General features: G+C 35.9%; 2 protein-coding genes and 2 long non-coding RNA genes across 8 annotated transcripts; 2 read left to right on the forward strand and 2 right to left on the reverse strand.

The window, feature by feature from the left end:
* Positions 1-8,789: 8,789 nt before the first annotated feature.
* On the forward strand, positions 8,790-77,415 carry LOC115212861 (inositol-pentakisphosphate 2-kinase). Of its 5 annotated transcripts, none has more exons than XM_036503846.1 (15): positions 8,790-8,806; positions 19,324-19,414; positions 28,502-28,567; positions 30,411-30,509; positions 31,868-31,934; positions 42,910-43,052; positions 44,159-44,248; positions 52,744-52,802; positions 63,791-63,863; positions 65,230-65,333; positions 66,466-66,611; positions 68,425-68,563; positions 71,409-71,520; positions 74,045-74,118; positions 75,197-77,415. In XM_036503846.1, exons 2-15 carry the CDS (start codon positions 19,346-19,348, stop codon positions 75,366-75,368), a joined length of 1,413 nt encoding a protein of 470 aa, XP_036359739.1. In that variant the 5' UTR covers positions 8,790-8,806; positions 19,324-19,345; the 3' UTR covers positions 75,369-77,415. The 5 variants fall into 5 exon arrangements, with proteins under 5 accessions (XP_036359739.1, XP_036359738.1, XP_036359737.1 ...); XM_036503845.1 differs by lacking the exon at positions 8,790-8,806 and adding an exon at positions 11,719-11,864; XM_036503844.1 differs by lacking the exon at positions 8,790-8,806 and adding an exon at positions 14,835-14,872.
* LOC118763891 lies at positions 57,511-67,041 on the reverse strand. The gene is made up of 2 exons (XR_004999650.1): positions 66,737-67,041; positions 57,511-57,620 (listed from the first exon to the last, which is right to left on the reverse strand). It is a non-coding gene; the product is annotated as an uncharacterized LOC118763891 (long non-coding RNA).
* A 194-nt stretch (positions 77,416-77,609) lies between the features above and the next one.
* On the forward strand, positions 77,610-92,789 carry LOC118763890. The gene is made up of 3 exons (XR_004999649.1): positions 77,610-77,835; positions 83,804-83,811; positions 92,779-92,789. It is a non-coding gene; the product is annotated as an uncharacterized LOC118763890 (long non-coding RNA).
* LOC115212860 (OTU domain-containing protein 5) lies at positions 80,312-121,606 on the reverse strand. Its single transcript, XM_029781647.2, has 10 exons — positions 120,983-121,606; positions 116,488-116,581; positions 104,058-104,122; positions 96,213-96,369; positions 91,569-91,717; positions 90,667-90,729; positions 86,298-86,429; positions 84,137-84,449; positions 81,812-81,958; positions 80,312-81,313 (listed from the first exon to the last, which is right to left on the reverse strand). The coding sequence occupies exons 1-10, from the start codon at positions 121,457-121,459 to the stop codon at positions 81,159-81,161; spliced, it is 1,752 nt and encodes a 583-aa protein (XP_029637507.1). The 5' UTR covers positions 121,460-121,606; the 3' UTR covers positions 80,312-81,158.
* Positions 121,607-121,896: the final 290 nt, after the last annotated feature.

The following is a 121,896-nucleotide window of genomic DNA, read 5'->3' on the forward strand; positions in this document are numbered from 1 at the left end:
GCACTAGAAGGACACAGTGGAACGAACCATGGCAAAACTGTTGTATGAACAATTGAAATTGAAAAAAAAAATACAATCCAAGTATGTACAAAGAAAAACATTCAGCAAAGAAAGGTGTCCAATCAAATAGAACAAAGTATATATGTACAATGATACTGAAAGAGAGAAAATGTGAATGTGGTGTCTATAACAACATAAGTCTATTCCTCGGAACGGTCACTGGCAATGCAAAGTTAAGAAATGTAAATAGTCTGAGACAATTTCTTCGGCCACTGAACCGATCTGCCAGAACGTGTCCTGTAAGGTGAAGAATGTGTTTGTGTAGTTGGTGTTTTGGTGGGTCGAAGTGGTGCTTGTTGGGGTGGAGGTGGCAGTATTTGTGGAATGATGGGTGTGTCAGCAAGTGGCATAAATGTTTCATAAAAGGCTTTTTTCACTCTGTCGATAGAGACAGTCTCTTTTTTTTTTCTGTGAATGTCCACAACGAACAGTTTCGGTATGCTTCTTAGAACGCAATAGGGTCCAGTGTAGGGAGGTGTGAGCAGTCCCTTGAAGGCATCATTTCATACAAACACGTGAGTTCAGGTAGAAATATCCTGAGGCACTGCAGAAGAAATAGACTGGTCACGAGGAAGCATCGGTAGCAGGTCAGTAAAGAATGACCTGAGTCGCATGACGTAAGATGTGGGGTCCGCATTCGGTAAGTCGATGGGTGCCAACATTTTTCCAAGAAGTGCTAAGGTAGTGTCATACAGGAGCTCAGTGGAGGAGTAGCCTAAATCCTCCTTGACAGATGAGCGGCACCCTAGCAGAACAATGGGGAGAGACTCGGACCAATGATGAGGGTCAAGAGCCGAGCGAATAGCAGCTTTGAGCTGTCGGTAGAAACTTTCCACCATTCTGTTCACGGCGGGATGTTAACTTGTGGTGTGGGTGTGTTGAACTCTGAACAATCTCAAAAGCTCACGGATCAGACAAGCTTAAAATTGGCATCCATGATCAGTAGTAATTCTAGAGGGTACTCCAAAGCGAGATATCCACCCAGAGATGAGTGCTCTGGTGACTGTTTCCACGGAAATGTCCACGGGAGGCATGGCTTCAGGTCATATATATACAGGTCAATATATAAGTAAAATCCACAACTGACCGGCCAAGGACCAACCAGGTCGCTGTGTATGTGACGGAACCTGGTGTCCAGTGGCTGGAAGTGTCCAAGAGGTGCTCTCAGGTGCCGATGCACCTTGGAACGCTGACATGGAATACAGGCACGTGACTAAGCAGTAATAGACCGACGCATATTCGGCCAGAAATAGCGGGCCGCGATAGGCTTTACTGTGGCCGCAATGCCAGGGTGTGACAGTGGGTGCAGGACTTCAAAAACAGTACAACGGTGACATTCAGGAATGAGGGGTCGTGGTGACCCAGTAGAAACATCGCAGAGAATAGTTTCTTCGGAAAAAGGCAGAGGCAGGTGGTCAAACTTGCAGCAGGAAAACTGTGGTGAAGAGACGTCCAGAGAGTCCAAGGAGGGTTGGCCAGTAGCCATAGCAACCAAATCAATCGAAGCAGGAGACGACAATGCACCGATAGGCAGGCGAGATAAGGCGTCGGCAGGGATCTTGTCAGTGCCAGCGATGTGGCACACGTCACAAGTGAACTGTGATATGTAGTCCAAATGTCTTGTTTACCTGGGCGAATACTGGTCCATTTTGGCAAAGAGAGCGAGCGTTAGCGGTTTGTGGTCGGTTATAATAGTGAAATCTCTACCTTCAAGAAGATAAGAGAAATGCTTCACCGCCAGGTAAATTGCTAAGAGTTCTTTACCAAACACACTGTATCTCTATTCAGCATTTTTCAGTAGGCGAGAGCAGAAAGCTAACAGCTGGCTTCAGCTGTTGACAGATTGCTCTAAAACTGCGGTAACAGCTGATGATGACGCATCAAAAGTAAGTGATGATTTTGCATCCGCAACAGGATGAACGAGGAAGGATGCTTGAGTAAGGTCAGTTTTGACAGATTCAAAAGCTTGAATGGCTGTAATAGACAGCGTTATCTGGGAGTCTTTTTTTTTCCCCCGTTGATCTTTCAAGAGCTGGGTAAAGAGGAGCGACTTCTCCGCACAGTTAGGAATGATTCGACGATAATAATTAATTAAACCAATAAAATTTCTGAGCAGGAGACAAGCGTTTGATGGCTTCCACCTTAAAGGGAAGCAGACGAATACCGTCGGCACCAATGAGATGCCTCAAGAATTCCAAGCTGGTAGAACCGAATACACACTTAGCCGGGTTGATCTTTACATCGTAGGAATGTAGGCACTTGAACAGCTGGGTTAAGTGTTGGAAGTGCTAGCATGAGAAAGCAACTAAAATCCTAGAATGTGGTACATGTCTGTATACACAAGCTGGATGATAAATGAAAATGGCTTGATGCGTGGAGGCCATGATGTTCTCCTGTGCATTGCCTCGTGTCATGAGAGAGACAATTTGGTTACGTCTTTACAGTCCGACGTCTTGGCGAGAAAAGAGGATGAGCCGAGTCTCTGAACCTTAATGTTGCGTAATGCCCTCTGTTGTTTAACTCATTAAGCAGTCACCGTCAGGGGAGGTAACTGCCCCTACAATATCATGGGTCTCAACAGATTTGTCCACTTTATCAAATATTTCACTTGCAGTTGTTTTGGTACTTAGGGTTTCGCAAAACCAGAATTCGTCTTCCAGGCGATTATTATGTACAACACACAGAGACGCAAAGTTAGGCTAAGATGACAACATCCATCATTTCATCAAGCTGGATCGCGAAAAAGTTAAAAAGCAAATTGTGAATCTTTGAGACCACCTGCAACAAAATGTTATCAGACAGCTAATAGTATTCGCCTGCTAACTGTATCGTTTGAGAAAGAGGCTTGCATCAGCTTCCGAAGTTCAGAACTTCCCAACACATTCGATATAATATCTTTGCAGCAAGGCAATATCAGCTTTTCGCTGATATTGTGGGGCTTTCAGCAATAGCTATTTTCCTTGAAACCTCGTAGAACACTTTTAAACTAGCCATAATGTCCAGCGAAGACATCCCTGTGTTATTAAGTCTGGATTTTGCCAATAGAGATGTCGGCTTCGCGTCTGAAGAAGTCGACATCTCTATTTATTGAACTGGGATAGTTCGTTTCAAAGTGCTTCTTTAAATTGCTGGGCTTTAATGAAGTAGACGCCAAAACGTTGGAACACAAAACACACTATGGTTTCTCTTCTCCATCAGACTTTATCACAGTAAAATCAAATTTCAAATAAGATTGGTCATATCTCATTTTCTTTTACTTCTTTTTGGGGGGGAGGGGGAGAAGCATTGTAAAAAGAGATAAAACCAATTTAATATAACTACATTGTATACTTCTTTCGCATTTATCATATACTACGGGTGTGCATATATGCTTTATTGTAGTCAGCTTTTGGGTGTACTAATTAGCAATAAAGCTTACCTCTCACTGTTAGCTTAGGAAGAAAAGCAAAGTGTATGTGAACGTTGTTTTTTCGTAGATAAACCTCCGTGAATTGATAACCGTTGAGAAGACAGTTCCGTCAGAACACGTTGCCATGAAAACCAGACATGATTTACAAACCCCAGCCAACATGCAGGATGAGAATGGTTGTCTGGCAAAGGGCAAAGTTATGCAGGAACATGCACCGGTGAGGATAATGACAATGAGACATGCAAACATGTGGATTGCAGTAGTGGAGTGGTGAATCATGTGAACGTAGAATAGCGACAGCATATGCACGATCAACCGTTATACCCACATATTTTCCTTCAGCCAATCACACTTGTTGTACAAATGTAATTAGCAAATGAGTGTGTAGGAGTAGCATGGATTTTTGAAGTCAACGACAAAAATTGGAAGTCTTGGAATTTTTTAACTTAACTGTCTCATGCCACTTAGTTTTCACAATAATTTAGCGTCCCTTCGTGGTCCCCTTAAAATTGCTTCACAGACCCCAGTTTGAGAACCACTGATCTAGTCCTTCTTTATTTTACAACATTAGGGTATTCTTTGGGATGAGATTTGGCAGTCTTTTCCAGTAGTTCGATCGCTACATGAACTACAGTTTATTTTCTCATCATTTAATGTTCTCGCTACAAAATATGTATTGTTTATATGAACTAAACTACAGTATTTCGTTTTGGCATTTGGTTTGCAAGATCCTTTATGTGAGTTCGTGTGTTGAAGCATATTCTGTTGTGTCTGGGGAGAGTCATTCTCTTTTAATTGGGTAAAAATTATCAAACTTTAAACCACTGCAACACTTTTCTAAAAATGGTTTTAGAACAAGTGAATAACAACATCAGATTCAGCGTGAAAAATTACATCAATATACCAAATTTTAAAATTTTTATTTCATTTAAAAATTTTGAAAAGTGATCATAAAAGGGATTATAAAGGGGATTGTGCTAAAAAAAGGAATTTCATTTGGTTACATTCCATGATATCTTGGACAACCTAAGAACTTTTTGGCCAACCTTTATAATAATAATAATTATTATTATTATTATTATTATTATTATTATTATTATTATTATTATTATTATTATTATAACTGTTTGTTTTGATATTAAGACTGAAAAACATCCTTGTTTGTAAAAAGAATTTGGACCTGGGTTTGCACCCCCAAAGCAAATTTTGTTCTTGAGCCACTGCCCCAGTACTTATTTTTTCTTTTTTTTTAAGCCTAGTACTTATCCTGTTGGACTTTTGTGTTGAACTAAGTTACAGGAACACACTAACAATGGTTGTCAAGCAGTGGTGGGAGAAAAAACACAAATACACACACACACACACACACACACACACACATATATATATATATATATATATATTGATAGAAATGGTAATGGTAAGACAACAAAAGAATGAAAGAGACCTCAATATTATGTAAATAAAGGAATTTATCTGTAAATGTAATATGTGACAATTATTTGGTAGCCATGATAAAAATTTAAATTAACAGGATAACTGAAGAGATGACAGCGTGGATTTCCACCTCGGCATCTGAAACTCGGAGTTTTATCATGGCTACCGAATAATTGTTACATATTACATTTACAGATATATATATTCTTTTTTTACTTGTTTCAGTCATTTGACTGCAGTCATGCTGGATCACTATCTTCTGTTGAACAAGTCGACCCCAGGACTTATTCTTTGTAAGCCTAGTGCTTATTCTATCAGTCTCTTTTGCTGAACCGCAAAGTTACAGGGATGTAAACACACCAACAGCGGTTGTCAAGCAATAGTGGGGCGTACAAACATACACACACACACACACATATATATATACGATGGGCTTCTTCCATTTTCCATCTACCAAATCCACTTACAAGGCTTTGGCTGGCCTGGGGCTATAGTAGAAGACACTTGCCCAAGGTACCATGCAGTGGGACTGAACCCAGAACCATGTAGTTGGTAAGCAAGCTACTTACCATGGCAACCTTCTTTCAGTTTCTATCTACCAAATCCACTCGCTAGGCTTTGGTCAGCCTGAAATTATTGCAGAAGACGCCTAAATTGTCATGCAGGAGGACTGAACTTGGAACCATGTGGTTGGGAAACAAACTACTTATTACACAACCACACCTACAAATAAATTTCACTGATGATTGTGATTTAGTACCTGTCACTGTTGCTGTGCTGTTCCTGAACTTGATTTTTCTATTTGTCTATGGCCATCAATTTTTCATCTACCTTTGTTTAACACTAGTTATGAGGATGTCTACTACAATAAGTTCCTAAATGCAAATAAGTGAACCAAAAAAATTTTTTTAATCAGAAAAAAATGTCAAACCTCAAGGACATCACAAACAACAACACATCTTCATTGCAATCCAAAATGATTTGAACCATTATATCTGCAGGCATCATTTTTAAATAGAATTACAAACTCAAATATTGTTAGATGATTGTTTGAAGTTTTGAGGAATCAATGAAATACACAATTTCTTTTCAAACCAATCATTTTTCTGAAGTGCTTTATGATGTTTCTTTGTTTCCAAGGCCCCAGGAAAGTGAAACATAATTCTGAAGAAAAGTGATTTTATAGAGATGAAATCCTCCATCTGTAATCCTTGATCTGCTGTTAATTGCATGAACTCTTTTCTATAAAAAATTGATCTGCTTTGGCTGCAAGACTCTTTATATGCCCCAGATATAAGAATAACAGAAGTACTATAAATTCTCAAGTATAATCCACATTTTTTTCCCAAAATTTAAAGGTCAAAATCCCTAGTGCGTACTATATACGAGGTTAAAAATGAAAAATATTTTCTAAGCAATGTCCAAGTCTCTATTTGCTGTCCAGCAATGTTTATTCAGACACATTTTATGATGTCGGGTGCGAAAATACCTTAAGCTAAGCCTGAAAGCAATGAAGTCCTAAAAGAATCATCCATAACTTGCAGTAAGCAACATTTATTAAACGTTATTACTGTTATTTCTTTATTTTCTGCAAACAAAATGCACAAAAAAGCTACACGTTTGCATTATGTTATATATACAATAATAATAAAGGAAGTTACCGTATACATTTTTACAAACCAAGGATGTTATATAGACCTCCTTGACTCAAGTAAGAGAAGGGGTGCGTATTATACACAAGGTTTAGGTTTTTCAGAGGTACAGCCCCCTAAAAATCCCCTGCGTATTATACTCAAGGGCGGACTATACTTGAGGATTTACAGTACGTGTGAACAATCTGGCTTAGTATGCCTGCAACTAGATTAAACAAAATAGGTTTACATGGCTGTCATCAGTTCATGTTTCATTAAGAGACTATTTTCTCTTTGCTTTTATTCAGATTATATTTTCACACTGTATATCACTATATACCAGCTGTTTCCCCAAAATTTCCAAAGTCAGAAGTGAAAAAATGTTACTGTATTGGCAAAGACACAACTCCTTGCCCAATTTTTCTTTCTTTTGGAAAAAGGAAAACTTAAAAGCTAATGAAGAATCAGTAACAGGTGTCACTTTTGGGAAAATAGCTGCATTCTCAAGTGCATCTGCAAAAAATTGGATTGGAGATGAAGAATCACTATGGATAGCAAATTGCAGCTTGGTATTTCAACAAAGCCATGTAGTTTTTTCCAGAGGAAAGTATGCATCAATGTTCTTTTAGAACCCAGAATCTTGACCCCATTATAAAAAATGGGATGGCAAACTGGGTGGGCCAAACTTCAATGTATTATATTCTTTGTGACAATGGTAAGCAGCATTTGAAAAGGTGGATCTTGTACAGCTCATCAAAGAATGCAGTTTATTGCCTTTTCTGTACTTTGATGTCAAGCCACTATGACAGGTTTTCCATCAAGGATGGCTTTAATGATTGAACAAATAGTAGAGATGAAAATGAAAGCACATGAACAATGCCACAGAGATTTTGTGTTGTTGTTTAATATTTTATGTAAGAGATGTTCTCATGTTAGTAGAGAGTTGGAAAAACAAGTGCAGGAAAACAAAAAATAGTTGAATGAAATATTATGTTGTAGCTGTAACAATATTTCTAGCTTAGAGAGGCCTGGCACTTAGGGGTTATGAAAAGATCATTGGATCTAAGTATGATGAGAATTTGGGTGAATTATGGATCTTTATTACACAATTTGATCCATTTCCAATGAATCACTAGAATGTATTTGACAATCCCAAAAGTGGTAAGCAGTCATACAGTTCTGTTGAATGCAAAATATATGACTCATATTGTAACAAAATGTAAATCTGCCAAGTATTTGTCATCTTCTGTAGATTTAAATCTAAACTGTGCTCATGTTGATCAGCCAACAGTTTTTGTGCATTTTAGTATTTCTGGAAAAGGTTTTTAACTTTCCTGTCAACTGGTTCTCATAAAGTGGAAATACTATCCACATCTGAGTTAGAATTTCTTTAAAAGTAGAATATACATTTTGAAGACTGCAGAGACAATTCTATGGTAGTGCCAGATCACTACACAGAAATGCAAGCCAGGTTTAAGGAAATGAACTTGACTACAATTTTCATTCTGTGCACCTCATTTGTTGAATCTTGCTTGCTGGACACACTGCTGGTCCTTACTGTGTTGAACCTGTTAGATATTTTGGTTCCATTCAAAATATATGTACATTTTTTGTGTGTTGACACACAGATGGGCAAATTTATTGTATTTTGGGGGAAGGAAATAAAGAAAGCTAACCTTAAAGTCCTTTTCAGAAACTCGTCGATCAGCAAGAGCATATACTACTGAAGCCCTTGTTGATAGATATAACTTAATTCAAAATGCACTCAAAGATATTGAAGACAATTTAGAACAAACACCTGAAGCAAGATATGAAGCTCAGACACAGGCAGACAAATTGGACTGTCATGAAACTGCTTTAATGGCTAAGATCTAGAACTTAATTCTTGTACAGTTTAACATTAATTAAAGTTTAATTAAATTAGTTAAATTTAATTAATTAAAATTAAAGTTTTTCAAAGAGTTGAAGTTGATCTGAATAAAGTGGTGTATCTAATTGATTCCTTGGAAAACTTTCTGAAATCACGAGGATAAGTATGAAGGGTTGGAACTGGATAAGAGGAACATGTGAAGAAACGCAAACGCAGACTTTAAATCAATGACACATAGACAAAGGAAGAGAATCAAATGTGATGCAAATCTAGCATCAACCTCAGAGGAAGTTTCACTTTCTGCAAGAGAAAAATTCAGATGTGGGACTTTCAATATCATTTTAGATCAGTTGTTTGTCAGCTTACAAAAACACAGGACAGCCTATCAATCAGTGCATGGTAAGTTCAAAGCTATACTGAACTTATGTAGTTAAGTTGATGCAAAGATAAGAGTAGAAACTGAGAAGCTCATCGCCAATTTTTCCAGTGATTTTATCAATGTGTTCATAGAAGAAAATGTGCAGTATTTAGCCTTTTGTAAGCTCAGGCCACCTCTTGCTAGATAAGGACGTACAATTGGCCTTATGTTTGAGCCTAAAAGATGAAAAACGATTGTTAGTACTGTAAAGTATAGAAGCCATCTTAACATGGCTAACCACGTAGGGGAGGGGGTGTTACTGTAGCTTTATAGCCCCAGGAGATCGTCGTCTCCAGCTGGCTTTAGACACCATTTCAGTGCCCTTGAAGTATTTGCAAAGGGAGGCCATCCCTTCCTCGCAAGCCTGAGTGATACGCTCGGACTAGTTTCGGGATTTTTGTCCCTTGTCAACAGGCGGTAACCACCAGGTCACAATGAAAGAGAAGGCCGCCTTGCAAATATATAAGAGTTTTTCTAGTGACGTCTGCACTGATTTCGAAAAACTGACAGTAAGCATTATTAAATCTCAGATTGTTAGTACGTTTTTCATATTTATTGAACATCCTACAGTTCTTAGAAGTGTAGTATATTCTTAGCTATATTAGTGGCAACATGGACTTTTTCCCTATTCTTGGTCTATTAGAGCATTTAAGTAAAATTACATTAATGTGTCCAACTGATTAAAAAATTCTATTTATCTATTTATGTAGCATTTAAATTGATGTAATGATTGCATTGTCACTTGAAACGGTCATACTGCATCACCTCTTGATATCCTGTTGCTTATTTAGATTATATACATATGTATATGATATATATATATATATATATATATATATATATATATATATATATATATATATATATATATATATGTAGAGTAGATGAAACCTTAGCGACTGAAGAAGGGGATTTTTCGTTGTGCTTATTGTCCTGTATCTCTTTTTTTCTTTTTTGCTTGTCCTGTTCCTTGGTTTGTGTCTATGTTTTTCGTCTCTCTATGTGTTCGACGTCTTTTTGGTGTCCTGTACACATATATGCGTGTATATGTACATGTAGAGGTAGGTACGTACATATATGTTTATATATATGCATATGTTCTATTTTATTAACATATATATATATATATATATATATAATCAAAATAAGCAACAGGATATCCAGATATATATATATAGTTCAAATTTACAGAAATCAAAAGATGAAGACAGGTGTGTTAGTTTGACGGTTGGAAAGAATGGAAAGTCTTTGAGGTTTCAAGCCTATGCTCTTCAACAGAAAGGATTGAGAGGTAAAAAAAAAAAAGGAGAGAGAAAAAATGTGTAGGGATTAACAGTTGAACATGATCGGCCTCGTCTGGCACCTGTGTCGGTGGCATATAAAAAACACCATCCGAGCGTGGCCGTTTACCAGCCTCATCTGGCACCTGTGTCGGTGGCACATAAAATCACCCACTACACTCTCGGAGTGGTTGGCGTTAGGAAGGGCATCCAGCTGTAGAAACACTGCCAGATCTGACTGGACTGGTGCAGCTTTCGGGCTCCCCAGACCACAGTTGAACCGTCCAACCCATGCTAGCATGGAAAGCGGACGTTAAATGATGATGATGATGATGATGATATACATATGTATATAATCTAAATAAGCAACAGTATATCAAGAGGTGATGCAGTATGACCGTTTCAAGTGACTCCATTTAATTGGACAATGCAATCATTACATCAATTTAAATGCTACATAAATAGATAAATAGAATTTTTTAATCAGTTGGACACATTAATGTAATTTTACTCAAATGCTCTAATAGACCAAGAATAGGGAAAAAGTCCATGTTGCCACTAATATAGCTAAGAATATACTACACTTCTAAGAACTGTAGGATGTTCAATAAATATGAAAAACGTACTAACAATCTGAGATTTAATAATGCTTACTGTCAGCTTTTCGAAATCAGTGGCAGACGTCACTAGAAAAACTCTTATATATTTGCAAGGCGGCCTTCTCTTTCATCGCGACCTGGTGGTTACCGCCCGTTGACAAGGGACAAAAATCCCGAAACTAGTCCGAGCGTATCACTCAGGCTTGTGAGGAAGACATGGCCTCCCTTTGCAAATACTTCAAGGGCACTGAAATGGTGTCTAAAGCCAGCTGGAGACGACGATCTCCTGGGGCTATAAAGCTACAGTAACACCCCCTCCCCTACGTGGTTAGCCATGTTAAGATGGCTTCTATACTTTACAGTACTAACAATCGTTTTTCATCTTTTAGGCTCAAACATAAGGCCAATTGTACGTCCTTATCTAGCAAGAGTTGGGAACTGGAGGAAAGTGGGATCGAATTTAGCCTTAAATGGGATATTATAGGAAAGCACAGCCTTATAGAGATAGTCGATACAGGTGCAAGCTGTGCTCTATGGAAACTTATGAGATTTTTAAGTATAGGGACAAGAGCAACCTGATTAATAATAGATTAGACCTAAAGGTATCATGCATACATAGAGTCACCTGTACATTTAAATATTTTCTAAATTAGCATTTATAGGTGCAATACTTGAACCTAGATAGAAATTAATTTTTAGTGTCATATCTGATGTGAACTTAACCCCTAGTATTATATATAATAAAATCATGGGATATTGAGTTGTATGATGAATTAAAGTACATTACATATATTATAAGCTATATGGTATAGTATATGATATGTACACATAGTTGCTATCCTATGAATAATTCTGCCTAATTAGTCTAACTTCATCATGTTTTTGTTAATTAAACTCTTTATTCCTCTCTATGATGTTCTACCCTACTAATCATATTATATATTTTGTAATGGCTTTTACGTAAGTAAGCCTCCTAATTATATACCCCTGTGAAACTATAAAATCATGTATGTAATAGCACCAGTAACTTTATAACTTATAAAATACCCCTTCGGTCTGAATACCTCCAACTGCCCTCACTACTACTATACCTATTGCTTCTTCTGTGGGGTTATCTTTATCTCTCCCTACCTCAAATTTTAATACTGTTTCTTTAAAATGTAAGTTATATATATTTTCTTACTTTTCTCTATAATTTCTTATTATTTTGTTTCTTATTTTGATACCTTTACCTATTAACCTCTTATCCCCTATAAGTTGTTAATTTTTTAAATAGAGTAATAAACTTTCTAGTTACTTAACCCTTTTCTTACTGCATTTATTTTGAGATGCTCTGTGTTTCTTTCAATTGATTTTAAATATAACTAAGAATTTAGTAAAATAACTTAGTTATCATTCAGCTAGTGTTAGGAACATAAATTGTGACTAAGGTTTGATGGAAGATTTTAATTCAAAACTTATGAAAACAAAACATTTGTATTCAGATCCAGAGCCGGTTTCAGCCAGGTTGGTAACGAAAGGGTTAAGTCTGTGAGAGTTGATTATAACATACCTATAATAAAGTACAAATATTTGTGTATATTTGTATGTTAGCACATAGTTAAATATGTGTATGTGTCTGTGCACAACTTTTTTTCTTTCTGATTCTTAGCTTATAATTAATATATAGATAACGTGATTTATCAACCCAGTATTCCATAAGTAAATACCCAGAGCAGTCTTTATAGAAACCACCTAATAAGTAAATAATTAAGTACATGAATGAATATTAAACTAGTTCTATGTAATCTTCCCTTTCTAATGTTGAAAATTGGTATATATACACATTTTATCTATTCTTGTTATAATATCATTTTTAATAATCTTAAATTTTATCTTTATACAACATTACAATATTTTTGTATACAATCACCCATAGTACCCCATGATAATTTCCTCTATATCAACATCATAGTTTTATTAGCATCTTGCCCCTTTAACTGGTAATTAATATCTTGATTTGAGATCTCCTCCTACCCAGCCTCATTTAAAGACAGTTACTTTATACTAATCCTAAGATCTTGACAATATTTATGACCATACCCAGCTATGTGCTGTCAACTCACTCCTGCCCTCCATTCTAAACAGACACAGTCCTCTAGTCTTAGATTTGGTAGTTGATAAAAAGACTAATAAATTAAAAACGAACCACAATCCTTTTCAAGCTATGACCGCAACAAACTTCATACAGTTCTTAGAAGTGTAGTATATTCTTAGCTATATTAGTGGCACCAAATACTCTTTCCTCCTACCCAGCCTCCTTTATAGACAGTTACTTTATACTAATCCTAAGATCTTGACAATATTTATGACCATACCCAGCTATGTGCTGTCAACTCACTCCTGCCCTCCATTCTAAACAGACACAGTCCTCTAGTCTTAGATTTGGTAGTTGATAATAAGACTAATAAATTAAAAACGAACTACAATCCTTTTCAAGCTATGACCGCAACAAACTTCATACAGTTCTTAGAAGTGTAGTATATTCTTAGCTATATTAGTGGCACCAAATACTCTTTCTCTATTCTTGCCCTATTAGAGCATTTGAGTAAAATTATATTACTGTGTCCAACTGATTAAAAAATTCTATTTATTTATTTATGCCGTACTGCATCACCTCTCGATATCCATTGCTTCTTTTGATTTTATTCATCTTACTTTGATTTGTACAGATAATACCGCACTGATCTGGTGCTTCAACTTAAGTACCTAATTCAACTGAATCTCAATTATTTCTTATGTATGTGTGTGTGTATATATATATATATATATATATATATATATACCAGTGCTGGCGGCACGTAAGAGAACCATCTAAACATGGCTGTAGTCAGCACCGCATCGACTGGCCTCCGTGCTGGTGGCACATAACAAACACCATTCGATCATGGCCGTTGCCAGCCTCACCTGGCCTCTGTGCCGGTGGCACGTAAAAAGCACCCACTGCACTCACGGAGTGGTTGGCATTAGGAAGGACATCCAGCTGTAGAAACACTGCCATATCTGACTGGCCTGGTGCAGCCTTCGGGCTTCCCAGACCCCAGTTGAGCTATCCAACCCATGCTAGCATGGAAAGCGGACATTAAACGATGATGATGATGATATATACAGGGTTTGCCAAAAGCCACCTGACAGTAAATCAAAATCTTTTAATTCCAAGATTAAAACAAAAATTATCTTATATGAGACTTTGCTAATAAATAAACAAATGTTGAAAAAATAAACAGTGATTTTAACTCACAGCATTCAATTATTAAACATTCATAATTGGTAGGAATAAATAAAATTGAATATTAACTATTTATGGACCTTTGATTTACTGTTGACTGACTTTTGGCTAACCCTGTATACACATACACACACATGCACACACGCATGGATGCACGCATGCATGCACATACACACACACACAGATATATATATATATATATATATTATATATATATATATAATATATATATATATATATATATATGTGCATACACACATACATATCATCATTATCATTTAACATCTACCTTCCATGCTGGTATAGCTTTAACAGGAGCCAGCCAGGCAGAAAACTGCACCAGATTTCTGTGTCTATTTTGGCATGGTTTCTATGACTGGATACCCTTCCTAACACCAACTACTCTACTGAGTGTACTGAGTCTTTTTACGTGGTACCAGCACAGGCGAGGTCAGTTTGGGTATGGTTTTTAGAGCTGGATGCCCTTCCAAATGCCAACCACTTCACAGTGTGGGCTGGATGCTTTTTACATGGTACCAGCACTGGCATATATACATACATACATACATACATACATGCATGCATGCATGCATACATACATACATACATACATACATACATACATACATACATACATACATACACATGATGGAATCTCGTTATGAACAATAAGGAATCTCGTTGTGAACAATAAATGAAGATTCAGTAAAATAAAGAAATAATCCTGATCTATGGACATGAATGTTTCTCCTGAGGCCTGCTGGTGCCTTGCAAACCTTGTGGCAAATGGAACAAGTTGAGGATTCTGTTTGTTTGTGTATTTGTGGATCATTTACTACATGTTTCCTTGAGTGGATGGTAAGGCCTGCTTTGCTTCATGCCACAAAACCACAATGACAGGTAAGATTTCCATTTAGAGGAGCAGCATTTTGCCAGTGTGCCTTCATGCTTGCACGAAGTTGGTCCCAATATTTGAGTTGACTTTGCTCAAATCTTTAAACTGAGGAGAAGTAGGAGTGGTACCAGGTCCTGCGTTCTGATGCTTTGTTTTCCCAGGAAGAAAAGGGAATATTGCATTGCTTCAGATTGACTTTTAGCTTGGCTCTGAAGTGCAAGAGTGGCCTTCCAACTGATTTTCCTGTTAGAAATTGGCCAAAGAGAAGTTGCTTTGGAATTTTGATATCACTCATATGTGAGAGATGACCTGACCATTTAAGCTGTATTTTGAGGGTGGTTTCAATACCTGATATGTTGCATTTTGTTAGTACCTCACTGTTATAAATATAGTAACTTGGTTTTATATTGGAGATTATGAAATTGTTACTAGCATCGCCTTACTGGCACATGAACAAAACATTCAAGCGAGGTCATTGCCAGTGCCACTGGACTGACTCCTGTGCAGGTGGCATGTAAAAAACACCATCTGAGCGTGGCCGTTGACAGTACCGCCAGACTAGCCCTTGTGCCAGTGGCACATAAAAGCACCCACTACACTTTCAGAGCGGTTGGCACTAGGAAGGGCATCCAGCTGTAGAAACTCTGCCAGATCAGATTGGAGCCTGATGCAGCCATCTGGTTCGCCAGTCCTCAATGAAATCATCCAACCCATGCTAGCATGGAAAGCAGATGTTAAATGATGATGATGATGATGATAGTACGCAAGCATCACATATGTAAATCACCAAGCTGGTTGATGTACTTTTGGTACAGAATCCAAGATTCAGCACCATAAAACAATGATGTCAAAACCACTGTCTTATATACATCAACTTTCACCTTCAACAATATATCGTGGTTGTTCCAGAGCCTGTCATAAAGCTTACTGAAAGTGGAGCTAGCCTTTCTGATTCTAGAGTCAATTTCTTTATCCGTTTTAGCATCACTGGACATAATGGAACCAGGATAAATAGAGGAGAAAACAAGTTTTAATGCTTTCCCATCAACATATACAGTAGGAGCAGCAGCAGAAGGATGGTCATGAAAGGGCTTATGGACAAGTTGATGCTGATGGTCAGACCAAAAGCCTTTGCTGCATGCAAATTGTTTAGAATCTATTGCATGTCCTTAAGAGTGTGTGCTCCAAATGCACAGAGCAAATCTCAGACTGTTTGCACCAAAGTTTTAGTTTTTGCTTTGAAGCGCTGTTGGTTGAACAAGCCCCCACTGATTCTGTTCTAAAACTTTACTCCTTTAACTCCTTCAAATGCTGTTTCCAAAATGATGGAGAAATACAAAGCAAATAAGAGCAGTGCAAGAACACATCCTTACTTTGTTCCCTTTGAGACGGTGAATGAATCAGACACTTCTCCACTAGATCTGACAGAAGCCATCATCCCTTGATGGAAAGAAATGATGACATTGAGCATCGTTTCGGGAACACCTAGCTTTCTAAGGACAACCCAGAGAGCATCACTAGATTCGCTGCCAAAGGCTTTAGTTAGATCTACAAAAGTGACAAAACGGTTTCGATTGTGCTCACCATCCTTTTACTGCAGTTGCTTTAAGCTGAAAATCGTATTCACTGTGCCTCTACCAGCCTGAAAGCTACATTGAGATTCAGGCAACACTAAGCTGGCAAGGGCATCATCGAGTCTGTTTAAGATAACCCTTCCAAAGATCTTCCCAGCAACACACAAAATGGAGCTACTCGTATGGTTGTCACATTCACATTTGTTACCTTTGCACTTATAAAGATGGACAATAGAACCATCTTTAAACTCCCCTGGGACTGATCCTGATTCCAAGATTAAGGAGAAGAGTTCACATAATTTGTTCAGCCAGAGATTGCTACCACATTTATATATCTCAGCTGGTATGCCATCATTCCCAGATGACTTTCCATTAGTGAGCTGTTTTATGGCCTTTTTTACCTCAGCATTTGATGGAGCAACTCCATACATATACCGTAAATCCCCGGGTATAGTCTGCCCTTGAGTATAATAATTTTTAGGGATGTACCTCTGAAAAGCCTAAACCTATGTATAATACGCACCCCTTCTCTAACTTGAGTCGTGCGTAATTAAGCCTGCAGCACCTAGTCGAACAAATGCTTCTGCACATGCGTAATACAATAATGATGATGTTCTTAAGTGTTATATGGGAATGTAAATATGTTTGCAAATTGTTTTTGTTACATGTTATTCTGTGTTCTGAATACTTTTATTTTAATAAATGTTGCTTACTGCAAATTATGGATGATTCTTTTATGACTTCATTTCTTTCAGGCTTAGCTTAAGGTATTTTCATGCCCAACATCACAAAATGCGTCTGAATAAACATTGCTGGACAGCAAATAGAGACTCGGACATTGCTTAGAAAATATTTTTCATTTTTAACCTCGTATATAGTATGCACTAGGGATTTTGACCTTTAAATTTTGGGAAAAAAATGCAGATTACACTCGAGGATTTAGGGTACATACATACATGCATACAACATACATACATTATATATATATATGTATGTATATATATATATATATATATATATTATATATATATATATATATATATATATATATAACGAGACACAGGCATGACTGCATAGTAAGAAATTTGCTTCTTGACTACATTGTCTCAGTTTGAATCTCACTTTATGGCACCTTAGGTAAGTTTCTTCTACTACAGACCCAGGCCAGCCAAGGTCTTGTAAACGAATTTGGTAGGTGGAAACTGGAAGACGCTAAGGCCGATCTCAAAAGAGATACTTACAAAGGAGATGACAGAGGACCGAGATGTATGGTACATTATTGTACTCAGAAAGCTCCACCCACCACAATGAAATTGACATCTTAAAACCAAGGTTCCACATAAAGAGCATTGGTGTGGCTGCTGGTGTTCTATAAAAAGCATCTATGCTAGTACTGCATACAAAACACTGGTGATGGTGCTACGTAAAAAGCAATCAATATATTCTGCTGAGTTGTTGAAGGTAGGGAGGGCATCCAGCCATAGAAAGCGAGCCAAAACAGACTATGAAACCCGGTGCGGCCCCTGGCCCTACCAGTTCCTGTCGAGCCGTCTAACCCATGCCATCATGGAAAACGGATGTTAAATGATGATGATGATGATGACGATGTGTGCGTGCGTGTGTGTTGCAGTCTCTTTGCCTTGATTTCATGTGACAGTCGTAAACAAATGTTATCCGTTTACAATCTTCCAGAAAACCCTATCTAATCATAGGGAATATTACCTTACTTGGCAACAGGAAGGGTATCCATTTCTAGACCTGCCTCGACAACTTCTGTCTGACCCATGCAAGCATTGTAGTCTTTTTCTCTTTTCCATAAGCAGTAAAGCAAAACTAGAAATATAGGAATTAAGTGTTTACTACAATTAAGAATAGGGATAAAATGCTTCCTCTATATATTATTTTGACATTTCCTCCTGGTTATTTACAAAGATCCCAGATGCATGAAGCGACGCCCCCAAACTGGGAGCTACCTAAATTACCGACGTCTACACATGCATGTATTATATACGTAGACTAATTCTCTCGCTGCAGAGGTAAAAGATTTTTATACTTAAAGGTGGTCCCAGTGATCAAGATCAGTCATGCCTTTTATTTCTTTTTAACCTTTGATTTGCACAAATTTTCTATTTGTTATGTTTATATTTTTGTAGAATTTTCTGTTCGTTGTGTTTTTGTAAAGTTATTCGTTTGTCGTGTATGTTTATTGAACTTTTGAAGTAAGTAAGTATATATATATATATATATATATATATATATATATATATATATATATCAGATTGCTAGATTTCGAATGCTTAAACGCCGTACACGAAACTCTCTGCCCTTGAGTCATATTTGTAACTTTTAGCTGATTAATATATACTAGCTAACTGGATGTGTAATTCACTATCGCGCGACTAAAGTGTAACGTGAGAAAGGAAATAAGTCAATATAAGTGTTTGTGTGCACGCATGTATATATATATATATATATATATATATATATATATATATATATATATATATATATATATATAAGCTGATAGGCGCAACTTGCAAATCCCAGTCAAAATAAATTTGACTCTGCTATCAGTAATATAGATACACCAACAGTAATTACTGCTCAGTTCTCATCCTTAGAAGTGCTTTAAAATAAGAACATCATTCATATATACATATACATACACGCACACACCCACATACGCACGCATATGTGTATACTGAGTTTCATGCGCGCGACGGACAGCGTGAAATGTAATTAGTCAATGAGTGCGACAACAACGAAGAGGTGGAGGAAACCGGTTAAGGCAAGGTTTCGTAGTTGGTACAAACGATGCGCTTTCATTAACAACGAGAAATCCTTTGCAATGTGGAACTGTAATGAGTAACTCTCTTTTACAGAAAACTACAAAAGCGCTATAGGATGGCGGTAAACGAACATTGGATATACCGTGGAGAAGGCAACGTAAATATGGTTCTATCAGATATCAAGGTAAATTTATTCTAGATTCTACTCTGTCTATCCGATTGCAGCAGTTTTGATCATTACTGTATTATCTTGTCTTTTTTCCTCTTCCTTGTGGATTATGTGTTTTCGTTGTTACAGTAATTTTGTTATTGCGAAACCGCATACGTGAAGCAACCTTTGACAGTGGGTAATTTAATTTTCGCTATGAAATTTCGAAAAATATTACTGAATTTTAATTATTACAGTGTAAATTTTAAAATAGTTTAATGTCTTAATGTTACTTGATTAAAGTATTCTTCTATGATGCATTTTTTTAATTAACTGTAATGTTACTCACAGATTCTTAGAATATTCTGTTTTCACACATGTTAACATGGTATAATTATATCGATAATTAAACAATTAAATACATCTAATGAAGAAAGAACTACAATTAATATGAGCTAGAAGGAAAGTCAAAAATCGTAATTTGTTAAAATTTCTTTTCTAATTTGCTAACTTAAAGTTACATTTATAATATTTGATTTTACACTAAAATCATTCATTTTTGCTGTACTCTTAACAGTTGAATTGAATGTTAAATCGACCAATAGCTTCTACCCATCCACATTTCTCTGTCCTATAGATTACGTTTGTATGAAACATCAACAAAGAAACTGCTGTTTACTCATTCGTAATTGGAGTTTGATAAAAAAAAAAAAATTGAAATCTCCGTTCATATTTCGTTTTACTTTTAAATGGGAAAATTACATGAGGGATTGGGAATTTTTAAGTGTTAATTATTAAAAGTTTACAAGAACAAAGTATGTTTAGTATTTTTATCGCGGAATAGAAACGATTTAAAAATTATATAAATTTTGTTTCTTAATGTATGTAGAGTCGATAAAATAAATACCAGTAATCCATTCTACTACATTCTTCCTTAATAAATTTCTGGCTTGCCTCTAACTTTGCAATCATATCTATTTTCAGATATGTATCATACGTATGTTTTCTTTAAGTTACCAAAGCCATTATTCATTTACATGTTCTAAATTAAGGCTGGATCCAAGTTAGTGCGTATAGTTCTGCACATAAACATTTCTTTGTCGCGAAAAAGATTTATTTATATATATATATAAATATATATATATATATATATATATATATATATATATATATATATATATATATATATATATATATTAAGGCCGGGAAATTTTTACTTAGCACCCTAGAGTACAATCCATTTTCATTTTCACTCCACCTTATATATATATGCGTATGTATGTGTGTGATCGAATAGCGATTGTAAAATTCGTCTAAAAAATTTTCTGGATTATTTAATTTTGTCAATCTCCATATTGTTAATTTCAATTTCGGTAAGGAACTGTAATTTGTTTATGCAGTATGGTTTTGATGTAGATTTTTATCTGCGAGATTGCACGCTTGATGGTCTGAGGTTTCATATGTTTACAAACTGAACTAATGTATATTAGAAGAAAAAAAACTAAGCAACCGGTTTTCATAGATAAAGGACAATAATTTGTAAAAGGAAAAAAACAAAAGAAACTTAATAAGTTTTTATTATAGATTTACTCAATTCAGTTTCTTTTGCTCTTTTTCTGTCTTTTTTCTTCTTTTTATCAACACAGATAAAGGAAACGATTGCAATGTTAATAAATAAATCGGGATTATATTTTGTTTTTGTTAAATCTATTTGACAATGTGCTCTTCTGTAAGACATTAGATTTTATATTATTCCGAGAATAACTTTATTTTCATCTGCTTCGGGGAAATGTCATTTTTGATTACCCACATGCCAAGCCTCAAAAATATGAATAAACTGTATAGTATTAATTGTTGCCGATATTCTGTTTACTCTGAATTTCAGATTTTACATGTGAATTATTGTTGGATGCTTAATATTGTTGTTTCCACCTTACCGACTGTGACGGAAATAAAATAACTTATGCTAATAAGAGGCTTTAGCAAGTTTTGAACTCGTGGTGTTTTTAGTCTTTACTTCGTATCTGCGGTGCCTCGTTTATTTATATTTAGATTTGGTTTTTATTTACATTAGGTTTTAATTATTAGACATTAAATGTCGGGGTGAAAATCAGAATCCCAGGAAACTGATAATGGATTGTGTCGACAACTTCATCAATAGAAGAGTAGAAGGATTCAGTTAATTGAATTGGTGTTATCAGTGAATACCCTAACATTTTGGGTCTTTGCCTCTCATCTGAAAGTGGGGAAGAGAGAGAAAGTAGTGTTGTTGCCTGCACTGTCCGCTCTTCACGACAATTGAATTAATCGAAATCTACTCTCCTGTTGTTAGGGAAACAGAATTTAATGTGGTAGTGAGTTATAAAGAAAATCAGTGCTTTTCGGTGAGATTAAACCTGATCGCCACTGAATCTGCATTGGTACGGGAGACAGAAATGATAACAATAGAAGGAACAGATGCTTTTGAATACTAATAGTAAACACACACCCACTCACTCTTTATCTTATATTGGCAAGTGATGTTTAAAGTATTGATCAGCTGTATGCCAGCAGGCCTACAAGTATGTACTGCCAATTGAATATTTGGTGATGAATCATGAACTTATGGGGCCTAATTTCACAGCAATAATAAATACATGCAGATATGACTATTTAGTCGAAACCGATCAAATAGATAACTTTATTCACTTATTTCACTCCTTCATCTGGTGTAATACTGATACTTATTTTATAAATTCACAACAGGATTAATAAGCTGAAGAATTAACTATAACAGAATTTCAATAGATATCATTAAACAAACCATTGATAGGCGTAGGAGTGGCTGTGTGGTAAGTAGCTTGCTTACGAACCACATGGTTCCGGGTTCAGTCCCACTGCGTTGCACCTTGGGCAAGTGTCTTCTACTATAACCTCGAGCAAACCAAAGCCTTGTGAGTGGATTTGGTAGACGGAAACTGAAAGAAGCCCGTCGTATATATATATATATGTGTGTGTGTGTGTTTGTCCCCCCCAACATCGCATGACAACCGATGCTGGTGTGTTTACGTCCCCGTAACTTAGCGGTTCGGCAAAAGAGACCGATAGAATAAGTACTAGACTTACAAAGAATAAGTCATGGGGTCGATTTGCTCGACTAAAGGCGGTGCTCCAGCATAGCCACAGTCAAATGACTGAAACAAGTAAAAGAGTAAGGTATTTAGAAAGTCAATTGTGACACTGGGATCGATGCCTGACCCTTTAGAACCTTATTTAGTTTCATTAAACCTTTTTGCAATCCTTCCTTGTCTTTAGTGACACTAACTCTTAAGACAGTCGCTGGAATGTTTATTCAAGCTGTGCTGCTAATAAACTGCTATTCTCTTATTTTGTCGTTTATAAGTTGCCTTTTGCTGTTTTTCAATTGTGAACTGTTTTTCTCATGTTACCTATTTTACTAATTGGTCTGAACGAATCAGTTGAGTGTCTTTAAGACCAATGACAGGAGACAAGCATTACTTAGCACATGAGGACAAGATTCTGCCTGCCAACTTGACTAACTGTGACATAAACATATTACTCTATCCTTTAACTATATGTAGTATTTGTTTTATAAACTTACAATTTCATCTTGTTTTCATACAGTCTATTTGGTAAAATAGCTATTACAATATAAACAGACAATTTAATGGTCTGCATCTCCTAGATTTTACACAATGTTATCAGTTCTGTATTCTTCCAACATTAGTGTACAGTGACGAATGTTGATGCATTAATCCATTTTAATGTGCCCATAGTTTAATTAAAGCATTTCATAATTTTATGTGAAGAAACTCTTAACTAAAACATGCTTATACACTCAACATTAAACTTAACAATCTGCAAAAATTTCTCACACTTCATGCTTGGCTGGTGTGCAGTAAGTGCCTTAGTTAAGCAGTCAAGTTTGTCTGGTAGTAAGAGACAACCTCCATCTAAACTTATTTTTGTTTCAACCACACCTCCATCTTCCATCATTGCTATCATCTTATTATGCACATGAGCAATATTTACTTCACAAAACTACATTCTCAAAAACTTTTTCACCTGTTTTCTACTAAATAGCAATCACAAAAGTTCATACTAAACATTAACTCTATAAAAATTACCAGAGAATCCTTATTCTTCAGTTTGATGGATCCTGGAAATCTTCTGATTAAACTGTAAAAACATTCTCCAAAATTTTAATCAAAAAGCTAAATTTTATTTCACTTTGTTTTGTTTGGATTTTTATTCCTTGAGGTACTAGAAAGCAAATTTGCTTCTGAGATAACTTCAGAACCGTTATCATACCAGACAAAATGCTTAGCAGCATTTTGTTCATCTTTAAATCCTGAGTTTAAATTCTGCTGAGGTCAACTTTGCCTTTCCTTCTTTCATGAGTCAGTGAAATAAGTACCAGTTTTATACTGTTACACCCTGGGGTCTATATAATCAACTAGTCCCCCCACCACCACCACCAATTTCAGACCTTGGGCTTATAATAGAAAGGATTATTGTGATATGGTGGGTATCGGAATTAGCAATAGTCTGATCAAAATGTCTTGTAGCATTCAGTTGTATCATTACACTTTGAATTCACATTCAACTTTAACACATAAAGCACAACGGGCCGTGAGCATGGCCCAGATAGATGCATTTAATTTATGGGCATTTGTTGGGGTCTGATATCACTCAAATGCTCCAGTACCCCCCAGAATGAAAGAAGACTAATAGTTCAACTAATGACTTTTCAGGTGATGTAAAACTTGCCACCATTATATACTAAGAAGATATTTTAACTATTTTTTTGTTTTTTATGTGTGCACGGCAGTCTCATTTTCATAAAATGTGCTCAGCAGACCATGCTATGTAAGTGCAAATTCCAGTGCTTTATGGGTTAACTTTCATCTTTCCTGAACCAATAAAATAAGTTTCCTATAGACTGCTTGTATCTTTTAGAAGAGTATGAAGGCAGCAAGCTGGCAGAAAGGTTAGCACACCAGGCGAAATGCTTAGCGGTATTTCGTCTGCCGTTACGTTCTGAGTTCAAATTCCGCCGAGGTCGACTTTGCCTTTCATCCTTTCGGGGTCGATAAATTAAGTACCAGTTACACACTGGGGTTGATCTAATTGGCATAATCCCTTTGTCTGTCCTTGCTTGTCCCCTCTATGTTTAGCTCCTTGTGGGCAATAAAGAAATAAGAAGAGTATGAACATCAAAATCACATTTTCCTTCTCTTATGAACCTGATGCCTTTCTCATCATCACATTATCGTTTAATGTTCACTTTCCATGCTGGCATGGGTTGGACGGTTTGACTGGGGACTGGCGAGCCAGATGGCTGCACCAGGCTCCAATCTGATCTGGCAGAGTTTCTACAGCTGGATGTTCTTCCTAACACCAACCACTCCGAGAGTACTGGGTGCTTTTATGTGCCACCAGCATAAGGGCTAGTCAGGCAGTACTGGCAATGGCCATGCTCAAATGGTGTTTTTTATGTGTCACCTACACAGGAACCAGTCCAGCAGCACTGGCAACGACCTGTAAGAAATTATATTTAATTCTTAAAACTATCGAGTTTGTTTATTACTCTGAAGAACATAGGATACATGTTCCTATGAATTTGAAAGGTTTAGGATTTTGTCAGTGAAGATAATATTTAAAGACAAATACTGTGATAATAGGTTTAGTTTTTCAATTGAAGAACTCTTTTAAAATAACTTAAAAGCACTCTCTCAACTCCTGCCACAAGTCTATGGTTTTGTTCAATTAGCCAATTTCAGTTCAAAACTATCTTTGTTTATGTCAATTGCAGCATGTTCCACTGTAGACATTTAGTTGATTAGCTAGTAACAACTATACAACTGAATCTCACTCATTATAAAAGTTCCAGACTATTGTTTACCATGAATAGAAATCAGGTTTGTTATGATGCCATTTTGGCCAAGGTAAGTGAGTTTTGTCTGTTAATAAGTTGATTACAATGATTTGCTTTGAATACTCCTGGCTTTCAATGAAAATTCTATTATAATTATACAATGCTTGTATTTCCTTTGCTGTAATTAACAAAAGAGGTTTGCGTATCATGTGATTTGGGATGTTATTTATTTTTTTTTGTATTTTTTAACCAATACACTTGAGGTTTTTGTGTGTTATATTTTTAATCTTTTCTGCGCATTGGGTTTTGGTTAAAAAAAAGTGAGGATAAATACATTACTTGCAAAGAATTCTCAAACCAGTTTTTCCAAGCAATTTTTTTTCTTTTTTCCAGTGATTGGCATTGCATGAGCTTGATAAAACAAAATTAGATTTGCTCTATATGTTAAAAATTTATCTCACTTCAGGGTCAGTTGATTTTTGTTTGCTTTGGACTCTATCATAAAAACTAGCTAACAGGAGTCTATTATTTCCAGCAAGCCATCCTCAACAGTCTTTGGTCTGCAGTTCATGACTGTTCCTGTTTATAATTATTATCCTAATGCATCTAATTATTCTTAGAAGTTTTGCTTCACTGCGGTTTTACAAGAAATTATATTCCATCTATTGTGTCGTATTTGTTTTTGTTAATGCCTCCACCAGTAATAAATTTGCAGAAAATATAACCCATTATACAGTTATTACAGCACTTTGCCATTAACACTGCCAAGTCAAGGCTGCATCAAAGAAGACATTCATGATAGAAGCAAGCATTCTGTTTTGGGTGACATGCCTGATATTAGTACCTAGAATTTTCACCATCTCCTGTTTTTTGAGTGCCTTTTCCAGTTTATTTAGACCAGTTTATTCCTACCAATAGTGACCTGTAGATTTTTACATTGGGCATAGGTCATATTCTCACCAATGTAAGAGAGTTTGCATAGTGTTTCCTTCTTTAACTTAAGAAAAAAAAGAGGCAGGAAATCCTTCATTCATCATAGACAAATGATTCTTTTTAACCTGAGGTTGAACAGCAACCATGAACCTTGTCCTCTCAGGATCCCCTGAAACCACTATATTAATTGTCCTGAACTTCAGTATATGTAGCCATGTATTGGCAGGAAGTCATGGAAAATTCCATTGATTGTACAAATGAAGCTGTAATATGTTTGGATGGAATTCAAGTCAAGTTATCTGATATGTTGTGGCCTATTTCTCATTACTGAACTTACACAGTTTCAATTCTAAACCCCACTACAAGCTCCCTGGATTTTTTCACTTCATTCCTTATTCTGACTACAATGCTTTTTTTAAAAGCCAACTCTATTCAGATGTGGCAGCATACTACAATGAAGTAAAATGATCTTTACTGTTTTGTATCGATAACTTGTGGCCATCATGACATTAAGATTGTGTACTGAATAATTTAAGATCCTTAAATCACATTCTATTGATAATATATAATCTGGCTTATGTCAATCAACAATTATTTGTTGTGGCCACAAATACCTTGCTTTTTTTCTCACACATTTTACTTGTTTCAGTCATTAGACTGTGGCCATACTGGGGCACCATCTTCATGAATTGTAGTCAAATGAATCAACCCCAGTACTTATTTCTTTTTAAGCCTGGTACTTATTTTATCAGTCTCTTTTGTCAAACTACCAAGTTAAAAGGACATGAACACACACACACACATATATACTGGGTGTATATATACACCCTTCAATTTCCATCTACCAAGTCCACTCACAAGGCTTTGGTCAGCCCAAGGCTGTAGAAGACACTTGCCCAAGATACCACTGTGTGACACCTTGGGTAAGTGTCTCTTTATATATGGTTCTAGGTTCAGTGGAACTAAACCTAGAACTATGTGGTTGAGAGTCACACTTGCATCACACACTTAAACTTTTATATTTTCTATGTTCTTGAGCATTTGATGGATTTGTAAATGAAAGCTTTTTTTTTTTGCTCTTTTAACTAGATTATTGGAATGGATGTTAGCTGTTCTCAAATTAATTTACAATGTTAAATATGTGTAGTTGATGCATCTGTTACACTGTAAAGCATGTAGCTTTACTACTTATAGCGTAAGTCTACAAGTGAGCCTCTACACATTTGCTTAATATGCTAGGAATAATAACCAGATCTCCCTCAAATGATACCTACCATCTTAAAGGGAAAATGAATGTAGATCTAGATATACAAAATAGATGGGATGGTTACAATTGAAACACCTTAAACCTAGTGTTGAAAAACAACTTCATTTAGCTGTGAAGTAGTTTCCACTCCCCCTCACTTGAGTGGCTACTGTTAGAATGGCATTCTGAAGGAAAGAGTTAGAAATTTTACTGATTGTAAATGACCAAATATACAAGTACACAAAAATGTTGTCTTCAAAATAGCTTTTAAAACTCATTACAAACCTTATTTGCTCTTCCAAACTTGCTATCTGCATTCCTCATATGGATCTCTGTGTTGCACCTCTTCCTGTGTTTCTTTCTCACTAATATGTATGTGCATGCACACATATATATTTGTGTATGTGCATGTACATATACATGTCTATGTGAGTATGTCATATGTGGACGTTATGAACGCAGGAGGTTTTATGTCTATGTATTGTGAGAATATGGTTGCATGTATTTTTTATCCTTTATATTTATTCCCTAACTTCCCTTTTATTCTAACGGTTCTTTCATATTCTACAACTGGATGACCGTCCTGTTACCAAACCTCCACCTGTTTCCAAACCTGAAGACTAGAAACAAACAGTATATACATCTCTCTCTCTCTCTCTCATGGCACTCTGTCAGTTACACCGAGGGTTCTAGTAGGAACAGCCTACTCATGAAATTAACGTGGAAGTAGCTGAGAATTCCACAGGCACATGTACCCTTCACATAATTCACAGGGGAGAATCAACTTGACAGAATGTGACGGGGCTGGCTCTTTAAAGTATGGGTACAACTCATTTTTGCCATCTGAATGGACTGGAGCAATGTGAAATAAAGTGTTTTGCTCAAGGGCACAACATGCCATCAGGAATTAACCTATGAGTCATTCCTTTTTTTTTTTTTTTTTTTAGTAATGTATGATTTGAGAAAGACTTGATTGCTGTTTCTCATAAAACAACCAAATGTGTATGATTTTGGTTCATACAGTCATACTTTTATTGATTTTTTTTTTCAATGTTTTTATTTCCAGCAAAAGAAAGTATACCGTTTCGTGAAGACTAATGTAAAATGTGAAAACAATTTTGAGCATAACAAAGTAAGTTCATGTTTATTCTCTCTCTCTCTCTCTCTCTCTCTCTATATATATATATATATATATATATATATATATATATTGTATTGTGATTGACATTGTTACAACTCTTAAGTATTGAAATGGAACTTATGAAGCATTTGAGGTAAAAGAAAATACTTAAAGTTTGCATATCCATACAAGATCATTAGCATTGTAATAATTTTACATTTGTTTTTCCATTATAGCATGGGTTGGTTAGGTCTTCCAGCTCAGCATTTACTACTTGCAGTATGTTATCATCTCCTTTGTGAGGTTCAACCCCCAGGGATCAACTTTCACTATTTGCTATTTGTCTCCATGTTTTTTTTTCATATTTGGTACTTCTTTACACAACTCATCCCCCATACACATCACATGCCTATGCCAGTGCAGTCTCATTGCTCGCACCCTCCTTCTTATTTCTTTTATTCTTTTTTTTTTCTCGACACACTTGTGCTCTATCATTAATGCACAATAACCTTACACATCTAGCAGAGTATACTCACTTCATCTCTTTCCAATCTTCATATATCCCCTGTTATCAATGCCACTGTTTCACTCCCATGCAAAATTACACTTCATAGAAAAGCAGTAAGCAATTTGCTTTTCACTTAAAGAGAGAATCCCTTTTCTTGCCTAAGGTGTTGTGCAGTGAAATAAACTATGGTAGTAAAGCTAAACTTGTAGCCATAGTCATGCCAACACATTCACACACTCACCTATTTGTGCCTGTACAAACACACACCCTTCTTCAACATGGTCATAGTATATAGAATGTATTACTTGTAATTATCTTATAGAGATCAGAGCAATAAGATCCTGTTGGGATTTGAACTCAGAATGCAGAGAAAACCCAATGATTCTAAGAACACTAGATCTTGTGAAAGAAGTAGAGCAACTGAATCCTAAACAATTTTAGTATCTGTGAAATTCAACTGATTCTCCCACTTGGAAAATTTTATATAGTAAAAAGCAAATGTGATCCCCGTAGCACCTTACATAGGGTTATTACCAGGGTATGTCCTTTGTAATATACTGCAACAGAGCATTAATGTACCAGATAAAGGTCTCTTTGTTTTTGGTATTTGAGAAGCATCGTTCATTAAATTATATTAATATATTACTAGTATAATGAAGGCACATGGCTCAGTGGTTAGAGCGTCAGGTTCACAATCATGAGGTAGTAAGTTTGATTCCCGGATATGGTTGTGTGTTGTGTTCTTGAGGAAAGCACTTTATTTCACATTGCTCCAGTTCACTCAGCTGTAGAAATTAGTTGCAATGTTACTGGTGCCATACTGTATCGTCCTTTGCCTTTCTCTTGGATAACATCAGTGGCATGGAGAAGAGAGGTTGGTATGCATGGGTGACAGCTGGACTTCTATAAACAACCTTGCCTGGACTTGTACCTCAGAGAGTAACTTTCTAGGTGCAATTCCATGGTCTTTACTGTTTTTAGTACTAGTATATTGTAGTGAGGGAGGTTTTACACAGTTAACCCACTTACTAGAAAAAGTAGCTATATCTCCCTCGTATTGCACTCTACCATCTACTATATCAGATAATGTAGCCTGGAAAAAATAAATGATTATCAGAGATGAAATGCCTTTGCTTATAAGTCTGTTTGATTAGACTGATTTGGGGCTTAACACCAGAGAGATGAAAGAATAAAAAAAAAAAAAAAAGCACTTTCAGTCATTGCTTCTGCCAGCTCATCACCATTTTAATAGCAATAAAAGTGATGATGAAGATAACGTCAATCCAGGAAAAAAAGAAAGAAATTTATAAAAGAGTACGAGTTGTATATTTGCCATCTTGTTTGTAGGAAAGAGCTGACCAAATTCATTGTAAATTACAGAGGACGGTTGATTTTGTGAAAGAAGTTATGCAGCCATTGTTGTCTTCGGTCTATGTCATTCCACCAGTAAGTTGCTTTCCTAATTTCCTTTCCCTTAAAGTTTTCCTTGTGACAATAAAAATGTCTTAGTAATATTGATTCCTATTTTTTCAAAATGTAAAATTTTCTTGTTTGTTTTCCCAGTCATTATTGAACAGATGTTGATTCTTTTGTGTGTGAAATGAATGTAGATATATGTTTACTTTGAGCAACAAAACAAAATGAGAAATTTTCATGGTAGATAGACCATGGAACTCAGTTTTATTGCCGTTAGCATTAAGTAATCTCATTGGGTAGAGAATGTACAATCAATTAGCAACCTAAAGAGTAAACAATATCAAAAGGTTATATATATATATATATATAAAACCTTTACATACACATACATATGCTTGGTAGTTTGCTAAAAGTATTTATTTTGTAGTCAGGGGTTCAAATCTGGTTATATCAACCAATAGTCTAATTAGTATTAACTGAATAAAGTAAGTTTTAATAATTTTATTTACCAAGAATACTGTCTTAAACTTTCATTTATTATGGATTTTTTGTGGGTGGGTTTTGGTTTTTAATGAGAAATGTGGTCATTCTAGCTTTTAGGTAAGTATGACAAGTCTTTATCAAAGTTGTTTGGAAACCATTCCTCTAAACTTCCTTTTACTCTACCACCTCAATTATGTTTTCTTTCCAGACATAATAAGGATAAGCAAGAGCCATGAACACTACTCCTCTCTTTTGTACAGTGTAATAAAATTTGTACATTCATTTCTCAAAAAATTTAACCCTTCTTTCCCAACTCCTTCAATATATGTTATTCCAAAATGATTTTCATACTGTTTTCTTGGCAAGAAGTAAAATTTGGGAAAGCTATAATGCCACTGGAAGTTTATCTTAGAAATATAGAACTTTTCCTTTTAAATTCTCAGATTAACATCATTGCTTTCAAGTTCGTCTTCTGGAACATGACATTACTTATTTAAAGTATGTTTCCCAAATTGAGAATTATACCTTAGAAGTTTACTTCCAACAATGGTAATCTTTCTCAAATTGTTTAATGAGTCTATTTTATACTAGCTAATGCTTTTAACACCAAAACTCTTATTTTTGTCCATTTTCCCAAATTTCTTGACAAATCACTTTTCTTTAACATTGCTTAAGTGACTCAAGTTTTTTATCCAACTAATCAAGACCAAATGTGCATTAAGTAGATTGTTTGCAGTTCCTTTGTTCTGTTGAAAGGCTGATAAGATCTTATCCACTTTCTCCAGTCATTGCATAAATAGAATCCTAGTTATACGAGATTTGAGATCCAATGTCTATGTGATTTTAGCTGATATTTTGCAGTTGTTCAGTCTTTCTAATATATATATATTTTATTTTACTTTTAGCTGCTTGAAAAAATACCAATAGGTTTTGCTGAGAAAGTGAATAGAGCTGTAAAAAAGGCTAGACCAGGTAAAGTAATAGCTATATAATTTGAAAGCATGAATATACAAAATGTGTGTCTTTAGCAATCATAGATTGTATTGACTTATAAAATCATAATGTCTTGAGACTTCTCAGTATTGTTTACTTTCTTATCAATAATTAATTATGCTGTTTGATAAAGAAATATCACTCAACATAATAGTAAATGTACATATGATTTACCACAATGACAAGCATACATAATTGTTTTTGTTTTTTTTTAGTTTGAAAATATCTAAAAGTCCTCCTCCTTGTTTACCAAGTCATTTATTCTCTAAAATATGTAAGCAATTGTGATTCCAAAGCAATGGGAATTAGTTTCTAAATATTAATATATGAATAAATTAAAGCGGCAAGCTGGCGGAACCATTAGCACACTAGGCAGCATTTCATCCGTCTTTATCTTCTGAGTTCAAATTCTGCTTAAATTGACTTTGTCTTTCATATTTTGAGATTGACAAAATAAGTAAGTACCAGTTAAGCATTGGGGGTCAATGTAATCAACTTACCCACTCACCCCAAGTTGCTGGCCTTGTGCCAAAATTTGAAATCAGTATATGAATAAATTTTGTTTTAAGAAATGATGATCAAGTGCAACCAATGGACAGCTGTGACGAGTAACAATATACTTTCATTTCAGTACAATAAACAGGATGTGTGGTCCTTTCACTTCAATTATGTTAAATTAATACAAAACTTAATTCCTCAAATAAACTAAGAATCATAGCTGACACATAAGTCATCATATTTTCATGAATACAGACATCATTACTAGAATAGGTACTGAAATTTGAGCTTATCAATATAGGATTGTAATTCCAAGAATATTGTAATTCTAAGTAGTATTTCCTCTTCAAAGCTATGTTAGTACAATGTAAGTTTTTGTCCATTAAACAAACCAGCTTGTTGGATACTGAAGTAGATACTGAAGATAAGAACAAAAAGAAAATAGAAATGACATGACTGTGTGGTTAAAAAGCCTCCAGTCGGTCAGTGTCTTCAGGGAGAAATTTGGTATGGGGAGACTGTGCAAAATTTATTGCATATGTTTGTCTATATCCTTTGCCAGTGTATATCAGCAGAAGATGTGCAGTTCTGGGATTAAAATTAGTGCATTCAAAGAAAAATATCTTGTGGTATTTTAAAGACTCCGCCGGTTACGACGACGAGGGTCCCAGCTGATACGATCAACGGAACAGCTTGCTCGTGAAATTAACGTGCAAATGGCTGAGCATTCCACAGACACGTGTACCCTTAACGTAGTTCTCGGGGATAATCAGCGTGACACAGAGAGTGACAAGGCTGACCCTTTGAAATACAAGTACAACTCATTTTTGCCAGCTGAGTGGACTGGAGCAACGTGAAATAAAGTGTCTTGCTCAAGGACACAACGCGTCGCCGGGAATCGAACTCACAACCTTACGATCATGAGCCGAATGCCCTAACCACTAAGCCACGCGCCCTCACTTGTGGTATTTACTCAGCTTGAATTACATAGACAATTCTTTGTCATTCTCCCCATCGAAAATGCAGTGAGCCAATGGCTGGCTAGTTGGAAATCCCCACCTACAAAATGCATGGTATAAATATAATTTTATTGCTCAGTGGTAAGGGTGTCAGGCTCGCAATAATGAGGTAGTGGGTTCAATTCCAGCCCAGGTTGTGTGTTGTGTTCTTGAGCAAAACACTTTATTTCATGTTGCTCCAGTTCACTCAGCTGTAGATATGAGTTGCGACATCACTGGTACCAAGCTGTATTGGCCTTTGTCTTTCCCCTTGGATAACATTGGTGGCATGGAGAGGAGAGGCTGGTAAACATGGGCAACTGCTGGTCTTCCATAAACAACCTTGCCCAGACTTGTGCCTTGGAGGGGAACTTTCTAGGCGCAATCCCATGGTCATTCATGACCAAAGGGGTTTTTTACCTTCTATTCTTTAAAGAATGAAACTAAAAAATGAGTTTATCATCATCATCATCATCATCATCATTTAGCGTCCGTTCTCCATGCTAGCATGGGTTGGACGGTTCAACTGGGGTCTGTGAAGCTGGAAGGCTTCATCAGGCCCAGTCAGATCTGGCAGTGTTTCTACGGCTGGATGCCCTTCCTACTTAAATTTTTATTTCATATAATCCATAACAAAATATCTGCTAAGCATGAAGAGGGCTTTTGTGAAATACAATATTTGAAATCTCCTATGTGATTTCCATATATATTGAAAACAATGTTTGTTTCAATCAGATAGTTGAGGCAATACAGAAGTTATTGCCAAAATCATCACCATTTTTGCATCCATTTAGCATGAGTTAAATGGATCTCACAGTGACTCACTTCTTGTCACCTGGCATTCACTGCAACAGAGAAAACCAGTCAATTTTGTTGTTGTGTATGTCTTACAGTGTAAACTGTGTGCTATATCATGCCACCAGTACTAGAGACATTTTCTCCCAAACTAAAGAGTCATTTCTACTCTGTATGATTTTTTTTTTGTGTGTGTGTGTGTGTGTTACTACTTTCCTAAATAAGTATCTTGCAATGCTGCTTGCTGAAGTCTCTAATGCACTCTTGTGTGTTGAATTTTACTAGGGACCGCTGATGTTGAATTACAGAAACTGTTTTTGAGTACACGTGCAACCATAAACTTCCAAATTTGTAAATATTTTGCTATCTTTGAACAAATCTTACATTTGGTTCATAAAAACATGGATGATACCTGATGACTTTTCATCAAACTTTAATTACGTTACAAAGGGCACTTGTTTTTATCTTTGCCACAAGGATTCATCATCATCATCACCATCATTTAACATGATGGATCTCTGTGGCAATGAAGAAGAAAATCCATTGATGAATAATAGCCCTTTCAGTAAAAGCAAGAAATATAGAGGGGGATCTTTTGATTTATCATACATACATACACATATGGCATTTGTGTTTATAAAAAGAAAACTTCTACTATAGTGTGGCTTAGGTCTAGGTTAAACCTGATCATCCAGGATGTCTATATTCAAAGACGTTCCAGTTGTAACCATCCCATCTTTTTATCTAAAGTAATCAGTCCTTTATGTGAGATGGTTATGTGTGATTTAAAGGAGAGTTGGATGCTATTTTATACAATAGTCAAGCAATATAACCTAATTCTCATTATCTTTTATCAATTATATTTAGAATTATGTTCATGGTGCTGAATTATATTTAATTGCATTAGTCTGTGCAATTCATCTTTATTCTCAACCATATTTGAGTTTTTGATTTCAAATTATATATTACAAGTTGAAATAAAGATATTCATTTAAAATTTGACTCAGTTTAAACTCTGGATATTTTGTACTTTAATTCAATAGTATTAGAATTGAATTTCAAAATTTACATCTGTCATATATATTATATACATGTGTGTGTGTGTGTGAAGACATATGGCCTAGAGGTTAGGTGTGTTGCACTCATGATTATGAGATTGTGCTTTCAGTTCCCAGATCGGCTGCGCTTTGTGTTCTTGAGCAAAACACTTCATTTTACATTGCTCCTGTCCACTCAGCTGTAAATGGGTAACCCTGTGACAGACTAGCCTTCCAATCAGGAGGAATGTTGGCCTGTTTGCCCAGCAGGGTGGCATCATTCAAAAGCTAAAACAATGCAATGTACATTATGACCACCAGTAATATATAACAACATCCAATAGTTTGGTCGGTCATGTGATATATATGTATACAAATAGGTATGTTGGTACAAATAGGAAAAATAGAACTCAAAGTATATGTATATTTCTATTAATATTTAGGGTGAAATGCTTAGCAATATTTCATTTGTCTTTACATTCTGAGTTCAAATTGTGCCGAGGTTGACTTTGCCTTTCATCCTTTCAAGGTCAATAAATTGAGTATCAGTTGCATACTGGGGTCGATCTAATTAGCTAGCCCCCTCTCCAAAAATTTTGGGTCTTGTGCTTAGAGTAGAAAAGAATATTTAGCAGAAGCAACAGAGTGACTCCAGGTTCAAGAGTTTCATGTGTTGGCACTTATCAAACTCAGATCTTGAGTCATTCTGTTGCTTCTGCTAAATATTAATAAAAATATGGCCTTGTGGTAAGAAGATTGCTTCCCAACTACCTGGTTCTGGGTTCAATCCCACTGCGTGGAACCTTGGGCAAGTGTCTTCTGCTATAGCCTCAGGCTATGAGTGGATTTGGTAGACAGAAACTCAAAGAAGCCCATCATATATATATATAATGTATGCCTTTGTGTCTGTGTTTGTCCCTAGCCACTGCTTGACTACCGGTGCTGGTGTGTTTAGGTCCCCATAACTTAGCAGTTTGGCAAAAGAGACCAATAGAATAAGTACCAGGGGTTGATACATTCAGCTGAAAATTCTTCAAGGTGCTACCCCAGCATGGCCACTGTCAATTGACTGTAACAAGTAAAAGATAAAGATATATATATAGTTATATATATATATAACTAGTTATATATATATATGCCCTACTGGCACTTGTGCCCGTGCTAGTAGGGTGCCAAGAGCACCATCCGAGCATGATCGTTGCCAGAGCGGCCAACTGGCTTCCATGCCAGTTGCACGTAAAAGGGCACCATTCAAGCATGATCATCGCCTTACTGACACCTGTGCTGGTGGCATGTGTAAAAGAATTTGAGCGAAGTCATTGCCAGTACTGCCTGACTGGCCTCCGTGCCGGTGGCACGTAAAAAGCACCCACTACACTCTTGGAGTGGTTAACGTTAGGAAGGGCATCCAGCTGTAGAAACTCTGCCAAATCAAGATTGGAATCTGGTTCGCCAACCCTCGGTCAAAATCATCCAACCCATGCTAGCATGGAAAGCGGACGTTAAACGATGATGATGATGATATATGCTCTCTTCTAGAAATGTAATTGCTTTTTATCAAAGTTGTAATTTTAAAGTAGAGGATAATAGACTTATTTAAGTAGAACTAAATAGACTTATTTTACTAATATCAAATTTTTAATGGGGAGACAATAATTTTTGTCTCTTCGGGATTAATAAACGAAGTACCAAATATACTTAACTTGTGTAATTGATACCTATGATGTGTCCTCTCCATCATATGTAAGGAAATGAACAATTCAGACAAATGAAACAAAGGGAAGTAAATAAATTTAAACGTAATGAGGTTTTCTCAGAATAGTCATTCATTTTGGACTGGTGTATTTGTAGAGCATCAGACAAAAAATACCCTACGCATTCTGAGCTCAAATCTTACTCAAGTTCACTTTGACTTTCATCTTTTCAAGGTCAATGAAATAAGAACCAGTAGAGCTGAAAGGATGTTGACCAATTGTATGTAAACTTGAAGCTGGGGTTACTGACTTTGTATATTACTTTTTCAAATATGCTATCAGTTTATATCTAAACTTTGCTTATGATATTGATCAACAACAGTGAAAGGCAGATAATATTTAGAATATTTCACATATGTAAGACTGTGATGCTACATGTTACTGACATAGAGCCATTGATTTTAGAAGATGTGGGGACTAAAGAGGAATGTGTCGAGTATGGTCTGTTGTCCACGCACTTAAAGTAGATGAAAGATAGTGTACAGGTGAGCTGAGAGGAACAGAGAATTAAAGCACCAATCACTATATGCATGAGAGATAACTATGTGATGTGAAGGGATGATGAGTGCAAGGTAAAAAAGTACCATTCAGTGATAATGGAAGATATCTATAGAAGGAGTTCCTTCACAAGCCATGCCTGGCTCATAAGGGCCGGTTTCCTTGGTGTATAGGTTCCCCACCTGGACGGACACCAATCCATCACAGGTGAGCTGCAAGATGCAGGAAGAAAGAGAGAGAATGTTGTGGCAAAAGAGTCAGCAGAAGTTCGCCATTACCTTCTGCCTGAGCCGCGTGGAGCTTAGGTGTTTCGCTCATAAACACACACATCTCCCGGTCTGAGATTCAAACCCGTGATCCCTCGACCGCGAGTCCGCTGCTCTAACCACTAGGCCATGTGCCTCCACATAGAAGGAGAAGGCATTGGTAAAAGCAGTGAGGTCATATTTGAGCATCTTGAACCTTATTAATGCAATGAAGGATCATGAAATGTAGATGTCCAGATTTCAGTTTATACTGCAATCAGATTTTACTTTTACTCATGCATTGAGTATATAAAATTAATACCAGTAATATCTGCTGCCTATTTCATCGACAGTGCTCTCTCTTATAAAACTTGACCCTACACTTTATTGATGTTATAGTTTATGTTTCAGCACAAACCGACCTGACAAGTTGTTGTCAGTGTTAATGGCTAACATCTTGTCAATAGCACTGTACTGCATTTATGGTCAAGTCACTTGCTAGCTCAATCCACCGAGCTGTAAACATGTACAATGGGTATTTACTGTTCATCAGTGAATAGTGTTGAAGCATGTGCAGTGTAATTAATAACAATTTTATTAGCTTTAAATGCTGAATTCAGAAGCCATCTTAAGCTAGCTTTATCTTAGGATCTAAGTGCTGTTACTTAATGCAGCTGTTAGTATTGGCTGATAAGTAATAGTCCATCCTATATTAACAAACTACACAGCCAGCAACCATCTACTTGGTATCCACTAACACAATTGTTCAGTTTTTCCTTTTTTCTTCTTTTGTATTTCATTATTTTGATTATTCTTAAATATTTATATCTTTACATGTGTATAATGTTTATGTACACAAGCACTTGTTTGTATGTGTGAAGATGGACACACAGACAGAAATTCAGTTACATTATTTTTATGTGAAATACACTTACATATGAACTTGATTCTAATATATTATCAACAAAACTGACGTGGATTTTGTTTTTGATTTTCAAGTGCTTTCTAACATGAAGTGTTCCGATAAAAATATTATCAAAATGCAGTATTGGTGAGAAAAACATCAATTCATATATCTAGGAGTGTTCATTTAACACAAGATAGAAACCGGAATTACACTGGTTTCAGATTTGAAAGAAATATATTGTTTTTTTTTTGCATTTTTTAAAACTTTTTTTCTCTCTCTCTCTCTCACTGGTTTCAGTGAGTGAACTGTATCTATGCTCAGACACTAACTTCATGGGTTTTATTCAATCATATCAAGTTCAATATTTATTTCAGTCTGCTTTTTAATTCATTGGATTCTATTTATTGAATCTCTAAATCTATATATGTAATATTTGTTATATATATTATGCTTTTTATATTCGAGAAGACCTGGGGTTTCCAGTTCTTAGGAACATGATTTGACCACTTTGCATTAGATCTGAGTGTAAAGATGCTTAATCCTATGTTGTATGTATATGTGCATATTTATCATACATTGGGACTGAACTCATAGCCACATGGTTTACAAGCAAACTTCTTAACCACATAATTACATTATATGTATATAATTATTAGTAGATTATCCAACATTGCTCAGGCTGGGAAGTATCAATAAAAGGCTCAGAATTATTCTTAATGAAAGCATGTTTGGCTTAATAAAACACTATTTGGATTTCATTTGAAAAATTATCTTTCATATAACCAAGTGTAGTTATAGTCATGGCTGGTGTCATGCAAATGGCACCCGTACTGGTGTACTGGTGGTTGGCATTAGGAAGGGCACCCAGCTGTAGAAACCATGCCCGATCAGAAGGCTTACCAGTTCCAGTCAAACTGTCTAACCCATACCAATATGGAAAGTGGACGTTAAATGATTGATGTAAGACATGAAATTCTTTTCGAATACATTTATAGCAATACATTGTATTTACCAGATTGAGTCACAAGTTTTTTTCATTTTGCAAGCTTTAATTAATACTTCAAACAAATTACATATGAAAAGCATTTATTCATCAAAATATATCCCATCATGTTCTATTGTTTGTTGCTATTGTTGTGCCAGAAGCACAACTCTATGTTTATAACATTCGGCTGGTTTAGAGGCAAAAAACTCCTTTTGCCTGTTTTCCACTGCATCCACATTATTGAACCTCCATCTGTACATGAAATGAGCCATGTCTCAGAAAAGTTGGTAATCTGATGGTGCAAGGTCTGGACTGTAGGCAAGGTGAGGGAGCACTTCTAACCCCTCAAGTTTGCACTTGGTCGAGCATTAGCAGTGTGTGCTGGGACATTGTGTGTCTTCAATTGGCTAATGCTGGGTAACAGGCTTTCAAAGCATCATATATTCACTGCAGCTGTGGAGCATAAAGGCAAGAGTTAACAGCATGACCATCTGGGACAAGCTCAAATTGCAACACCCCCTCAAAATTCCACCAAACACTCAACATGATCTGTTCAAACTGCCCTTGTTTGACAACAGCTTCTGAAGTCCAGCTAGAATGAAGCCACTGATTTGTCGTATTAGCATTACAAAAATAGATTTTTTTTTTTTATATAATTCCCAGTTACAATTCAGTATCAAAAACAAGCATCTCACGGATTTATCAGCAGTTGTTTGCAAATTCCCACACATTGTTGAGCCTGGTGATTGGTCATTTATGAGGAGCTTTTAAACATCATCTGTTCACAAGGCTGAGCTTATGGAGGTGTCAACTGATGATGCTTTTTGAAGGACCAAGTTCTGCTGATTTCAAGCAAGGCTTCATCTTCCACAACAGACAGTCTCCCGGACTTTGGGGAGACCTTTTGTTGTTTTTGAGGCTGATGTCACCTTGCTTGAAACATCTAAGCTAGTTAGTTAGTTAGTTAATTTTTTGGCTCAAAAAGCAAAAAGCAAGGCCATGTAGGGGGACATTGAGTTATGTACAGTGTGGTGTTCATGTAAAGAGTTCAGGCCACTTGAGGTCAAGGGAGACTTTGAACAAAGCGGTCGTCGGCATCTTCACCATCTCGTCTGGCAGCTTGTTCCACGGATCCGCAACCCTGACGGAGAAAGCCCCTCTCCCTTGATTGAGATGAAATCGTCGCAGATAGAGCTTTTCGGAATGACCCCGCAGCCGACTCTCTGGAGCAGGAGTGAAGAATAGCTCTTTCGAGAGGTTACACTTTCCACTTATGATGTTGTGAGCAAGAATGAGATCACCATGGCGGCGGCATTTTTCTAGAGAATAAAGGTCGAGCGTCTTCAGCCTTTCTTCATAAGACAAATTCTTGAGACCATGAACCATGCGGGTAGCCAGCTTCTGGACTCTTTCGAGATGCTGTATGTTTTTGAGGAGATAAGGAGAAGAGGCTTGAATCCCGTACTCCAATATGGGTCTCACCAGCGTGACATAGAGCGGTAGGAATATGGCTGCTGTGAGCATTCCGAATGACCGTCGAATCAAGAACAGAATTCCGCGTGCTTTGTTCGCAACACTGACAGTTCCTGGACCTTCCACATCATTAACTTCTTTTGACACTGTCCTTGCACTTAGTCCTTTTTTTTTTTTCCTACAGGTAATGTAAAATGGCTCTAAATGCAATTTGTTTCACCACTCATTATCAAAGTTGTAAAATAAAGAATAAACAGTTCAGCAAGAACTGGACAACTTGTATCAAATTAATGATATAACATGGTGATACAAGTTATGAAAATCCAGAAAAAACTTTTGATTCGACCCTGTACTTATAATGGCTCCTTATTGTAAATGTAGTCAGCTGACAAGGTGTCAGAGTTAGTGCGCCTGATGTAATAATTTGAATCAGGAAGTCTACAACTAGCATTTTTACACTGGAATTTATATTATATTGATTATATCCTGTGATTGGCAAGTTCATGTTTTTTTTTTATATTTATATTCTGGTGTTTTTTGTAGTATATTCTAACTACAAATGTATGGTTAGGTGTGGCACCAGTTTATTTTTGTGTGTATGTATGCATAAGTGAATGGACAAACAAAAGAAAAAGGCATTCAACACATTTAGTAGGAGTTATGTGTATTATTTAAAACAGTTTGATTCAGCTCCATGTGACATAAAATTTGCTCGCTTCTAACAGAAACCTGAAAAAGACGGGCTTCGGTTAGAGGCCCATAAAACTTTAAGTTGTATGGAACCAAATCAAATTGTTTTAAATTTCATATATATATATATACCATATACAATTATATATATATATATATATATACAGTGGCGGCCAAAATGTTCAGAACGGCATTGTTTTCGTCAGAAAAGTAAGTATAAGTATAAGTAAATCACTAAATCATCCATAACTTTTTTATTATCCACTCAAATTACACCAAAATCTCAGGCAATAACAAATAATATTGTATTTATTGTCTGTGAAAATTATAGAATATAAAACAACTTTGATAAAAACTTATACCTACTTTTCTGACGAAAACAATGCCATTCTGAACATTTTGGCCGCCACTGTATATACCAGTTACTGGTGGGGGTGAAGGTGCATGGCTCAGTGGCTAGAGAGTCAGGCTCACAATCATGTGGTCGGGAGTTCAATTCCCAGACTGGGCTGTGTGTTGTGTTCTTAAGCAAGACACTTTATTTCACGTTGCTCCAGTTCACTCAGCTGTAGAAATAAGTTGCGATGTCACTGGTGCCAAGCTGTATTAGCCTTTGCCTTTCCCTTGGATAATTTGGGTGGCATAGAGAGGGGAGGTTAGTATGCATGGGTGACTGCTGCTCTGCCACAAGCAACCTTGTCTAAACTTGTGCCTCAGAAGTTAACTTTCTAAGTGCAATCCCATTGTCATTCATGACCAATGGGGGTCTTTTTATATATATATGTATATATATATATATATGTATATATATATATATATATATATAAATAAGGAGAGAGAGAGAGAGAGAGAATGTGTTACTGATTCTGCCAAAAACAACTTCTTACATAAGCAGAAAACCAGGAGATTGTTTATTGAAACAAACCCTAGTTCTTGACTGGTACTTTATTTCATTGACTCTGGATGAAAGGTGGAGTTGACCTCAGTTGAAATTTAGAACAAAGCTCTTATGTTTGTGCCAAGTTATTGCTAAGTAATAATAACACTGTTATTTTCAAAAATTTCTCATTTCAGCTCACCGTAAAGGTAAAGACATAGATTTTGCTGCTCGAGCTGCTTTAGTGTTACCAGACTTCTGTTATGTTTTCCAACCAAACTGTATTTCTTCCATGCAATCCAATGTGCCATACCCTGCTACTATTAGTATTGAAATTAAGGTTAGTACTCTTGCTTTTATCATTACTTCACTCATAATGTTTACTGCGTTTGTTATATTCACACAAGTATATAACATTAAACCTTATCCTCTCTCCAGTGTTAAGCAGCATTGAGCATAAATTTATGTCTTAACTATGCTCTTTGACAGAACACATTAATTCAGTTTGTTTCAGTCTTCCAGATTCTACACCTATTCCATAATTGAGTGGTCGACCCAACAATCCAAACTTGCCCACATTTGCAAAAACTATGCCGACCCTGAAAGGATTAATGAATACAAAAATTACTTGTTGATGATGTTAATGTTAATTTTGCTTATGACTTAGTTACTTTTGGGCTGCATTTGAGTGTCACAAAAGATACTAATCACTCAAAATGAATAGGATTAAAAGTTATATATTTTCTGCAAATTTACTTTAGAACCAATCAAATTCATAAAATAAGTACCCTACCCAGAAAGTCAGAATCCAAATCTTATTTTCTTTCCTTCTCATTCTTGTCTATTTTCTTTCTTTCTTTCTCCCGTTTCTCTTTAAACCTAGTTGCAGTCATTTGACCTTCAATCTTCTTTATATTACACTATGTGTTGAAATTGTCAAAGTAGCGGCGAACTTTCCCTCAAACCATACCCTACTGTCTTAACCCTTTCGTTACCAACCTGGCTGAAACCAGCTCTGGCTCTGTAGTACAAATGTCTTGTTTTTGAAAGTTCTGAATTAAAATCTTCCACCAAACCTTATTTACAATTTATGTTCTTAACACTAACTGAAAGATAACTAAGTTATTTTACTAAATTCTTTTGTTATACTTAAAGTAATTGAAAGAAACACAGAGCATCTCAAAATAAATACAGTAAGGAAAGGGTTAAACAAGGGAAGGACTTGTCAAATTATATAATATAGTCCTACATACCCATAAAAGAATGTGATGGTCACAGCTGGAATAAATTGACCTAGAGCAACAACAAAAGATCATCTTGCTATATGTTCCACATAATTCTTACTTAAGATTTTGTTTCCTTCTAGAAAAGCTATAAATTCTATTAAAGAAACTATCATCTTGATAATTGCTTAATATCTCTAAACTCAATTTAATTTTATTTCAGCCTAAATCAGGATTTATTCCAATATCAAATCATATAAAAAATCCCATAAAATTCAAAGTTTGTAAATTTTGTATGAGATCTCATTTAAAGGTAAGTTATTTTTATTCCATCCATTTGTACATTTTTTTTTCTGTTTGCCTTAAGAGTTTATGTAGCTTTATCTTTTACTTGTTTCAGTCATTGGACAGTGGCCATACTGGGGTAGCACCTTGAAGGGGTTTATTTGAACAGACCAACCCCAGTACTTATCTTTTAAGTCTGGTCCTTAGTCTCTACAAAGTTACAGGGCTGTAAACAAACCAATACTAGTTGTCAAGTGGTGGGGTGGAGCCAAATACAGTCACACACAAACATATACATATATGACAGACTTCCACACAGTTTCTGTCTACCAAATTCATTCACAAGGCAGTAGTAGAAGACATTTGGCCAGTGTGGGACTGAATCCAAAACCATGCACTTGCAAAGCAATCTCCTTAACCACCTTACAATGACGACAACTGGTCTGAGGTTATCTGTACAGAAGTATTCATGCTTATATGAAAACTCATGGTCAAAATCTCATCATATGAATGATATTCTTGAGATTTCATTTGATCCTTACCTGCATAATATATAAATATGAGAGGGTACTGAAAAGTTCCTGGCTTTGGGTAAAAGATAATTTTGGAAGATCTGTTAATTATGATTTTATCCAACATATTCCCCTCTCAGATTTACTCACTTATTGCAGCAGTCCTTTATTTTCTCTAAGGCCTGTAAAGGAACTTGGAAGATTAGGCCTCCAACCAAGCCTTTCATGATACCCTTCAAGCCAGGTGCTGAAAAGTTCTTGGTTTTGCATAAAAGAAAATACAGGAAGATCAGTTAATTATGATTTTATTCAACTGGACATAAGCAGCATCAGATATGGTGTGCAAGAGAGATGACTGCACTGGTATGGTCATGTATTATGTATGGATGAGGACAGCTCTGTGAAAAAGTGTCATACCCTAGCAGTAGAGGGAACCTGTGGAAGAGGTAGACCCAGGAAGACCTGGGATGAGGTGGTGAAGTATGACCTTCAAACGTTGGTCCTTATGGAAACGATGACAAGTGACTAAGACCTTTGGAGATATGCTGTGCTTGAGAAGACCCGGCAAGCCAAGTGAGACCATGACTGTGGCCTATGCCAGTGCAGCATAACTGGCCCATTTAAGTGTACCCTTCAATCATTGGGCAATAAACTGCGCTTGCGAAGACTTGTTAATTCAAGTGAAGTCATTGTCATGGCCAATGACAGTACTACCTGATTGGCACCTGTACCTGTGGCATGTAAAAAGCACCATTCGAGTGTGGTCAATGCCAGTGCTGCGTGACTGGCTCCCATGCCAGTGGTACGTAAAAAAACCCATTCAAGCATGGTCAATGCCAGTACTGCCTGACTGGCCCTCATGCCAGTGCACGTAATAAGTACTCACTACACTCTCGGAGTAGTTGGCATTAGGAAGAGCATCCAACTGTAGAAACTTTGCCAGATCAGACTGAAGTCTGGTGCAGCCTTCTGGCTTACCAGTCCTCAGTAAAACCGTCCAGTCCATGCCAGCATAGAAAGCAGATGTTAAATGATGATGATGATGACATTCTCTCAGATTTACACACTTTTTGCAGCAGGCCTTCATTTTCTCTAAGCCTTGTAAAAGAACTTGGAAGTTTAGGCCTCCAGCCAGGCCTTTCATGATACCCTTGAAGCCAGGTGTTGAAAAGTTTCTGGCTTTGTGTAAAAGAAAATACAGGAGGATCAGTTAATTATGATTTTATTCAACATATTCTCCTCTCAGAATTACACACTTATTGCAGCAGTCCCTCAGTTTCTCTAAGCCCTGTAAAAGAACTTAGAAGGTTGGACGTCTAACTATGCTTTTCGCAACATTCTTAAAGCCAAGAACTTTTCAGCACCTTGTGTATAAAGTTGCAGATCCTGCTAAACCCTCCAAAAATCTACTCTCCTAACCTTATCCATTCTTATTGATAACTCAGAATTACCAGTTCTTGTTTTCTGTTGCAATTTCCATTATGAGTGACAGTGCATTACAATTCACTGGTGCCACATTATCATTTCTCCGATGCAGATAAAGGCTGGCAGTTAAGGATTTTGTATTGTAAAACGTTTGGATTGGGTGAGTGTAAAGGTAGCAGTTGAGACTGTTCACACAAAAAGTGTGCAGGTGACTTGGAAGGAAAAAGAGCAGATTGTTTAAGAGCATTTTTGTAACCAGACATATATAATATATACGTGTGTGTGTATATATTTGCATCCCCAACGTAAAACTTATAATGTAATATATGTCCTTGAAGTAGTAATTGTACACGGCTGAAGAAGGCCAAAGACACATTTATATCAATTATACATTGTTATAAAACCGTCTAATAAAGGCCCGAAACATGTGTACCGCTAAATCCTTAGAATCATGTTTTTATTTTGATTAATATATATATATATATATATAATATATATATATATATATATATATATATATATATATATGCTGAGACCCCCTTCAGTCATGACTGACCATGGGATTGCACCTAGAAAGTTACCCTCCCGAGTACAAGTCCGGGCAAGGTTGTTTATGGGAGACCAGCAGTTTGCCCATGCATACCAGCCTCCCCTCTCCACACCACCGATGTTTATCCAAAGGAAAGGCAAAGGCCGATACAGCTTGGTACCTCATTTCTACAGTCGAAACTCATTTCTACAGCTGAGTGAACTGGAGCAACGTGAAATAAAGTGTCTTGCTCAAGAACACAACATGCAGCCCGGTCCAGGAGTCAAACTCACAACTTCATAATCATAAGCTCAACGCTCTAACCACTGAGCCATGCACCTTCTGGTGCAGCCTCTTGGCTTCCCAGACCCCGGTCAAACCGTCTAACCCGTGCTAGCATGGAAAATGGACATTAAACAATGATGATAAATATATATATATATATTATATATATATATATATATATATAATTTTAATCCAAACGGGAAACAAAAAAACAACAACAATGGAACAATTACAGTATTATTATTAATAGGCGCTCAGGAAATGGAAGCAGGGAGGTATGACATTTCGATCGGAGCTCTTCGTCGGAAACATAAAGAAGGAAGAGAGAGGAAAGAAAGATCCCAGAGCGGGCAACAGGGAAAGAGAAAAAAGACGACTGGTGTTTACGAGTTGCACATGGTGAAAGGCGGATGTTTACGATAACAGAGCAAAGTGGGTTTTTAAAGGCAAAAGAATGGAGATAAGGTTGGTAACGCAACAGATGTGTGTGTATGTGTGAGTGTGTGCGTGTGCGTGTGTGTATGTGTGTGTGTGAGGCGAGATGAAAAAACAAAAAAATATATGTGTGCGTCTGTGTGTAGGCGTGTGAGGTAGGGCGAGACTAGTGGTCAGCTTAGCAGACAAGGTCAGTAGTAAGAAAAAGGAGGAAGGGAGGGAGGGGAAGGGGTGGGGGCGTATGTAGCGTGCCAGCGTGTGTTGAGTAGTAGTGTGTGTGTGTGTCCAGTGTCGTGGTGGTATTAATGGCGAGTAGATTGAATGTGTGTAAGAGTAATGTATATATTTAAGCAATGTGTGTATATGTGTGCGCGTGTGTGTAACGAAAAAGGGGGGGGGTTAAGGAAAAAGGACTCCAGCTGAGGGGAAGATGGAAGAGTGGTCCCGCGGAGACGGGCGTGGGAAAACCCAACGACACACGACGGTCCCAGGAACGGGCGGGAGGTCTCGTCGGGTCCAAGAGCGAGGTGATAGATATATATATAACGTTTTGTTTATTAACTTCAATGATATGGTTAAAAACATTTTACAGAAATTCAGAAATTACACATTCTTTGTGATTGTTTGTGAGTATTCATGTATGATTCCTTTGTATGCCTATCTGGGTGTCCTCTGTGAGTGTGTGTGTATGTGATACTTTAAAAGAAGGTCAGGACTCTTAGATATGGTAAACCTATATTAGCAGAGTGTACTAAATTCATTTCAAGAGTTTTCTAACTATTGTGCTTGTCAAGTTGTTTTGTAGAAGATAAGAAGAGGTATTAAGTAAACTATTAAATAAATTATTATTATTATTATTATTATTATTATTATTGTTACTACTACTAAGTGTCCTTCACAATTAGGAGTGTTTGACCAAACTACAATAAAGTTTGTTGTTGGAATTTGTTATGGTTTCTAGTTGTGGGATTAACTTGCTGTATCACTGATACATAAGTGATAAGCTTTCATATATATATATATATATTGGTTGAGGTGTATTCTGTTAAGAACAAATAGTGATCATTAAACAGCTGTTGAATCGTACTCCCTCTTACTTTTGACTCTATTTATTCTTTCATTCATATATTTATATATATATCACTGATTGCGCTGGTATGGTCATGTGGTGAGAATGGATGAAGATAGGTGTGTGAAAAAGTGCCACACCCTGGCAGTTGAGGGGACCTGTGGAAGAGGTAGACCCAGGAAAACCTGGGTCGAGGTGGTGAAGCACGACCTTCGAACTCTAGGTCTCACCAAGGAAATGACCAGAGACCGAGACCTATGGAAGTATGCTGTGCGTGAGAAGACCCGGCAAGACCAGTGAGAACAATCAAAATCAAATCATATATCAGAAAGCAGTGGTTAAGTGACCCATCTGTTTGTGTTCATTGCCAGCCTCGCCTGGCCCCGTGCCGGTGACACGTAAAAGCACCATCCGTCCGTGTCCGTTGCCAGCCTCGGCTGGCCCCCGTGCCGGTGACACGTAAAAGCACCGTCCGCTCGTGGCCGTTTGCCAGCTCTGTCTGGCCCCGTGTCGGTGGCACGTAAAAGCACCATCCGTCCGTGTCCGTTGCCAGCCTCGGCTGGCCCCCGTGCCGGTGACACGTAAAAGCACCGTCCGCTCGTGGCCGTTTGCCAGCTCTGTCTGGCAACCGTGTCGGTGGCATGTGAAAGCACCATCCGTTCGCGTCCGTTGCCAGCCTCGGCTGGCCCCCGTGCCGGTGACACGTAAAAGCACCATCCGTTCGTGGCCGTTTGCAAGCTCTGTCTGGCCCCGTGTCGGTGGCACGTAAAAGCACCATCCATTCGTGTCCGTTGCCAGCATCGCCTGGCCCCGTGCCGGTGACACGTAAAAGCACCATCCGTTCGTGGCTGTTCGCCAGCTCTGTCTGGCACCTGTGCAGGTGGCACGTAAAAAACACCCACTACACTCGCGGAGTGGTTGGCGTTAGGAAGGGCATCCAGCCGTAGAAACACTGCCAGATCTGACTGGGCCTGACGAAGCCTTCCAGCTTCACAGACCCCAGTTGACCCGTCCAACCCATGCTAGCATGGAAAACGGACGCTAAACGATGATGATGATGATGATCACGATCATGCAGTTATGGTTTCAATTCCTAGACTAGCAGTGCATTATATTCATGTGCAAAACATTTTTATGTTGTTCCAGTCTACACAGCCACAAATGGGTAACCCTGTAATGGACTGACATTCTTTGAAAAGAGAATATTGACCTACCTACCCAACCAGTGGAATGGCATCATTCGAAAGCTACAATAATGCAAGGAAGTATATTGTGACCAGCAGTGTGTAACAACAGCCAATAGTCTGGCCAATCCAATGAGATATATATATGTACACACACACACACACACACACACACATATTATGCACTCATCAGGCTTCCACACAGTTTTTATGACTGTGGCACTCATTTACATCTATGATGTCAAGACAAGGAGATAAACACACGTATACATACATGCATAATGCATGCACTGACATATGGTGGGCTTCTTTCAATTTCCGCCTATCAAATCCACTCATACAGTTTCAGTAGAAGACACTTGCCCAAGGTGCCATGCAGTGGAACTGAACCCAGAATTATGTGGTTCAGAAGCAAGCTTCTTACCACACAGCCACTATAGACATGTGTGCACCATTTGTATTTCAATTTTTATAATAGTAAAGAATTACAAGAGATTTTAGTGAAGGAGCTCTCACTTTTTTTTTTGCTACTTATTTGTACTGTAATTTGGTTATTGGAATATAACTTAATGAAAGACAAATATTATACCCAATTTTATTTTGATATCTAATTTTAAGTTTAATATAGTATTGCGATTACAGTCAACATTTGTATTTAAATTTTTACACTTTAATGGAGGTGATCTTAGTCAGCTTGTCAATAAAAGCTCATGTTTTTAATATTTATTGTCTCTGTAGCTTACTCTCTCTTTACTCTTTTACTTGTTTCAATCATTTGACTGTGGCCATGCTGGAGCACCGCCTTTTAGTTGAGCAAATCACCCCCAGGACTTATTCTTTGTAAGCCTAGTACTTAATCTATTGGTCTCTTTTGCCGAACTGCTAGTTTACGGGGACATAAACACACCAGCATTGGTTGTCAAGCAATGTTTGGGGGAGAAACATACACACTCACACACATATATATATATATATATATATATATCGGCCCGAGGCTATAGTAGAAGACACTTGCCCAAGACCATGCAGTTCGTAAGCAAGCTACTTCCCACGCAGCCACTCCTATGCTTTGTTTACCAGACAAAACTTTTTATCAGTTTACTGCTGTCTCAGCTTTTATGCATTACTTTTATTTCAGCTATCCCACACATTCCCTCGAGCATTACATAGAAGACGTTAACAGTGAAAACAAGTCCATGAGGGAGTCTCTAAATAATCATTAAATGTGCTAGAAGTAGCAACCACATTCCCTCTAATATCAACCTACCTACCATCTTGAAAAGGGAAGGGCACATTGGACAATGCAATTGTAGGAATGACTTTAATCAAAGGTTTGCTTGATCAGAGTAAAAACTGGAGCATAAGAACAGCGTAACAGAAAATTTTCAGAAGAGTTACTACAAACCCAATTCTTCTATTACAGAGGAAATTTGGAAGTTCATTAACCCATATTAACCCACTGTCTTCATTTAAGGACAGTTGTATTTCAATTATTTACTGCAATAAAGGTTAACTTGATGATTCCGTATGCTTGCTATCCCTATTTATATAACTGTCTTCAAAATTTCGACAGGGTTAACCTGTTTTAAAATGGGTTAATAACAGCCATATTAGAAACTAGCATGCTAATTTCTACTCAATAATATTATTACAGGATTTGTGCATGAAAGCTAAAAGTATATATAAAATACTGGCTAGGCCCTACTTGTGTGGGGAACATAAGGCAGTTACGTTTTTTTATGAGCAGTATCAAGGTAAGCTCTTAATGAGTACAGACTGTGATGTAGGTTCACTTCCCAGTTGTAACTATTTTACTTTCTATAACAATATATGAAAAATATGAAGTTTCTTCAAGCATGGCTGTGTGGTGTGTGGTAAGAAGCTTGTTTCCCAACCACATGGTTCCTGGTTCAGTCCCACAGTGTGGCACCTTGGGCAAATGTCTTCTAGTATAGCCTCAGGTAAACCTTGTCAGTGGATTTGGTAAGCAGAAACTGAGAGAAGCTCATCGTGTGTATATATATATGTATATATATTATATAAAAGGGCTTAGTAAAATAAATTACTTTGCCGCATACTGAACTCATTAGAAATAGCAGCCAAAAAAAACTTTTTTAAAACTATTTCTAATACTTAAAGAAAACCTCTCTCATATAGTGTTTGCTCAATTCAACTCACGAAAGTATGGGGGTAGAGACATTAAAAAATCAAATGCAAAGGTTATTTGAGAACGTACGTTTCAAGATTAGTCAAACTCGACACTTCTATCATCAGCTCAGAACTCCCTGGTTTGGATTTGAAAACACTGAAAGTGGGAGCATACCCTTTCGGCTTCTTATCGCTTCTGAAGATCTGCTCGAAGGTGTGGCTGTATGGTAAGAAACTTTCTTTCCAATCACATGGTTCCAGTTTCAGTCCCACTGCATGGCACCTTTGGTACGTGTCTTTTACTATGACCTCAGGCCAACCAAAGACTTGTGAGTGGGTTTGGTAGACAGAAACTGAAAGAAACCCATTGTATATGTATATGCATATATTTATGTGTGTGTGTGTGTCTTTGTGCCTGTGTTTGTCCCCACCACCATCGCTTCACAACCAATGTTGGTGTGTCTATATCCCCATAACTTAGTGGTTCAGCAACAGAGACTGATAGAATAAGTACTAGGCTTACAAAGAATAAATCCTGGGATTGGTTTCTTCTACTAAACCCTTTAAGGTAGTGTTCCAGCATGGCCACAATCAAATGACTACAACAAGCAAAAGAATAAAAGAATATGAAATCCTTAAATGTTGTAGTTGTTGTCAGAAATGAATGGAGTTGGGGTGGGTATGGTAGGGTTGCTTTTTTAAGTTTGTCACTATCATTTCTGTTTTTCATGATTCACTTTTACTTGTTGATTTCTATTACTTTATGATCTGTTAGATCTAATTTTTCTTGGTTGGGATGTTTTTTTGTCTTTTTTATATCTGAGATATGAACTTGAATTATTTCAAAGTTAATACTAAATAATTGTTAATTGTTGATTTGTTTGATTTACTTGTTGACATCCATTTGGTTCAATGAAATTTCTTCTTTTGCTACAGAGCAAGAATGGACTATGGTTGGAGCAGAGCAGATATTGTCCTGTTGATTTATTCTCTGGGTAAGTTTTGTTTTTTGATTTATTGTGTGTTAGCAAGTAGGTGTGTGTATGTTTTAAGACTACATCACTACATCAACAATGCTCCTTATTTTTTTACTTCTAATTTATAGCAATTACATTTAGTAAAAATTTTGAAGTCTATATCTTGATAATACTAAAAGCTCTAGGGAAGTTTGTGTGTAACTGAAATATTTCAGAAATAGTATATTTTATCTTAATTTGTGTTTTACTTATTTATTTTCATACTTACCTTCGGCAGTGCAGTACACATTTTTGTGACAATTGGACCTCTATTTAAATTATTAAACACAATTTTTGTTTGTTACTTCTTGACAAAAAAGAATACATGGCTTCTGTGGCATCAAAACACACACACAGAATACACACACATATAATGAATGTCATGGCAGTGACTCAACACAAACACATGTTTGCTATCTGTGATATATACACACACATAGTCTTCATACTCTCTAAGGAAGAAAAAAACATCTACTTTTTGATGTAATCAATATTTTAATCATTTAGAAATATTTTAAACTGAATGGGATTTCATTATCTGGAGTTCATTAATTTCCATAAAATTTTTTTATTTATTTACTTTTGTTTTAAAGTGAGAGGAGAAAGGGAAAAATGTATGTACAGGTGAATGTGTGAGTGAGTGAACATGTGTGTTCTCATGTATGTGTGAGTGGCACACTCTCTTTCACTCTCTCTCTCTCACTCACACACATCCATTTCATATACACATTCATACATCTTTCACTTTAAAGCAAAACTAACAGGTGATTTTTCAGGGTAAAGATTATTAAAAATAAGGCTTCTACTCATGTAAATTGATTATTATTGTTTGGATAGTTCCAATTAAATAAGTCCAGAAATATATATACATACATAAGTACTGTGAATTCCCATTCTACAAAATGGCAAACAATTCCATGAATACTTTACCGGGCAATGCTGGGTAGTAAGTCTAATACTTATATATAATTTATTTCACTGATTCACTTTGTCATTATATATTTATTGTTATCGTCACCACTACCTCCACTACGTAACATCTGTTTTCCTCAATGGCATGGGTTGGACATTTTGACAAGAATTGGTGAACCAGAGGACTGTGCCAAGCTCTACAGTCTGCTTTGGCATGGTTTCTGTGGCTGGATGCTCTTCCTAATGCCAGCCACTTCACATTATATTGGGCATTTTTTACATTGCAGCAGTACCAACAAGGTTATTGAGTAATGTGTAAAACAAGACCCTTTAACTGAGTAGGGAGAAGCACTGAGGCATGTAGCTTTGTATCTGGGGATGAGAGCTTAAAATATGCTAAAGAGAGAGAATAAGTGTTTTGTATATGTATTAATTATTATCATTATTTTACATCCACCTTCCATGCAGCTAATGATCAGATGGTTCATTATGTGCATCATTTATTCAACAGTATCCAATAAGTTGGTGGACACTATCTTGATCAAGTGTCTCAGTTGTAGGATGCTTTTTTTATGGCTGGATGCTTTTCCTAATACCAGCCTATTCACGGACTGTACTAGGTGTTTTTTGCTTAGATTTATTAATATTTTAATTAAAATGCTCAATAAACTATTCTCTTGTAGAAGAGATATTAATGATTTGAGTTGACATATTTTAATCAACCCATGTAGTTAGTGTTCCATTATATTTTATTTTATATACATTGTATTAATTCTTAGAGGGCAATTAGCTCAGATTTCAGTCAAAACTGACTAAAGAAAAAAAAAGAAATATTTGACTCAGTGTTGGAAAATGAAGTATATGTTATACTTAACTATCTACCATTCCCATTCATTTCCTTTCAGGATAGCCCTCTCATCATAGGATTGTTGTTGAATTATATCCCTGGAAGTCTTCTTAAATCCAGATCTGACTAATCACACTTGTTGAGCATTTTCCTATACTTTTTCCTATACTGAGTCAATGCATCCTTGATTTGCCCCGTTATTTGAGATAGTCTTTTGTAAAAAAAATATATATATATTTTAAGCGAGTAACTTTTTTTTTATTATAGAATTCTTATCAAAAGTTATTCGAGAGTTATAAATACAGAAACAAACATGTGTGCACATACACACATGCTGATAAATTTAGCATGTTATTCTATGTAATGAGTATGAAATTACAATGCCTGACTATTGACAATATTGTCAGAAGTTCATACTTAAATATAGTTGCTTTAGTGTAATGCTACACAAGTTACATTACGCTATTTTGTCAGAACTAATAAATACTTTCAGCTATTTTGAGTGATTATAATAAATTTTTTAGCATTTTGAATACTTTCTCAAATCTAATACTTATTCACACACACACACACACAAACACACACACATGAGTGGACAAATAAAGAAGTGGCACTCAACACATTTGGTAGGTGTTACGTTCAGGATTTTTTAGCATTTTGAATAATCTCTCAAATGTAATACTTATTTATTGTTATTGTTTTGATTTAATCATGCTTTGCCTCAAAGCTTTGAGATTTTGATGATGTTACTGTTTATTTTTAGAATGACATTGTATGGTAGGGATGAGAGATTGAATTTAGCCAGTTAAAGTGCTAAAATGTTTTAAAAAGCATTAACTTGTTATTAATGATTAATTCAACTGCTTATATGCAAATGTCCTACTTCAATGAAGAAGAAAGCCATGACTTGGGAAGTTAGATGTAAAACAGTTATAGAGGTATAACATATATTATCATCATCATCATTTAGTGTCCATATTCTGTGTTGGCATGGGTTGGATGGTTTGACAGGATCCAATGGATCCAAGGGCTGCATCATGCTCCAGTGTCCATTTAGGTATAGTTTCTACAGCTGGATGCCCTTCCTGATGTCAACCAATTTACAGTGTTTAGTGGGTGCTCTTTTCATGCCACCAACATTATTGAGGTTACCATGCAGTTTGCAAGACTCCAAATCCGAAGACAGAGTGGGAGTCAGTGTTAAGCTAGGAGATAAGGGATGAGTGTATGGGAGGAGTGGAAAGTGTGTGGTGTGACAGAGCTGGTTCCTGTAGTGGAAGTAGAAAGCAATAAATATTGGAGCTGAGGTGTCCTGATGGCTTGAGTAAAAGTGGAGAGTTCACAAAATTGTATGGGGAGCAGGGGATAGAGGAATGAGAGAAGGGAGCTGAGGCAAGCAACTAGCAGTAAAGATTGGATGTGGCTGAATAGTGGAGGTAGGAAGTGGTGGTTGACCAGCTGGGGAAGATAAAGAAATGCAGAAGAGAGCAGGCAGGGAGCAGAATAGTAATGATGACTGGAGGAGGACATGAGAGACTAGTTAGGTAGGCTGCAGGAGTTGGGGTAGGGAGGCAGGCATAGTAGTTGATGAGAATTTGGTTCAGGGTGTTGGGTGAATCAATGTAGCATGGATGGAAAGAACAGTAATAATTGATGAGAGTTTCTATCTTTTTATCTTTTATTTACAGAGATGTACTTGCATAGCAAGTGATTTGTTCTGAGATCGTGTGCTGAAACGAAAACAATTGCAGCATGGAAGGTGTTTGTAAGCCATTTAAGAAACACACAAAAGCCGTTCGATTCACTTCAACATTTAAGTTTAATTTGTCAAAATATTTTTGTCGCTTTAAGACCGCGACCTGTTCACTTACCAAAATCCGTGCTGCATCGGATTTTTGTCAGTGAACAGGTCGCGGATTTTAGCAACGAAAATATTTTGACAAATTAAACTTAAATGTTGAAGTGAATCGAACGGCTTTTGTGTGTTTCTTAAATGGCTTACAAACACCTTCCACGCTGCAATTGTTTTCTTTTACTTGTTTCAGTCATTTCACTGTGGCCATGCTGGGTGATGCCTTGAAGAACTTTTAGTTACTGGTACTTATACTGTCAGGTTTTTTTGCCAAACTGCTAAGTTACGGGGATGTAAGCACACCAACACCAGTTATCAAGGAATGTCAGGGTACAAAGACAGACATAAATACACACACCCATAGATATATTAATATATATACATGTACTAAGGGCTTCTTTCAGTTTCCATTTACCAAACCCACTCACAAGGTTTTTGTTGGCCCAAGACTCTAGTAGAAGACACTTGCTCAAGGTGCCATGCAGTGGGATTGAATCCAGAACCATGTAGCTAGAAAGCAGACTTCTTACCACATGGCCACACCTGGCTAACAATCGAAATGATACCTGTAGCAGGATAAATAAAAGGGTATCAAGGCTGAATTGCAGTGAGAGAGAGATGATATGTGGAAGCAGATGATATGAGGAGATAGGGTGAGATGCCCATTTATTCATATATATATATATATATATATGGTAAGAATCTCTCAAGAGAGCTAAACAGCTGAAGGTCTTCAGAGGAAAAAAACCAACTGAGGCAAGAGTTCCAGCCTTTAACTTTTTACACTCTAAGGGAGGCTGGATCAGGCAGCATCAAAGTCATTGTTCCTGGGTGCCTCTTCTACTGACATTTTTTAGCCACTTGGATATCAGAGGCTTGTGCATTTAAACCACTGGAGATTTAATCTAGTTGGAACTCCTACAATTTGTAGATATGTGTGTGTGTTTGTTTTGCAAGATCCCTGATGTGAAATCATGTGTAGGAACAGATATTGTTATATTTGAGGATGGTAATTATTTTTTTCCAAGTAAAGACATGCACTCTATATTGAGTCTTTACTTCGGATTTATTTTTGCTTCTATTTTATTCCTTTGTCTGGAAATTTTTCGTCACACTTCCTGTGACCTCTTCAGTGTCTCTCCATCCCATGTGCCCCTTCCTGTTCTGTTTAGTCCATTCTGTCTTTCTAAAATCATAAATAATAAATCAGAAGTAAAGAAGGAATATATAGAGCATCATGTTTATTTGGCAAGAGAAAACAATAATGACCATCCCAAAATATAACAATATGTGTGTGTGTATACACTCATACAAAGTGCTGAAGTAGGCCTTGAGAACCACACATCACCAGTCAGTCATTCTGATCATTTGTCATATCCTCTTTAGGATCTTATATATATATATATATATATATATATGCACACACATACACAGTGCTGAAGTAGGTCTTCTTGAGAGCCACACATCACCAGTCAGTCATCCTGATCTTTTGTTATATCCTCCTTAGGATCTCATATATATATATATATATATATACACTCTTTTACTTGTTTCAGTCATTTGACTGCAGCCATGCTGGAGCACCGCCTTCTGTCGTTCTCTTTTTGCTGAACCACTAAGTTATGGGGACGTAAACACACCAGCATCAGTTGTCAAGTGATGTTGGGGGGGACAAATACACACACACACACGCATATATATATATATATATATATATATATATATATATATATATATATATATATATATATATACATACATAAATATGACAGGCTTCTTTCAGTTTCCATCACAAAGCTTTGGTCAGCCCTAGGCTATAGTAAAAGACACTTGCCCAAGGTGCCACACAGTAGCCATTCCTGATAAATAACATAATATATATATATATACATGCATATATGGGTAAAGGACGTCACCAACTGTTCAAACAACATGAAATACGGAAACAAATTAGTTAAATACGTAAACAACAAGAGAAAATGGAAAACAGGATAGGTAAACACAGAGAAAGGACCCTTCATCAGTTGGTGGCTGTCTATCTACTCTTCATTTCGTGCATTCAGTGACAGTATGAGTCTTCAAAGACAGTTGCTCCCATTAATTCTAAAATAATATTTAGGATTTATGGAGAGTCAAAGTTGGGAACATAAACATGACAATGGAGACATACAAGGAAACCAAATGGAAACAAACATGGAGGGTCATTAGACCAGAATGAGAGGAAAATAGTGAATGCTGGGGGGAAACATTCTTTTTTTGGAAAGAGAAAAGATAGAAGAAACATGGACGATGGTCATGTGTGAGCAATGACAGAGAGGGAAAAGAGAAAGAGGAGAATAGAGAGACAGACAGACAGAAAACTGAAGGAGGGAGGGGTAGGACCCTCCATAAATCCTAAATTCTTTTTAGTATTTATGGGAGCAACTGTCTTTGAAGACTCATATTGTTGTTGAATACTTGAAATGAAGGGTCTTTTCTCTGTGCGTACTTGTCTTGTTTCCCATATTTTCTTGTTGTTTATGTATTTAACTCATTTGTTTACGTATTCCATGTTGTTTGTACCGTTGGTGGCATCCTGTACCCATATATGCAAGTATATGTGTGTGTGTTTGTATATATATATACACACACACACATAAACATTTATATTTACACACACACACACACTCACACACACACACACACATATATATATATATATATGTATGTATGTATATATATTAGAGAGAGAAAAACTTACAAACTTAGCTTGCACTTGTTTATGATATGTTAAAACTTGTATAACAAAACTTAAAGTTAATTATGGATATGACAATACCACAATTACTAGTTGAAGAAAGTAGATGTTAGGACATATTTGGGTTTTTAATATAGCTATGATAAATATTTGTTCTCTGATATAGAGATCAATGACCTAGTGTAATATTAATTACTGCACAATCTCAACTTCTTCATTTGCAAATACTTCTACAGTTGATGATGCCCTCCTGATGTGTTCAATATCAATCCCATGTCTTTCTTTTCTGATTTTCCATACTAGCTGCAGGCATAGTTGTGTGGTTAAGAAGTTTGCTTCCCAGTCACATCATCATCATCATCATCATTGTTGTTTAACGTCTGCTTTCCATGCTGGCATGGATTGGATGGTTTGACTGAGGGCTGGCAAGCCAGAAGGTTGTACCAGGCCCCAATCCAATCTGGCAAAATTTCTACAGCTGGATGCCCTTCCTAACGCCTACCACTCCAAGAGTGTAGTGGGTGAGTTTTACATGCCACTGGCACGAGGGCCAGTCAGGCGGTGCTGGCATCAACCACACTTGAATGGTGCTTTTAAAGTACCACTGGCACAGGTGCCAATCAGATGGTACTGTCATTGGCCACGACAACAATTTTACTTGCCTCAACAGGTCTTTGCAAGCGCAGTTTATTGCCCAGTGATTGAAGAGTACTCTTAAATGGGCTGGTTATGCTGCACTGGCATAGTCCACAGTCACGGTATCACTTGGCTTGCTAGGTCTTCTCAAGCACAGCATATCTCCAAAGGTCTCAGTTATTTGTCATTGCTTCAGTAAGGCCTAATGTTCGAAAGTGATGCTTCACCACCTCATCCCAGGTCTTCCTGGGTCTGCTTCTTCCACAGATTACCTCTACTGCTAAGGTGTGACACTTTTTCACACAGCTGTCCTCATCTGTTGACAATACATGACCATACCAGTGCAGTCATCTCTCTTGCACACCACACCTGATGCTTCTTAAGTCCAACTTTTCTCTCATGGTTATTTCTGAAAACTTTATCCAAAAAACCTGAAAGCATAGCATGTGTTGTATCTGTATGAAAAGATTGTCGCTCATCTGCTACTCATTGAAAAGTGAAGGAAATTGGAATATGATGATTACTTTATGCACTTTATATACTTTATGCACAATTTTATAGACTTAATACACAGTACTCATAAAATAAATATTCACCCTTCCCATAAACACACAAAAAATCCCATGCATATGATGCAACCTTTAGTTAAATTGCATATATGTGCCACGTTAAATAAGCTTGAATATTTTACGGAATTGCACTTGTGCGCATGAATTAAGTGATAGGCAATATAAAAAACTTGGTTCAGTTTTTAAAAAAATACACTTTTCACTATCCAATCACCACTACTTCCACCACCATCCTCATCTTGCTCTCCCCCTCTCTTCCTCTCCCCAACAGAACATCACCACTTATATTTTTAACTCTCCTTCTCTACCTTCAGCTAACTTTTTCAATCACGTAATATATATTATGCTACCCCACCTCACATCATGGATGCTTCTTTCTCCTTTCTGTCTCACTCTTCACCTTGTCCTTTTTTTCTCTTTTTTTCTTTCTCCTCTCTTTCCCTTCAACTAATCCTGCGAAAGTGTTACAATTGCATTCCCTCTACCTCACATAATGAATGCTTCTCTCTCCCTCTTCTTTTCTAATCCCGTGAAAGCATTACCAACAGGCTAAGGAGCACAATGACAGGCAGAATTATAAGATTAAGGCTATGAGCTGGCTGAATCATTTGCATACTGGATGAACTACTTGGCAGTATTTTGCCTGCCGCTACATTCTGAGTTCAAATTCCACAGAGGTCAACTTTGCCTTTCATTCTTTCGGGATTGATAAATTAAGTACCTGTGAAACACTGGGGTCGATGAAATCAACTAGTCCCCTCTCCCAAAATTTCAGGCCTTGTGCCTATAGTAGAAAATATTATTATTGTTATCATTATTATAACAAAAGACGCTTGCTGAAAGTGCCACACAGTGAGGCTGAAACTCTTGCATAGGCGTAGGAGTGGCTGTGTGGTAAGTAGCTTGCTTACCAGCCACATGGTTCCGGGTTCAGTCCCACTGTGTGGCACTTTGGGCAAGTGTCTTCTACTATAGCCTTGGGCCGACCAAAACCTTGTGAGTGCATTTGGTAGACGGAAACTGAAAGAAGCCCGTTGTATATATGTATATACTAGCAGTATCGCCCGGCGTTGCTCAGGTTTGTAAGGGAAATAACTATAAAGCATTTTTAGAGAGTTATAGCCAAAAAATAGCAAAAAAATGATGGTAAATTTTTTTTGAGAGTTAAAAAAGGTGGAGTTGCGTCCCCTAGACGGTCTGTGGTTTGGGTTTCTGATTCTCGATCCCATGTCGAATTTATCGATTTTTTTCAGAACTGGGGGAACTTTTCAAAATTTTCGCTGCGTTAGTTTTGAATTATGACATTGGGCTATGTGTGTGTCAAGTTTCATCAGAATCGGTTGAAAGCCGTGGTCAGAGTGAGGGTACGAGAAAACAGACACACAGAAAACGCACAGACAAACTGCCGTTTATATAGAGAGAGATATATATATATGTGTGTGTATGTGTTTGTGTGCTGTGTTTGTCCCCCCAACCAGTAGAATAAGTACTAGGCTTACAAAGAATAAGTCCTGGGGTCGATTTGCTCAACTGAAGGCGGTGCTCCAGCATGGCCGCAGTCAAATGACTGAAACAAGTAAAAGAATAGAAGAAAAGAATAACCACACTACCATGCCAGCAACATAATGACAGGATACATAATAAAGCTGGCCATTTGAATTATTACTGACCATTCAACAGGCTTTCATACAGTTTCCCTCTACACAGTTGCACTCACATGGCTCCAGTTGACCTGAGGTTATGAAGTGGGATTAAACCTAGACCTCACGAGCATCAACTATTTAACCACACTGGCATACACAAGCACACTCATTTGGGTCTCGGAGTATGTGTAAGGGAGAGGCATGTGCATTGCAGTGAAATAGAACTTTAATAACTGAATATCACTACTAAATTCATCGAGTTCTTGTCATTTGTCGATACAAAATTATATTTGTGTGTGTATTATTATGGTTTCACACTGGTATGAATTGTGCAGGCTCAGCTTTGAATGAATAATGTTTTATATATATATCATCATCATCATCATCATTTAACGTCCGCTTTCCATGCTAGCATGGGTTGGACGGTTCAACTGGGGTCTGGGGAGCCCGAAGGCTGCACCAGGCCAGTCAGATCTGGCAGTGTTTCTACAGCTGGATGCCCTTCCTAACGCCAACCACTCCGAGAGTGTAGTGGGTGATTTTATGTGCCACCGACACAGGTGCCAGACGAGGCTGGCGAACGGCCACGCTCGGATGGTGTTTTTATGTGCCACCGACACAGGTGCCAGACGAAGCTGGCGAACGGCCACGCTCGGATGGTGTTTTTATGTGCCACCGACACAGGTGCCAGACAAGGCTAGCAAGGTTAAATAGTACATCCTACACTCCACTCCTTTACCCAATGTAATACAATGTGGGGCATCAAAAGATACAAGCCATGTAATCTATATATATAAAACTGTAGTTGTGTGAGTGTCTGTCCCCTTCAATTTAGATTCCTAACTACTCCCACATTTTGCGGTGCAGTTTAACCAAATTCGGGTATCTTATAGTCGTGATTCATATTGAGCCCGTCTGGGTATTAGCGCGCGTCTACGATTTTAAAAATAATTTAACATCATTTTTTATTCCATTTTAATGCATAATTTTTCGTGTGTCGATGGCGGCGGAGTTGGCGTCCACGCTCACATCTGCACCTGTCTGCTTCTCCCTCGTGAAGCTGTGGGGAAGGGAGTGTAAGGAAATCAACGTCGTAAAGCATTGTCAAGGAGACCAGCATTCTTTTAGAACAACGACTTCATGGCTTGAAGACACTGAGTCAACGATTTAAAAAAAAAATTACCATCACTTTTTAATGCATTTTTTTGCTATAACTCTCTAAAAATGCTTATATAGTTATTTCCCTTACAAACCCGAGCAACGCCGGGCGATACTGCTAGTAGTATAATAATAAAATACAGAAAACGTATATGGTATTTTATGCTTTATAAAACATACACGTGTTTCTTTAAACTAGCTGCCAAGATTACATAATTGCTTGTTGAAACATATATAATCTTGATATATCTCTTCAATGTTTAGCATACAATTTCTGCAATTTATCAATACTGTTTGTGTGCATGTATATTGATATATATATATATATATATATATATATATTTAGCCTTCATTTATTTTGTGGGACATATGTAAATGCTGAATAGCAAGTTCAATAGTATTAAATTTTCCATCCTCAGTTTTGTTCAGTCAGAGTAGCCTGTCTAATTAATCAAGAAACTGAATGAATGAAATCATAATATGAAAATGTAATCCTATTAATTTGTATTTGAATGAATATGTATTTGTATTTGTCTACAAACTATGCATAACTATGTATGTGTATAAAATACTTATGTTTTCATAATTAACTCCTTATAATAATTACTTACAGAAACCCATCACGAGTCCGTCATGCAATCCATGAATTACTAAATACACCACAGAATAACTTAAAAATATGTAAGGTGAGTTCATTTTTTTGATAATTATTTTCTGAATGCTTGATCTTCAATGCTTTGTTGAATTTATAATAAATACTTCTCAAATATTATCTTTTGTTGTATCTCTATATCTCTTTCTATCTATCAGTCTTCCTTTTCTCTGTCTTTCCATGCACACACACATATATATATATGAGCTTATTGTATACAGCACTCAGTTGCACTACTTCTCAGAAAAGGGTAAAAGAGAAGACAGAAAGCAGCAACAAGTAAAGAAAGACAGCAATGATAACCAAAAATGTATGCATAGCACACAGTATAACACACACACACACATATATATACATATTCTTTTATTTGTTTCAGTCATTTGACTGTGGCCATGCTGGTGCACTGCCTTTAGTTGAGCAAATTGAACCCAGAACTTATTCTTTGTAAGCCTAGTACTTATTCTGTAGGTCTCTTTTGCTGAACCACTAAGTTACAGGGACTTAAACATACCATTGGTTGTTAAGTGATGTTGCGGGGACAAACACACACACACACATATATATATATGTACGACGGGCTTCTTTCAGTTTCCATCTACCAGATCCACTCACAAGGCTTTGGTCAACCCAACACTATAGTAGAAGACACTTGCCCAAGGTGCCACACAGTGGGACTGAACCTGAAACCATGTGGTTGGTAAGGAAGCTACTTACCACACAGCCACTCCTGCACCTTTATATATATTATGTGAAACATGTCATCAAGCTGTGGAAAAATATTACCTTACTTGTAGGTAGCAAAAGGAAGGGCACCCAGCCATAGAAAATCTGCATCAACAAATTCCTTCCAATCCATGCAAGCACATAGATGACAAGGAAAGGTGCAAAAATAGTGAAGTAAAATCTCTCTCTCTCTCACTCACTCACAGTAGGCTTGCAATGATCTAGTGAGTGGGTACCATTCAAATGTGTGTGTTAATTTAGCAGATCATAGTATATGTCAGTTGTATGTCTAACATATGGAGAGATTTTGTTAAAATAGCTATCAAAAATATTTGTCTTGATGCTATAAACAATTGAGTGAAATGATCTTAAGTATTTAGCATCCGCTATTTCAAAAGTTAGATAACAATTATGAAAAATTGCCTTTTTTTTTTTTGCTGCCACTGTAGCAACAAAGACATTTTGTTATGGTGATTGTAGTTATGTGCCTTTATGGTCATGAGTTCAAATCCCACTGAAGTTGACTTTAGTTTTTCATCTTTCCTGAATCAATAAAATAAAATACCGTTCAAGCACTGGGTCAATTTAATCAAATTGATTTCCTATGCTGTATCAATGTAAAAACCAGGTCAAATTAGCCACTTAAAACAACTTGTGAAACTCATTTTATATTTCAGAATGGAGTAGAAGTTTATAGTGAATATGTAAAAGAAGATCTTTCAGAAATTTTAGGAGATTTTTTAGGTGAACAAGTTCAAAATGCTGAAAATGCTAATATGAGGTGAATATTTATATTTGTTTTTCTATGAATTATTTTATCAACTTGTTAACATTGTGCAATATTTAAAATGAATAAATACCAGAACATAACATTAACTGTCTATGAAACAGACTAATTTTATTTTCAAAATAATCAAGATTTTAGATGAGCTTTGTAAAATATTTATAAGTACTACAAGATTATGTCCCAACACTTTGTTTTTTTCTTTTGTTACATTAACAACCTGTTTGCCATCACCTCTTCACAGTCTATTCCATGTGGATGATGGTATTCTTCACTTGTCGTTAACATATATACATAGGCAATTATTCATAGACAACCTTGACACCTCACAGTCAGACCTGTGCTGCTTCTATAAACAGAGACCTTGAAAATACCTCCAGTGGAGACATGACAGTCTAACACAATGAAACAACTCTGTTCATATTATGAGAAATAATTTTGTACTTCATCCTCTCTTGTGTTGGACAAACAACAATTAAAATATAATTAGAGTTGCTGCTACACTATTCTTTCTGCTGTGTTTGTTGTAATCTGACCTTTCTTGACCACATCACATACTTAATGGTGCAAAAGTTACACCCCAAAGACTAGCATTACTGTACAGAACTAAAGGTGAATTAAGACTCACATCAAAGTATTACTCTCACATTTGTGAACTTACTGAAGTTTCTAGCATGAGGTTTTTAGCTGCTTTAATTTACAACTGGACTCATATCTCTACCTCTATGTTGGTTTGAACTCCTGTGAGCAAAACAGTGTAAAACGTGACCACTATAAAATGTTAATGGAAACTAATCTACAAAGTTATAAGGTGGCTTTGACATAGATCTATGTCAGCAATGATAGATATGACTATATAGCTGTTTTAATCTTTTAGCATTTAAACCAACCATATCTGGCCAAAATATTCTACCTGTTTTATGTTCAAATCAGCTAGATCTTGGCCTCTTATACCTATGCATTAATGTTATTCTTAAAATAAGCAATCACATCATCAAAATCTCAGAGCAACAAGGTAATGCATGATTAATTCAAAACAATATGAATAAATAAGTATTACATTTGATAGAGAAATCTGAATGCTAAAGGGTTAATTCAATTACTAATGAGTGCTTTATTCTTCTTTCAGTTGTTTAGATGTCTTTATTAACCTTGTTGTTGATGCCTTGCACTACCCAATGGATACATGTACTCCAGTACACTATATCTCACAGAAAAGCCAAAACCAATCTCAGCGGTGTCTTAATAGCAGTTACAGAAGTACACCAGACGAAGGTAACTAACCAATGTTTTTCAGACAAGTGATCATTAATTTTTGGTAAACTGTCAGTTAATTACTGTATTTTGTGGCATAGGAGACTTACTTGGTTTGTTTTAGAAAAAAAAAACTTGAAAATTACCATGCATCTTCCATGATGCTAGTTGAGAAGTTAAACTCTGCTGCAGCTACACTATCCTTGCTGCTGTGTTTGTTTGTTTACCAATGGCAGTCGTGTGGCAAGACCATGTACTGTGAAATATTGACTTCTCATATCAATAATGTGGAATTTGTTGCTTTTTCACACTTTAAGTTTCAGAACTACCAGGCCTTCACTGGTATCATAAAACGTTTTCAGTCCTGTAAGACAAATGTATAAAGGAAACATAAACTAAATTAGGCTATCACACTACTGATGTGATTTACCAATGGAAGAAGCAGGAGGGAGAATTCAAAACAGCAAACAAATAAAGCATAATCTTCTTACAATACGAGCAACATGACCATGTTTAGTAGAAACTTGAAAACATGAATATTAGACCAAAGAAACTAGGGGTATGGTAAATATTTTATTTTCCTGAGCTGGTAAAAAGCATTCCATGGCTACCTTTTTTTAGTTCCCCATTACCACTGTCACTGCTATCCATGAGCACAACCTTACCATCTCTGACAAAGCCATAACAAAACGTGAAAAGATATTAACCTTAAACACACTGTAGGTGCATCATGTCACTGTATGAGTTTTCTCCCCTGTAATAACAGGACAGAGAAAATGCAGTGTGTTAAAGGTTAAATCTTGAGCTTGATCATGTCCTCTTGTTTCTTAGTTAAGTAGTTTCTGTTCTTTCTGTTATGTATAGACATGTTGTAATGAGTTGAATAAATACACACTGCATACATATACTGTGATGTTCTGACTGCAGATACACTACACCTGCTGTGTCATGTTGACTATAGGTACACTGTGACATGCTAAGGACACACTATACTTGCTGTTGGCAAGCTACACATGCTGAGACATTAACTAAGAACAAGCTATACTTGCTGTGTCAAGGGCTGATGGCTTAGTGGTTAGGTTGTTGCACTCATGATTGTGAGATAGTGGTTTCAGTTCTTGGACAGGTGGTACATTGTGTTCTTGAGCAAAAACGTTCTCATATTGCTCTGCAATTATTTCAACACCTGACATGTGATACACCATGCACTTCTTCAATTAATATCAATTTGACGAAAGAAGAGAGAGCTAATGTACAACACATACATTTGATCACTATAAACAAATCAGTTGTGCAGGCTGCTCAGCAAGAAATTGCAGAGCCATCTTGGACTATGAGAGACAACCATCTTATTTGCTGTGGTGTGTCAACTGTAAATGCACTGCATTTGTTTTGACATTTTAAGACCACACTACACTTGCTGTGAAATGTGAAGCATATGCTACAGTTGCTGTGACATGTGTAAAGAACAATACCCTATGCTTGCTGTGGCATGCTAACTAAAGATTCACTACTCTTACTGTAATGTGCTGACAATAGGTATATTGTTCTTACTTTGTTGTGTATATGTCATTCTTCTTTTATGGCAACCCACAAAGGATACAACAGTTTTTCTCACATATATTATGTTGATGTACATATTTAAAAAGTTTGTTTAAGTATAAAACACTTGAGTTTGTTTTCTGAACCTAATCATCACTTTTGCTTTTGAACTTTCTTACCTACTTTTCCTTTGAGCCTGATAACATTTGTCTTTGATATTTGATCCTAATTACTTTTTGTTGTTTGATATTTTGCACACTATGACCTTATGTTTTACATTGAATATTTACAGACACGGATTACTACTTTCCACCTGGTTGCATTCTCGAGAAAATACTTTCAGTTCAGTATTTGGATGATTTGGATATAGAAGGAATTTACCCTCTTTATCAACAATTGCAAAAGCATTTTCAAAAGCATCCTGAAGATAGGTGAGGAAAAAAACACTACATTTTTGGCTATGTTCTATTCTGTTTTCTAGATAGTCTAAATTTTTGATAAAAGCAAAAAGAGTATATTTATATGGGTACAGGTTTGAATGAGTGGCTATGTGGTTTACTTCGAAATGATGTGATTTTGAGTTGAATCCCATTGCATGGCACTTTAGGACATCATCTCTACACTTTGGGTTTGCCAATACCATGAGTGAAATTTGGTTGGCAGATGCCCAATATATATCATCATCTTTTAACATCCATTTTCCATGCTGGCATAGATTGATGGGTTGATCAGTTTGACAGGGTCAGACTAGTCAAAGGACTGTATTATGTTCCAATGTATACTTTGGTATGATATCTATGGTTGAATGCACCATACAATCTGCCTTTCACTTTGGGAGAGAAACCTTTTGTCACCAACAGAGATAACAGCTCTCTCAAATTTTCCCAGCCTGTTTTTATTCTAGCCTTTATTTGAAAGCTATTTCCGATACACTCTTAGTGCTTGTTGCTACTCAGCATCTGCCACGGACAAAGTCTACTTTTTCCATTAACCAGCCTATGATACCACTGCACCTCTTGTGTGTCCATAGTTTGCACTTGGTACACTGCATACAATTTCTGCATATTGAGCTAGACAATTTTCTGTTTTCTTACATGCTAAATTTGAGATCCTTCAATTCCAGGTTTTACTTCGACACTTGGAATTTCTTTTCCAATTCTACTATAGATTCAGCTGTTTGAATAAGGTCATCAACAGTTCTCATAGGCAACCAGACCTAAATAAGACCTTTACACAAAAAAACGAGAAAATTTATCCTTTTGAGAAGCATTGATATGATTGACGAAAACATTCAAAAGCAGTGCCCCAACAAGGCCACATTCCAGTATCTGGAACAATTAACCTTTTAGTATTCAAACTGGCTTAAATATTCTACCTGTTAAACAGGTACATTATTTAGGCCTGGATATGTTCAAACCAGCCAGATGCAGCCTCTCACACCTACTCTACAATGTCCTTCAAAAATAAGCAATCACATTATGAAATCTCAAAGCTGCAAGACGATGCCTGATTAATTCAAAACAGCGTGACAGAATAATCTGAGTGCTAAAGGGTTAAAGAAGTTCTAAATAAAAATATATAGTAAAGGGATTTTTTTATATCCATATCATGTCATCATTGTTTTAGCATCCATTTTTCCATGCTTAACATTGGTCAGTCAGAATTCATCAATAGCTAGATGCCATTCATGTTGCCAACCTTCACCTAATTCCAAGCAAGCTAATATTCCCCCATGACCACACACTTTGTCAGGAGACTGGGAATGGACACTACTTGTGTGACAGTAAGGCTCGTTTAAAGGTGTTGAGTAATCTCAAGACAAGAAGAGACAAACATACACACATATAGACAACAGGCTTCTTTTAATATGCCTCACAAGGCTTTGGTCAATCTGGACTGTAGTAGAAGACATTTGCCAAAGCTGCTACGCAGTGGGACTGAACCTGAAACCATGTAATTAGGAAAGACTTCTTAACCACATGCAACACAGCTATGCCTGTGGCTAGTCATGGCTGTGTAGTTAAAAAGTTTGCTTTGTAACCATGTTGCTTGAGGACCAGTACGACAGCAGGAATATTGTCAGCTGGTGTTGTACACTATAGCCATGAGTCTGCCAATACCTTGTGAGTGAAATTGGTTGACAGAAATTGAAGAAGCTTGTAAATAAATGAATTTATGTGTGAAGCCACATGATCTAGTGGTTAAGGTGTTGCACACGCGGTCGTAAGAACATGGTTTCGATTCCCAAACCTGGCGTTATACTGTGTTCTTGAACAAAACACTTCATTTCGCGTTGTTCCAGTTCACTCAGCTGTAAATGGATAACCTTTGCAATGAACTGACGTCCCATTCAGGGGGTAATGTTGGCCTGTCTGCCTAGCCAGCGGGATGACTTTATTCAAAAGCTACAAGAAGGCAAGGAAGCGCATTGTGACCATCCCAACGGTGTATACTATCAAATATTCTTATTGATACGTGTGTATGAGAGAGGGGAGGGGGAGAACGGAATCATATTTCCCCATCATTTGTGTTCACTCACCATAAACAATACACAGGCTGTGGGCAAGTGTTCTTTTCTTGCAGTCAACTGCAAAGGTATGTCTGGGTTTCTTGACATATTGCACGATCTTTGTCAACAAAAAGCTCGTTCAAACGGTGTTGCTTGTTTACAGTTCACTGCTTAACTATGTCCGAGCTGTTCATTTTTCGATAGACTTAGGGATTATTACTTTACTTGGAAACAGGTGGGGGTTGGTGACAGGAATGGCATGCAGCTATAGAAAATCTACTTCAATAAATTCCTTCCGACCCATGCAAGCATGGAAAAGTGAATATTAAAATGATGACGATGATTACATCAAATTTACTATGGACTATGGTTGCAAAGTTTTAAGTGGTGTCATTGTTCCTATAACTCTGTGACTGTATTGTACACCGGTGCTATCTAGAAACTCTTACCGTTCCAGAGGTTTTGTTCACACCATATTTGTCACATTTCACACATTAACAGAAAATATACAGGTCAATGAGAGAGCCCTACACGGTCGATTGATTTGCTAGAAATAGCACATTTGATAATATAGTCTTTAGATAACCCTTCAAAAGACAAGATACTTCGTGACTAAAACTTTGTTCAATCAAGGTTTTGCGGGGATTAAACAACAAAAAACACACAAAAGTTTTAATTCTCCCCGTTATTATTTGTGTACCATTTTTTGTTGTTTTTTTTTTCCTTTGAATAAAACATGGTTATTTACGAATCTTTTTCTTTTTTAGACAAAAGTATTGCCTGGACGGTCCTTACAGGGGGGACAACTGGTATGTGGTTTCTAATAACAACAACATCGAGGATGCAGGAAATTCTGACATACTTTATACAATGATTAAGGTGAGGTTTATTCATAATTTTATCGTTTTCGACAAATGCTATGTATACGAGTGTCTCTAGACGTGCGTTTGTGTTCTATCCGACTTCGTCCCCATTTAGCAGATCAGCCTTTTTCTTTTTCTTTTTTCTCAAGCTGTGTTCATAAATATTTATTCCTGCACAAATGTGCCCCACCAACTCGTTGATATTCGTTGATAACTTCCAGAAAAATGGGTTTTAAAATTTTTATTTTCTTCGTGAAATTTTTCTACAAATATTTTTCAGATGGTATACAATACGATTATATTGGATTTTAATGTAAAGGGCCTAAAGTGGACCCTATAACTGAGGGAGAATAAGAGTGTGCAATGATTCTAGGCAGGTAACCGAGAGAAAGATGGAACATATTTACAGTCGTGAAAGGGTGGTGGAGATGGAGAGAGTAACCGAGTAGTAATCACATAAGGGAAAAGGAAAGGGTTAATAATGGCGAAGTGTGTATGCTGATTGGTAGAACAACAGGACAAGTATAATAAATGAGATGGCAGGGAGGAGTAAAGAGATAGGAATCATGGAGGGAAGAGGATGTAAGGTGATAGGTAGAAGGTAGGGTTGGTGGGGAACATATATATAACAGCTTCTTAAAGGTGTATTTTTCCATTGGTGGACAGGTCTTCTGTAGTATCACGTATTATTATGGTCCTTTATCATCTCTTCTGAGAGTTGCACTTCATTCCAGGGTCTTCCTTGGTTTCCCTCTGCCACAGGTTCCAATAACTTGGAGTGCTCAACACTGTTGTATTCAGCAGCCATCTCGACATGCATCACATACCCATACCAGCACAGCCTCCACTTTGCACGCACCTGATTTTCACTTACATGGAATGCACTTGTTCCTGAATTTTTTTTCCTTTCTCATGGAAACCTAGTTTTTGAGGTGCAGGTTTGATACTGTTATGAATGGTTATCAAAATTCTGAGGCCTGATACTTTAAATATTAATCAAACTCTTAGACTTCAATTATTTAGAGTCTTTACAAGCAAGACACAACTGTTAGTGGTGGTACTGTAAATATTCATGTATTTAACTCATTATGAGTTGCCTGGTAATCCAGACAGCCTCCACCAAAATTTAATTTTCTTCTTAACAGAACTTTTGGGGTTAATCATTGTCTGAGACTAATCTGTTGAATGGAGAAAACATGTAAAGAATTCTGGAGAGCTAGTTGTTATTGATCTATCTGTCCATTATGAAGTTTAATTAAATGTAGAAATTCTTACACAAAATATTAATAATTCAATTCTTTTTAACTTATGATTTATCAGATTTTTACATATCTGCTTGACCATCCTGTCTTTCTGTGGCTATGTTGTCAAATATGTTCTTTTAAAGACTAGGATGTGATTTGAGAGAAATATGGCTGTTATTTTTAGCAGATCAAGAGACTGCATATAGGTTCCTTTATTGGTTAGTATGTCATCATAATCATCATCATTTAACGTTTGTTGTCCATGCTGGCATGGGTTGAATAGTTTGACCAAGGCTGCAGCAGACACCAGTCTGATTTGGCATGGTTTCTACAGCTGAGAGTGTAATGGATGCTTTTACATGCCACTTGTATCCGCCACAATTGCAATTTTACTTGGCTTCATGGGTCTTCTTCTCAAGCACAAAGTAATGCCATAGGTCTCAGTCATTGCCTCCATGCAGCCCAACACTCAAAAGGTGCTTTTTACATGACACCAGCATCAGCTATGACTATGATTTTACTTGGTTTGACATGTCTTCTCAAGCAGAGCATATCGCCAAAGGTCTCAGCCACCAGTCATTGCCTCTGTGAAGCCCAAAGTTCAAAGATCATGCTTCATCACCTTACCCCATGTCTTCCTGGGTCTAACTCTACCACAGGTTCCCTCCAGTTAGAGATAGGCACTTCTTTACACAGCTGTCCTCATCAATATGCATCACATGACCATACCAGCAGTCGTCTCTCTTGCACACCATATCTGATGCCTCTTATGCTCAACATTTTTCTCAAGATGCTTACACTCTGTTGAAAATGCAAACTGATATAACACATCCAGTGAAGCATACTGGCTGCATGCACTTCTTTCAAGCCCACACATGTCCTAAGCTGTCAGAGCCAGTTTCACTGCTATGAAGGATAGCTGTTCACACACAGGCATCATACAATCTGCCTTTCACTCTGAGAGAGAGACCTGTTGTTGCCAGCAAAGGTAGGAGCTCTCTCTGAACTTTGCCCAGCCTGTTCTTATTCTTGCAGCTATGCTCTCAGAGCATTCACCTCCACTACTAACTTGGTCACCTAGATAACAGAAGCTATCTACTACCTCTAGCTTACCCCACTGGCAGTTGATGGAATCTATTTTCTGTACATTTTTGGTGTTTATTGTACCTGTGCATCTTCCACACACAAAAGCTATTTTCCTTGTTAACCTTCCTTTAACATTACTGCACCTCGTGTGATGATAGCTTACACTGGGTGCATCCAATTAATAAAAATATTTTTGCTTTGTTTTTGCAGGTGAAACAATTTCTTGTGGCACAAACTGTAAAAGACTGCTCCATTATTCTTGCTATGCAGAGACAAGATAATCGGTAATTTTTTTTTTTTTTAATTTATTTAAATTCCTTTCATTAAAGATCTCAAATTTACACAGGTGAGAGAATCATTTGATTGTAATATCATCTCAAGAGTCTTACAATCAGAGAGGAAATGAAATAGTTTCAATCAGGAATCCAATCTGGGTTGCTATTTCAGCTAACCAGGAACTGAATTCTTACTGAATATATTTGCCACCTTAAATTTACAAGAAAATGCACAGGAATGTAAAGAAGAAAAAAAAAGTCGAATGACATCCCATTATCTCTTTCAGATACTAAAATCTCCAAGATTTTTCTCATCAATGAAAGTCACTACTCTAAGTATTAGATTTTCTTTCTCACATTGCACCAACATTTTATTATAGGATTGGTTATGTGTTTACATTGTTTGTATAGTAGTGTAATTTGTGAATGAAACAGATAGCAAGCCTTAAATTAGGTTAATGTAAATTTGTGTCAAAAACTGGCCAGAATGTAGACAATAGAAAGGCTGGAATGCATAGATAGTTATTGGGGTGAACTGGAAAAAGGAAAAAACTAGATTTGAATTAGAAATATTGAAGGATGAAATTGAATATTTTATGCATTTAGCCTAGCACTATGCCATTTCTCCACAGCAGTCTACTTCCAATTATATAATTGTAGTTTTTCATGCTTGAGAAAGATAGTTCTGCAATTTCTTGCAAAACAATCTGCAATAATGGTGTGTTTATAGTGATCATAAATAATGGTGTGTTTATAGTGCACATAAGCCCACTCCCTTCATCAAATCAACATTGTGTGCCACACATCAGATGTCAATGGAGCAGTGCAAAATAAAGTGTTTTGCTCAAGAACATAACGCATCATCAGGTCTTGGAATTGAACCCAGAATTTCACTATCATGAGTACAACGCCCTAACCACTAAACTATGTACTGCCCTCCAATTCCAATATTATACAGAATTATTGTTACCAATTATTTTAAATAGCCTTCTGATTTAAACCTGTTGTGGTCATTGTTTTTGTAATATTATTATTTTATTTTTTTTAAGAATTGAATATATTTTTTCCTTTTAATTTTATTTTTCAGTTCGGATATGTCAGGTGTCTCTTATTTAACAGACTGCTTTGGACAGCCCTATAAGCATTCCTTGGCTATTATTGACTTGGATCCTAAACCATATGAAAAAATTCCCGTTTATATGAAAGAAGATGAAACTATAGTTAATACCTACTTGAAATCACAATTTGCTGTTCCTTGAAAGAAAGAAAGATGTATGTTTGGTTCAGAACAACTTGAGAAACCAATTTACATAAAGAGAAGTAAAAAGATAATTACTTTCTGATGCGTTCAATAAGGAAAGGAAAAAAAAAAATTAAATTTTTGTTGCAGAAAGTATTGCCCCAGAATTCAGTGTGTCTAATTCCAGGCACTTTACATGAAAGGAACAGTATTGCTGAATTACTGATATAGCATCGTAATTAAGAATGAAGATATTTTGGTGAGAAATAGAATGGGGAGATGCTATTCATTTGCTATTATAAGTTTCTCCTTTTAACATCATTGTTATTCCCTTTGGATCCCAAGTGAATAATAATAATTTGTAAGTGCTTGAATACAAATTATTAATTCTAATATAATCTTGCTGTTAGAAAGCACTGCATTATGGAAATAATTGAAATGAAACCAAATTTGCAATCCCAACACCAATGTTAAAATTTTTGAGTTTTACTCACAGTAAACTTATGTGATAGCATATTACCTAAGGAAAACAATTGGGCAGACATGAATAATGCTGTTCATGCTTCAGTTTTTAGATTGAAAATATTATTTTGATTAAAGTATGGACTTTATATATAATTGTCTATATTTTAATACGTTCAAGAAAGTTTCTTTTATTTAATTACTGACTTTACCTTTCGCCTATATGATAATCATACAAATGTTTGACATCTGCATAAAAACTTTGTTGCGAACATATATCATAAAATTAATTTTTTAATAAAACCAAAATATAATGGATGGGGGGGTAATCATTTATTTTATTGAACAAAAAAAAAAAAGGGCGGGGACCCTACAAAAATGAGAATTAAGATTGCTATTCATTGCACCAACATTCGTAAGGACTTCCTCCTCCCCATGATTGATATGGGTTAATTATGCTTTCAGAATTGCCTTTTACCATTTGTCCTTCAAAAATATTTATGAAAATAAGAGTAATGCTGAAGTCTGGACTTCATTTTCCAATTTAACATTTCCAATCACAGTATTATATACTTCTGATGATTTTCGCAATCTATAAGTAGCAAGAAAGCATTCTGTGTCTATACTTAATCATATGAATGTTGATATTCATAATTTTTTTTTTTTTTGTTAACTCAACTTATTTGGCTGTGGTCTTTTGAGAGAAACAGAATTATTCCAAATAAAATCTATTTCTCTGATGTCGAATTAATGTATTAAACACCATCTCATTTGAAAATATTTTTCAATTTTAATGAACCATCTTGTGGTACACTTTCAAAATGACATTATTTAGATCAATCTTACATAGCATATCAAATTTCCTTCCAAATTAATAACTATGCTTTCAAAACTGTATGCTGCTGGCTTTTTGTTCAGAACAGATTAAAAAAAAAAGTAGTTTAAGTAACAAAATCTGTCCAAGAAATCACATACATTTAAGATATTTTTCATATAGTTCTTTTAAGTTCTGAATTAAGTTAAAGAAGACAATTACAGGTTTTTGATGCCTTAGAGTTTTAATTTTCCATTAATGTTATATAAAATTAATTATGAAAGCAGAACACCTTAAAAGTATCTTATTCAGGGATTCCCTCTTCAAGTCACCATTAGTGAGCTTAGTTACAATGACACTTGAATAATCTTGTACCTAAAAAATATATACACAATTTTATTTTTTTCATATATACCTCCATTTTGATAAGTGGGAATTGCTATGTAGTATGGTATTGCAGAGCAACATCCATTTGTCTAAATGGCAGTAAACATATGCTGTTCATATACCTTCCATTCTAATTAAACAGGAGGGGAGAAATGGCAGTAAATTTAGATTGACTATAATTTACAAAACCAAATGAGAAGTTTTACAGTTTCTATAAATATCATAATTTCAACTCTACACAACACTGGCCAATTATGAGAATTATTGAGTAAAATACTGGTGCACACATAATTATAAAAGATCAAGCAGGTACTGTAACTGACAAATAAAAACTGAATTCAGAAGCTACTGCTGTCCAATAAAACCTAAATGATTTATTGAATAAATTATTACAGACATTTTCCACTGGTTTAATGTTTTGTTTTTTGCTGTTTTTGTTATATTTAAATTTGTAAATTTACATAAACTGTGATAGAAATTTATTAGCACTTTGGAACACATTTCAAAATTATGTAATTATTTTAGTTTAAGATATTAAACATAATTCCATAAACATTAAAATAATTTAATGCTTGCATAATTAATATATCAGATTGTCTTTATATTATTTTACTCCAATTACATCTCTCGAAAGAGACTATATTACTGAGTGAAACTTTTTGCAAAGCCATTTCACATAAACATTTTCTTTTAATAGTCATTTCAATTACCGGGGAATAAAGCAATGGAATGTTTTCCAGTCAGAAGGTGGTTATCCTCAATGACTGATGTAGCAGCACTATCCACCGATACAAAGACAAGAGCTCTAGAGGCAGTTATGGAAGTGGCACAATTAATTAGGAAGAGAATTAGCTTAGATGTGCTTTAGGCATTGAACCAAGACAGAATATTATCCATGCCCTCTTTTAAGCTTGAAACTTCTTGTTTTAAGTCTCACTAAGAGTAAGCCACAAAATACCTGTCAAAGACTTTCTACAGGTCACCAGAATACCGCAGTCTGGTAGCAAAGAGAAGTGAGTATATGAATGGCTTGAGTCATTTACATGGGTGCTTTTAAAAATGAGTTCAGCTAGGAGTTTCGTAGACAGCTAGTCTGGACTACATAAAATTTCAAGATTAGGTTTCTGTAAGAACATGTCAAAGACCCATTTCTCATAGCTTGAAACATGGAAGCCAGGTCTTGAATAAGCATAAAAGAATACAGAAATCTGCCAATAAGAAGTGGCTGTTTTCAATATGCAAATAAGGAATACAAAGTAATTTTATACTGCATCCCATTAAGTGTATAAAAGGTGCAGGGGTTCACATAGGATGAAAAGATTTTAAAAAAAGGGTTTGTATGTAGTAGATAAACCAGAAGTTAGCTGTCAGAGCACTCATGAAACGAAATTTCATATCAAAATAGTTGACAGCTTTTGTTACCTAGGTAACAAAATTAGCAGTAGAGGTGGGTGCTGCTAAAGTATAGTGGACAGAGTGGGGAAAAGAGCTATTTGAGTGAATGGTAGATTCTATGTTGTGTATAAAGTGTGAAATAAAGGCACCTAGTGCAAAAGCTGGATAGAACTATGTTGGTATAGTTTGAATGTGTGATGTGCATGAACAACAAAGCAAAAGAGTGGGTAGAGATATCTAAAAGGAATCAGATGTGCAAAACAGAAATCTTAATATGGATATGTGATTTATATGAAGAATAAAAGTCAGGTGAAAGAAGTGTACCAAACAATCCAAGTTGAAAAGAACCTGCAGAAAAAAGTATGATACTACACAAAAGTAGATCTGTCCAACCCATAAAAGCATGAGAGAAAAAGATGAGATGACCATGGCCTCAAATACCACCACTCTTTGCTAAACAACAGCTTGTATTCACAAGACAAACAGTTTGTTGTTAAAAAGAAAGATTATCTTAATAGATAATACTGAGAACTTATAATACAGATATTTGTTATCAAGCATGGGCAATTTCCATATGTGCTACACCGATACTCCACTTTCTGTACACTATAAACAGTGTGTCATCATTCAAACTTGTGGCATTTAATTTATGAAACAATATTTCAAGTTTATCTCATGTTAACAACACTTCTAACAATTAATTTACAGTAAGGTTTGCATATTTAAGGAAATAAAATTGTAAGTTACACCTGATTAGCTAATATCATACAATGAAAATCTTTGGAAAATATTTAATATAATCCAAATCAATACCGCATTCAAAAGAAAGTAAATAAGTAAACCACAAACATAAAATACACTGTTAAAGTTTCATTTAATAGCTTCAATAGTGATGGAAATAATATATATTATTATATTCACTAATAATCCAATTTGGAATATTTACAGATTTACTTTTAAAAATTGCTTTAAATACTAATATGAAACTTCAAATGTATTCAAGTCAAATATTTTTGTAGTCCTTTAGATAAGCCACATTTTGAATATCTTTCTTTTCATGATCATGTTTTCTAACCAGCATAATTTTTTTTTTTTATATTAGATTTTTTTTTCAAAAGCTGTGAATTTATGTGTGTGTGTGAGTGTGTATATATATATACATATATATACATATATATATATATAATATATATATATATATATATAAACCTTGAGAAAAGCAGACACCATTCTGAATTGGTTTCACAATAAAGTAGAAGTTAAATATAAATCATTCAAAACACAAATGATAACTAGGACTATAAATGTGTATGTGTGTGTGTGCACGCGCATAGTGAAAAGAAGTGGGGTAGCTCAGTGTTTTTATTTTTCAAAATAAGTATAAATGTAAAGGACTTTTTTTTATTTTATATTTTATTTACTATGTAGCAAGTGATCTACATTGTGGAAAAGTGATGTATTAAAAAAATTTTTGAGATGCCACAATCATTTATTTATACAATGTGCTTAAGTTATCATATAAAGCATAACAAGATACTGTTTTGGTGTTACAAAGGCCATAACAGCTCTGGTTTGGTCAGTAAGGTGAAGATGGGCAAAGGAGGAAAATGAAGTTGAAATAGTATGACCATTTCTCAAATTTCCAGAGAAATGATATTTCAACTAAACTTTCATCAGAGTTAAGGCAGAACATAACCCATTCTGTTTCACTGACTATTTTCTGGAAAAGTTTGTCAGTTGAGACATAATTTTTGCTGACACAATTCTTTCACTTTTATCCATGAAAACATTTTCCGGTTACATTGAATCAATGATTTCAGAACAAATGGTATAGTAACTTGCTTCTTCATTTCGATATTTTTTTTATTTATTTATTTTTTCTTTTCAAACTGATCATAAAAATACTCCTTTTTTTGAAATTGGTGAAATTTTAAGATTTTTTTTTTATATAATATCTTCTTTTATTTAAAGATAAAACTATAAGTATTTTTTTTAATGTAATGGTCATTATTTGAACTGTAGGTTCAACTTTAATTTATCACATGATTTAAATAAATGAAATTATTCACTGATAAAAAAAAAGGGGGGGGGGTCTGTTCAGAGAAATGCTGAACTTAAAGCCACCAAGATTTGTTTGATTTTTACAGAAGTTATCCATAATATGAAGTATAAACCAAAACTGACAATTGATTCTAATTGTGTAACACCAAAAACAGAGAGAAGCAGTATCAATAACTATGACACCTAAAAAGGTAAAGTTATATCTTCCAAAGTATAAACTCCATGAATTAGTTTGTTAACTGTGCTGAAATTGATAAATGGGTCTACCTTACCTTTTAAGTCCCTCACATTTGTTTTTTTTTTTTCTTTTGGGATTAAAAACATAATATTCATCCACTTGTAGATGCCATTAGAGTAGAATCAAATTGTAACAGTCTTGAACATGAATTAGAGGGGTGAGCTAAAGCAGCATAGGGTATACTTGTAGAAGAAAGACAAGTACTTGAAAACATTCACACAGAGAAAATCTATATATATTTAGGAAAGAAAGAGAAACAGGCATAGATAAATAGCTCATTATAAATGAACATGTTATGGAATTTCAACAATCTTATATCATAGAAAAGACTGTAGATTTTTTTAAATTATCTAAACTGATGTTAAGTTCCATCATTTAAAAAGTACTGGATGTATCTAGATTTTGCACACATAGGTTCTGCCTTTGTGCCTATGCAAGTAAGCAATCCTATGTTAACTTGAATGATGTGTTGATTGGTCCATGTTAAAACTGGCATTATCACAAACTGACGTTGAAGCAGCATTTTTCTTTAAACTATCAAAGTATTCCTGTTGGGACTGAGCAATCACTTGTGCAAGGATGTCATCTTCTTCCCATTCTGTTAGACCTGAAGTGAACAGACAACACTATAACGAAAGGCACTACTTATAAATCAGTCTTGCTACAGTGTAAATAAAACTATAACCATGGCTTAATGTAAAAGCAATAAAAATATATTTTGAAAGATAAGATAAATTAAGTCTTTAAATTAGATCTTCATTTAGCTATCTCCAGAAATATCTTCATTATATGGGTTGAAATAGAAAAACAAATCTAGATTCAGACTGTCGTCATTTTGTAGCATCTATACAGTACATTTATTTCTTCATAGCTACATTAATATGTTAAGCTATGCTCTAATCTATATTAGTTAAGATAAGGAAAATTACACAAGATGTTAACAGTCACTCTTAAACATGTCAAGGTGAAGAGTGAAAAGAAATATATGCAAACTTTATTTCTATAATGGAAGATTTAAAAGAAGGGCAAAAATAATCTAAACTAGTTAATGACATCTATATTAAAAAATAAAGATTTCACTAAATTTATTCATTTTTAAACTTACCAAACATAGTTGGTGGCAAGTGATTCATTAAAGATGCAGTTTCATCAAAACCACCTGTAGCCATATCACTAGAAGTGCAACTTGCAGTTGCACCAGCTGCAGCACCAAGAAGAGGTTCACTGCCAAGTTGAGGCGATTTAGGACATCCTATAAGAAGCCAATAAACATTAATATCACAATATCATCTGTAATTAAATAATGCTGAAGGTGTTTTAAAAAAAGCAAGTAAATTTTTACGTTGTTATTACTATTTATAGACAACCTTGTTCAAATTGTTTATTCACAACATACTAACAAAAGGACAAGAGACCATTTGGATAGCTTCAACCTAATTATCAGTTGTATAAACCAAACACAAAATGACAACAAAAAAAACAATCTAGAAAATAAAGACAGAATAAATGAAATTAACAGTTATTCTTCATCATCATCATCATTTAACGTCCGTTTTCCATGCTAGCATGGACGATTTTGACAGAGCTGGCAACCAGATGGCTGCACCAGGCTCCAGTCTTGATCTGGCAGAGTTTCTACAGCTGGATGCCCTTCCTAACGCCAACCACTCCGAGAGTGTAGTGGGTGCTTTTTACATGCCACCTGCACGGGGGCCAGTCAGGTGGTACTGGCAATGGCCTCGCTCGAATCTTTTTACACATGCCAGTGAAGCAACGTTAGTAAGGATCACGCTCGAATGGTGCACTTTTACGTGCCACAGGTATGGAAGCCAGTTGGCTGCTCTGGCAACGATCACGCTCGGATGGTGTTCTTGGCACCCTACTAACACAGGCCCAAGTGCCAGTAAGGCAACGCTGGTTATTCTTTTAGTTATTTCACTGAAGAAATTACCTCAGTAAGTTTTCCCTCATCCATGATGAGAAAGAAATATGTAATCACTATCAATTCACCATTTACATTCCCTTTCCAAATTGACTTTGAAAAGACAGGTGATCACAATGTAAGTCAGTTCTGATTTGGAGTTTCTGCACGTCAAAATAGGTCAAAAGACCAAACTATGCTCATACATTTCATTTTTGGTACTTTTCTACAGCTGTGTACCCTTACTAACACCAACCACTTTACAGTGTACTGGGTGCATATATGGTGGCAACACCATCAGAGTGATGTCATGTCAATGATAAGACCTCTTGACTCCTACACTGTATCTGTTCATTTGCCAACCATTTTATGGAGTGTACTTCATGCATTTTATCATGGCAGCACTACTAATGAGATTGCTTTATATCTCATAAGATTAAAGATGTATATAATCATCATCATCATCTTTTAAAGTCCGCTTTCCATGCTAGCATGGGTTGGACAATTTGACTGAGGGCTGCACCAGGCTCCAATCTTGATCTGGCAGAGTTTCTACAGCTGAATGCCCTTCCTAACGCCAACCACTCCGAGAGTGTAGTGGGTGCTTTCACATACCACCGGCACAGGTGCCAGTAAGGCGATGCTGGTAATGATCACGCTCGAATGGTGCCTTTTACGTGCCACCGGCACGGAAGCCAATTAGCCACTCTGGCAATGATCATGCTCGGATGATGCTCTTAGCACCCTACTAACACGGGGCTCAAGTGCCAGTAAGACGATGCTGGTAACGATCACACTCGAATGGTGCCTTTTATGTGCCACTGGCACGGAAGCTGGTTAGCCGCTCTGTCAGCAATCACACTTGTATGGTGTTCTTTGTACCCCGCTAGCACGGATGCCAGTCATCGAACTTGATTTCGATTTGGATCAAGAATCAAGAAATGGCAGAAACATCATACTGTTAATTTTACTTATTTGGGCAACTTCTAAAAAAAAAAACAATATCAAATCAATGTAAAATTGATCAGTTAATTGTATAAGATTTGTTCTAAATTTGTAGTACAAAAGAAAAATGTTGCAAAACATTTGATTTGAATGAAATGATTCTGAACCCTTTTAATCTCATAAAGAATTATAATGGCAGTAGTTAATACTTTCTGTTTACAAACAAAACAGTCAAATGCGTTTAAGTTATTCTTACATTGCAATGAATTTAAAGACTTTAAAGTTTAGAGTTCAGTGTAGTTTTATTTCAACTGTGTAATAAATTTCTCCAATAAAGGAATTTTCATTGAGGATAAAAAAATTTTTAAAAAGATAGTTTTAAAAGAAGAACTGACACTATTTTGTTGCTTTTATCAACAACTACATCCATCAACACCCATGCCTTGTCTCTTAAAAACAAGATCTTTATATTTGAATGAAAAGAAACTATTAATTATGCATCACTTCAAAAATTGAAGAATTGGATAATCACCCAACCGTAAAATATATAATAAAAAAATATACCTGAATGCAATGCTAAGTCAACAGGCCGATTCGGACTACAATGTTGCTGCTGCTGCTGTTGTTGTTGTTGCTGCTGCTGTTGTTGTTGTTGTTGCTGCTGTTGCTGTTGTTGCTGCTGCTGCATTTGTTGTTGCGCTAACTGTTGTTGTTCATGGGAGCTTTCTTCAGCATTGGGACTACTTTGAGTGGAGTTTGAAGCACTACGATTACGGGGTGAACGTCCAAGACGGCCACAGTCAGGAGAGGCAACTGTTTCTGGACCATTTAGAGAATATTCACTGGCGGAGCTACATGTTGCACTTGCAGATCTAGCCTAATAACAAAATATAAATACTAAACATCAAACCAAATAAAAACTTTAGATGTTTTAAACAGTGGTCTATAAAATACAGATAATTCTATTGTTTTACTGATTTCAGACAGATTGTTATCATGCTGGGAACATTGCCTTCATGAGTATAGACAAATTAACCCCAAACATTTAACTACTACTTTGGAAGGATGAAAGAGAAAAGTTGACACGGGTGAGGTTGAAACTCAGTATATAAAGGGACATAACCGAATTTCCCATGCTCATTTGTACAATGCTCAATTGATTTGGCCATCCACCAGTATCATGTTTGTACACAGGACACCCATTACTTCAAAACCAGTTCTTTTTAACATATACTAAACAACGTTTTTCCAAAATCACTTAAGATAATTTTAAAAAACTAAATCCATAGGATATATTTTTATAAAAATCAAAATAAACTGTCACCAAAGCTAAAAATGTGACAAAAAGTGACATTTGATAATCATCACAACCAGAATAAGAATATTTTAATAGTGGATGCCTACTGTTTAAACTATGTAATTACTGAGCACTTCATCTTCTTCAAAACTAAATCCAACAGCAGAAAATTATTTTTTAAAATTCATCTATCATTTCCATAGCAGTATATTTTAGTCAGAGATGTTGCCAACTAAAATCTAAAATAATCTCATTTTACAGAGCAAAAACTTCAATTATGAAAAATTATATATTCACTGAAATTAAGCATACAGCATATGTGTGTGCACGCGCATGTGTGTGTGTGTACACACATGTGCGTATGGGTGCATGTGTGTGTGCATATGTATAAAACCAAAACATTATCATAGTACACAAAATATATATTGAATATGATGATAGTTTATGAAAATACAACCATCATTAACAGTTTCAAATAACTGCTTATTCCAGTGGACTTTGTGATAGTGGTTGTTTACATAAGCATGAAATCAGCATTTTAGGCAACACAACAGGAAATAAAAATTTGTAATATCCATGTCTTTCTTAAGGATATTAATAACATAACTAAATTAAAGTAGGAATTAAAATCAGGTCACTGACTCGGTTTACAAAGTTCTTACTGCTACACTACAGCACTACCAAGACACTTTGAAATATTGCATCCTGTTAACATTTCATCTGTACTTGACTGCATGTTTGATCTTAACTGTTCTATGTGTATTTTTCCATCTGTCCTCAGTGCAACCTTCAACTGTAGACAAACAGTTAAAAGAAAGAAAAAAACTGCTGGACAGCAAGGCACCAACTCCAAAATTACAAAATATTTAGCAAATTCCAGTTTTGTGAATTGAAATTAAATGCCAACTGAAATGTAGGCATCAGAAGAATGAAGTAAATCCAACTGCCAAAACAAACTACACCAGAATAAACAGCAAGAAAAATAATACATTACATGTATGTAAAGAATTTTAGCATAATCTTTTATGCAGATTTGATCCTGTTTGAATAACAAAAATAGCATAATTACATTCAAGTCAGAAGTGATAATTAATTAATAAGACGAAATACAACATTAAAACGACTATGTACTGAAGTATTATCAATAAAACAAAGCTCATATTTTCTGTGGGATTTCTTGCAAATCTTCTAAGACTAATTTAAAGTATTTTGAAGGAAACAAAAATAAAACTACTTTCAGATAATGCTAAAAATATCAGAAAGAAAAAAGTTTAAAAAATTACTTCTGCTCCAACTTATGTAACAAAAGTATATGATGGTAAATGTCACCTGAGACACAGCTAAATTATAGAGAAAATGAAAAAAAATAGTCAATAAATAACAAATTATATTAAAAATATCACAGCATTGTAGCACTGATGTTCTTACTGGGCCTTGAATTTTAGCTCTCTTTTCATTATCTCTAAGCCACTGCAAATATGATTCTCGAGCCACCTGCTCTTCAATTGTTTCTTGAGTCAATTCCCAGTCAGTTTCACGTAATTTATCTTCTAACATAGCCTGAAAGAAGAAAAAAAATTATATCAGGTTCTTTTTATTAACTGTTACATTGATTCATAACTCATTCTACCCCCAAGTTTCAATTTGTTCCTTTTTTCCTTCTTTTTTTCATTTAGAAGAAAAAAAATTTGTTTCACTTATATTCTTTATTTTGTTTTGAAAGAGCTAAAGAGTTGTTCCAAAACATTTAACAGCTTAAAAACAATTTTTAAAGCATATTTCCCTACAGAAAAAAATTAACTATTCAATTTGAAGAGATAACAACAAGCAACAAAGATTTTGTTACAGAGATTTTTGTTACAAATAGGTGTTCCTGGCTAAATTTGGTATGTTAATTTCAAATCTATAATTAGGTATTTCCTATCACATCTAGATTTTGTGTAAAATGCAAATCACTTAGTAAAATTCCCTACCATGTCCAAAGTTTGGTTTTAATCAGCTTAATGCCAGAAATATGAAACTTGCTTTTCAAGGTTAAAGCAATTTATATTTGCTAATCATACACAAACTCTAACGATTTTGATCAATATATCCTCAGTTAGCAACACTGAGTCAAGAGCATAATAACAGTGCAACGGTCAGTCACTACATGACAGTGAAGTAGAGTGGTTGTTGAAGACAGCAGTCCTCTGAAGATTTTGCTAGTGATATAGAAATACGGAAAGATAGCATATATGTTCCAGATGCAACTACTTCCCCACATTTGTTAAGTCAAGCAGATGTTAAATGACTTGGTGATTTGGAATTACCAAAAGAAAAGGCAGAGTTGCCTGGTTCCAAACTTCAAGAATAGGGTTTTCTCCAGCTAAACACCTAAATTTCCCATTTCCACCATTGCCATCAGCAATTTTCATCATTTTACTTAGGAAGAAAACATTTGTTTCTGCCACAATATCAGCAGCCTGATATTGTGGCAGAAACATATTGGCTTTCACTATGATCCAAAAGAATGGAGGCTGTTCATTGACTTTAATAAAGCTAGCCTTAAAGCTGTATTACTATACAACGGCAATGAAAAACTTTCAATGCCTATAGCACATGCCACTGACCTTAGGGTTATAAATCAATGGAACTACTAAGATTCATCAAGTATAAGGTCCACATGTAATATTTGTGGCAGCCTTAAAGTTATTATTTCTTGGGTTATAGTTGAGCTACGCAAAGCATATATGCTTTTTGTGTCCATGGAACAATAGAGATGACAAGAGCTACTACAAAATACATAATTGGCCATCTAGAACTGAACATGTTGGTAAACACAATGTGAAATATCCAGCACTTGTTAACCCTTGGAAAGTACAGACATGGCAGAAGTAAATAGACACCCCATAAAACATATGTGACTGCTTAATCATGCTATGTACAAAAGAATCCTTGGAACTGTCTGAATTTCAAAGAGGGTGTATTATGGATCATTCTGAAGGTGGACATAGCATAAAATTGCAGAAAACTTTCAACAGTTAATAGAGTAATTGTGCAATTCACAAGAGAAGGAAAAGCGTCCACATCACCCCACCCAGATCAACCAGGGCCCTCTGACAGGACTCTTCTCTTTGCTAAGAGAAGTATAGAGTACAACCTCGTTGCAAGGCCTCTGACATAGCAAAATAAGTTGATATCAGTCCCAGAACAGCAGTCAAGTATCTCCACAAACTTGGTTACTATGGCAGAGTAACCAGAAGGAAGCCACTTCTTCGACCAGCCAACATTAAGCGGAGAAAGGATTGGGCTAGTGAGATGGTGGAGAGGCCACTAGCATTTTGGGACACTGACATATTCTTTGATGAGTCAAGATTTGCTCTATTTCCTGACAGTGGTTGAGTGTGGGTCTGGAGACTCTGTGATCAAGAATTTGATGTGAAAAGATTGCAGCCAACAATGAAACATAGCAGCTATTCTCTGTGATGATTTGGGGATCAATTTGGAGCAATGGTTGATCGGAGCTGGTGTAGTATGAGGGAAACATAAACTCAGATAAATATGTGTCCATATTGCAGAAAGGACTCCTTCCAATCTTCTCCAGTGGTGAAATGATTAAAGACTCTTTATTTATGGAAGATGGGGCTCCTTGTCACACAGCTAAAATGACCCAATACTTGTTGGATGAGAATGGCATTAAAAAGCTTTCATGGCCGAGCCAGTCACCAGTTATGAACCCTATTGAACACCCCAGGGACATAATGGACAGGACACTTCATAAAAAGAACAAGAAAGCATCTTCAAAGCCAGATGTTTTGAGATTACTGCATGAAACATGGCAAGAAATTCTGCAAGAGAATATTCGCCATCTGATGAGTAGTATGCCTAATAGGGTCCTTGCATTGAAAAATTCAAAGGGCATGTCTACTAAATATTAAATGTTCACATTATAACAATTAATACATAATCTGGATGTATAATTTCAGATTTAAATAAATTTTAATGATTATAAGGGTGCCTATTTACTTCTGTCATGTCCGTGTAGATATTCTACCACTTCACATTAAACTTGGCCTTATGAAAAATTTTGTGAAGAGTATGGATGATCAAGGTAGTTGTTTCTAATATTTAAAGGATACATTCAAAGAAATATTGACAGATGCTAAGCTACAAGCTGGAGTTGTCACTGGACCACAGATCCACAACTCATCATTTCCATCTAATCTAAATGAGAATGAACTAGGAGCATGAACATCTTTTGTTGAAGTTGTCAAAATTTTTCTTGAAAACTACAAAGCTGAAAACCACCGTGAACTCATAGAAAACATGCTTAAATCTTATGAAAACATGGGATGCAGAATGTCTTAGAAAATAAATTTTTTACATTCTTATCTTCCCAGCCAACCTTGGAGCTGTGAGTGACAAGCATGGCATGAGCACATCCACCAACAGATCTCAGATACCAAAGTAATTTCAACCTATATATGGTGGGAGATTATTGTTGGTTCCTGCAGAAGGAGAGCTCATCATCCTGCAAATGACAAAGGTAGAGGAAACACCAAAGTTTCACTTAAGAACAGGAAGTTGCCTCTCGGCAGCAACAACAAAATACTAATGCACTTTGGATGGATGGTCGGATGCAGGGGGTGGCAACTCCACCAGCAGAATTCCACTGTCTGTCTTAAACTGGAAAAAGGAGGAAAGACATTCCTGTTCACTAATTATTTAAGTATACCTAACATAAAACATGGCATGGAAAAGTAGTTAAGACGACTTCTGTAATAGAAGCACATGAGAAAGAATGAAAAATAGAGGTTTTTGGTTCCATAAAATCTGAACATGATAGAAAATTTTAGATATAAGATCAGAAATTTGATAGGAATCAGTAGTTTACGTAGCTGTAAAAAAAAAAGTTGTAATTTGTTGCCTGGTGTAATAGATGTATCATTTCATGCATTATGAAGGGAGAGAACAATAAAACAAATGACGAAGATTTATGATTTCCAGAAGATGAAAGATAGAATGCAATTCATGGATTTGGAAGAATATAATGGATGCAAGCATTAATAAACAACATTCAATAAAATATCATCCATGCAGCACTGCGCAAAAGTGCACTTTATACATAGCATCAAACACTCTGTCTTCCACTCAGAGATAGAATGCCTTTGCTGTCAACAGATGTAACAGTTTCTTGAAATTATAAGACCTCATCTTTACTTCAGATAATATGCTTTGGATCTTTTCGCTTTGACCGGCAGATTTTTAAAATAATTTCTTTGTAACTAAACACTTTTAAACTTCATATACTGGTAGAATGTGTTACATAAAACATCTTTTTCTCAGAAATTGTTGTTGACAAAGAACCAGAGAAATTGTATTCACCTCAATAGACGTCATTGATTGGTTGAAATTACCAAAATGCAAGAAATTAAACAACAAATAGCTTACAAACTACAGAATTTTCTCAAGAAAGTCAAGAGAAAAAGATGCTTTATGTAACACATTCTACCAGTATACGAAGTTTAAAAGTGTTTAGTTACAAAGAAATTATTTTAAAAATCTGCCAGTCAAAGCGAAAAGATCCTATGCCTTTGTAATAACAACCTTCACAGCTGATTGGATCACCTTCAATAATAAAAGCTTCTGCATAGTTGAAATGGCATTTCTGCTAACTACTCCCATGAATGCATTTTTTGTGCACATGAAGTTTATGTTGAGTACACAGCATAAAGTTTCTATTTACATACAAATATTAAATTACAGAAAATTTTACATGATATACAATATATGATACCAAAAGCCGATATCAACTTACTTTTTCAATATGAAAATCTTCTGATTGTGTTACAGCATCTCGCATTAAATTCTTTTCAGCTAACTGAAATATAGAAATAAAAAATAAGTGAAATAACACAAATAAGTAAAACCAATTTTGCTTTGACAGTAATTTATCTAAATAACTCTACAATATTAAAAACAAAAGATAAATACTATTAAAACCTAAAATATAAATTATCTTAGGAGAATAATTTTGCTAACATTTCAAATTTCTTAAAAGTCCTAGTTGCAATTTAAAATACACTCAATCTTCATTGTATTACATGAAAATATGATTATCCAACACTATTCAGAGAAAAATTAATCACAAGAGATAAAACTAGAATAAAACAAATACATAAATAACATTAAAATAATAGAGGTATTAAAAAGTTGTATCATTTTTTAAAAATGAGAATTTTTCCGTTTTAACACTTATAACATTTTCATTTGCATATAGTAAATATATTATTTAACTGCATTAAAAGTTTTAAATTTATGTTATCCCAAAATCAGAAATGCACATTTCTCACTATATATCTCAACAGTAAACTTGCTTTGTAAGGAAGCTAACTGCAGTCTACCAAGGTAAAGATCAGCTAATAATGTTTACAACTCTCAGTAATAATCTTGAAAGTTGTGGGGAGATGCGAGTTATAACATTTCAGGCTGGCGCTTTCTTTGGAGAAAGGATTAAATAGTTTAGATACTCTAAATTAATAAGTTCAAAACTAAAATAGTTTAATAACAATATTTTTATTAGCAGAAATAAATTTAGTAAAATTAATGCTTTAAACACATATTACTATAAATACAAAAGAAATTTATAGAGTAAAAAAATAAGTGAGGATAAAGTTGGTAAATAGAGGCAAAACACTGAAAATCAAAATGAATACTTACCCCAGGCTGAAGACCAGGTAATCCAAGTCCTACACCTATGGTAGCTTTATATGGGTCCACAACTGAATTATAATGAACATTTCTATGATAACTTATTCTTATTGGTTCATTGTCCGTTTTATAAGAAGAATGAAATGTGTTGATAGGATCTAAATAACAATATGTGAAGAAAGAAAAGTCAGTACAGGAAATAGCCAAAAATTCTTCATTTGAATGGAAAATACTCTTAAAAATTTATTAAAATAAATTAGACAAATTAAAAGTTGTTACACTGAAAAATAACCTGGTTTATGACCATAAAAAAGGACAAGAGTAAATGCTGTATTAATAAACACGTAACATTTATTTCTACAGCAGGATGATGTAAATTAGCAAGCATTTTTACATTATCAGAGAAACCAAAACAAAAATGTTTTCAAATCAAATCAAATGAGTTGAAATAAAATATAACAGCTGAAGTCTTGGAAGTGGAACATATTTTAACCCATTTGATTCCATCCTGCCCAAGACCACCTCTGGATCTGATATAAACTTATGTTCTAAACACCAGCTCAATGACAAAGTTATTTAACAAAGGTAATGTATTTCAACAGAAACATAGTAACAAAAGAATTAAACTGTGCAGTTAACTATTATTGATAATTGTGATCAATGAGTGACAAAACTTCGACATTGAAGGAAGTTGGAATATTAACTCACTGTTCATAAAATAAAGCATAATAATTCAAATTGAGAAGCACAGCTGCATCTGGCAACTTACTACGACATCTTCAACAATTTTTTTTGTTTTTATTTATTAACAACTTATACAGGAGGAAGAGCAGCATAAATTAACTTTTCAGCTACTAATTTAACCCTTTTGGGACATGCAGGCTGATTGATCAGCCCAAGTGATACAAGCTAAAAGGACTTTGAGGCTAATCCATTGGCCCAATGAAACAAATGAATGGTTGGTTTTGAAGTGTAATAGCCAATCAGAGATCGTCTTTCAGTAGATGTCACCATGTTTGCCCAAAGTGTTCAGTGTGTTTTTATTTGTTTTTACCACTGCAAAGATGAGCAATTCTGACGAAAAGTTACGAGCTAAGCAATGAGATTGATACAAGTGAGTCAATGCTGCAAAGACCAAAGTTCTAGTAAGTAGGAAGGCGAACACATCACACACACCCTCAGGTAGGTGGCCTTGCTCAATCTGTAGAAACTCCATAAGATGTACCCAGTGTAAGCTATGGACACATAAGAGGTGCAGTAACATCGAAGGAAGATTAACCGAGAAGACAGCTTTCGTGTGCGGTAGATGCACAGGGGCAATAAACACCACAGATGCTCAGAAAAGAGATTCCATCACATTCCGCTACCTAGGTGACCAAGTCAGTTGTGGAGGTGGATGCTCAGAGAGTGTTACCACTAGAATAAGAATAGCCTGGGCAAAGTTTAGAAAGCTTCTACCCCTACTTGAGACAAAGGCCTCTCGCTCAGAGTGAAAGGTAGATTGTATGATGCATGCGTGCGAACTGCCATGCTTCACAGCAGTGAAACATGGGCTGTGACTGCTGAGGACATGCATAGGCTTGAAAGAAATAAAGCTAGCATGATCGGCTGGATGTGTAATGTCAGTGTGCACACACGACAGTGTAAACGCCCTGAGAGAAATTCTGGACATAAGAAGCATTGGATGAGGAGTGCAAGAGAGACGTTTGTGCTGGCATGGTCATGTACTACAGATGGATGAGGAGAGCTGTGTGAAGAAGTGCCACTCCCAAACAGTTGAAGGAATGCAGGGTAGAGGTAAACCCAGGAAGACATGGGATGAAGTGGTGAAGCATGACTTTCGAATGTTGGGCCTCACAGAAGCAATGACGAAAGACCAAGACCTCTGGAGATATACTGTGACTGCGAAGACCCAGCAAATAAAGTGAGTTCATGGTTGTATCCTACACCAGTTTCGTATAACCAGCCCCAGCCCATTCAAAAGTACCTTGGATTGTAGGGCGACCTGCTGTGCTTGAGGAGACATATTGAGTCAAGTACATCAACATCATCATCATCGTTTAGCGTCCGCTTTCCATGCTAGCATGGGTTGGACGGTTCAACTGGGGTCTGGGAAGCCAGAAGGCTGCACCAGGCCCAGTTTGATCTGGCAATGTTTCTACGGCTGGATGCCCTTCCTAATGCCAACCACTCCATGAGTGTAGTGGGTGCTTTTTACGTGCCACCGACACAACATCAAAATGAAAATTAAATGGAAATTGCAGTTGTGATTCCTGTGCCGGTGGCATGTAAAAAGCACCATCCAAACATGGCCAATGCCAGCGCTGCATCAACTGGCTCCTGTGCCGGTGGCATGTAAAGAGCACCAACTGATCAAGGCTGTGCCAGCTTCCTCTGGTCCCTGTGCCAGTGGCATGTAAAAAGTACTCACTACACTCATGGAGTGGTTGGCATTGGGAAGGGCATCCAGCTGTAGAAACACTGCCAGATCAGACTGGAGCCTGGTGCAGCCTCCTGGCTCCCAGACCCCAGTCGAACCGTCCAACCCATGCTAGCATGGAAAACGGACATTAAACAATGATGATGATGATTCTAGTGATTCAAAGAAAGCACGTATGAAAATATTGAAGAATCTGTGGAAAGTGAAATAGAAAGTGACGAGACTTATTCTGCAATGATGCCATAGTTCAGGATCAATGATACTAAATTGGATTGTGATGATCCCTACCAGCTTCTTGAGTCCACAGCACCAAAAAACATGCCACCAAAAGAAAGCACTCCCATTGCATACTTCCTGCTGCTTTTGATAGACACAATGACAAAACTTTTCTTGATTGAGACAAACCATTATGCAAGACAGTTTCTGACCAAAGCCAGACTGAAACCTACATCAATCGCCAAGAATTGGATGCCAACATTAGGCACAGAGATGAAGGAATTCACTGCTGCAATTCTCAACACGGAGCTACTAAGAAAACCAACCATCAAATCCTATTGGTCTTATTTGACATCACAAACCACACCCTGGTTCAACCAGCTGATGGCCAGATGCAGGTTTGAACTTTAGTTGAAATTTTTTCACATGGTGGATAATAGGAATCAACCAGATCCTCAAGATGTGAACTATGATCCCTGTGCAAAGTTTTCTCCAATCATTGGCCACGCATATAAGATGTTTTGTCACCACTATACACAACACAGAAGCATATGTGTTGATGAAAGTTTGATTGGGACAAAGAACAAAACTCAGCTGATGCAGTATTTGCCCAACAAGCATCACCACAAATGGAGCATCAAACTGTGGATGCTGAGTGACTATTTCAGCTTACTTGCTGGGCTCCTTTGCTTATTGAAGTAAGTAAGACAGAGAAAGTGAAACAGGTCTGCACCATTGGGAACTATCTTGGCAAAGGATATCATGTTTTGTGAACTGACTGAAAATAACACCCACATAACTGGAACTGTTCAAAGAAACAAAAAGGAGCTTTCAAAAAGCCTTAAAAGTACAGCAACAACCAGGTGAGAGTTTAAACTGCAGACAGGGAAAAATCTTGACTACAGCATTCTGCAAAAAGTCCCCCCAAAAATGCTGTGCTGTTGCTCTCTACCAAGGAGAAAGCTGGGGATTAACAGGTGTAAATGAGAAGACGAGGCCAAACCCATAGAGCTGCAGCACATGTTTACAAGCCCTTCTCTGTGCTTGCTTACAACAAGTACATGGTGGGGATAGACCAGGGTGACATGATGCTGTACAGCTATCTAAATGAGAGGACACTTAAATACTGGAAAAAAGGAACTTTCAACATTCACTCCAGAATGTTGAACTCGTATATAATTTACAAGGAGCACACATCAGATAGACATGCCAGGGTTTGTGTTTTGGTTGTTAAGGCCTTGATCAAAGTCTACATGGACCTGAGGAGTGGTCCCTCTGAGGAGACTGGAGGCATGGTCTGGTCACCAACTCTCAAAACAAAGGAAAGGACTGTTGTGTCTGTAATGACAGGAGAACGCCTGGGGGACAAAAAAGGTCTAGAACCATGTGTCAGAAGTGTAAAAAAAGACCTTCATGGACCATGTTTCCTCAAACACAAGTGCTAGCTAGCTGTTACACACTGTTAAATATTTTTGCATAAAAACTTTTCTTGTATGATTTAGTGTAGTTTTAGATTTACTAGTACATATTTTTTTTGTTTTTCTTTTCAAGGAAGCATTTATGCTTATTATTTTATTTATTTATGTGCTGTTTTAGGTTTTCTTATTGTGATGGATGTATTGTACTGTTTACAAGCTTTCATAATATAGTTTTACATATCAATAAAATAGTTTTAGGTACTTTATCCATTGTTTTCTACATGCACCCATCAATTTCAATCTCAACAGAAAAAAATGGCCTTTTTGGTTACACATACCAAAATACCATGTCTCAAAAAGGTCAATATCAATACGAAAAGGGAGGAGAAGCCATGATCATCCAATACAGCCCATTAAACAATCTTTCACCAGTTTCCTTCTACTCAATTTCACTCACAAAGCTTGGGTTAACCATAACCTCAGATTAACCCAAGCTATAGGATCAAACTGGAACTATATGATTGCAAAGCAAATTTCTAAGCCTCTCACAGATGTACCTGTCAAAGATGATTGCCTTACCTAAGCTGTATTGGTATACTTCAATTGGTCTATTATATAATTCACATAATGCTTGCATTTCAACATGGTTACCATGACAATTGTCATTCCTTTTACGATTTAGGTAAGTGTTAAAATCCTCTGTAACATAATGTTTGAAGTAATCTACATTTTTTGCCTGCAAATAAAAAAGAAGAAAACACAGTTTTAGGTTAAGTATAAAATGAACTCAAACAAAATTAGATCTAAAAATAAAATAAAAAATGGAAAATAAATTCATATAAAATATCAAACAAACACTGAATTATATGTTACTCCAGGATCATTGAGCAAAGTTTTTTAAAAATTATAAAAAGACAAAATTACACACATCAGAAAAGGAAAGATCCCAGCAAAAGGTCAACTGAAACAACTTGCTAAGATGTATTCTGCAAGACTGCATTAAACAGAATGAATTACCTTACAACTTTCTATGTCAAAACATCAATTTCTGTCACAATCATCATCAATAATTTTTATGTCCATTTTTCATGCTGGCATGGGCTGGACAGGTTGTCATGGTCCAAGTTGCCTCCAACTGGGAACTACAGATCCCAAACACTAGGTGCTGAAACATGTCAATTGGCTTATTTCTATGGCTCAATGCCCTTCCTAACATCAACCATTTTACAGAGTGTCTGGGTGCATTTTCTCATGGTTGTTGACACTAGAGAGCTTGAAGAATCCTTGTCAAAATATGAAAGAATCATACCTGTCACAGTTGGAAATATGGAACATAGTTAAACGAATAGCAAAACTAATAGACAAGAAAATATAAATGACACATTCAGAAATGTCCAATTCTATTTAGACATTGGCAAAAATATTTCTTCTAGCTTATACAAGAAAAGAATGACACAGAGTACTACTAGTTGAAAGCAAGTGTGTTAAGGGACCAACTGCATGGAGGAGTTAACCAACTAAGAATACACAGATGAAACTAAGAAAGATTGTCCTTCATTAGACCTGCAAAAGAACCAGTTATAAAAATGACTGGATAATATACCAAGAGAACAGAAAAATATCAGAGAAAACTTAAAGATTTCAAGATAACTACTTTAACAGTAGAAGGAAACAAACCAATTTCATACATTCTTCAGTATTGTCTGAACCTGCTTCCAATTTCATATACAGATTGGAAAATGGTTGTCAAAAATGGGAAATAGAAAAATTAGTTTTCTTTGCATATTATAACAATTCTATAACCCAAATTACTAAAAATTCTGGAAGCTTGTTTCTATTTAACTAATTTTTAAACATTCTTTGAAAAGAATTCTGATAAGGCTACTTTGCCATATAATCTTGAAAAAAATTATATTATGTTTTGGAATTTTTCTTGTAAAAAAGAAATCCTGATGAACAAATCTTGAAGAATTGGTGCACAGCAATGTAGGGATCTTTCTTAATTTCAGTATATCATGAAGCTTCAATCAATCGAGTTGCATGAAGAAATAGAAAAGTAATTAGTTCTACAAGATGATAATCATTAGAACGACAGTCTTCATATAATTACTGTAGCAGAAAAATTAAAGAGAAAAAACAGAAAAGACAGTAAAAAGCAGGTAAGTAGTCCAAGTGAAAGGATACTAGAACAAAACAACTATAGCCCAGGGCCTAAGGGTTTTCAATGAAGAGAAATTATTTCAATAAGATGGTTTTCCTATGGCTCAGACTACTATGATAGTGATAAAAAAATATAGTCTTCAAATATGAGAACAATACCCTACTGCATAATGTACTTCAGATTTTTGGTGACAAAGGGATGATCCCTTTTACATGGAAAACACACCAGTAATACAAAAGATACAATATATATGGTTTTTCATATTTAGCACTCAAAAGTATTGATTGAAAGAAGTATGATTACACTACTTTACATTATTGAACTGTAAATCTAAAGAGTGAACTTCTCAATATTTTTTTTTAATGAAATTAAACCACATTAAAGAAAGATTCTACAAATCAAAACCAAACAAAATTAATTTTATTTCAATCTCCTCATATCTACATTGCCTACAATCATGTAATATAGGTAACAGATGTACTAGTTTAAATAAACACTTATTGATTCAGCCAAATTTATATAATATAATGAAATACTATATACAGACATATAAGCAGAAGTGTGGGTATACACACACACATTTTAAAACAAGACCAAAATCTATATTACTAGAATCTCCGATTTTCATAAACTACAATATAATTATCACACATTTGCAATGAATTAACATGCAAGTAGGAAATGAATTGCTAAAACTACTGATATTATTTCCTTAGTAACCAATGTTATAGTTCAAATTTTTTTTTTTTTCATCAAAAGACAAGTGCTAAACTTTTACAGATACCAAACAAAATCAATTTATATTAACTAAAGTACTAAGAGAGAATGTCTGCATTGTTTAATGAACATATAGTTTGAAAATGACATGCTTTACTCTGCTGATCAGAGTGAATCACAGTTCAATTAGTTTTGTCAGTCATTACTGGCTCAAACGGTGTTCATTTCATCCAGTTCAGAAAGACAGAAGGTTTACAGCTCCTTACAAAAAGCCATTTGTTCATTAGTACATTTATTGCATCAGGAATTAACTAACTAAAATACTGAGAAAGCATGTTTGTGAGTAGGTCTATAAATAAATTTATATATGTATATATTTATGCCAGTGACACATAAAAGACACTCACAACACTCTCGGAGTGGTTGGCATTAGGAAGGGCATCCAGCCATAGAAACCAAACCAAATTCAGACTGGAACCAAGTGTAGATCTCTGGCTTACCAGTTCCACTCAAGCCGTCTAAACCATGTCAGTATGGAAAGCAGACGTTAAATAAAGATGATGATGTTTTATGAATATTCTGCAGAATGATTCTTGTGCTTTAACTATGTGGTTTACTTGCACAGCAACCTAAATGTGTACTCATTAAACGTGTGTGTGTGTGTCCAATATTCAACTAAATGGAAAGCTATTATTACCAAAGTCTGGTTGATCTAAAGCAGATGCATTTCAATATCACTTCTAATATACCATTTCAACACAGAATCCAGGCTAAGACTCAAAGCTCAGAGATTAGTGATAGTCTTCATAATAAATATTATATTTAAATGCTGAGAACACAACATAAATAGTTAAACTGTAAGTTCAGACAAGTATTAATAAAGTTGAAAATTAAAGGTATTAATCACTGCTTGCAGCAAAAGAGATTCAGCTGGTAGCAAAGGTATGTGATGAAAACAGATGAAAGTAATCTGATGATCCAAAATAACATACAGCAAACAGTCTACAACAGCAAAGTGGTAGCTAATTTTCAAATCAACCAGTAAGCAAACATCAAAAAATATCAGTGATGAAGATTTAGTAAAACATCTAATAAAGACCCACCCACCCCCTATAGATTTTCAAAATATGTTTAGAAACGTTATAATTGTATGACAAAAGTATAGTAGCTTTGTAGACCACAACATAAAGCTCATTATTCACTTCATAATTCAGTACCTTCGAACCACCAGCAACACTTTGACTGCAGTGAGGATATATCTCACTTCATCCTTTCAAGACAGCCTCCCCATCACTTCAATGTTCACAATTGCACTTTGCTCTTGTCCACATTTCATATCTATACCACTGAGGCAAAAAAACAAATCTTTTTGCAATTCTCAGTTTACCACATCCCAGACTGACAGACACACATTATAAACACCCTTGATCACTTTCTTACTTCCGAACTTCATCTCTACATCACAGCTGTCTCAGCATCTATCAGCTCTTTTGACTACTATCTCAATACATCTACCCAATATGCATCTACATATAAACAATACTCCACCCCACTTGCTAGATCCAATAGGACTTATGTCAGTTGGCTACATCACACATGCAACAAAAACTTAAATGTTCCGAACAGTTTCCCAAGTAATTCACTCACAGCCACAGACAAAAAACAAGACCTACAACATTTGAAGAAATTCATCATTTATCCAGCACTACAACTCTTACATGACCACTACCCAATCTATGAAGAATATTCCCATGCAACACACAGTCCTCTAGTTATCCCACCTCCCAAACTGCTAGTCAATCATTTTAGTCCCTTGCCAAAAGAATCTCCATCACCTTCCCACATTAATATTCTACTTCTCAACAACAATGGTTCTATAAGCAGTACCTGGCAGAGAAAATTTCCACTTTGGCTGCCGGCTTTGCATCCATCTCCACACTGCACATTTATAAATTTCCAAATCTTTTTTTTTTTCCCCCCACCCTCAGGTTCACATTTTACATACATACCAAAATGCGAAAGTACTTCCAGTTGTTTCAAACATACAGGCCATCAAACTCATTGTCCCTTTCTTTACCCTTAAGCATTGTGCCTCAAAACTAGCCCCAATACTCAATCTCTTCGATCTATTGTTCTTTCAAAATACACTTATAGTGTATATCATTCCCAAGAGAAGCAACTCCACTAAACCTACTATCATCTTATCGCACTCACTATACTGCAAAGGTAATGGAGACAGCCAATACATTGATCACCAGTTCAAATTCTGTAAAGACATATCTACTGGGGACCCGCTCTGCTTTGTCACTCACCATTAGATCTCACCCAAGAGAAATTTAACAAAAGCAACTTATCAGCAATATTATCATCATCAGCAAAGATTTCAACCATATTTAGCATGCACATCTCCTAATGAAACATCCTGCCTCTGGGCCCCACCAGTTATCTCTGGGATCAAAAGCTTCCCGTCAGATAATATTATTGCAGTGTACTGAAAGAGGTTTTTCTGATCTACTCTACTATCTCTGTGTCCCAAGCTTTGCTTTTCCTCCCATCACTCTTACTCTTCCTTCAATACTTCAATGACTTAATTGCTGTCATGTCCAATAAATCCTACTCTTTATGCAGATGTTACTACCCTCCATTCTTCCCTAACCTTCCCCAATAATGCATCATCCACACAAAACACTTACACTGTTTCCATGAACAGAGAACTTGAAAGCATCCTCCAATATGAATATGCAAATCTAGTCTCTTTCGACAGCAAATAAAAAAGCACAAACACTACTCGTATCAAGAAAACAACATTGCACAACACTTCCCTTAAACATTAGCAACATACAACTAGAGCTCTCAGAATTATTCCAAATGTTAAACCTCACCATCACCAAAGATCTCTCCTGGTAAAAGCATATCCTTTTACTGACACTACCAAGGTCAAGTGAGACTCACGATAGAATATTGCTCCCACACTTGGGATGATGCTGTTGCTACAGTTCCTCATTTTAAACTTCAAAAAACAGTGACAGAAGACTTAAAAATGAAATCGTACTAAGACCTGTGAGGTACCTTGTAACTCCAGAACAAAAGGTTAGAATGTTGGAGAGGGTGAAGATCATCTTGAACGAAGTGAAACATAATCCTGGAGTGATCTTTTACACAGATAAGAATTTCACCTAAGATATGCATACAAACAGACACAACAGCCATGTTCTGTCTCCTGATCCTCATGAGAGAGTCAAAAATGTCATTTTCAGGTGCAACAGCCCTGCCATAGTGATGATTTTCGACTGTGTGGCCTCTGATGGTAAGATGCCATTGATTATCTTTGAGAAGGCTGAGAGACTGACAGAAATTTGTTATGTTCAGATTTTGAAAGATGTAAAGACCTGGATTCTTTCTAAATATCCTGAGCAAGAGAAACCCCAACAAGAACACTAATAACTATTCCAGTCTTTAAAGAACTCTCAATCCTGAGCTATGGTTATTCATAAAAATATCATTTTCATCCATGATCAACTTCACCACGATTCTTTTGGAGATCTTGGAGTGATCAACATTTTTTGTTGCTCAAAGTAGAATCCAATAGCATTGGAAAATCCTCTGATAATTCCATTAAGTTGTCTTTAAACATTCCTGAGATACAAAGATTTGAAACTGAATCTAAAATTTGGACAATTTTGCTGATACACCCAGTATGTATGTGTATGTATATATATATATATATATATATATATATATATATCCCATTTCAACATCTTAATTTACAAAATTATTTAACTTGTACTACTTTTCTCTAATAGAAAAACTGATGGAAAATCATTTTAAAGACCTTTTCTTACCTTAATAAACAATCATATAAATTTTTGTCAACTACATTCAGGTAACATAAATAGAAAAACAAAATAAAAACTTGCAGATTTCTGCATATTCACTCAAAAGCTAATTCAATACAAAAATTTGTTCACCACTACCTGCTAAACCTACCCAATGAAGTCAATATTCACAACTTAGTTTCTACTTTCTTGAATGCAAAATGTTCTATTTATATTATCAATTTATGTTTTATGACTCACTCAATCGGGTGGAAATGCCCAGCCTGTAATGAAAAATAAAACCCACTCCTAAACATCTGCATTTAGTAACATTACCTGAAAATGGCTTAAATATTCTTATAATACTAATGTACCTGTGCCATTAGAAATGATGGCATGAAAATGATACAGAACATAAAATGAAAATATTACAACCTTTATCTTAGCAATTGCTTCAACACCACATTTCTAGTGAAAACCCTACCACCAATAAGTTCACTTTGTTTTGGATGGTTCTTTACCAACATTTTAATATTGTTACTGCTTCTACTTCTACTCAATGCAACATAAAGTTGTCAATGGCTGAATACTGGTGATAGTAGGATGATGCCAGCATTATTGAAGCTCTGCCCTTGTGATTTGTTTATAGTGATTGCAAATGCTGGGATAACAAGAAACTGTCGTCTACTCATACTAAAGGGAAGGGTTGTCTCACTGGGACGGAGACTAATGTGCAGAATAAAGGCCACCTCTCCTTTCTTACTTCCACCAAGTATTTTCCCATGAATGAAAAAATCCTTGATGGACAGCTTTAAGATTCAGGTCCCACTGAGTAAAAACCTCTCATTGAATTCAACTGAAATTACCAGTGAACTAATAACAAACACTATATACCATAAATATACACACACACATTGGAACCGAAATATTAGAGCAAATGATCTTCGTAAAATGTACACAAAACATTTCACCTGTGAAACGATTCTTCTGATTGTCCTCTAACCCTGTCTTATAGGGAAGCCTCTGCAGGCATATATAATGTAGTAGGATGTGCTGGACATGATTGTATCAACAATTTCTAACTAACTTTTCAATGATAATCCTGTTAATATTTATTTTAAGAAGAACCTTTCCCAAGGTCTTATGTTGGAATAAAGAATATATATTTGATTGTTAACTTTGTTATATTTCCTTCATTACTACATATATATATATATATATATATATATTGATAAAAATGGTAAGACAACAAAAGAAAGAAAGAGACCTCGATATTATGTAAATAGAGGAAATTATCTGTAAATGTAATATGTGACAATTATTTGGTAAAATGGCTGGATAACTGAAGAGGTGGTGGCGTGAATTTCCACCTCAGCATCCGAAACTCGGAGTTTTATCTTGGCTACCGAATAATTGTCACATATTACATTTACAGATATATATACACACACACACACACACACACTCATAAATACATATATATGTATGTGTGTATGGTGTACACAATGCTCTCTTTACCACTTACTCTTTCTCATTCTTGCGACTTTCTCTCACTCCCTGTCAGTCATGGCTATTACTCTCATTACTTCACTGAATTATTATTTTCTCTCCTCTCCCTTCACTTATACTACTCTTTCTCTCACTCCCTCCCACTGCATGACTTTGGACAAATATATATATATAATATATAAAAACACTACACTCATTATTATATTAGATAGATTAACTCACCATATAATCAATGCAGGTTTTTCTTATATCAGAATGCATTTCTGGGTCTCCATAAACTTGGTCAGCTAGGAAACAAATTGAGAAAAAAAACATTACTTTAAATAACACATATATAAAAATGAAAACTTCATATATACAATTAACTACACAAATTAATAAGTCAAGAAATTTAAAAATAACATTTATTATAGCCTTATTTATTTAATTAAAATTATGCTTACAAGTAATCCCATTTATCCTTTTAGCATTTAAACCAGTCATATCCAGCCCATATATTCTACCTGTTTTACATTCAAACTGACCAGATCCAGGCTCTTATGCCAACCCTACAGTCTCAAAATAAACAACCACATCATAAAATTTTATTTTCAAGCTTCAAGTTGATGCATGATAAATTCAGAACAGTGTGAAATAAGCATTAACGTTTGTCAGAGTAATATGAATGCTAAATGGTTATACATATGTTTCTGGGTGTATGTTTAGATAATGATAGAAATTTAAAGTATCAGCAATTTAACAATTTTCAGGAAGGTCTTTCTTTGATTTTACCTGACAGAGTTAACCAACAGACTCAAACCAATAAAGGAATCTCTAAATAGTTGCTTAACCTGCCTGAAACAACAGCCAACTTTCCCTCAGATCATACTCAACTTGCATTTAAAAAAAAAAAGGTATAGATACACAATGTATAAAAAAATGGGAAAGCGACAGATGATGACAGCTGAAACAGTTCTGATCATAAGCTTTCTCAATCAGAGTTGACCTAAACGTTAAACAGGAACTAAACAAATTATTTTTCTTTTGGGGTGCAATGTAAAAATTATGTTAGAATTAGTTGTCTGCTGCTGTTATACAACACACACCAACATGTGCAAATTAGAGATTGTTTAAAATAAAATTATGCAGAAATTCACAGCTATTAAAACCTTATACAGGCTAGCTGGATCCATGAAAATTTCACAGAAAATATAAAAAATGTAAGCATCTGTAAATTGTGTACGGGTGCCATGAGAAATGTTTGTATATTGTGTCAGTTACAGAATATACAAAGTGTAAAACCAATAACTATATAATCTAACCAAAATACCTGTTATGCAAACGTAAACAGAATTACTATTTAGCCTTGAAATACATCGTACATATTCAAAGAACCTTCTTGGTTTAGTGGTACAGAACGTTCTGGTATTCTTTTATTGTTTTACTGGCTTCAGTCATTTGACGGTGGCCATGCTGAAGCACTGCCCTTTACTCGAAGAAATCAATCCCTGGACTGGTGCTTATTTTATCAGTCGAACAGCTAAGTTATGGGGACGCAAACATACCAACGTTGGTTGTCAAGCAATGGTGATGGTGGGGGTGGGGCACAAAACAGACATGCATAAATATATACAAACATATATGACAGGCTCCTTTCAGTTTGCATCTCCAAATTCACTAAGATTTTGGTCACCCTGAAGCTATAGAAGATGCTCTTTAAAGTAGAGTTGAATTTCATACAGTCACCTATTGGCAACTTTTCTCCCCCACCCATTTTGTAGGGGGTGTTACCCATTTTTCTGGACTCTTTTCATAGTTATCCCCCCCCCCCGTTCAAAATTGTATTAGTTTTAGTATGAAAAAAAAAGGAAAGGAGGGAAGCTTGTTTGTAGTTTGTAGAGAAAACGGTAAACATGCCTGAAAAAAGAACATGGTCTTTCCCCACAACTAAAAGACTTGAAGAAATATGAAAGAAGGCAAATAAGTACCAGGGGTGGGAAAAAAGAAGAGAGAACTAACACTCGATCGTTCTAGAACCCCCAGAATAAAAACATAAAACACCTGAAAGACTTTCCCTCTATTCATTATCAAATGTATTTTGCTCTTTTTCATTGTTAAAAGTAAAGAAGCTAGAAAAGATCAACGGTATTTCAGTCTAATTGTCATTGTAAATGACTGATGCTTTCCTTTCTCTGTCTCTTTTGCTTCACTCCTTTCCTCTAGGGTTAAGGTGTGTGGCTCAGAGGTTAGGGGTATTCAGTCTGTGATCATAAAGTCATGAGTATAATCCCCAGTGGCACGCTGTGTTCTTGAGCAAGGTACTTTACTACACCTTGCTGCAGTTTACTCAGCTGGCAAAAATGAGTTGTAGCTGTAATTCAAAGGGGCTAGCCTTGTCCCATTCTGTGTGAGGCTGAATCTCCCTGAGAACTACTTTATGGTATGCATGTCAGTGGAGCACTCAGTCACTTGTGCATTAATTTTAAGAGCAGACTGTTCTGTTGATCAGATAAACAGGAACCTCATCATCATAACCAATGGAGTGCCATTTTTTTGAAAAGAGTGAAAGAAGAAAGAAAAGGAAATGTTCCATATCGTAAGGCAAAAATGTCATGTGTTTAGTATAAGCAGTGAAAACTAAGGCAAAATAATTGCTATTCCATCATGTATTCGTCCTCGACTCACACTCAGTTTGATAACAACAGCCTGTGCATTGGTATCTATCTAGGGGCTTGGCCTCGAGATCTGTGAGACCCAGAAATGTCGCTGTTAGGACCAGAGTAACACCCATAGTGACCCTAATGACTAAAAAGATTTTCCTGCCCCTATATAGGATCTTTTTCTTGTTTTCTTCCAACCACTTGAAGTCCACTCAGTTGATCAAAAGGAGTTGTAGCTGTAATTCGAAAGGCCCAGCCTTGTCATATTCTGTGTGAGAATGAATCTCTCTGAGAATTACATAAATGGTCTGCATGTCTGTGGAGTATTCAGCCACTTGCAAGTTAATTTTATCCTCGTGTGGTATGGGAAAGTGAAAGTGACATACAATATTTGCTGTGGTTGTCTTTGATTTAACAAGGTGTCTGTGTATCTATGTATGAACTTTCCTTTCTATCTATGTATCAACTATCTCTCATTTCTGTGTCCCTCTTCATTCCTGCTTTTAATTTAACAATGTGTGTGTGTATCTATGTATCAACATTTCTTTCAATCTGTGTATCAACTTTCCTTACTATGTGATAAACATTTAAAAATAAAAAACAAACACTGTTGCCTTTCACTCTCTTTCTGTCCTGCTCTCTCCTACTTTATCACTCATTTCTTCCTTAGAAGTGTGACACCTACCACAGGTACATGTGTACAAAAACAACAAGTTGGTGTATTAAATATTATTGATATTAAAATATTTTCAGTATCACAGGTGCAGGCCTCTGGATAAAGGGCTCAAAAGTGTTACCAAGTTCATGTTGATGCTATGTAAACAATATAAGTGGATACATATAGAAGCATGGTTGTGTGAGTAAGAGGTTCACTACCACATTCACTTGTAAGGCTTTTGAGTTCAATCCCACTACATGGCCCAGCAGAAGTCTTCTAGCATAGCTCTGAGTGGACCAAAGCCTTGCAAATGAATGTGATAGATTGAAACTGAAAAAGAAACCTGTTGCATGTCTATACAAGTATGTGTGTGTACATGCTCATGAGTGTGTCAGCATTTGTTTATATCTGCTGCATGCATTTTTCGAAAATAGGTAAGAGTTAGAATCAAGAAGATTATACAGCTGTAAAACAAATATTTCAATAAAATATTTATAAAATTTGGAAACCAACTATAAGCTACCAAAAGACAAATATTTAAATATTATCTGAGTAACCCATCACTGCCAGACTTTTGTAATAACACATCCACATAAGTTGGATTTTCTGTCTTGATGGGGATTTTTCAAAAAATTTTTCTTTTGCACACCCTTGCAAATGATTGTGGGGAGACCTTTTTATGAAAAAACAGTTGAAATTTTTTTATTTTTCAACCGCCCTCCCACCTCCCCCACTCAATACTGATTTTGGCCAATGTTTTTTTGCACTACACACTTAAAACAATGGGAGAAGCCATGAAGGTTAAAAATAGAAAATAAAATTGTGAAATTACAATCTCCATTTCCTTTGTTTTCAAACAGAAAATGAAACATAATTTACAAACAATAGTGGTATTTTTAAAAAAGATTTTCATTAACTCCATCCCCACCCTCATAAATCCTAAAATTTTGGCTTTTATTTTTCCAAAAATATTTTTTAATCATAATTTTAAAATACAGAGTCCAAATCTGCAATTTGTTTCTGCTTATAATTTCAAAATAATTTTCAGATGAAAAGGTAATTTAAGGGAGATTTAGCTGTTGTTTCTAGCATATCCCACAACCACCTGGTACCTTCCTCATTTCTTTGACATTCTGACTTGTATTAAATGTTCTTCAATATTTTTCTCCCAATTTTACGAAATGATGATGCAGTAGTCCATTGTTGGGATTTAAGCAACAACAAAAAATTTTATTTATATTTTTAACCCCACCCCACATCAAGCAAGCCTATGCGCATGCATGTGTGTGCGTGTGTGTAAGAAAAAACATATTTACTAGCAGAAAAGTAGGCTATTAAAATAAATTATCTTTTACATGCCTTTTTTAAAATCAAATGCAGATACACACACACACACCCCCAGCATGCTCAACATACTTTTATAAGGAATGAAAAAGTCTACCATGAGAAAAAAGTGATAGAAACAGATTTTGAAATTTTAAAATGAAGTGAAAATGTTCAAATTTGGTATACTGATGTACTTTTTCATGATAAATCTGAGTTTGTGATTCATTTATTCAAGGAAAATGTCAGAGATTTAAAGTTTGATCATTTTTATCCAATCAGAAAACAGGATGTGGAAGCTAAGCATTTTGTGCATGATAAGCTATGTACCATAAAATGAAAGTAAACATTAGAAGAAGAAGAATGTGGTTTTAAACAAAATGAAAGCTATGTGTGAGAGTTGATACATATACACAAAGAGAGTGTCAAAGAGTATGATAAATACATAGAGAGATAGATTGATGGAGATAGAGAGTGGGAGATTTGTCAATCTAAAAGCTGAGTTATTTCTCGTAGCAAATTATATTTTATTATTATTTACAAACGATATTGTCTTTGGGATGTAGATTTCAAAAATCAAGTTTGTTTTTGTCTAAGATGCACCGTTGCAGAGCCATTTTGTGCTAAGCACACACAACTACATACATTCACATTTATATATTATGTGTGTGTGTATATGTATATATATACACACATATACATTCATATATATATATCACCATCATCTTTGTTTAATGTCTGCTTTCCATGCTGGCATGGGTTGGATGGTTTGACAGAGGACTGGTGAGCCAGAGGCTGCACCAGGCTCCAATCTGATCAGGCAAAGTTTGTACAGCTGGATGCCCTTCCTAATGCCAACCACTCTGAGAGTGTAGTGGGTGCTTTTATGTGCGACTGGTACGAGGGCCAATCAGGCAGTTCTGGCAACAACCATGCTCAAAGGGTGTTTTTTACGTGCTACCTGCACAGGAGCCAGTCCAGCTGCATTGGCAGCGACCATACTCGAATGTTTTTCATGTGCCAGTAAGGCAACAATCACTCGAATGGTGCTTTTTACATGTCACATGCACGGGAGTCAATCCGTGACCCTGGCAACAATCACGCTCGGTTTGTCAGGTCTTCTGAAGCACAGCATACATCCAAAGGTCTCGGTTACTAGTCATTGCCTCAGTAAGGCCCAATGTTTGAATGTCGTGCTTCACCACCTCATCCCAGGTTTTCCTGGGTCTACCTCTTCCACAGGTTCCCCCAACTGCTAGGGTGTGACACTTTTTCACACAGCTATCCTCATTCATTCGCAACACATGACCATACCAGCACAGTTGTCTCTTGCACACCACATCTGATGCTTCTTAAATCCAACTTTTCTCTCAGGGCACTTACACTCTGTCGTGTATGCACACTGACATTACACATCCAGCAGAGCATACTGGCTTCATTCTTTGCAAGCTTACGCATGTCCTCAGCAGTCACTGCCCATGTTTCACTGTCATGTAGCATGGCTGTTTGGACACATGCGTCATACAGTCTACCTTTTACTTTGAGAATGAGGCCCTTTGTCACCAGCAGTATATATACATATATATATATATATATATATATATATACACACATACATACACACACATGCACCATCACTATAAATACATAAATATATAAATATAGATACACACAATATTACTATAAATGCATACATATATGCATATATATGTAAATAAATATATGTACACATAAATAAATACCTTTATATACATAAGCACATTTGCATATCTATAAACATATACAGACACACATAAATATGCCCAAATACATACGTATAATATACACTCACATTGTTTTAAGATCCACTTTTCCATACTTGCATGAGTCAGACTGAATTTGTTGAGGTGAATTTTCTACAGCCAAAAGCCCTCCCTGTCACCAACGCTCATCTGTTGCCAAGCAAGGTAATATTTTCTCATGGAAAGACATTTTTTCACACAAGATTGGAAACAAAGAACATCACCTGCATGAAGGTAACACACATACATATCTGACAGGCTTCTTTTAGGCATTGGTCAGCCTGGGAAAGTCAGTCCAAGGTGCAATGCATTAAGACTGAAATCAAAACCATGTAATAGCACAATGCAAGCTTCTTAAGCACACAACATATATACATATACACACACATAGACATATATATAATCATCATTTAATGTCTGCCTTTCATGCTGGCATGGGTTGCACAATCTGACAGGAGTTGGCCAGGTAGGAGACTACCCCAGGCTACTGTGTCTGTTTTAGCATGCCTTTTATGGCTAGATGCCCTTTCGAACACCAACCACCCCTCAGAGTGGACTAAGTGCTTGTTACATGGCACCAACACAAGTGATCAGTTTTGGCCTGGTCTTTACAGCCAGATGCTCTTCCAAATGCCAACCACTGCACAGTGTGGACTGGATGCTTTTCATGTGGCACCAGCAGGGTCAGCAAGTAACTGGCAAAACAAGGAGTTCTGAGAGGGAAGGGGGCACTGGAGGAGGTGATCTTGTGTCAGAGAGACAGAAACAGGTGTCTTGCTATAGAGAAGGTACATAGTTACTCGGCTAGGGTGAGAGAGCGAGAGAGAGCAAGACAGAAAGAGAACAGAAACATTTGCCAAAGAGGACTGAATCCAAAACCACATGGTTCAGAAGCAAACTTCTCGATCACACATTCTGCACCCACAGACATCTACACACACACACACACACACTTTGCCCAAAATGCCACTACATGTCAGCTTTAGCAAATGACTGTCTTCTATAGCTCTGAGCTATCAAAAGTATTGGGAGTGGATTTGGTATGTGGAAACTGAAAGAAGCCTGTTGTATGCATTTGTGTATGGAGATGAGTGTATATGACATATGTATATATGCATGCATGTGTGGGTATATGAGTGTGTGCATGTATGTGTGTGGGTGTGAGTATGTCTGTCTCCTTGTCTTGAAATTGCAAATGTAAATGCTATTCATTTCTAATAGCCTGCAACATGTCTGGCCACAGAAAAATATAAAAACATATATGTGTATACACAACAGGCTTCCTTCAATTTCCATTAACCAAATGCCAGTATCACTGGCACATAAAAAGCACCCATTACATTCTTGGAGTGAGAAGGGCATCCAGCCGTTGAAACCATACCAAATCAGACTAGAAGCTGGTGCAGCTCTCCAGCTTACCAATTTCAGTCAAACCATTTAACCCATGCCAGCATGAAAAACAGATGCTAAATAATGATGATGATATACATATATATGTGTGTGTGTGTGTGGTGTGTGTGTGTGTGTGTGTGTGTGTGTGTGTGAGTGTACATATACGTATCTCTACATTCATACGTAAATGATCATGGATGTTCACCCATGACTAAGAAAGACCATCACTGACCAATTGCCCTTGCAAAATAACAGCAATGTCTGAGCATAAGGTTATTTCACCTTCAGGTGGCTTCACCTGGGCTTGCACCCATAGCTTCCGTGTTCATCATGGCACCCTCCTACTCAACCAGACATCACAGGAGTCACCTTGACAGTGAGGCAGCATATGTGCACACACTCTCTTGCTATTTCTGCTTCACAGGCCACATAACAGTGTTTTGCCTGGCCTTAGATTCTGGAACCCTAATCTCAAGGCATTTTCCTCTCAAAACCCATGCTCCTTTCAGCCTCAATTTACAACCCTAACATACACTTATCTTAACACCTCCTACAACACCCTAGACTGAATAGTAGGCATGGCTATGTGGTTATGTAATTTTCACATCCCTCTTTCAGACACACACAGTCACACTTACACATATAAACACATACATACACTTTACCTTGAATTCACTGTCTTCAAACACTTCACTTAGCCCACCATCCTACATCCAACTCTATATGTATTTTTCACTGAGATTGCTGGTGCCATGTAAAAAGCACTCAGTCCACTCTGTAAGGTGGTTGGTATTAGGAAGGACATCCAGCCATAAAAACAGTGAAGCCTGGTGCAGTCTTCTGCCTAGCTTCTGTCAAACTGCCAACCCATGCCAGCATGCAAAACGGATGTTAAATGATAATGATGATGATGATGATGATGATGGCACTTCTTTTTTCAATTTTTCTTCATTGCCTTTTTTCCTCTCTTCCCATTCTACCTCAACTCCTCCCTCCCAATAAAAACAATATCTGAAATGTCCTGTAACAACTTATTCCATTTCCAGTATCAAGCCAATAATTTTGATCATGAAACTTCTTTTTTAGGGTTCCACCTGCAATATGTCCGTGTAAATATATATACATATATATTAATATACACACACAACACATGCATACCCACTAACTTCCATACAAATACAGTGTGCGTGTGCAATCATCATTTAATGTTCATTTTCTATGCTGGTATGAGTTAGACAGTTTGACAGGAGCTAGTAAGGTAAGTAGCCACTCCAGGTTCCACTGTTTGTTTTGGCATCGTTTCTGCAGCTGGCTGCTCTTAATGCCAACCACATTACAGAATGTACTGAGTGCTTTTTATGTGGCACCAGCACTAACAGGTTGACCAAGTACCTTGCAAAATATAAAAAAAACCTTCAACTGGGAAAAGAGGAGTAGTATTAAAGGGTTGTGGTTTTGTGCCAGTTGAGAGATCTAAGGAATAGAAAGGGCAGATAAGGTGTCTCACAGTAGAGTAGATACACAGATACCCCAGTTGGAAAACCTAAGAGAGTGAGACAAAAAGAGAGAGTGTGTGTGTATTATCATCATCATTTCATATTCGTTGGCCATGCTGGCATGGGCTGGACGGTGTGACCAGAGCTAGCAAGCTGAGGAGCTGCACCAGACTCCTTTCTGATTCGGCATGCCCTTCCAAACATCAAATATTTATTACTAATATTATTATACATATTATTTATGCACAACGACCTGCTGTGCTTACCTTGGATCGTAGGGTGACCTGCTGTGCTTGAGGAGACCTATTGAGTCAAGTACATCAATATCAATATCAAAATAAATATCAAATGGAAATTGTAGTTACGATACCTGCGCCGGCAGCACGTAAAAAGCACCATCCGAACATGGCCAATGCCAGCACCGCCTTGACTGGCTTGTGCCGTTGGCACATGACCTGCTGTGCCTGAGGAGACCTATTGAGTCAAGTACATCAACATCAAAATAAATATCAAATGGAAATTGTAGTTGTGATACCTGTGCCGGTAGACGTAAAAAGCACCATTCAAACGTGGCCGGTGCCAGCGCCGCCATGACTGGCTTCTGTGCCAGCGGCAGTGTAAAAAGCACCAACCGATCGTGGCAGCTGTAGAAACACTGCCAGATCAGACTGGAGCCTGGTGCAGCCCTCCTGGCTTTCCAGACCTCGGTCGAATCGTCCAACCCGTGCTAGCACAGAAAACGGACATTACACGATGATGATGATATAACATAGGAGCAAACATAGCTGTGTTAAGTTTCCTTCACAACTACATCGTTTTGGGCTCAATTACACATAGCAGAATCAGGAGTAGAATCTGGTAGACAGAAACTTTACAGACCCCAATCAAACACACACATTTTTTATACACACACACATACTTATGTTCGCTTTTACAGCCATTTTTACACCCATGAATTAGATGAAAATATTATTGAAACTGTTTCATGATAAATGTGTGGCCCTTACTGTAGCTAACCCTTACCTGCTTTTCTAGTAAACAATCTCATATTCTATACAAACATCAAAGGTGCAAAGCAATCAGATGATTTGTTGTTGAGAACTGAAAACAGTGACAGTGTTTCACAACTTTCATAAATGAAAACAGGATGTAAACGAACATAAAGACATACACAGGCATAAACACACACACATACTCACAAGTATTTTTTCAGTTTCCATTTACCAAGTCCACTCAAAAGTCTTTAGTCAGCCTGAGACTATAGTAGAAGAAACTTGCCCAAAGTATCATACAACAGAGAAATATTGCCAGACATATTTTTCATGGAAGGCCAGAAACAAACAACAATGCTTATATGACAGGATGTTCATTTACTATCATCATATAATGTCAAGAAAAGAGTGCACACAAACACATCTGTTTGATTCTTTGTGTATGTTGGTATCTCCTTGTCTTGACACTGTGTGATTGTTGTAAATGAATTTCATTCATTTCCAATATTCTGTGAAAACATGTCTGGTTGTGGGGAAATATTACCATGTTTGGAAAAAGTAAAGGCTGCAAACAGGACGGCATCCAGCTGTAGCAAATTTGCCTCAATAAATTTCATATGACCCATGCAAGCATGCCAAAGTGGATGTTGAAGTGATGAGAGTATGTGTGTGTTGTGTGCATTTAGAGAGAGAGAGAAACAAAGAAAGAGCTAATTTTGAAAAGTTTCTATAACCATAGACAAAATGATTCTGTCAAAAGATCTTTCTAAAACAATTCCATGTTTTGCTCCTTTTACAAATAATATAGAAAATAAGCAATGAAAGAACAAATCTCTGCTCAAGAATGTGGAAAAATCAATTTGTAACAAAGAAAACACCTGTAATATTTTACTCTAATTCAGAAGCTTATTTTTACAAAAAACTCTTAAATCCAGCACTCAAAAGAAAGGTAATTTTATATTTACAATACTTTATAAAATGCATTTTAAGAAAGATTGCTTCATTAAAAATTCATTCATCACCAATTCTACTTAACAAGAAAAAAAATTAAAGCTACATTTTGAAGAAGGAATATTTTTGTTTACTAAGCGTTACTTAGAAACTTAGTTGCCATAAATGTCACTAAGCAGATTAATATAATGCTTTTTTAATTATAACTTAATACTAGTTAGGATCATTGAGTAATCTGAGTTGGGCTAATTATTAAGGGTTTATTATTAATTATATATGCAATGCGAATAACAAGTTGTCCATTTTCATTCAACATTAAAAAATATATTTTTTATTGAAAAAAACATGAACAAATAGTGAAATATGATACGATGCCATTCGGGGAAAGAAAGATTCTCTATTTGAATGCACAGTGCACAAATAGATAAATTCTAAAGAAAAACCTTGAAATGAATATATGTTTCCTGTATAATTTTAGCATAAAACTAGGATAGTTGGGGGTTCACATATCTTCTCAACAAGTCAAAGAAAATACACCAACACCTAAAGGTATTAAAGTGGATGTTAATGATAGAGTAAAGCACTTGAGGTCTGAAGCAGTCAGTTTTCAAAACATTTAAGTTCAGCAACACTAAAGTAAAATATCAATGTCTCACTGGTTGTGACAGATTAATGGTAGCCATTAAAAATTATATACTATATGCAGTAAATGACAAAGCAGTTTTTAATAACCTGATTATTAGTCAATTGATAAGCAACAGAATATGTAGACATAAAATCAGCCAAATGAAAGGGAATAATACATGGCATCAGCTGGGGATTTTTTTTGGGGGGGGGGTCTTTTTTTGGTGTTTTTTTTTAGATAAGAATTCAAAAGGAGACACAAAAAAACTGTTGAGAAGGTACATACATAGAAATACACACAAACTCTTGAACTTGCAGAATAAAACTATAAAAACTGGAAAGGAACTTCTCAAAATGATACTATCAAGTTGAATATATCTATTTAGACATTTTTAATAAGTTGCTGTGGGCTCAAATTTTATACTCAATGCATAAACAAAGCAGTATTTTTTTGCCACTCCAGAACTTAATGTGCTTACATGCACACAGCTTCACTAAGTAAAGTCAATTTAGGATATAGGTTTGTGGGACTAGATTCAGAATGACAATTTCCTTATAAAATTTGCCACTGAAGCTGGAACTGCTTTGTGAAGGAGTTCACCTCAGTTACAAATTATCCTGAATTAGCCATGACTATTTGTTCAACTCATACATACAGATATATGAAAACAGCCAACTCATTAAAAGCATCATCACTAAGAATATTAAACATGAAGCTGTTTATGTTTTATTAATAATTTTCCTACTGAACTTTGAGTAATTAAAATGACTTTGTTAAAAATAATTCACTACACACCAACTGCTCGAAATAGGCAAGCACCATCCTCTCCCATTTTTTTCACTGTAAATCCTTTTTTTTCTTTCAGTGTTGCTTCAAACCAATGCTCCAACTAAAATGATAAAAGAGAGAGACACACAATTTATTTTTAGAAATGTAAAATCATTGTTCTTTAATCGATTTACATGAAGTTTTAAAACAATAAAACATTTCACTATTTCAAAAGAAAAGAAAATTGCTTTAAATTGAAACAATGCCTAACAAAATAGGCAAAAACATTTTTCTTTAGAAAAGACAAAAAACTTGACAAAGGACACTGACTATATCAGCTAAAAAAAATATTACCCATAAAAGTACCAGTGACCTTATAGCTTAACAAAAGTGTTTCTCTTTCTACATGTAGAAAAACTTATAAACTCACTCAGCCTTGATCATCATTCCATGCCTTAGTACCCTTCCTAATGCAAAACTATTTCGTTAGTGAAATGCCTACAAGACAAAATATTATTATTATTATTATACAGTTTTACCCCTGCAGTTCATATATATTCTTTTGCTTGTTTCTGTCATTTGACTGCTGCCATGCTGGAGCCACTACCTTTAAAGGTTTTGGTCGAAGAACTCAACCCCAGGACTTATTCTTTGTAAGCCTAATACTTATTCTATCGGTCTCTTTTGCCGAATCGCTAAGTTACGGTGAGATAAACACACCAACATCGGTTGTCAGCGATAGCAGGGGGACAAACACACACACATATAAATGGTAATTGTTCAGTTTACGTTCGTAAAATCAAAACATATTGTTGACAATATTAATGGCTTTGATTTTAGTTTCAGTTGCTTTTGTTTTTTCTCAGTTCTTGTTTATTTTATATCTTTTTTGAAGCATACTTTTAGCTGCAAGTCTGTTTTGTGAAAGGAAAGAAGAAGGCAGTAAGAAATGATAGCTAGATAACTAGTCAGAAATACAGATTTACGTGTGAAAGATACAAATAGATAGTTTTATAAGTCAAGTAAATAATTATTTTCTCCAGAGCTGAAGCTAGAAATCAGTTGTAAATAACACATAAAGATGACGAGGGGTAACAGGAGTGAGTAAAGAATCAAATTTGGTGTATTTGGTTATGTCCCTTTACTTTTTTTACGAACGTAAACTGAACAATTACCATATATATATATATATATATATATATATATAATATATATATATATATATATATATATATATATATATATACATATATGCACACGAGCTTCTTTCAGTTTCCGTCTACCAAAATCCACTCACAAAAGATTGGTCGGCCCGATGCTTTAGTAGAAGGCATTTGCCCAAGGTGTCACGCAATGGGACTGAATCCGTAACCATAATGTTGGGAAGCAAGCTTCTTACCACACAGCCACGCTTATATACATGTGAAACAAAACAGATTTTTCTGATCCCATTGACATCCATAAACTTACCATCATCAAGACCAACATCAAATTTACTGAGAAAACAATTATCCATGCGTAGGGAAGATCTGTTGTTGAAAACAGAAAATCAATCAGAAAAATAACTTCGGTAAACTAAAATTTTATTACGAAAGACTTTAGATCATGTTCAAAAAACTTCCTGGTGTGTAAACTATACTTGCAAGAACGCGTTTCCCTTTCCATTCCTCGATATTTTTGTATGCAATAGAATAATTAAAAAAATATCTGAGGACAGACAACCTCTAAAATCGCTTCCCGTCTCAGATTTTTTTCTGAAATTTCTTTCATAATTATTGGTAGAAAAGGCTTCGTTTAAGGAAGACATTTCATCTACAAGAGAAAGGTTCAGAATGATATGTTTATACACATATACAATATGGGAGTTGCAGTTAAAATACATTAAATCTTTCCTAGAGGAAGACCACAAATACATGCACACACAACATATACAGTTTCTCCAATTCGCATGACAAATAACAGGCATACAGAATTGAAATACAGAATCGTTCAATTTTTTACTCCTCGTTTAATATTTGAAAAATAGAATGGCTACAATAAAATATATATAAATTCCGAGAACTACAACATCAGATCAGTGGCGTGTCACTGCTGTAATACATGTCATGTGTGTGTGTATACACACATATATTCGTGTGTATATATAGATATATATGCGTACGTGTGTATATATATATACATATGTGTGTGTGTGTGTATATATATATATATATATATATATATATATATATATATATATATATAGTGAGCATCATGCAAATAATAAACATGATTAAAAAAGCATGTGCATTAATTGAAATACCAAATAAATGAGATTTACAAATTAGAATCCAAAATGTATCTGATTTCATTTTCAAATAATTACTGAGAGGAATGTTAAACTCTTTGCACTATTACGAAGAGGAATTATAAATGTTTGCAGTGGAAAAGAAATGTGGGAGGGGGGAAGACGGACAAAAAGAAGAAGAAATTATCAAGCAACGATTATGGAACAAATAAATTTAGGCCAGCCAGCTATAGCAACAATTATAATGAAAACATCACGAGATACATTCAACGTAAAAATATACAAAGAAAGCAGAAAGAACTATCTTGATTCCGAAGGAAAATTGACAAGAATGAAAATTAATAAGGTGGAAGGTATTCAGATGATTTGATTACTAAAGTATTTGAGTAAATATTTTTCATAGCGTCTGTTGATTTTTGGCACACACGCGCATATATATATATATATATATGTACATATATATATATACTCACAAACACACACGCATATATGTATGTAATAACACCAACAAAATATAGTGATGATGCAGTAGGGGAAATCGAAGAGATATTATGTAACAACAGAAGCAAGCACGGTGATGGAGTACTTTGACATAGGGGGGGAAAAAATGAATAGCCAGATTTAGTGCGCATACAAAAATATAAATCTACACCGATTTTGTATACAGATTGAATCACGACAAAAAAAAATACAAAAGAATCTTGTAATATACTACAAAAAAAAAAATAGCCAAACAGGATTTCAACTAAATGTACCCTTTACACAAAAACAAAACAAAAGCTATATATATATATATATATACATATATATATAAGAAAGGTTGTTCTGGGTGATAATTAAAAATGAACGATGTGACGAGGGTGAAACGGATAGCAGAACCATCATGAGGCGAGAGAATTTACAGGAAAAGACTGAGTCGTTATTTTTTTTTTAGAAGCAAATGACATGGTATTCAGGAATCCATTTTTATTCTAACTTATGTATGTGTTTAGAAGATCAAAGTATATATTTAAGGCATTACACACACACACATACACACAGCTATGCCTTGTCCCTCTTACTATGTCGAAGTATGAACCATTTATCTTTATTAAAAAGCATTATTCGAATAAATTTTCTTCCCTTTATTGTTTGAAATATTTACCATTCAAATAATAAAACTGGTCATTAAGTAGAAATCAGTCATACGTTCGAGAAATATGAGAAAAGAAACTAAATTTAATTTGAGCCAATAATGTTCGCATATTTCTTGATCCTCATAGAATGTTCTAGAAAAAAGAAAAAAAACTACGTCTGCATATATTGCTAATGTTTGCATATATATACGGTTAAGATACCTGACATTAATAATAAAATAAACTAATATAGATTAATCTGTAATACATAAAGCTATATTTGTTATTATTTCGAATTTCCTACATGACAAAACAAAAACATTACAATGGGAAAGACAAGCAAGGATGAACCGAAACCCTAAACTGTCCAAGAGACTTTTCTTCATCCTCCTTTCTTCATGTGTTCAGAAGTTGACTATTTTTCACAGCACATAAGAAACCAGTAGATTCTGTTAAAGTGTATAATGACAATTTATAATGTATAATATACATTAAATATGTTGAAAATTAAGCTATTTATATACCCAAAGCCCAATTTCAAAATGTCTGTGTATGATGGATGTTGTTGTAGAAGATATTATTATTATTATTTATTTCATTGTCACAAAGATGATGGAATAAAAATAATAATAATAATAATAATAATGTGCTCTGGCAATATAATAACAAAGTGTAGTAGGTCTGAAATAGAGGTATATTATTACTATGGAAGTCAACTAAGCCATTGGGACAGGTCAAATGTCCTAGTCCTCGATCCCTAGAGGCTTAATGTCTCCCACTAACTGGTTATTAATGAGTGATGTCATTAAGTGGAGAAAGGCCAAAGACAGCGAACTGCTAATGCAATAATAGTTTTCTCTTACTGGCTGCCCACTCTCCTACTAAGCCACCATACAAAGGCCTAATGGACATTTTAAGCTCAAGGAAAAAAGACAAAATAAATACATAGGTCTTATTATTACTATCAATCCAACTGATTTCTATTATTAAATATAAGAGCATTATTATGATTATTATTACTATCGTCATTTATATCACTATTATTATTAATATTATAGCATAGATATTGCTTAAGGGTGTAACGGTTTTGTCTAGTTGGTCGCTAATCACTGAGTCTTACCTCGTCTGTATTGTCTTGAAATTGGCGTCCAGGAGTTGCATGCTCATCTTCACTGTTGTAGCCGCCGTTCATGGAATCATATTCAGAAGGTGGGGAGCCACTACCGGCCACTCCAACCCCTACAGGGCCTGCTCCAGGCACTACACTCCCGCCAACTACAACGTGAGACGAAGATGATGTCGGAGGGTGATGACCCCCGCGAGGATCATGTCTATGTTTACGTACATTCCTATGTGGTGATGACCTGTGTCGTCTTTTGTTGTGGTTTGGGTTATTATCGTGTCCATCGTAAGAGCTGCCACCTGAATCCCGTTTATCTTCGAAAGAAGTGGAAGCAGGAAGCCATCGGGTGGGAGAATTTCTAGAACGTCCCACTTTTTCGTGTCTAGATTCGTTTGAGGACGGGTGGTGGCTATGGTCCGTATTCTCTGGATCATTCTTATCCTTTGTTGTCTTCTTCTTTGGAAGAATAGTCATGCTTTAGAATTAGATAGACTCTTTACGTCCTTCTACAAATTTAATTGGCACTTGATATATGTTGTGAGCTGATAGTGATCGCCCGTTCGATTCGCACTAGGCACTCTAATGGCAAACTGCCAGCGAAACGAAGTAAACATGGCGCCTGGACATTTGACGTCAGACAACGCAAACAGGAGAATTGACAAGGGAGATAATTAAGACACTGTCACACTACCTTTTTGTTTATAAGATTATTTCAGGTTTTGTGCATAGTAGCACTATCCACTTGCACTCATATACACGCGCTCTCTCTCTCTCTCTTGGAAAATACATACACACGCATACACTCTCTCTATAAATATATATATACACAAAATGTATATATGCTGTAGAAAAATCTAGCCTTGTCCCATATAATTCCCAAAAATTTACTCGACGTAACAAGATAAGAAGAG

Source organism: Octopus sinensis, linkage group LG6 (assembly GCF_006345805.1).
Source record: "Octopus sinensis linkage group LG6, ASM634580v1, whole genome shotgun sequence".
NCBI lineage: Eukaryota > Metazoa > Mollusca > Cephalopoda > Octopoda > Octopodidae > Octopus > Octopus sinensis.

What these genes read in the sequence shown, in the direction of transcription:
- LOC115212860 (XM_029781647.2), bottom strand. Translation starts at nt 121,459, where the DNA reads ATGACTATTCTTCCAAAGAAGAAGACAACAAAGGATAAGAATGATCCA. An exon ending in AAACCTGCATTGATTATATG is followed by an intron (nt 96,370 to 104,057) that starts GTGAGTTAATCT and finishes TTTTATTTGCAG; the next exon opens with GCAAAAAATGTAGATTACTT. An exon ending in TACCTGGTCTTCAGCCTGGG is followed by an intron (nt 90,730 to 91,568) that starts GTAAGTATTCAT and finishes TCTATATTTCAG; the next exon opens with TTAGCTGAAAAGAATTTAAT.
- LOC115212861 (XM_029781648.2), top strand. Translation starts at nt 18,440, where the DNA reads ATGTATTATATACGTAGACTAATTCTCTCGCTGCAGAG. An exon ending in TGGTTCTATCAGATATCAAG is followed by an intron (nt 19,415 to 28,501) that starts GTAAATTTATTC and finishes TTTTATTTCCAG; the next exon opens with CAAAAGAAAGTATACCGTTT. An exon ending in CGGTCTATGTCATTCCACCA is followed by an intron (nt 30,510 to 31,867) that starts GTAAGTTGCTTT and finishes TTTTACTTTTAG; the next exon opens with CTGCTTGAAAAAATACCAAT.